This window comes from Barbatula barbatula, assembly GCF_947034865.1.
Source record: "Barbatula barbatula genome assembly, chromosome: 7".
In the NCBI taxonomy this organism is placed as follows: Eukaryota; Metazoa; Chordata; class Actinopteri; order Cypriniformes; family Nemacheilidae; genus Barbatula; species Barbatula barbatula.
In genome coordinates, this window is record NC_136770.1 from 8,408,985 (window position 1) to 8,553,163 (window position 144,179).

A 144,179-nucleotide genomic window follows, 5' to 3' on the forward strand; every position below is an offset into this window, starting at 1 on the left:
GCACTCTCCTCATTACCTGGACTTTAAGTTTTCACTGGTAAGACTTTCTTTGGCTTTTATTCTAGCAGTAAGCTGCATTTGTAAAAAAAATTCTCCATTTTCAGGGTGGAAACAAAGTCAATAAATAGAGTTCCCTCTGGATTTCCAAAATATTCAAAAACGTAACAGAGTGCTTTGGACCACCATTGTGTTCTCCTATTGGAGCAATTCATCTGTGTCTCCTGTCCTCACTGACCTTCTCTTACACCTTGAGTTGACACTGCAAAACCAGTTGTGTCTGCCAACACAAAGGTTAAGAACATTGGTAACACCAAACATGGACTTGTGCTCGTGTCTCTTGTGTGAGAAGTGTAGAAAATCATTTGAACTGACCTTGCATGTTTGCTGACCCATCTGTTGAGTTGCCAATACATTTCTTTAGGTCAATGCCAACTTTTTCCAGAACTGCCTTTAGTGAAAACAACATGATTTTCTCCAGAAGCACTTTCTCTGTGGATTTTTTTCACTTCATGCTCAGCAATTATTTGATTACATTTGCTGTAGAAGATTTTAGAAAGGGCCTTTGTTTAGGATGATATTGAAAAAAGAGGTCTTGCAAAAAAATGCACATTCACTTCCCTTTTAATTAATCTATTAAAAGCACTAAGGAAATTGAATGCCCATGTCATTTGATTACGTTGTTGGGCCAATGGGTGATTCTTACATTACAATGTTAGAAAAATACTTGTTTTGTAATACATATTATGGCAATAACAGTAAAAGTGTATTCAGTGTAATTATATTCAATAAAAAAGTTATAAAGTGAGGCCTGTCTTTATACAACGCATGCACGCGGCTTTATATTATCCAATGTGGGCTGTGCAAACGCGTCTTTTTGATACAACGTGGGCTGCGCATACACGCGCGTCGTTGCAGCTATAAAGTCTGGTGAGTCTGTATAAACTGCGCGTTCTCTTTATACAGCACGAGCTCCACAGTTATAAAGTCAAAACAGTCTGATCTGTACAGTGCAAGCTTATATGTCCCTTTAGCATTGTGCATGTAATTTTGATATCTTACATTTTGTTGAATATATCTTATACAAATACTATCATTACACTTAACCAAATAATTAACATTATAAGTATTTTTTGTAGTACACAATTTCTCATTAAATATGTGCATAATCAGTGGTCAAATCGGGGGATGGTATACACCAAAAATACACCAAAAAAATACACCAAAAATATTTTTGGGTGTTGGGGAGTGTATGCCCCGCTAACCTTACACAACAACAAATTATATTTAATTTAATAAATATTAAGAATTATTAGAACTAATATTATGCTAGTCTTTTTATATAATTTGAGAATTTATTGGTTGAGTGTAATGATAGTATATTCATATAAGCTTAAACTTTTACATGAGTTGGTGAGCATACTCATGCTGTCTAAAGTAGTTGTGACATGCAATAAAGACATCCCTTTGTCAAATACTTTTATAACTAGCTAAGTAAACAAGTGCCCTGTTGGTAAAAGTGAGCTAAAAACTTTTGAATTGACAAAACCAGACAAATCCTAACATTGTTAATTTGGATTAATGTTTCATGACATTGATCATCAACTCTCTCAACTTCAGAAGAAGTAATAATAATAATACATTGTATTTGTATTGCACTTTACACGTGAAGGACACATCTCAAAGTGCTTCAGGTGCATAGATAAAAACACTAAAAACATAAAAACAGTCAATAGCAGCATACAAACAAAATTTTATTAAGAAAATGCAATACAAAATAAGTTGATAAATTGGTTTTAAAGACCTCTTGAAACTGGCGCAGGTGGTAGGGGAGGGAATTCCACAATCGAGGCGCGGCCGCCTGGAAGGCCCTATCTCCCATAGTGCGGAGTTTGGACTTGGGGACCTGGAGTTTGTGGCTGTCAGAGGAGCGGAGATGTCGGGTTGGATTGTGCCTATTGATGAGTTCTTTAAGATTTAGTGGTACACTGCCGTAAACACACTGATGGGTAAGGAGACAGATCTTATAGTCAATCCTGAACCTAACAGGAAGCCAGTGAAGTTTTTCGAAGATGGGTGTGATTGTGCTCAGTTTTACGCACCCTCATCAGGACCCTGGCAGCACAATTCTGGATGTACTGCAGTCTCTGAAGGCTCCTGCCAGGGATCCCGATAAGGAGTGCGTTGCAATAGTCTAGTCTAAAGGAGACAAGGGCATGAACCAACTTCTCTGCATCCGAAAGAGAGAGAAAAGGACGAAGATTGGAGATGTTCCGGAAATGAAGGAATGCATTTTTACAGATAAATTGGATGTGGGTGTTAAATGATAGGTGGGGGTCAAATCGAACCCCCAAGTTTGTTATAGAGGATGTGAGAGAAATATCATGGCCAGAAAATGAGTAATGGGTCAGGGGGAGGCTCGAAGTTGGTGTGGGGTCCCAATGAGGATACCCTCAGTTTTGGAGCTGTTTAACAGAAGGAAGTTGTCAGTCATCAAAGCCCTCGTCTCCTCCAGGCAAGCAGTTAGAGTGCAAAATGATGATGCAGAGGATGTGGGGTCCAACCTGACATAGAGCTGAGTATCATCAGCATAGCATTGGAAGGCAACTCCATGCCTGCTGATGATGTGGCCCAGGGGGAGCTACTGAGCACATTCACATAAATGGCTAATGTTTGTAGCAAACAGCTAAAAGCGTTCAACATGGCACAAAAATATGTGTGTATATGTCCACTGAAGAGCAAGAAATGATTTTTGAAAATATAGGTTTTTAACCTTGTTACCCGAATGAACTGCTAAATGTTACACTGGTGTTGACAATCCTGATTAATGTTTAACACAGTACATGTTTATAGTCTCACAATGAGAATAAAGCATATGGAAACTAATACCTGAAACTTATTTTGTGCATTTCCTTTAATATGATGAGTTCAATATTAATAAAATATATATTTGTGAAACTTTTGTACATGAATAATGACAAGTCAAAGATAGCAAAACGTTTAAGATAAAGTATAATTGAAAAGGTGTAACAAATTCTTTATAATACTTATATAATAGTCTTGGTAGCAGATTCAAAAACATTGGTTGAAGTAATTGCAATGTGGTCTCAATTTTCTTTCTGTGCATATTTAAATGTATAATTATAAATAAAAAAATATGACACTGCGGGGTGGTTTCCCGGCAAGAGCTTAAGCCTAGTCTCAGACTTACTTAATGTGAGAGATGCCTTGTTCAAAAATAACTTGCACTGACATATCTTAAAATATATCACTGCAATTTTTCGTCTCAAGATGCACACAGTAGCCTAATGTTTTTGTAAAGTATGTTTTTTACAACTTAACTATCCTAATTTAACCTAGACCTAGCCCTGTCTTAAACTAATACTTGTCCGGGAAACCACCCCTTTATTGATGAAAATTTGTTAACAGATAACAAGCATATTTTTAATGAAATAAAATAGTCCTTAGAATTGAGTACATGTCCACCAGTTTAGTTGATTAAAAATACAATAACACTGAGTATACTTTATGTAAAAAATTAAAACAACAAAAACTTTCGATTGGAGTTTACAAGCTTGAGTTTACCACTTTAACTTTTTTAACTTTTAACATAACTACTTTATTATTATATAAAATATATATCATGAGAAATTAAGAGTCTTGTGTCAGTACTGGTATAAGCACAATCACTTTATTATACTCATCCCTCAGCCTAAGCAGAAGCACCACTCTTCTGAACTATAATAACCACAGTACTAAAAGAAATGAACATCAAACACTATGAAGTCTTTCTTTTTTCCTCGAAAAACATAAAATAGCACTCAATCTGAAGTATTACTTTCCAAATGCAGTCCCATGCAAAGCATGCTGGGTCCACCGCCCAATTAGTTATGCCGCCCGGAATTTAGCCTAGAAACGGCTCTGGATTCACTCAATAATTACTCAAATAAATGTATTGGTGGTCAACCAAACTTTTCAGGACAGAGTCTTTAAGAGAAGATAATGGATGAACTAAAGGCAGACAGGTGGTGTCTCACCTGAGCCCTGTTGCCAGTTTTCGCATAGCTTCTTCTCGCTCTTCAGCATTCTGCTGTGAGCGCCGCAATTTGTTGCGCAGCTCCTGCAGGTGATCAAGGGTACCAATAAGCTCGCCATGAACAGTCTTCATCTGGGTCTCCAAAAGTTGTGTGCGGTGGAGGGAGTTACGGCGCTCTTTTCTGCTGCGCTGGACCTTCTCTTCCAGATCAGTCACTTAGACGAGAGTAAACGTAAGAGTAAACATAAAAAATTGAATGAAAAAAAAGTTTAAAAAGTGATTCAAAGAACATATACAAAGTTATTTTTTTCAACCTTTTAGTTGCACAATTTCTACACATAGGCTAAAAAATAAAGTATTATGAAATGCAACATATATATATTAGGTTAGTTACCCATGACATCTCCACAGTCTTTGCTTTCTGAATCTGCATCTGCTGTCGTCTTCATTAGGCTTTTGGTTTGTTGTAGCATCTTTTCCATCTGAGCCATCTGAGTGGCTTTGGCTCCACTGGCCCCATGGATGAGCAGCAGATCTTGGTCCCTTTCACTGAGCTCTTTACCCGTACTCATTATTTTTCTGTAAGCAGTTTGTTCAGTGTACAGTGGAGCACAGACTCTGGAACAGTAGTTGGAGAGGCAAGGGCAACAAACGCCTTAACAAATCTGCTTCAAACGCTGTTTTTTTCGTTGCACTTTGTGAAGAGTTAAGTAAGATTTGAAGAAGATGGTCTTTTATACTTTGTATCCAGAACAAATTTAGCTTTCAGACAAACAAACAATGAATAGAGAGTTTCGGCAGTCATGGGATCAGCCTGATTCACAGCCTCCAGTAACAGAACCTTTCACACTGTAGCACGCACTAATGACAACACAGCTCTGTATTGTGGGTCACTCAATATTAAAGCAAAATGAGTCAATACAAAAACAGTCGTGTTTATTGTGAAAAATCACAAAATATGAGTAAACATTTTTCATTGTCAAACTTATTTAATATGTGTCAAGTTTTAGAATATATTCAAACAACGTCTTAAACAATACACAGATTTAACAATGTTGGTATAGAAATCTCAAATATCAATATAACTTGAAACAAATATTAAAATAGTGATATACTAACTACTAACCAACATTCATTTAGCTACTGTACATGTTCATACACTATATGTCAACATTTATCTAATTTCTGTATTAGTTTATTTTAAGGACTGTTATGAGACTCATAAATCACAGAGCTGACACCTAAACCAAATGTAACTGAGATCATTTAGAGAGCAACATCTAAAAAATAAGTTACTTCACAGCTCCAACTTAGGAGAAGCTAATGCTGACACATGAAAAGTTTTCTACTTGCAACTTCTTTTCTTCCCCTTCAGTGGTTTATTTATCATCATCTATTTTAGAGAAAGTCGGCCACCACCATCTGCGCTCCCGGCCTGTGGACCACGTTGAATTGAAAGGGTTGTATTGCCCAACGGGTGATCCGCATGCTCCCACACGGGAGATTAAATTAAATGATTGAAGATAGATTTCCCACAACAGTTGCTCTAAGGGAGCTGGGACCAGAAGAAGGGGATACAGAAACTTCACATTGTAAGGATTAAGCGTACAGTACTCTATGCTGTGCCTCAAGTCTCTGTCCCTTTTCCCCTCAAAATAAAGATGGAAGCAGCAGGGGAAATGGATGGTCGGATAAATCCTTGTTGTAGTGCCTCACTGATGTAATCCTCCATGCCCTTCTGTTCCGGGAGAGTATCAATCCTTTGGAGAGTGTATAGACCAGGCAGTAGTTCTACTGCACTGTCTCATGGCCGATGAGGAGAAAGTTCAGACTTCCTGTCCATCACTGGTTTGTGAATGAGCTTTCTGGGCAGACGAAGGTGGTTGGGAAAGCGACCGTAGATAAAGTTTCCTGCTGCACAGAGGTAATCAGGGCTTTGGCTGAAACAGATACAGAGTGGGACATTACTATAACATTCGTATGCGATAAACTTGAAACAGCTGCATGAGGCTGAATTGTACTCACTGTGGGAAAAGGCGGACAAAATGGACAGGTTGCAATGAAGTGCCCAGATCCTCCACAATTTATACACAGCTTCTGACTAATATGGCAATGTCTTTCATTCTTGGAGGGGCGATTGTAATCTATCCGCATCGGTTCGGGTGCTTGAGAGGCAGAGAAGGTGATAAAGGAAGCTGGCAGAGGAGTGGAGCGGAAGGAGCGAGCAAATTCTCTAGAATGCTCAAATTGTGCTTAAAACGTTCCAACCGTACTCTATTTTCATATATACAGTAGCTTTATGTATGTGAACTTCAGGTTTTAATCATTGACGGTAAGTGCCACCTCATTCCATCTGCTGGAAGCAGCCAGAGAAGCGGTGGCCCCTCTGGTAGGGAGACAGTAGCGGGTCCCCCGCCCCTGGTCCTCCCCCTTGGGCAGACGGATACAGGCTCTGGCCTCTGGCAGGCGGTGGCCCGCTCTCCGCTCTGCCGCCCCCCGCTCGTCCCTTCTTGGGCCGACGAGACAGGCTCAGGCCTCGGGCGAACGGTGGTGACCCGACCCGCCCCGCTCCCTCTGGGGAGGTAGCCATCCCGCCGCGACCCAGGTGCTTGGCGGCGAGGTCTCCTCTGCTCCAGAACCACCGCTTCGGGCAGCCGCTGAGGCCACTCGGCGGCAACGACTCTTCGACAGCATGTCTCTTCTTCCTGCCGGGTTTCGGCACCACTGTAATGAAGTTCAATAGAAGGGAAGGAAGGAGACGGAACCGGCGAACATAAACAAACTTTTAATTAATAAAATAAAGCAGGACGAGCGACCGGACCATCGGTGACAGAGGACCAGGCCTGAATTTTATGTTGTGGTTTGTGTGTGTTTATTTACGTTTGATTTTATTAATCAAAAGTTAGTTTATGTTCGCCGGTTCCCGTGTCCTTCCTTCCCTTCTATTGAACTTCAGTGAGTTTCCAAAAAATCTTTCCGAAACCTGTACGAACACTGGGGGAGTGTAATACTACGTCATATCTCCAACTAGTTTTTGACAAGTTGACCATGTCAAGCATGAGCAGACAGCAGGTTTAACATTTTAAATAAGTCAGAATACATGAAACACTGTTGCAGGGCCGCTTTAAAACATAATAAGACTGAACAGCTTAAAATTGCAACAAATCATGGTCAACACCATAACCATAACTATTACCAACATCAAAGTCTAATTTAAGCTCAAGTGCTAAAAAGTAAGCCAAACTCCTTCAAAAAGGTCTCTTCAATATAACGGGTAAATAAAATAATGTTAAGTAAAATGTAAAAGTCAAAGCCTTTTTTCACTGGACTTTCTTGTTTTGGCCTCATCGTCAGCTGCAGTAATGTCCTGATTTCATATATAAACCTCCAGCGATTGACAACAAGCTGATACTGTACTCGTATTCACATAAAGAAGCCATGTTTACAAGTTTTAGAAAGTAAGGGCAAAATCCACAAGATATAGTATCTTGAATGCCCTGTAAATGGCAATATTAATTCTTTTGTAGCAAAAAGAAACTGCTGTAAAAAAGGATTGGTACCATGCAAAATGTAATGTGTAGTAGCAGTAGTAATTACAAATGTAGTGTAGTAAAGAGTACATATACTTGTTCAAAAATGTAGCCAAGTAGAGAGTAAAAGTTGCTAATATCTTTAATACTCAGTACAACTACAAATTAGCACAAAATATACTTAAGTACAGTACCTAATTACATTTACTGCAATTCTTTACACCACAGGAGATCTGTCAGGGTTGTCAGGATGGAAGAGAACTCAAGCGCAGGCAGCAGGAGCGGAGATGCAAATTCTTTATTATAATATGAAAACTCACAATGGGGGAAAAAAAGGAATGTAACAAAATATAAAATGAAACAAAAACTTCCCACGATAGGGAAAAACAAAGAAGCAGGATTAAACAAATCATACAATAAATTACTAAAACAAGACTAAATGATACACATGGAAAAAGACAAGGGAATCCAACAGGGCAAGGTAATCCAAGAATCAGGGTAACAAGCAATCGACAGGGTAACTAACAAGCAATCGACAGGGTAACTAACAAGCATCGACAGGGTAACTAACAAGCAATCGACAAGGTAACAAGCAATCGACAGGGTAACTAACAAGTAATCGACAGGGTAACTAACAAGCAATCGACAGGGTAACTAACAAGTAATCGACAGGGTAACTAACAAGCAATCGATGGGGTAACTAACAAGTAATCGACAGGGAAACTAACAAGCAATCGACAGGGTAACTAACAAGTAATCGACAGGGTAACTAACAAGCAATCGACAAGGTAACAAGCAATCGACAGGGTAACTAACAAGCATCGACAGGGTAACAAGCAATCGACAGGGTAACTGTCATAAACTGTGTAGGAGAACCCAAGTGCAGGCAGCAAAACGGGGATGAAGGGGTTAACAAACAGACTTTAATAATAACGGAAAACAAAGACCCACGAGGGGGTAACAAAACAGTAGACAATAACAAACACGATAAACTGAAACTCAACAAGAACTGTACTAAACTTAAGTCTCTTACAGGACAATGCTTCGAAGGACAAAATACCAGGCTTCTATAACGGGGTAACAAGTACAATGAACGAGCACAAGACAATAGACATGAGGGCATCTTATAGGAAAACTAACAAAGGAGATAACAATGGGCAGGTGTGGGTACTGAAACACTCAGGGAAGGTTAACGAGACAAAAGGGCGGGAAACACTGACGAGACACGAGAAAGCACATGGCAAGTCAGAATCAAAACAAAGCCATGTCTTTCTCACACAAAACCTAAGGCCATGCCATGACTCCGCTGCAAGACCAAGAATAAACATGACATGATAGCGGAATCATGACAGTAACTAACAAGCAATCGACAGGGTAACTTACAAGTAATCGACAGGGTAATAAGCAATTGACAGGGTAGCTAACAAGCAATCGACAGGGTAACTAACAAGCAATCGACAAGGTTACAAGCAATCGACAGGGTAACTAACAAGCAATCGACAGGGTAACTAACAAGCAATCGACAAGGTTACAAGCAATCGACAGGGTAACTAACAAGCAATCGACAGGGTAACTAACAAGCAATCGACAGGGTAACTAACAAGCAATCGACAAGGTTACAAGCAATCGACAGGGTAACTAACAAGCAATCGACAGGGTAACTAACAAGCAATCGACAAGGTTACAAGCAATCGACAGGGTAACTAACAAGCAATCGACAGGGTAACTAACAAGCAATCGACAGGGTAACTAACAAGCAATCGACAAGGTAACAAGCAATCGACAGGGTAACTAACAAGCAATCGACAGGGTAACTAACAAGCAATCGACAAGGTAACAAGCATTCGACAGGGTAACTAACAAGCAATCGACAAGGTAACAAGCAATCGACAGGGTAACTAACAAGCAATCGACAGGGTAACTAACAAGCAATCGACAAGGTAACAAGCATTCGACAGGGTAACTAACAAGCAATCGACAGGGTAACTAACAAGCAATCGACAGGGTAACTAACAAGCAATCGACAAGGTAACAAGCAATCGACAGGGTAACTAACAAGCAATCGACAGGGTAACTAACGAGCAATCGACAAGGTAACAAGTAATCGACAGGGTAACTAACAAGCAATCGACAAGGTAACAAGCAATCGACAGGGTAACTAACAAGCAATCGACAAGGTAACTAACAAGCAATCGACAAGGTAACTAACAAGCAATCGACAAGGTAACAAACAATCGACAGGGTAACTAACAAGCAATCGACAAGGTAACAAGCAATCGACAGGGTAACTAACAAACAATCGACAAGGTAACAAGCAATCGACAGGGTAACTAACAAGCAATCGACAGGGTAACAAGCAATCGACGGGAAGCTAACTAGAGAACAAGGCGCCATAACTCATTCCCATAATGACCAACGTAATCTACCAAGAGCAGCGCAAATTATCACAGGGTTTAGGACATTTAAATAAAGCCGAAAATACAAGAACAATGACAAGCACAAATTTAAGTAAATCGAGTTGCGTAATTCATTAAAATTATCTCCTCCCATAAACTTTGTTTAAAGAGGAAACATCTACAAATGCATATGCAGGAAGGTTAGTTGCAAAAACATCTGTGTCCACGTCTTTTCTGTGCCAATTATTACTGCATGTCTTCAGTAAATAACAGTAGTTTTTTTACACCACAAGAACCATTTTTGCGCTGTTGCAAGCTGTTAGTAAATCTGGCCCTAAAACTAATCTAAACTGATAACTCATAATAACAGGAATAACTCATAATGAACAGGAATTATGTGTGACCAGAAATCCTAAAATCAATCAAATATAAATCAACTCCACACATTTTCCCATTACTTATGTCAGCTTTAATAATAAAATAAGTACAGACATTGTTAAATAATATCCACATACGTGAAGTTTCAGAATAAAGGTATGACGTGCATTCTTTGCACAAATGACTGTATTCTTGCTGCAAGAGTATTTCTTGAAACCCTGCTCGGTTAAACCTTTTGACCTTTGTAATGATCTGTCATGTCAAGTTTGAGACTGTTCTTGGACAGTAAAATGCACAGTAATCAAAAACATAGTAAACAAAAACACTTCAGCCCACCCACGTGTGTGATGAGGACTCAAGTGTGAGGATCTATGTGCAGCTTTAATGACAACATCAAAACGGCAAAAGCAATAACAAGGCAGGCGGTTTAGAATGGGAAAAGGTTAAACAGGCAAGGGTCAGGGCAGGCAGCAACACTCACAGATGATATAACAAGCAATGGTCAGGGCAGGCAGCAAGGACAAGTAAGTCCAAAACCAATCCAGGTCACAATGATAAATCCAACAAGGTAACCGGGCAAAATAAGACATCACTGAAGCTATGTAAATCTTCTCTTTAAAAATACCAAGTACTTGCATAAACATTTTATGATTTATATAAAGACCCCCTGTGGTTAAAGTTTTCAATGTTGTTTATTTGGTTATGTGTTGTTTTTATTGTGCCTAAAGACAAATCATGTGCAAATGTCAAATTTACAACCATTGCTCTGTATTTTCTCCATGAAACTGCAATTTTCCAAAGACAGTTTAAAAGACAATACTATACATTTATTAGACATCACAACTGCATACATTTTCAATAAAAGTATAGCATCATTGTCATTGGTAAATTGTTTACCTTGGTTTAGAAGAATTGTGAGAAGATACAAGTATGACCTTATTTTTTATAGAAATATCATTAATTTGAAGTACATTACAAACCACTTTCATACAAAGTACAATAAAGTATTCAAGTAAAATCTTATTGGTGAATAAAGAGACCCTGCTATCAGTATTTACACAAGACGAGATTGAAGCCAGTACGAAACAGGTGTCATGAACTTGTGCTAATCAACAGTTTTCTTCCTCTCATATTTCCTCTGACACTTATTTTCTAGTTCTATTAGTAGGACTGCTGAAGGGGTATCACGTTGTTAGTTATGCGTGGCATCAGCAGGTTATTCCTGTTCATAATTCCCTTACTCAGAGAAGTAAATAAGAGAAATATTTAGATGCTAATGTAATTAACTACAGAATGTAGAACACTGACATCTCTCATGACTCAAAAATCCATATAGTCATATAGAAAAGAAAATGTGACAGCCGTAAACATAGGAAAAATATGGTTTAAAAAATGTGAGCAGTTAGTTTATATTTCCAGCTTTCATCATAAAAATGCTGAATTCCTACTGCATATTGTCCATCTTAATTAACCTACTTATGAAAAATAGCTATACACCTTTACATTGACTGATGACATGATCAAGTTTGTAGTTATATTAATATTTAAGTATTTATATCTCTGAAAATCTCTCACAGACCTTTTGCGCCTGGCAGGGCTGAACTGGGTAAATGGTCATGACAGCAAATGGTTTTGCTAAAGTGCTGATCATTGCCAAAATGATGTTGCACTCCCTCATGTGAAGGAAGAGCTACACTTTGCTCTGACTCCTCCTTTAGTATTTTAAATATCTGTCTAAATCTACGAAGAGAAAGAGGATTTATTTGCTCTCTGTGAAATCAGGTGGACTGGCAGTGGCAAAGTAAGAAACTGTTTGCATGTGTGGGATGGTTGAATGGTTCTTGAGAGTGTAGATAATACTGGCTCATGTGGCAGCCACTTGTTGGTTTCTGGCTCGAGAGTTTGCAACTGTTCCAAGGGGATCTACTGGAAGGACTCCCAGTTGGTATAATGTATGCTGGTATACCTTAATAGCTTAAGTTGTCACTACTCATAAATTAAGGAATTTTTCATAAATAATCTTTAAAAATACCAGGATGAATACTAACAGTATTGTGAATTTTTGTTTGTAATATTCAGTCATAAATAATTTGGATGTTTATCTTAAACTCAAATGAGAGTAGCAGAAATTGATGATTTGTAAAATTTGATGTCATCTACATGTTTACCTCAAGTCTGTAAATTGGACTTTTCTGTTAAAATTTTCATCAGTTTTTTTCTATTAAATTGATGTTTTAGCTGTATATCTAACTGATAATTGAAATTAAACTTTTTTTATAGAAAAGGGGTCATCTACAATGGCTGAAATGAACGACCAGTGGAATTCTGCATTTTCAGACAATGTCTACATATCAAAAAGAAGCATTAGAAAGATTCTCATCAGCAAGAGGCGTTATGTACGGGCAGAGAGTAACATTACTGGCCGTACAACCAAGACAGAGAATTTTAATAAATCTAGTGGTGAGGAGACAACCAAGGAACCAAGTGTGCAAGAGATGATTGACTTAAATCCAAGAACTCAAGCTACATGCTCTTTCCTTGACCAATCTCCTCTGAAGGGTGGAAGAGTTGATGAGGCTGATACGGAAACGGCACCTGGATTCGACCCTACATCCCAAATCTTGACTCATGAAAGATGGCAGGAGGCCAGTTTTCCCAAAGTGAATGTGAAACAAGAGGTGGAGATCACTAAACCATGCTCGCAAGAAAAGTTTCCAAGTGAGCATAGGAGTGATGTGCTAGACAAATATGAGGTGGAGGAAGAAGAGGTGGAGAGACCAACAGCTCCACAAAAGCAGGTTTCGAAAAGTCCGTTTTTCATTGCTGCTATGAAAAAGCGAGGAATGGAGGGAGACACAGAAAACCGTCCATACAAGTGCACTTATTGTAACTGGGCTTTTAAAAAGTCCAGCAACCTGTTAAGCCATATTAAAACTCACCGTGGCCTCAGACCGCATGTTTGCGACATGTGTGGGAAGGCCTACTCACACCAGGGCACTCTTCAGCAACACAAACGGTTACACACTGGTGAAAGACCGTACCAATGTCCTTTCTGCAAAAAAACCTACATCTGGTCCTCAGACTTCCGCAAACATATTCGGACACACACAGGGGAGAAGCCTTACATCTGCGAGGAATGTGGCAAAGACTTTGTGCGCTCCTCCGACCTGCGGAAACACGAGCGGAACATGCACACCAACAACAAGCCCTTTCTCTGCAAGCAGTGTGGCAAAACCTTCAACAAGCCACTGTCTCTTCTCCGTCACGAGCGCACGCATTTAGGTGAGAGGCCCTTCATATGCCCGGAGTGTGGGAAGTCATTCGCTCTAGCCAGCCGCATGACAGAGCACAGGAAGATCCATAGTGGCGTGCGCCCCTATACCTGCCCAGTTTGCTCCAAAGCATTCACAAAGTCCTCCAACCTTACTGAACATCTTACAGTTCATACTGGAGAACGGCCTCACAAATGCTCCGAGTGTGGTGTGGCATTTGCCATGGCATCCCGACTGTTGCGTCACCAGCGTACCCATGCAACCATGCAGCCAAATCAATGGCAAAGTTGTAATGTGTCATTTAGCCACCTAGCGGCACCGGAGACGCATCTGGAGCAGCATAAGGAGAGCATGATCTTTGTTTGTGGGCAGTGCTCTAAATCCTTCCCCAAGGATGCTTTGCTTATAGAACACATGCAGAGCCATACAGACACTGGTACTTGCAATGCCCTTTTATCTCTGAAGTAGCCCGAAGTAAACTGTTAAGCAACACAGCATACAACAATTTAAAGCCTTAACAACAATATATAACCTGACAAAGCATTGTTCAAGAAATAAACATCAATAAGCACTGTTATACCCAATTTAACTGGTCTTAATGTGACAAATGAGAGGGAAATGCAGGGACCAAAATATTTTGATTTCAAGTACATCACTGTGTATATTTCTAGCATGGAAACACACAGGTGACACATTTACAATATGTTCATGGCATATGATAGCCTCTTGCCTATAAAGCTGTTTATGTGTGTTTGTGTGGGAGAGAAACAAAATACATGAAGAGCAATAGTGTAAATGCTGAACGTGGTGTCAAAATACAGATACTGTGCTATTTCACGTTGTTGAAGATTTATTTTCTAAAATGAAATGTTTTGTTTATTGTTTAAAATACAAAATATGTATTTTGGTTATATACTGTTGTTTTATACCAACTCTTTTAGAACAGTAATAAACAGTGGTTGCTTTCTCTGTATGTCTCTGAGGTATATTTCCTACAATGCCACACTGCTGATAATATTTGTCTAGCTCTACTCCTTCACCCACATTCTCAGAATGTAAAGAGATCTTGTCAAATTCAGGTAAGGTAAATTTGCTTTAATTGTATTTGTTTTTCAAATCATTTTTTACTCAAAAACATTTACATAATCATTTTAACAATTAAAAAACTTGTGATCGTATAGTTATTTTAACTAAATATCTGTTATTAAAATGTTATTGTAAGAATTGTTAGAACTAATATAATTTGTTAGATTTACATTGCAGTTAAAAAAAACTGAACTTCAAACTCGTATTTATTTGAAACATCTTGGCAAGACACACCATGTGTATTTGCAGACTCTTCAGCTGCAGTATGAGAGGGTGTACAAACAGAGAAAAACTGTTGTTATTGGCTGTGTTTGGTGAGTGATTGTCTTGTCACACTCCATTTTGGTGTTCATTGTGGACGGACAAATTGGAATCTTATCGTGTCACGTTAGGTCCGGATGGAGTGTCACACACAAAGTAAGCAGCCAAGACACATCACATACATTTGACTTGGTATGTCCCAAGGAAACCATCCTCACGATTCTATAGGACAAAGTTTTCAAGCATTATAAGGAAAACATTGAATTATGAAAGAATAAACAAGAATACATGATTTGGATATTCATTTGAAAATCAACTGTATATCTCCAAATTGATGAAGTTCAGCATGCTTCCTCTGACTGTCATGCAGTCAATGACTAAAGTTGAGTGATATTGACCACCCCAAATAAAAACAATATATATATAATCTCATATCTTCTACACAACTTTACAAGGCTATGGACTGGAAGTATAGGTGTCATGGTGTATTCTATCTTTACAGCATAAATGACAGAGATTAATAAATAACAACAGTGAATATCTGGGAAAATTATGAGTTGGGTTTCTCTTATGATTTTACAAATTTTACGTAAGGCTTATGACCTGATTAAAGTGTATTGCATATGTTTGAGAACTTGCAGCTACATTTTTATTTGCTTTTTCAAGTGTCACTGCTGGCATGGGGGTGTGGGGGTACATGTTACAGTAATACAGTAATACAATCTGACGTTACCAACTGTGGCGACATTTTAAGCGTATGTTTCCATCAGTCACAGCACCTTTGACCTTCACCCATTCCCATCGTTTCCCCACCCCAAGGGCCTTGGAATTTCCTTAGAGTCAGCTCCAGGACCTGTGTCTCAGCTGTTCAATGTCTTCATTCAAAGAAGGGGATCACCAAACCGTTAAAGGATCCTTTCAAGAACCTCATGTCCTCTAAGTATTTTTGGACTTCACATGTTATATGAAATCTCTAGGCCAAACAAATGTCAGTGGTGTCTTTGGCCTGAGGGGTCCCATTAGCAAACATGATTTGATTCAGTCATGAACACAAGACTTTAATCCTAAAGTCTCCAAATTTATCAAACATTTACCAATGCAAACCTTACTATGGACCCTTTAAAAGACTATGCGGGACAACTCCTGTAACAGCATGGACCTTTTGGTTGTTTGTTTCATGTTCATTTACCAGCCTTCCTTGTTAGTTTTTCCCTCGGTCTGTTTAGTCACTCGTTTGTTGTCATGGTTTTGCATTGTGTTCACCTGTGTTAATCATCATCCCCTGTCGTTCATTTTTTGCTGGTTATCGTTTCTATCACTGCTTCTGTTACCCTGTCTGGATACTCTAGGCTTGGATTTTGTTTATAAATACCTATTGTGGATTTACTCCATCGTGTTGTGCGTCTTGGTACTATGGTACCATAACAGCTCCTACCTTATTTGTATATACATAAACCTGCGGTTTCCCTGAAAGGTCTTAAAACTAGTCCCAGACTAAATGTGTCTTGATCAAAAACAACTTACACTTACATATCTTAAAAAAACTATTGCCATTGTTTTGTCTTGGGATACACACCAGTAATATTTTTTGTATGTTTTTTAAAACAATTGAAATATCCCAATTTAACTAAGGCCTATCCTGGTTTAAACTAATCCCTATACGGGAAACCGCCCCAAAATATGTTATTTATATGTATAGGAAAACCACAAAAAGATCTCCCTGTAAAATAAACCCTTGGTTCTGACCCACTGCCCCAGACAATTGTTGTCCTATCACAAATGGACAAGTTAGTAGAGTCCTTTATGTAGGCTTTATGTAGGCTTGTCACGTTGCAAATAACATTCGGTAGAGTAGATTAGAGTGATAACTGAAAACAGCCAAATAAACCCACCTCTGTATTCAGATTCTTTCAAACAGTCAAACCCTTAATCTGACCCACAACAAACGAAACAAAATACACGATTCACTAAACAGTCAGGGGTGGTTTCCCGGACAGGGTTTAGACTAGTCTCAAACTATTATACATTTTAGAGCTGTAAACTGCTTGCACTGACAGATCTCAAAAAAAAAATTGCCATTGTTTTCAAGATGCACACTATTAATGTTCGTTTTTAAGGAATGGAAAAGCTACCATAATGTCCTAATTTAACTACGGCCTAGTCCTGGTTTAAGATTATCCCAATCTGGGAAACCACATCTAAATGTTTAGGACTCACAACCACATTTACTAAAGGTGTGAGTCTGTTAATGTTCCCTTTCAGGGGAACTCCATGCTGCATCGATGACAACACTATGATATCACCATGTGACGGCGGATGCCAGATGCTACAAAAAAGAATCCGGAACACAATAGCATTTGCTTCTGTTCTTCAGCAAGCACTCTTTTTGAAGGTTATGTCTTATTGTGTTTTCTAGTCTGATAGGCTTAGTATTTGGTTAATGCCAAATGGCATTTAGAGCTTGTCTGCATCCCTGCTAGAACGCTCCGCTCAAATCTGGCCATATTCGGAGAGGATGGCCAGGCTTGCGTTTCTCAGTGCTTGGGACTTGGTCTTCAGTAACAGTGTTCACATTTGGACCTGGCTGATGAGTCTGAGGCGCTTGAGGCCTTTTCCAGCTCTCGACATCCAGTCAACAAGCTCTGTTATTCTAGCTCTGGAAAGATATTATCAGTGTGGAAGAGGAGGCTTTTGAGGACTCTCCACCTCTTTCCTCCTAGTATTAGGACCAGTTTGAGCTTGTCACCCGTGGTGGCCAAAGTAAATATACACTGAACAAAATTATAAACGCAACACTTTTCTCATCTTATTTTTCATGAGCTGAACTCAAAGATCGAAGACTTTTTATATGCACACAAAAGGCCTATTTCTCTCAAATATTATTCACAAATCTGTCTAAATCTGTGTTAGTGAACATTCCTCCTTTGCTGAGATAATCCATCCACCTCACAGGTGTGGTATATCAAGATGCTGATTAGACAGCATGACTATTGCACAGGTGTGCCTTAGGCTGGCCACAATAAAAGTCTTGATTGACATTTATTTGAAGAAAAGGAACCCTGCATGTTCCTCTAAATTTTTTCAGGCATCAAATACTGCAAAGAAAACCAGTTCATATTCACATTTAAACAATACAACAGTAATATTTAGGAATATGTATTTAGGAACAGTTCTAAAATTATATTTTTATGCGATGACCTGAATTTTTATTAGTTTTCATTGGTCTTAGAAATACATCAATACATCTATAAATGCTAATTTGAAATAAAAATGTGCAATGGTCTCTTAATTTTTTCCTTGCTGTATTTCACCTAATGTGGCATCACTGAAGCACCCGACGCCGCATGCCCACAATCAGGAAGCAGCTCATAGATATGTTCCTTCCCTCTCAAGAGATCTATGGATCTGTCTGTCTGTCTAAATATATTGAGTTCCTCCATTCAGCCAAGCTTTATCTCTTTGCACAATTACAAAATACATGGATACAGCTTTGGCTATTCAACTAGTTTGTCATCGGAGTTAAGTTCATGAAAAGCCTCCCAAATGAGGACCGGAGAGATATGGCTTGCAATATGAGGGATGAAACAAAAACAATAAGAAATGTTAAAACATTTTTGTTTTAATTTGTCTGAATTCTGTGTTTCTTTCTATTTAAGACATTTACATATTTGGCAGCCGGAAGCGACTTATATAGCATTATCCTATACATTTTAGATAGGTTTCTGCAATCCCCTTGGATCGGAAACCTTGCGTTGATAACGCAATGCTCTTACCACTGAGGGCCCTGTTTGTTGTATTTTTAGAATTTTGCCGCGTAAGACCCCCAAAGCACGTCACTTCATAACTGTAGGGTCCGTTCCAGACTAAATTTATTCTTTTTCACACTATGTGACTTGAAGGGCCGTTACATATTATATCAAGTGCTGCCAAATTAATAGGCCGGCATTAAGGCATCCATAGTAGTCTATTCAATTATAAATTGAATAGACTTCTAGTTGACCATAACTGGGTCAGCCTTCCGTTAGTAGCCTGGCTGGCATGAATATGTTTTTTTGGACTAAACCCATCTCCTGGCAGGCCTCCATGGGAGATTCTTCTCAGGAAGTTGGGGTTCAATATATTGGAATTATGGAAACTGTGGGTTTGGCCATCTACAATAAAATGTGAAAACTTAAAATGGTCTGCGTTCACTTTATGGTACAGAGAAAGGAATTTTAACCCAGTTCTGGAGTTCCTCCAAAGTTCTCAGGTGGCGTCTTCCCCTCATCACTTAAAGTCAACTTAAAGGTTGTAACTTAGATTTGAGTGAACTAACATTCCCCCAATCAGAAGGTGAATCATATATTGGGCGTGTCTTACATGGGCTTCAAATGTCCTGTTGCTCTCACAATTTATTTCATTCACTTATTTACTCTTTTGCCAGTTTGGGGATAAAATGGACCCCAGAACATTTTGAGGGCGATTACTTCTTTTTTTTCAAACACAACATGAATCACACTATCGAATTTCAAAGTAATGATTTGAACTAATGCTGCGTCTTCACTGATGCGAGCAATGCAATCAAAAGACACAACAAAAGAAAATAGAACCTGTTAAGAATGAGGCATGTGACGTGTCACGTCGCGCCAGATCAATCAGTGTTTTATATTCTCCTACTAGTCGCTTTGGATACTAGCCTCTGGTAAATGAATAAATGTAAATGTGGACAACTGCGTAACTAAATATTTCTTTGTTGTGTCACGCCGCTTATGTCAAGAGTAAAATGATCCTTTCCCAATAAAGCATTGAATGTTTTAACGAAATGTTATCTTATGAAAGTATCATTTCAAATACAATAGATCAGCACTTATATACAGTACCACTGTTGTGTGCCGCAATGTTCAGAATCTGCTAAATTGAACTATTTTTCCATTTCTCTCTGCTTTAAGTCTCCCCAACCGGAAATTGCCCAAGGGTTCTTCCTGTGAAGCGCGGAAGTCACGCATGCATTGAGTACATTGCTGGTACACGGATTACGATTCTGCACATTTACCGCACACAATTACAACACAGAATTGATTTAAAGCATATCACTTTAATCATTTCATATTTTACAGAGCCATCAAGAATTTAAACCAGAGAAAACTGTGGAAATGACTCGGGCCACACAAACAAGGGGAACTAATTTAAGCATTAATTTAAGGAATATCACTCTAATCACTCTAATAGTTATAGTCCACCTAAAAATGATAGAGTTCTCATAAAGGGATAGCTCACGCGGAAATTTACTCTTACCTTACTTACCGTCTGCTTGTTCCAAACCTTTATAAAATAATTTGATCTGCTGATCACAACAGAAGATATTTGGAGGAATGTCAGTAACCAAACAAATCTCATCACCCATTGACTCTTTCCTTAAAATGGGATAAGATCTGATTGGTTTCTGACATTCTCACAAATATCTTCCTTTGTGTTCACCATATCTACTCAGGAAATAAAAAGCCAGTGGCACAGGCCCTGTTTGCCCCCATTCATGCTGATTAAATGGTAGTGAACAAGTTAAACCTTGTGTGAGGTCGAGTTCAAATCCCTTCCGATATATCCGTCCACAGGCCTCTGTTATCATCATGTGACCCACCCAAAAGCAGCAGCACTATGTTCTCTTTGTAAAGATGAAAAACACGAAATAAGTTACTTTAAATGAATTCATTATCAACAAACGACAGGACAGCTTTTGTCCTGTCAAAAAAGTAGTACGATTTATTGCTTCAAAACAGTATCCACAGTGATATTATTTAAATCATATATTATTCAACTTGTTTGTGTGGCCTGGTTCATTTCCATTAGTTTCTATGGTTAAAATTTTTGATGAAAGTGCTGCTCCAAGATGGCAGTGTGAGGTGTGACACAAGATGGAAGTGTGAGGTTTGTCACCCGTAACACCATTCCAGCATCTCAGGATATATTCATGCCATGAACCAGTCGATCCATACACAAGTTGGGGGGACGTTTTGGATTTCTGAATGGACCTAACCTCCATGTCTTTGGGCTGTGGGAGGAAGACATGTTGAGAACTCATACTGGAAGGCTTTCCGTCCCTGCTGGGGCTCGAACCGGGGGACTGTCTTGCTGTGGGGCAACAGTGCTAACAACTGAGCCATCGTGTGAGGTCAAACACTCCATGGAAAATAAAACATTCCTCAAAATAGGAAGTGCCCAGGTTAAAAAGTTAAATAAGGTCGTCACTATACAAATCATTTGGTCTCTCATAAACATGCGGGCGCGTCAGGCTCTCTGCTGGGGAACGGGCCCCCACGGCACTGCGGTATCGCTGTGGAAATGTCTAAAAGACGCTAGAAGACACCTGCCTGCAAAGTTAAAGTAATGTAAAAAGGCACTTGTATAAAAATTCTGTGGGGATACCCATGCTGACATAATAGCACACAGAAAAAAGATAAAAAATTTAGCTTGACAAATATTTCAGAATGATTTTAAAGAGCGCTTTATATGTCATTATTTTTCCAAAATAATAAGCAATACACCATTACAATAACATTCTGGTAATAGTTATATAAAAAATGTTTCCCTACAAATACACTTATGTGCTGTATACCACTGATACTCAGATTAAAAAGTCAGAGATTCTCTGAGGCGTCTATGTATCTGAGTAGGAACCCTTTGATCTCCGAGATATGCATAGTCTCTCTGATAGTGGTATCTCTGTTACGAACCAGCAGTAGTCCATTCTTTAGTGTGGTCTCACTGACCAGCACTGTGAAGAGGACACCCATTTCATCATACCTGCAGAAAACAGAAGACATTCTCTTAGTATTGATTTCAGTAGTAAAAACTTGCACTGAGGCTTACAAACAGTATTATTTTGTAAAAAAAGATGCTCTAACTTTGTGTGTAAATTTTCCAAAGACAAAGGCAATGTGTCCAAGTATCCTGGCCATGTGGGAATTCCCTCTTCAAGAAACTCTTGGAGCAACCCCTCACAAACCTTGAGACATATTTGAATACATCAAATCCACGAATGCTTAAAAGTATCAATTTGATACATTCTCGTTGGCAGACTGTATGTCATTATACCAATCTTCTTAATATATAAAATATAATTTGGCACCTGTCTAAGTTCTGAGTTAGAGCCTCGTCCCATATCCAATGCCACTTTTACAGGAGTTAAAGTGGGATGCAGCTTCAGAACCTAAACAAAGCAAAGAAAACATTGGTATCCCTCTCCATCTTTTTTCTGTCCAAAAATATATTTCAGTCAAATGGGTGTGTCACACACTTTTTTTCTGTTGCAAATATGGATTAGATAGATGACTGTTGACCGCTTGCTCGCACTTTGGTTCTTTTTCAGCATATCCTACAGTGCAGTATGTATTTTAGGCAGTTACTACATTCTGCATTGCACCTTGCTCCTTTAGGAGTTTAGTGTTTTTGTTTGAAATGAGAGTGGATCGTGATCCCCTCTTCAAGTTTTTAAAAGGACACAAAAGCCAAGTTAGATCATTTATACTTCCATCTTTCCATTTCAAAATTCTACACCTTTCAAGACTCAGATTTCCAGTTCTCCAAGTAGGGGTAAGTGCTGAGTGGGGCACAACCTAACATGGGTTCATTGTTGTAACACAGAAACCAGAAGCCACTCTCTTGTAAATTTGAGCTCAACTTCTCTCACTATCGCAAGAGTAACAAGCTGCAGATGCAGTCACACAGCGCAGCCAATCTTGATGGTAGGCGGGTCTACCAATCGTTCATCGGTTGGGCAATTTCTTTCGCCTTGCCATGGGCAAGCTTTTCCAGGAAAATTGCCCAATAAGGGACTAAGAAAAGTTGTTACAACCTTGGAGGGGTGTATCGAGCACAGAAACGTCCAACTCGTTTTTTGACAAGCATGAAAAGCCAGCATGTTGCAGCAACATTGTAAAGAAGTCAGAATTCAAGAAACAGTGTTTAATCACCCCTTTAAGAAACGCGTACCTGCCCATTTGAAGCACTGAGACCTTTTTACATGTTTACCACAGGGATTAGTTCTCTCAGCCTGACATAACGTGCCTAAATGGTAAAAAAGAAACCAAAACACTTAATAATCTCTATATTAATGTCTGACACAGGAGTTTGAGAGTTTGATTTAAACATGAAAGGGACCACACGTTCTCTTCCGTGTTACTGGTTTAAGTAATAACCGGACTTTCACTCTTTCACTCAACGCTTATCATCAAAAACAAATAGGAGCAATAATCTACTTCATTATTAATTAAGTACACTTGCTTCGGTTCTCATGTATAAACAGTAACAATGGCATCAGTTTTGCCTCATCAGTTCAACATTGGGATCGAGTAGGAGCTTTTTTTATCAAGCGTTCAGAGGTCTGCTAGTGTGTGGAAGTGTGCTTTTGTAAAAAGTATTGAATTGGCAGACATTCTGTGTGAATGACACCCTACATTCTTTTTTTCACTCAAGACTGAAAATACAAGGATGGCTTTCTTACTGTCCGCTGTTTCTGTTTGCTGTCAGTTTTCTTCAGCTGTTTAAGTGAATTAAACAGGTAAGCCAGCATGCCTTTGTCCATATCTCCACTGATAGAGATGACATGAGGAACTACAACCTTCCTTCCATCTCTGCACTGAAAGATAAACAACGTGCATTTCTTTAACATGCAAGTGTTTTAAATTACAGTACATAAAAACGCTAAATATTTTTAAGGCATAGTTTAAGCAAGCAGCATGAACACTACATTTCTACAAAAAGTGACAAGTTTGCATCCCTGTTATCATAAAAAAAATATTTAGTTGAATTTAATAATAATTCTTTTATAATTTTGTTTAAGTGAACTACATCATCAAATCAATTCAAAAACACATTGCAGTTACATGCACAAACAAAACATGGACAGTACACACTGACCTGTAGTTTGGTTTGTGTTCCCTCGTATGTCTTTTGCAGTTCAGTGTTCCCCAGGCTCCACAGTGTTTCCAGAGTCTCTAACCCCCAGGGAAACTTACAGAGAACTTTGATGCCACGTAATATCCCCTCTTTTAGGTCTTTATCCGCCACATCACACAGGCTGAAGTCAGATGGGCCTAAAGCAAACTGCAGCAGGAATTTTTGTGAATCTAGGCCTATACTACGCCAATACCCATAATCAGCAGCTGAACACAACATAAAAACCTGTGTAAAAATGGGTAAAACCTACTGTATAACCTTTCTGCAAAAGGTGATTACACTGAAGATACGAAATCAGTCTTGTGAAACCAGGGCTGTCGCCTCAGTCAAATTTAATGCCACCCCAGACTCTCGCCAAACTTATGTCAGGTGTCTTCACACACTGCAAAAAATGACATTCTTACTAAGTGTTTTTGTCTTGTTTGGAGTACAAATATCTAAACATTCTTAAATCAAGATGCACTTTCTTAACAAGAAAAAATATATTTTGTCTCTTATTAAGGAATGAAATATAATAGAATTAACTAAGTTTATGGTAAAAACAAGCAAAACAATCTGCCGATGGGGTGAGAAAAATAAACTTGAATTAGGTACTTGAGAAAGAGGTCAAGCTAAATTCTAAAACTATTTTAATTTCTCACCCCATTGGCAGATTTTTTTGCTTGTTTTTAACTAACTTAATTCTTATATTATTTTTCATAAAGCGAGACTAAATATCTTAGTTTACCTTTCTTGTCAAGTAATTGTATATCGATTCAAGGAATTTTAGATATAGACAAAAATGCTTAGTAAAGAAAGTCCTTTTTGCAGTGCAAAAAACACTGCGTCATTGTCGTTTGAAACTGCAGTTGCGGCATTACGTAAAGGATGCGTTTTATTCAATAGTACTCTGTCATTTGAGAATGATGATGATAGAGCAAGATAAAGAAGGACGCTGCTACTTGGCATGTCATCACTACAAAATTTCAGCTGCTATTAGATTATTAATGGTAATCTTAAATAAATAACAATTATTTTGCCCTGTTGTTCAAGCACTGTCGAGCTTGTGCAGAGGCTGCAGCTTTTGCCAGAGGAGAACTGGATTTGGCCTGGTTTCCCTCTGAGGTTTTATTTTTCTCCAATGGAGTTTTGGGTTCCTCGCCAGTTTTATTTAAATAACACAGCATATAGGAATTTATATTCTGTTTAATATTTAACCTGTGTTTCTCTCTCCTTATGCTGGGTGTGTGGTTCTCGGTGATGGCTGCTGTGCGTGTGTGTGCGTGTCTGTGTGGGTGTGTTTGAACCTGTGTGTCTGTCCTCTGTGTTTTCACCGTTTTCTGTTTTTACTTGTACAACCTTAAATGTTTTGCTTATAGTCCATATGTTTCTTGTACATCTGCTTTGTAACAATGAAGATTGTCTTGAAATGCCAATGGGCATATTCTAGCGCTGTTCTTCAAACCTTTTCATGATAATAAAATCTTTTTTTAATGAACATGTTTTGATGAGTGTTGCTTTTTCAAATGCACGTTATAAAAGACTCAATGAATGATTAAATGAGGCATTTATATAGCGCTTGATTCTACACCCAAAGTGCTTAACTATCATATTAGGGGGGTCGAAATAGAATCGAAGCGTTTGTGATTTCAGAATCGCCCTAGACAGGTATAATTAGTTTGAATCGCGATCCATATCCTCCCATCACTATGTGGCTCTGCATTGAGCTTTTGCTCTTTTGGTGATTGCAGCTATATTTTACATTTGAACAATTTCTACATTAAAATCAGTTGGTTAAATTGTATTTTAAATTCCTTGATTATGACTGATCTGGAAAAATAAAAAAAGTTATTAATGCAATTTAACACAATCTCTGTCTGTGTCATGCTCTACCTTTCTCCACCACTGCAGTCTCTGACGAGCCCAATAATCCATCCACTGTGAAGAGGTCCGGGGTGAACAAAACCAAACCAAAGATGATTCTGTTAGCTCAGATAAACTGGAAGAGATTGACCGACATGTTTAAAGTTAAAAAAAATAGCTGATAAATCTTTAGTCTGAGGTGAGGTAAAGAAATGAAATGAATAAACAACTGAATTTGGTTAATCTTATTACAACGGCAGCATATTTAAAATAACAGAGATGATAAGAGACTTACCAACCATGTGAATTTCCAAAAGACTGATCATTGGACTGATGGCACAGGCCTATCTCTGCTAATCCAAAGGGCAATTTCCTACTCACAAGTTCCAAGGCATGAACATACTGCTGCAAAGCACCTTGAGGGACAAACAAAAATAACATTGGATTATCAGTTGAAGTTAGCTGAAAAGGTTAAAAGGCTTAGGCTATATTTGATTTTAGGCAACTTTTCTGTTTGCTTGAACAAATTTAATAAACAATTAATATTACAATGATCACATTTTTAGAACGTTTATCTGTTGTTTGTAAAGTGTAACATAAATGTACGGTGGGGCCACACGTGAGTGTGTGTACAAAATCAGGATAGCATCACCTTCATTTTTTGGAACAGGGAAGGTATGTGATTTAAAAATTTGAGTTACTATTATGTGGCTCTTAAAAATACAATTTGTTACCCGTTTGTCCCTATAAAGGGGATGTGCAACGATGTTTCATGCATTCTGACTTCTATACCATGTTAAACGTGCTGGCTTCTCATGCTTGACATGGTCAACTTCTCAAAAGATTAGTTGGACGTATAACGTAATATTTCTGTGCTCGATACACACCCACGCATGGAGACTGGGAGAAGGAGCATGAGCTAATCTATAGGCACTCAAGATTAATATGAGGTTGGCATAAACTGTGTGTGTTATGTACGCTTTAACAGATTTTTGTTTGGACTGGAGCCCTGTTGTGCAGCTCAAAAATCCTGCCACATTCAAGGAGAGAAAGCCTTTTTGCCTTTGCCATTAGGGCTGTCAAGATTTTTAAATCATCGTCTCATTGTGATTGTTTGACCTCATTGCGATGGTTTCAGATCATCGCAATTATTGCACAAGGTGGAGCTGTAATGCCTGCATATTGCATATTTTAGTGTATGCATTGTAACAAGTATGATAATACTGGTCAAATTTAACAACAATTACTTTAAAAAAACTTGTACTCATCAATTTTGGCCTCCATCAATTACAAAAACGAAATAATCAGGGTAAACGATTATTGTGCCGCATTCCCTTTTGCAAGGATCCTCTATTTTCTTGTATAAATCCACAGCGCACGCTTTCCTATACAGTGGTTCAGGCGTGCTATTTCTTAACATTTATTATTCAGTTAAATTCAGAGTTTTAAAAGCCAAGTTTTTTATATTTTCTATGTTGTTTTAAAGGTTAATGAGTAATCGTGTTAAATAAAATCGGGATCTTCATCTTAATATTGGCCATAATATTTGCAATATGATTTTTGTCATAATCGAGCAGCCCTAGAATAAACCATGAAGAACTGGCTGATTTAGGCTAATCTCAATGTGAAAACCACCCTACCAAAATGTAACTAACATAGAAAAGCTTCTAGTCAGTTTTTTTCTCACTTGCAAGACTACAATAACATTTTTCTTCTATGACTGATAACATTTTGATGGTGGCTTCAATTCACTCCTGATCAAACTCGTTTGACACGTATTTGGCAGTTGTGTATGTATGAGAATTAAATGTCAAAGATCAATGATTTATTAGACAATTAACCGTCAGACAAATTTCATAATCATGACCACACTATTTGCCATCAAGAGATCATGACAGTGTGACTGCCTGAAGTAGAATTAAATGAAAGACAGATTTTAACTTTTTAAGGCTATGGTCATAAACTTTGTTTGAGTTTAAATGCAGTTTTCAAGAAATTGCCTTCTCTCTTTTTTGTCTCTTGCTCCCTTTCCTTTTTCCATCGGTTTTAAGATTCTTTTCACGAGTGTATATAACATACCTTTTTGGATATTGTAAAGCAAAACGTCTACATATGTTTGTTATCTCATGTGTGTGTTTGAAAATATAAGTATTTTGTAATAAAAGTGACATTTTTCTGCTAAAACATTAGGGGGCGATTTCCCAGACAGGGATTAGATTAAATCAGGACTAGACTTTAAGAGGCAGTTTCCAGGACAGGCTTCAAGGCTAGTCCCAGACTAACTGAAATGTTAGAGGTGTCTTAAACGAAAATAATTTACACTGGCATATCTTAAAATATATATTTTTTTGTCTCAAGATGCACACCAGTGATGTTTTTGTAAACATAACAAATATCCCAATTTAACTAAGGCCTGGTCCTGGTTTAAACTAATCCTTGTTCGGGAAACCGGTCCTATGAAAGATGGGCTTTCTGCACTCACCCTGAAGAAGATTCGAACGAACAGACATACTGTTTTGAAAAACCATTTTCAATGCTTCTTCTGTAGTGACACTGTCCTGGTGGTAGTTCTCTTGAACAGTCCTATAGTTGGCAATCATTAAAGATTCCTTACATGGTCGTGTGTGCACTGAAGTACTAATCCCAAACACCCGTGCTCTTGATCGTATTGCTGCAGTCCACCACTGTTCAAGAATGTTTTTCTTTAGTTCAGTACCTAAAGGTCCGTATACACACGTTTTAGTGTGGAAAGCACCCGGAGAAATGAAATGACGTTCTTCACAAAGTCGCAATAAGAGACTGACTTGATCGCAGCCATCGCCAGTTGTAGCATTGTGATTAGAGCTATGCCGCAGGTATCGAGAAAGATTTTCGCCTATAAGTAAAAGACGCTTTCTACAGTAGAGTGGCAACATTTTCTTGGGAGATCAACGCTTAACCTGACAAGTACGAAAGAAAAGATAGGACCATGATCTATCTATCCTGTGATATTACGCTAAATATCAAAGTTTCTCGACGTGTCTAAACCAACAACGCACATCAACAAAGGTGGCCAATAAGACTATAAAAGAATCACGGGTCTTAAAAAACATTTTCAACTTGTATTGTATCAATGTAAGTGCGTTTATCTATGACAATATCAATTTCAAAAAACTCATGCCGCTCACATCCAACCGGAAGCGTGCTTCTTCCTTTAGTGTAGTGACCTACATATGTAGGTGCATTTCCGTCACCTACTGGTATGGAGTATAAAGTGTTCACGTCGGACCAACATTTTTATTTTCTTGACACAAACTTGTTCTTTTTAGATAAATAAATAGTTTTAAAAGCACCTTTATAGGCCATTAAGTGAACATACTGTGATGTACTATCAACTAGTTCATCTTTTAATTTGTGTTTTTATCTTCACCTCATCAGCACGTTTCAATTTCAAAGGTATTTTACGGGCACGATCTTGCATACTATAATACTTAATAATAATATACTTACTATAATACTTATATAAAACTATACTGACTGTAATACAAAATATTCACACAACACTATACTAAAGAATAATTCAAAAGGGTGCTAAGCAATGATTGAAAAGTTAAATATGTAATGTGAAAGGGAAAAAAACTGCAACAGAATAAGGCAGTAGTTTGTTTCACAGGGTGTGTGGCTTATATACGAATTAAGCAGCAGTTGATGAAGAGCTCTGAAACTCTGAGGTTTGATATTTGTGAAAGTGTGACTCTCTCTTTAAATTGATCAAAGTGAAGGAGAAAGCGTGTCTCTGTATGGCAAGCCGAATCAGCTTTTTAGCATTCTCAGGATATGAATTTTTTATATCAAAAATTACATTTTTACCAGTGAAAACAATTATTCTTGATATCAAGAAATCACTGGTCACTAGTAAAAATGTAATTGTTGATATCAAAAAATCATATCGTTAGAATGATCAAAGCTAATTCGGCTTGCCATAGTCTCTGTCGCGACCTCACCAGTGTCACAGTGGACACAGAGCTATTTTTAAAGCCATGTTTGCCTGTCTGCATTTTTCTGTTGCCAGACTGCGAGTCACTGAGTGCCCCAGTAGGTGGTGGTAATGTAATTCCCTTTTTAACCATGCGATCCGCAGCTCGTTTGTACTACGCCACATTAGATGGCGGTAATGCGCCACTTGGTTTTACCAGCACAGCAGCGGAAAAAGAGAGTTCTTCATCCGCTGACCTGGGTAGTTGTTAGACGTGTGCTTACTGAGAAATGGCTTCAGAGCTACAAATCGAGGTGAAAACACAGGCGATGGACGAAAATAAAGAGAACAATATTGACGGGAGTCTGGGTTTGGAGAGTATCCTTATTGTTAAAGCGACAGAGTCCGTTATTCGTTCATATAACAGCAGTCTGGACAACAGGACATCGGACGGGTTTGCTTTATATTGAGATGTAATGGCATACGTGTCACTTTATCATTAAGTGATTTAATTGTGAGGGGTAATATTCATGGAAACCAACATCATGTATTTATCTAAGGCAAATGCATATTCTGTACATTGTGAGGTCGTCTCGAATTGAAGTCTGAAATATTTGTAGTGTAATGTTACACATTAAGCATACATTATTCTACAGGCCAACGTATAGTGTAAAGTGACATTTCTAGGCTTTACGATTCCTTAGCTCTGGATTCAGTCTTGCAGATCATCAAGGATTCTCAGCAGCAGCATGGACTCAGGCATGGGGATTATCAGCGCTACAGGTACGTTACGACAAATTGGCACTTCTAATGGAAGTTAATAATTGGTTTATCACACGCTATTTAATAAAGTTTAACTCGAATGTTAAAACTATAGTAGATAAAAACTGATTTCGACTTCTTAACAGCTTTTTTCTGCTCTCTAATAATATATTTTTTCCTATGCATTGATACTAATGGGTCATGCCTACAATTCGGTGCCTTTGCGCAGTAACTTACTATAAAGCAATGCCAAACTTTCCATTATTCAATTCATTTGAAGTCTATTATAGATAAAAATGTACTGGTCCAACTTAGTTTTTTGTCATGTGACACAGGCCAAATGCCCCCGTTACATGACATTCTATTCTATTTTTAAGTATTTGGAATTAATGTAGTTTGTGTAATATTTACATTTTCAAAGCAACATACAAACTTTACTGCACATGCGCGTGTTTGTGGACTGCCCTTAACTTCCTGTATGCATTCGCAAACAATAGAGTGCCGGTAGATTATTTCGGATAAAAAGCTAAAAAAGCCAAACAGAACCATTATTTTGTTAAACTTGCCTCTCCAATATTTGGACATTATAGTAGGCCTTTAATTATAATTTAGACCCGCGATACAAAGTCAACCGTTAGATGTCAATGTCCCATGCGGTTTCCCCCAATGCGACAACTAGACGACCCATTTATAAAAATTATTATTCAATAAAATAAAACACAGACTGGAAGTTAACTGCAGTCCTGGGGTTTCAAATGGCACAGAATAGTGGGAATGATCCTAATACTGTAATCTACAGAGCAAGACCACAGGCTGGTTACACCAGTTGGATGAGAAAAAGTTGAGTGAACCACCTGCAGTGTTGTGATAATTATTCACCACTGTTGCACCATCTGAAATTACGACTAGATGCAGCTACACAGCTAACACAGTAACGTTGTGACGATGTACCTGCACCAGATCATTTTTATTGCCACAACGCATCAAATAACGGTCCAGCGACATAACTTTGTGATTCCCATATTTGTTGTGACGACGTGACATTGCTTGGACGCGGTGATTACCTACTGAAGACGTAAATGTAACGGACCATATTCGTTACAGCAGTGTACCAAATAATGTTACTGGGACATGACAAGTACATTCCAACGACCAAACAAGATCGTTTTTATGATTTTATTTATATGCATCATCCCTCACATGCAGGATTCAATTAATTTGTGGTTTAATATGTGCATTATAGATTCAATTAGCATTTATATGCATAATGTTTATATATTTTTTAAGTTAAATATGTATTCTACAAAAACCAGTGCTTAGTGATTGGTCGAATACTGCATTGGTCGAACAGCATGTTCCAAAGCAATTGTACTGTAAGGTACGCCCACCATACGTGCGTATACATTTTGGGCTCATAGTCAAATCACACCACGAACTGACGTAGATTTTTGTGGGTGTGGTTACACAAGGCGTTTCAGGCAGGTCTTTGTGAGCATTCGCTTTTAAATTCACCATATCACACAGAGCTTGCGCATATCTAATTTTAATCTTGAGTACTTACAGAATAGTATTGCACCTTTCAGATATCTGTAGAGTCAGATACAGTTGTACGATTATTTCCGAACAAAGTGTAGGGGGTGGGGACTAAAGCATGTGCGCACACATTGCCAACAAAACACAGACCGTTTCACTTACCGCATCCGGTTCATGTCCGGCATCGTTTAGGGCTGGGTACGCTGCTCCATATATCCGTTTCAAAAGATCTCCAAATCCAGCGTTATATCCACCGTTTATAAAACATCATCCAAATGCAGTGAACAGACAAGCACACCGAAACTTTGTGAACCTAGTTCTCTCTCTCTCCTGCACACAAGTGAAAGTTACTTGTGTGCATGCTCCTTCTCCCGCTCTCCTTGATTGATGCGAGGGTGTACCGCATGCTTTTTCCATTCAATTGTCCAATATGAGACTACATCTTAAAATAAACATAACGTTATTGTCGTTTTTTAGTGTTCCCAGTCACTAAAATGAATGTAGATGACCTGCTTCTGCTTTCGTTTTTCTCCAAAAGCTGAAGGTGCGCTCATGTCCTGCACGTAAAGCATATATTTTACCAGCTTGCTCACTCAAAAGCGTTACATGGGTATAATATCACGTTTTAAAAAGACCGTCTTCCGACCACTACAGTCTTTAATTCTGACATAAAAGCCGCGTTGCGATCGATATAGTCAAACATTATCTGCCAGAAACTGTCTTACAATGTTTTATCGTTCAGCAGCTGGATACCCCAACGATATTGTTCTCTGTATCTTTATAGTATAGTTATGGTGTGAACCCTGCTATTCTCCTGAATTAAGAACGATATTTTAAAACGTAATTTTTTTAAGTTCTCGTTATAATGTGAACAGCCCTTAATACATGCATGGGCAGTTTATAACACACCAAAGACACAGATAAATACGTGTTCATGCCATATGACCCCTTTAAGCTTAACATTATTTTCTTGCCTAACCACAGATTTCTGAGAATGCGAGAGTCGGACAAGTCCGTACATTTAAAAGATAGAAACACAGTTTAAATTATTGTATCTTATTAAACTTCGCTTTAATAGCTGTGGAAAGTCTGATTAATAGCATTTGAGGACGTGGCTATAACGTTTCTGTAATTTTAGCAGACATTCTAAGCAATGAAACATTGCCAAGATGTCCTCAGAACATGGTCACAAAGTAATGTCACGGTGACCAAAATGAAGACGAACTGTCGACCTGTTTGCTGGGAAGTTAGTTGTGTCCCCTCTCATATCTATCGCAGCGGCAGTTGTAATTTGGTCTACTATGGTTTTAAACGTGTTTTAAATGTTGACTACGCCAAGTTCTAAAAACAGATAAAAAATGCTGAGCAGAAAACAAATTAAAAACCACAAAGAGAAATATAGCACTGTTAAGTGCATTAATATTTTAGTATTCAAACAAAGTTATGCAATAATTACAGTACAGTCAGTGAAGTGCTGCTCTATTCCTTTCTGTTATAACTGTTAATGTCATGTGTACCATCATATTTTGCATAGTTTAGCATTTTCTTGCGGACAGCAATGGATTACAGATACAAACTTTTTTCCAATAATACTCACTGAAAAGCACCCTATCTTCAGGTGTTTAAAAACAGGTGTCCGGGAACCGCACTTTGAGGTTAATATGAGGCTGAAGATGCTTGACCGTAACCATAACATTTGATGCATTGGGGTGGGGTAAGGGGTGCGCCGTGTTCGAAGTCAGTTAAAATGACCCACCCTTTAACCCAACTAACTGGGTTAGAAAAAAAAATCAAACACTGAGAAAATAACCCAATAAAAGACCCAGTTGTTTGGGTAGATGAAATGTAAAGGTACATTTTACAGTAAAAGCATCTGTGTTTTCATATTGGTTAATATCACACATGTGACAGAACCTGTTGTGAGCACTGACTTCAACTTGAATCTTGTTCATTCTTTCTTTCACCAAAGGGGCTACTGCTCTAGACGTCTGCGTCGATTAAGGAAGACACTGGGCTTTAAAATGGGCAATCGGCACAAGTTTTCTGGGAAGAAGGTGACAGTGGAGATGCTTACAGACAGCAGGTAAGTCTTTCTGGTACAATTTAAATAATAATGTTAATTTGTGAACAATTTGCATGTCAAAGCAACATAGGTGGTAGATTTGAGTGAAATCTTTTAAATTGTATTAGGGCCGTGTAATGTAATCTTGAAAATAAATGTTAATGATTCACATTTCAAATTACTCCGAGACTTACTTGTATCTTGCTCTCTCTTGTTTTCTTTTGCTCTAGATATCTGTTAATAGTATTGATAGAAGCAGAAAGAGCTTGGAGTTATGCCATGCAGCTGAAACAGGAAGCTAACACTGAGCCCAGGAAAAAATTCCACCTTCTGGCTCGTTTGCGGAAAGCTGCGAAACACGGAGAGCATCTGGCAAAGCTGTGTGAAAGTCCGTGTGTGGAGGCCAAAACCAAACTGGAAGCTCAGGTGCAGCTGACGTTTGTCAAGCATTCTTGTGTGTCCCAGTAGCTCATTTGCTCGTTTTACTGATGCTTCAGATGAAAGATTTGTGCAACAGTGAACTGAATTTTCACTGTCGGAGTTGAAGTGATTTTATTTAGTGGGTCAGAATCAATCATGTGCCCATTTTCACTTTCAGGGCTTGATCGGCACTTAAGTTTCAGCGCAGGAATGCACATAATGTAAATGATTCCCTACGCCTATTTGAAATAATCTGAGCCGTTCCTTTACTAAAGGGTAGAATAATATTTGCTGGTCCTTTGCAGTGTGGCGATCAGTAGGCATGGTGGACTGCGTGTCGAATAGGCTATACTTTTTAGACTTCTTTTTGGTAGAGAAGTGTTGTTTACATTATGATTGCCAGCAAAACACAGTCATTTGACTCCGGTTCACTTACCACGTGCGGTTCATGTCTGTCATCTTTTAGCGCTGGGGCAGCTCAATCTATCAGGTTCAAACTCTCTGCAAATCCAGCGCTATATCCACCATTGATTCGTCACCGAATAATCTTATTGAGATTAACTGTATGCCACATATGTTATTTATATTATGCTTACAGCCATTATTGGCTTAATCTGATAATTTAAATCAAATGATTGCATGTACATGAGGTAAAGTGTAATGGCAGCATCCCCAATATCCATCATAATTGCATTTAATAATTGAATCCTCCACTCTTTAATTACAGAAAAAAGCTTCCATACGACTCTGTTTGTACAATATAATGAACAGGAAAACACAACATCAGATTCACCAACGTGATATACAGCCTATTCATTGATTAACGTTCAAAAGCCACATTTTACGAAAAATATTATAGAACAAAATAGAAAAACACTGAACAATCTTACAGAGTAGTTTTCCAACCTGAGCTTTTGCATTCATAATGTACATGTTCTGCATTTATACCAGGTGTAAAATGTCCTTGTGTAAACCTTAATGCTGTCTTGACTGAGCTCCTCTCCATTGTTTGCTTGCTGATGTCTGCAGGCTTACAATGCATATCTTTTTGGAATGGTTCAGTTTGAAATGCAGGAGTGGACATCTGCCATGGAGGCCTTCAACAAGTGCAAGTGAGTATTCGTTTGTTTTTCCAGTGGAGATTCAGTATATTTTAATCATCTGGTCCACTGTCAAGAAACTGAACACTGTGTCATGGTTAAACAAGGTTATCATGATTACGTCAACTAGACTGTAACATTTTTCATCTACCAGACTCCCATAAAAATCTCATTGACCTAAATTTATTGAATGTCCACCTGTGCCAAAAGCTTGAAGTTGAATTTTATTTAAAATTCCAACTGTATCAATTTCGTTCTCTCACAACCGCATGCAAAAGTGAATCTCCTAAACGTTTGTTCCACATGTGTAAAGAATCGGAGTCAGTCACACAACTGTGTAGTTTGACAGTGCATTGTTGTGCCATCTCACACTTGTTTGCAAAAAGAATGGAGGTCACCGTTGGAAAAGCGATGTCGTGATTTAACTTTTGTACTTAAAATGTTTTTTATCGCTCCACAATCGACCTCTGTCACACTGAGGTGAAAACTAGCCATCTGACTATACATGGCCATTGTTGTGCTTCCTGTGGTGTTTATATACATTTTTATAAAGTCTGCTTTTATGTTCTTCCAAGATGGTGCCATGAATACCTAGTTTGATCAAGTTTCAATACTTTGTTTTCTTTTCTTTTTCATGTTTTTGTAAAATGCATCAGTATTGGGTATTCATAACCTGATGTTTCACACTGGGTATCCCTAAACCCTGGGATAACATTCTTTTTTGCATATTTGCATCATAATTGGAGAAATACTGCATTAAATTAAACTGACTGAATAAAAATAGTGCGTGGTCCCTCTAAATAACTGGATACCTCGTTGTGCCGCATCTGGGAAAAAAATTATGCCTCGCTAATCCTTTTTGGCTGTTTTAAGCCAAAGCTGACGTTATCTACTCAAAAAAATAGAAGAATTGTTAACACAGCGCACAGAGTTTCTGTGACACTGCACAGCTTGTGAAATGAAGTAAGCCAAGTCAGTTTTTCATTGGGTGTCCGTTGCCAAGCGTTAGGTCGTTTCATTCTACCCCCGCTTCGTTTCACACTGCAATGTGGCGTTAACCCTGCAAAAGCGGTGCTAACTAACCCTGCTTCAAAACGCTTCAAAATTACAACTTACCCGGGGTATAAAGCAGGGTTTAGAATGAAGATAAACCGGGGTTAAGCGCAGTTTGAAAAGCCTTTTAGTTTACTTGTATATTTGGCTATGCTGATTCAATCTTTTTGGCTATTTTTCTCAGGACCATATATGAGAAACTTGCAAGTGCTTTTACTGAAGAGCAAGCAGTACTTTATCATCAAAGAGTGGAGGAGATCTCACCAAACATCCGATACTGTGCATATAACATTGGTGAGAAATGGAATACACCGATTTTTTTCCTTTGTATTACCGTTCGTGCAAGCATACCGAAACATACAAACACAAGTTGGTTTTTGTTTAACCTTATTTTTTCTTGCTTGAATCCTGTTTCTGTGTTTGGTTTGTAGGTGATCAGAATGCTATAAGTGACCTCATGCAGATGAGACTGAGTGCAGGAGGAGGGGGTGGCATGATGGCTGAAAAATTGGAGGTCAGGGGTCATCCCTTCATAGCTGTTTAAGTGCTGGTCCTTGTATGCTTTTAACTTCAGCCTAAATTGATTTGTTAACTTGGTCTCTCTCTCTCTCTCTCTCTCTCTCTCTCTCTCTCTCTTTGTTCTTTTGTGTGCCAGGCGTTGATCACTCGGACAAGAGCAAAGCAGGCTTCTATGATGAGTGAGATTGAATGGAGGGGTCGTACAGTTCCTGTTAAAATCGACAAAGCCAGAATCTTCCTGTTGGGTTTGGCGGACAATGAAACTGCTATTGCACAGGTATATAAACAAGCTCCTCTAACCCCTTACTGTCTGCATTCTAGCTCTCTTGATGTGGATACAAAACTCCTTGTCTATATCTTTCATGTTGTGCATTTTTCCCTTGCCTCAGCTTTTATCCTAATTATAAACATTTTGAAAAAAAGGTTAAATGCTTTCTCATTTTTAAGTTGCGTTAGATTAAAGTGTTTGCTGAGTGAATGAATGCAAATGATTTTGTGGCAACGTAAAGACCTGGAATTGGCAGCAGACTTATAGTTGGGGGAGTTAAAGCGTGAAAAATCTAGTGATGAAGTTGCAACCAACGGCTCACTCCATCCCCCCCTTACGAAGCACTACTGTGGCACTCACAGAACAAAGATGTTGTCACATTTTCGCTTCTTTCCTGAAGTAGATAACTTATTTACTCGCCTTTGAGTTGTTCCAAATCTGTATAAACACAGAGAAAGATATTTTGAAGAATGCCTAAGACCAAGCAGATCCCGATCAGAAAGAGCTTTATTGGCAAGTATGCCTGCGCATACAAGGAATTTGTTTTTGTGACATAAGCTTCCAGTACACAGAGACAACAACACACAGACAAAAAAAGGCAAATAGATAGATATTGATAGATTGATAGATATTGCCCCCATTGACTCCCATAGTAGGTAAAGTAGTATAAAAATTATTATTTATGTTATTTTGTTCTGTTGCACAGCAAACAGTTCTGGGGCACTTTTGACTACCAGTGTATTTTTTCCTTCTGTGGTAGTCAATGGTGGGTAAAATCTGTCTGGTTTCAAGCATTCCTTCGAATATCTTTCTCTGTGTTCATCAGAACAAAGAAATGTATACAGGTTTTGAACAACCCGAAGGCGAGTTAATGATGACAGAATATTTGTATTTGGGAGAAGTGTCCCTTCAACAGATATTCTGCCCAAGCCGTTATAAGTAAGTGTTAATGTACAGGCAGCCGGTTGTTATCGCAGAAATAAGCCCCGACAGGAGGGTCTTTAGCCCGCTTTTGTGTAATATTAAACTGCTCCTCTCAAAATGATTTGCAGCATCCGGGTTACAGGGTGTAAGTTTCGAGCAGTTGTTATTTGAAAAAAATTGGTAGGCTTATTTACAGATTTGAAAATAAAAACTCTTGGAATGTCACGACTGGCCAATCAGAATCGAGCATTCAAATGAGCCGTGTAATAAGAGGTGGATAGCCACTAGAGGGCGGAAGTGCATTGTCAGATTTTTATTAAAGCTCATGAGGGCCTGGAAATTCTAAAAAAGAATGACCCACACGATTTTAATAAACACCACAATATTCCATTTAATGGGGGCTTTAAATGCTCCGATACACACACGGCCTAAGACTTTAACATACTTTGTTTCTGCTTTTCTGTGTCTCTTTCTGAAATGTGGTTCACCCAGTTATAATTATGCAAGGTGTTGTCTAGGTGTGACTGCAGCATCTATATCTGTGTTCATGTTTGCTGTTCCTGTTTTGTTAAGTCCGTTATTCCTTTTGTGTTCAAGTAGCTTGTTTCTTACAAGGGAACAATCTGTAAAACAAATTGGTAAATGCCAGTTTTCTGGGATTATGATTTATGGTTTGTTTCTCCTGTTTGGTAGGCTTATTACACTCTACTGCTTTTTAGTGTTTTGAACATCTTCATGCATGTTTTTGCTACTTAGTTTGGCAAAAGCTAGGATAAAAGAATACATCAGATAGGGAGTATCTGCCACAGCAAGAATGCCACAGAAACCTGCTCTGTTACATAGCTAACAAACGATCACATTTTTTCTCTCTCTGCTTTCTCGCTGTTCTTTCATCCCTACCAAATGTTTGCCCTCCTTATGATTGTTCACTATATTATATAATGATCCATGTTTGCTCAATTACTCCTGGCAACCAAATGAATGAAAATTGTATGTCACTGCATCGTGAAGTTTAGTGTGTCAACACTGTTAATGTTATAAAAGGCTTGAAGGAATGTTTAGATATTCTTATTTTACCTTGCTGTTTACAGGCAGATAATGAGGAGACAAAGGAGCATTTGTATGAGAGTCTTTTGGTGGAGTGTAGAGACACCATCCAGGCCGTCAGAGAAGAACTCAGGGCTGATATGGTAAGAGACTATTGAGATCTTTTTACACCTTAACTACCTGTATGAGTTTTTGGATATAAAATCATAACTAGGAGTCTGCATATGTAGATAACTGTACAGTATCATTAAATGTATGACGGCAGTGTACCAAATTTAGATATATGAAGCTATTTGAAGAGTTCATTTGTGCATCCATTTCTTAATTCATTTTGGAAAATCATGTTTTAAACAAAAAAAATTATTCTTCATTTATCATTAAGAAAAGTGTACAAACTTGTTTTTGCTACAAAAAGTATTTGCTTGAAAGTCAAAAAAATTATATTAACATGATATATTATCATGAAATGAACATCATCTTCCAACATGTTAACTCATGCTTTAGCTTGTTGTTAACAAGTTATAACAATATTTGCATGTTTTTGCACATTCATGCAAGTTGTAAGCGTGTTGCTAACATTTTCTAATATTGTCCAACATTGATGCTAAAATGACACCCAAATGTAACATCTTGCACATTTTACTCCATGTGAAACATCTAACTGATGTATCAAAGACCGTCTGTCTTAAAATGTGTGTTTTGCCTCAACAGAAGCAAAGGGAGAGGTCTACAGAGAACGCTGAAAGTGGCAAGGTGTCCAATATTCAATACCTGCATAGGTAACCAACAAGTTCAATTCACAAAACACTTGTTCTCTTTCATTGCAAAGCAAGGTCATATGTTTGATTCCCACAGGCTGCGTGCATGTAGGGATTTAATGATACACTCGGCCCACGATTCGGTAACTATCTCGATGCAGAGTTCACGATACGATACACATCTCGATGTTTTGAACAAAATGAACAATTTCAGTAACTTTTTTTGTTGCACATACAACTTAATGCAGGTTTGTTACCGAGTGTAAATTTTGACAGCAAATTCTGATTTAGTTTTAGTCATAGTCTTTTGACTACTGTCATATTTTAGTCAACCCCATCATTTTAGTTTTAGTCGTTGAAATCTACAATATATTTAGTCTATATTTTAAAATCTATCTGGTTTAACGAATTGAATCTGTGTAATTAAATGTTCCATACAAAGATTTAACTGTTTTGACATTGTTTACTTTACCTTAGAATTAAATTAATCCAGGTCATTACCTTTATCCTTTATTTTTCAGAAAAGTTCAGTAACTACTGGATATGCATTGTTGCAACACAGAGAATATTACACCATGAACGACATGTACCAGTTCATTCAGTCTGATTTTGACTCAGTTCAGTGAAGGGCGTATTCATTCAACCAATGAAATGTGACACAGCTCACACTCAAACGCTATTGGCTCATGTCTCTTTGGAGCTGCACTGTCTTTGCTTGAGGTGTAATAACCAAGAAATATCTTTAAAAAAACATATTACATAAACTGTACTACATTTCTTCAATCATGCAAATCACATACTTTGTTCGATCTTTAGCATGTCATTCAATTTGAATGTACAGTACGACTCGCTTCATCACTTCTCTGATCGGAACAGCGGTGGTTTGGTTTGGCTTACTTTAAATTGCATTTCACGTTATGCAGCAGCTCACGTTAGCGGATAAATGAACATTGGCATATAAAAACGTTTGTGCTTGCCTTTGTAATGAGTTTCGGGGTGACTCGCCAGCAGTCACGCTTCAAGTTTACTGTGCTTTAACGGTGACTGTGAAGGATAATAATACGGAGATACAGATTGTGGCTTGAGCTTCCACTTCTCCCAGAGACTTCTCTCTCCATCGCATATGTGAGATGAGCACATGTGACTTGCTGGTGCAGAGTTGGTAGCGTCTTCACCGCTCAACGAATAGAATTAAACATCTGATCGTAAATTACCCCATCTCTCAATGGTTCTGTTTAAGGCTCGAGTAGTTTTGCCTTAAAAGATTACCAGGGCTTTTTTGTGTGGTAGTCGTGACATTCTGCTCCTGGAGATAGGTGTTGACCTCTTGTCGCAACTCATTCGAGAGCTATATTTTATATGTCAGTTTTGGTCCACACCTGTGCCCATGGCGATTATGTGGTGAGCTACAATAGATGCTATATTAGTTATGGTTGTTTTTTTGTACATTTTCCGAGTCGTGTCTGGTGTGGACATGACACTGTGTAATCACGGTTCTGGTGTATTTTATTGGGTTGAATCTACTGACTCCCAGGAGCAAGATTGGACACCTCTGGTCTACACACCTTATAAATGTATTATGAATGCTATTTGTGCAAATCTTTAAATTGTTGATATTCTGTAGATAACAAAAAGTGTACAACATTGCTTTTTTGTTGATCTGCTGTGTAGTATTTGACACTCAAGCATGCACATGTTGTTTTTTATGCAGCTACCTGACATATATCAAACTGTGGACTGTTGTGAAGAGAAATGAGAGCATGGCTCACGTACTGCAGGCAAAACTGAAAGAAACACAGACGGATGAGAATAAAAGAGGACCGCGGCCACAAGACCTCATACGACTCTATGACATCATTTTGCAGGTTCTAAATGCACACGTGCTTGAACATTGACCTCAGATAAAATAAGATCATAGAATAAAGATAAGTCAAGACTGTAGCTCAAATGCAGAATGGAGTTTAGTTTATTATGACATTCTTTAAGTGGAATTAATTAGACTGACGACGCTCTGAAAAGTGAACATACGTATGTCCTGACTTATAGACCGTTAAAGCCCCAATATCATTGGTCTTAAAAAGTACAATGGTTCCGAAGCCCATGCATACGACACATTTTACAAAAGTAAAACAAAACGCTTATTTCACACCGCTTTAGAATACTTGATTCTGATTGGCCAGTCGTGGCATTACAAGGTATGTTGTTCCCAGATTAGAACCACTCAAAATTAAAAACACTGTTTTACACGTATTGCGAGTCATCATGACCTGTGCACTTAAATAAAATATAAATACGTCTAGCTAATAAGTTATTTTTAATGAGTAAACCAGATTGCATCTTTGTCTTGCCTTAACACCTTACATTATAAATGCTCTTCAATTTCATCCACACTTATTGCAGGTTTTATGCACTTCAAAAGCAACTAATGCATTAACATCTTTTACTACTAAGGAGAGGTTCATTAATTGTGAATAATCATAATTACATGTAGAATACACTTTTTACAAACAAGATTAATATTATATTACACTTATAACAAGTTGTTGTATGTATACATTTAACAGTCGAAGGATTAGGCAGGGATTTCACAGACCAGTAAACCTAGAGTATGAAACAAAGTTTAACTGTGTTTGTCTTTTATTTATTCTTTATCCAGAGTCTGGCTGAGCTGTCATCCTTGCAGGGTCTAGAAGGGGATCAAACCTTTCAGAAAGAGGTGGCACTTAAGACTGTGGTGTACAAGGCTTACAGGTGAGCTTTCCGTTCCCTTTTTTATCCTTTTTTGATCGGTCTGTTTAATCTGTTTGTTTGTTGTTTTATTCTGGTCAGGTGTTTCTATATAGCGCAGTCTTATGTTCTTGTGAAGAAATGGAGTGAAGGTCTTGTGCTGTATGAAAGGGTTCTGAAATATGCCAAAGAGGTCCAACTCAAAGCCAAGAGCCTCAATGGCAGCCTTGAGGTAGCATACACCACTCATCAACACGTCTTTCCTTACAAATGAATAATGTGACTACCAAGGTATATAAAATCACCATTGTATTGCTATAATAACCAATTCAAAGGAATGGCAACATAACGATATTCAGGTAATAACTTTCATCGATGCTGCTCTGAAACAGTGGTTACTATGAAAAGTGTTATACAAATGTAAAAATAGCCACAAGCAGGCTGATTCTGATTTGGAGCATTTTACGGAACAGATAGTGTGAATAAATGTTTTCTTCTATACGGAGAAGTAAGAGAGACAATCCAGGGTTATGCATGCATCAATGTGATGATTCGCCCAAAGTAGGGCTGTCAAAAATAACAGCTTTTACATTGTGTCGCGATGCAGTAAATCTTCACATCTGCATCGCTGCATTAAAACAAATAATCAATTATTAAAACATGCAATTAAACTTCATATGTGCCAGTGGTTCCTGTTTTATTGAAATGGAAAGTGTTGTTGTTATGTCTTCATGAAAACCATGCTTTCAACAAAAAGCATATAAATGCATATTTCAAACTGCAGTTTCAACGCGAGCAACGCTCACACATCTTTCTCTCTCTCTCGCTCTTGTTGAGATGAGTGTGTGCGCGCGGGAAGTTGCGTGGACTGTAAATAAAGCGCATTTTCATATATTTTGGACAGCTTTTTAAAGTTGTTTTAGATGTAAAGCGCCATGTTAAAACCCCACACTGTTAAAAATTCTGCACTGTTAAGTCCAATATGTAAAACGAAACACTGCTTCACAGGGCTCTTATTCTGGCCTTTCTTTCAGGATCTTCCAAATGTCCAGGAGCTGATCACTGAGGTCAATGCTGAAAAGTACTCTGTTCAGGCCGCAGCAATCTTAGGTGGGTCATCAAGGATACCATATAGCAGGGGTCTCCAACCTTTTTGTAAGCGAGGGCTACCAAAATATTTAAAATCCTCTAGAGGGCTACTTGTTGATAACATACTTTCAAACTTTAAACATGTGATGCCTTATTTTTAGGCTCACAGAACCAAATTCAGTTTTCTTTCAGATATTTTTGAACTTGAAAGTTTATTATTAGCAAGTGTTAAGCTTTAATATATATTCATGACGACGTAGCACTTGGCTGATCGGTATAGTCACAGATTTGTCAACTGTCTTGAGCATTATTGGTGAGCCCTGTGTTTAGCGGGCACCTTACAGAGTTCATGCGGGCTACCAGGTGCCCACGGGCACCACGTTGGAGACAACTGCCATATAGTGTCTGTTACGAAGAGTTCAGTCTACTCTTACATGAAAGTGACCAATTATGATTGTCAAATTGTATGTGTTTCAGACAAGGAAGATGTTGCAGATGAGTTGCCCGCACAACAGCAGTTAAAAGACAACAGGGTAAGAGAGTGAATAGTAAGGAAATATTTGGTAAAGGTCTTTCTATTTCAGTCTTCGAATCAGGAATTTGTTTACCTGGCAAATGTAGCAACCCCAAAGGTTCCAGATGCTGACTCTGAAATAAAAATTGTGTTGCCAGGGACATCATCTTCAGAACAACAGATCATGATCAAATTGGGCTCAACACACATGTATAACTTAAATCATGCATTTCTAACCCTTAAACAATTCATTGTGTTACTTTATAAAATGTAGAGATAGCATTTAGAACTTGATGAATGTGTTTTGCATACTTGGCCAACTCTGAAAAATAAGGTTATTGAAATGAATAACTGGAGAGTAAATGTTATTAAATGCCTATACTGACAACGAGAGAATTAAAACATTGACATGTTTGTCATTTAAATGCTGGCCATTGTAGTGTTTTGTTATACATCAATAATTTTTTGTGTCGGTCAGAGTACCAAAAGTAATTTAATTAACAGATGTAATACATCAACATGGCCTACCTGACATCGCTTACCCTCCCTTTCATTAGTAATTAGAACAGTTATGAATATAAAATGCACAATTTGGCAAAGGGTTATGTTCTTTTTGTTCACATTTTCATGCACATGGTACTGCGTGTCCTCGCTGATTCATACTAGTGACGTTATGTTTTGTTCTTTTTATGTCATGTAGTTTACTTCCTTTATCTGCAGTCATTATGTGAATTGCTTATTATTAATAATAGTATTGTGCCACGTCAGCCCTCACTCATTTGCTGAAAGACAATGTTGTTGCCGTCATGTCCATTTATTCATTTCTGCTTTAGCTCTGGGCTTCCCCTTGGTCTTAAACTCGTGCTCGTTTTCTTTACATGCAAATCAAAATAGTTGCTGAAAACTGCGTATTTTTGTTTTTTTGACACCCTGCTAAAATGATACACTTCTGCCCTGCGTAAATGATCAGATGTGGTTTGTTTACGGTTTGCACTCACGTCCAAATAATATATTTTAGAGTAGAATGAACTTGCAAGCTAAAAGGTATATAGTTAAACTTTGTAAAATCTCTTTTTCTTTGATCCACAGCCTCTGTGTGAGCATTTGGAAACTTTCCGTCATGACCCCATCCTCCTGAGCAAGCAGCCGAATCTAGTGCAGTTCCCTCCAGAATTTCATCCAGTCCCGTTCAAGCCTCTCTTCTTCGACCTAGCACTTAACCATGTTGCTTTTCCACCTCTTGATGACAAGGTTGAGCAGAAGGGCAAAGGGGGCATCACTGGCTACTTCAAGGGTTTCTTTGGCTTTGGAAACTAATTCCAGTTTAATTTGGGCCTGTTTGGCTACATCTGTAGTCCATGCAGCATTCTTAGTTTGAAGGGTAACTTCAACCAAATGTGTAAATGTAGTCATTATTTATTCACTCTTGTGTTGTTCAAAGCCAGTGTTTTTTAACTTGAATCTTTGTCTTTTTAATGGGACCAGCTCTTCTCAAGCTTCAGGACACAAAAATGACATCACAACAACGATTAATGTTGTATTCAAAGTATTTTGGCATACAGATGTGGGCATCCTCTTGAAAATCAAGGTCTTTAACCATTTCTGTTGCATTCTCGTTTCTGTGCAGATGCAAAGTGGATATCGCTAATGTGTTTTCTTTTAACAGTAAATCGAGATTGGAAGCTTGCACAGAAAAGGCACCGGTCAAGATTTAAACAATGAGTTAATATGTATTTTTTTTACAACAAATGCATCTGTGTGTTTCAGAACACTAACACCATTAGTTGCATGGAGTAGTTTTATGAAGCTTGATAAGACTAATGTAAGAATAAAAGAGTTTTACTCATTCTTAGTTTGGGTTGTGAAGAACAAACAAATCTATATGGGTTTGAACGACACAAGGGTAAGAATTAATCACAACATTTTCTTTTTTGGGTGAATTAACCCCCAATTTATTGGATTTTATTATGTTCCATACCATTTCTGAAAGCTTTCTAATATTAATAATATTACAGATTTGAGAAAAATGAGTACAGTGTGGAAAAATTGAATTAGCTGAAATGAAATATAAAGTTTATCCAGTATTTTATTTCTACACGTGGGTGTAATATAAACCTTTAGTGTCTATGATCTTGCTAGGGGCTCAACAGTCCATTCACCCTATCGTTGCAGAGGAAATGTGATTTGTTTACTCATGTAATTGTTTATTACCAAATTACAGGCTGTAAATTAAATGCCAGGATCATCTCATATCACCACATTATATAAAAGTGGTTACGTTATTATATTGAACGGGTAAAACATTGTTAGTAAAGACGATTTATTATATTCCTGGATCAGAATTGTATTTCTTTGAAGGTTTTAACTTCAGTGGTCAGATTTTCTTTTTGATGAATTGATGCAAGTCCTGCCATTGTGATACTGCCATTGATGTAGTTGTATTCATTTGAATGATCAAATGTTTAACAGACCATGAGCATCGGCCTTTTTGCTGTTTGTGTTGTTTTAGTTGTGTAGATGTAAGTAACAGTTACTACCATAAACCCAGAACTCTACAAATATAATGTTTGTCTGCTTGCATGGAACCTACAAATAAACAGTTTTGCTTATAAGTTGACTTAACTCTTTATAAATTAGCAGTTTGTTTATTGCATTTTTGACTTTTTTATACCTTCCTGAAAAAATTGTTTGACTTTGATCTCCATCCTGGCATTCCGCAGACGTCAATTTTCTTAGTGAAACCCAAAATGCAAAATTAGTGTACATCTAAAATTAGTGTACATCTTTTATTTTTTCATTTGTCTTGTCAAATATTTGCCGAAGAGATGGGTTTTAAGTAGTTTTTGAAGGTTGTGAGAGATGTGGTTGACTGGACCACGTTGGGAAGAATGTTCCACCAGGGATTTAGTGCCCTTATTTGCTGAACGCAGGGTTCTTGATGGGGTGTAGGAGTGTTGTAGGGTGTGAAAGTATGCCGGCGCAGATCCAGTGATAGTCCTGAATGCAAACATCTGATCCGGGCTTCTACTGGTAGCCAGTGGAGAGAGATGAAAAGGGGTGTTACATGAGCCCCTTTGGGCTGTTGGAAGATGAGGCGTGCTGCTGCGTTTTGAACCAGCTGAAGTGGTTTGATAGCCTTTGCAGGAAGACCAGCAAGGAGAGCATTGCAGTAGTCCAACCTTGAGAATGTTAAATAAGGCATATCGGCATGATCGCGTTGGCTTTGCAATGTGATCATTGAAGGACAGCTGTTCATCACATATGACTCCAAAGTTCCTGGCTGTCTGGAGGGAGTGAAAGTGGAGTTGCCAAGCTGGATGGTGAGATCGTGTTGGACCATGGGGTGTGCTGGAAACATGAGTAGTTTCTTTTTAACGTATTGCATGCTTACATAAGAACGTGAGTCGCGATCGAGGTGCTTGTTACACAAATTGTCTAAAGTTTGAGAAATTGACAAATTTACTGTCACTCTCTTTTCTTACAATTCTTCTTTAAGACGTTTATAAGAATATATTTCAGAAATGCATTTAAGAACATTCTTAAGAACTTCCTATACTTCCATAGTGGGTGCCACAACCGTGGCTTACCCCAAAACCCATTGGAATTACCTTAGGAATTATTTAAATAAGTTAAATAACTATACCACTTGTTTACCATCTTCTACACCCTCACTCTACTCCTGCTTTAGCTGCTCACATCAGGCGTAGCACACATTGATCTTTACTAGCTTCTAGTTTATTTTACTTCCAGTTGATTGGTGATATTTGAGAAGACTGGAAAGTAGATCAATATCATTAGTATAGCATCTTTATTGCATTTTCTGTTGTTTATTAATTTTTTTCCCAACATTATTAAAATGTGTACATGCCAAATGTATTGAGCTGCTAGGGAGTCATATAGATATACAGTGAGATCCATTTATTGGGACAGAGGCACATTGTTTGTTACTTTAGCTGTTTGCCAAAATATATTCAAATTACAGTTGTATAATAAACATTACCTTGAAATGCACACTCGCAGTTTTGTGTAGAGTGTATTCAAATCCAAATTGACGGAAGGGTTCAGGTATTCAACCTCTTTAATATATAGCTTCCCCCCTTATTCAAGGGAACAAAAGTAATTGGACAATCAAATCAAAAGCTGTTTTATTCACCGGTATGTGCTTTGCCTTAAATCATTTCAACATAAGGTTAACATGTTAAAGGTCTGGAATCTATTCTAGGTGTGGTGTTTACATTTGGGAGTTGTTGCTGTTAACCCATCTAGAAAACATCTGCTGTGTAAAAACATTTTAAAAAAATCCATTTTATATACATTTTAAATCATGAGCGTCTTGCAGACATCTTCTAAATATTTACGACATCTGTCAGGCAGGGACGGATTATGACTTTGATGTGCACTTGGCACGGATGTTTCAAAGGCCCCCTAACATCCAATATTTTACGAGAACAGTTTTGAACGCACCTTTGAGTCTAAAAACGCATGACACAGGGCTCAGAAATGCTTTAAAAAAGGCAGCGCAAACCACGAGGGTGTCGTGGCACTATATTGATAACAGAAATTGCCATATGCCAACTTGCTATTGTTAACAAAAGCTTACGACACTTGCCCCACCTTAAGGGTCTTCTGATTGGTAGATTGCTGTGGAACTGCCTTTGATGAGCTGCGCTGCGTGTAAAAATGTACTATTATTAAATTATTTCAACTTGACACAGCGTATTAAAACCGAAGCATTTAATGTTATCTTAATGAAAAATTTAGGTTTTCTTAGCCGAGTGGCCTCTTTTGTGATTTCAGAGAAAACTCTTTCACAACATGATGCAAATCCCCCTTTCTCACAAGACTGCTTTTAATGGCCATCAAAGATAATGAACTGAGATGTCTTTGACACATTTCTGTGGTTTTAAAAAAAATTGTCACTGTCTTCTAAACGTGACTTCTGCAAGTTTATATTACACACAGTGTTTTTTTCCTCACCTCTATAACTCTGGATGGTAAAACAAAAATGCCAGAAGTCATCTCAACTTGGATGAAAGACCATCACCTCCAGCTGAACCCTGCCAAGACAGATCCACTCATATTTCCGGCACACCCCACAGTGCGATACGATCTCAACATCAAACTTTGCAATACCACATACCACGCGTGTAAGGCGAACGTGATAACCACTACACTACAGAAACACCACAGCGGTCATGCCGATATGCCTTATTCAACAATTAGAAAGGTTAGACCCTATCTCACTGAGCATGCGGCACAACTCCTTGTCCAGGCCCTGGTAATCTCACAGTTGGACGACTGCAATGCTCTCCTTGCTGGGCTTCCTGCAAAGGCTATCAAACCATTGGTTCTGAATGCAGCAGCACACCTCGTCTTCCAACAGTCCAAAAGGGCTCATGTGACACCCCTTTCCATCTCTCTCCAATGGCTACCGGTAGAAGCCTGTATCAGATTCAAGAAGAGATGGAAACTCGAGTCGCACTTAAATTGCAAAAAAAGAGACTTGCGACTTGACATGGACTCGTGGACTGTTGACTCGAGACTTGACTTAGACTTGTGACTCATGAGACCCGTGAAAAATTCATTCATTCACATTCTTCCTTTACTACATGACAATATCATACACCACATTTTTCTATTCATTTCCAATCCATTATTTTCTGCCTAAAATGTAACGCCAATTCATCTTTAAATAGTTATATATAGGGAATAAAAAGTAGCCAATCGTACTGTAGTAGCTCCTGTCTAGACCATTTAAGTTGAGCAGATATGATAATGGTTGATTTACTTTAAATAGTTTACAGTTCAGTGTTCATTTTGTTGATGAAAACTATGATGAAATTATTCGTTGACGACATGTTTTCACTGACAAAAACGAGACAATAACTAAATAAAAACGAAGGCATGATAACAAAAATTATTAATATCAATTAAAAATGTACTGACATTTTCGTCAACTTATAAAAACAAGACGAAAATATTCTTGTCCGACCTATGACATCATTTTGCACCCATGTGATACTTTTGTCATTATACGGTGTAACAACCTCAGCTCCTCCGCCGACCATGCCCGCCCACTGCATCAGCGCTCCCTCATCGCTTCACCTGTTCGCTTTCATCACAAACTCCATTTCCCAGAATCCCTTGCACTTCCCACTGTCTTTGTTTGGACTATTTAAGTTTCCCCTCTTCCTTTTCCTTTGTTGAGTATTGTTCTTTACCTCTTGTCGGTACCAGTCATCTGAGGAACACTTACCTGTTTTGGGAATTACCTGTTTTTGATGCCTGTTTGCCTTGCCCCTTGTTTTCACTTCTGTTGTATTGAACACTGCGCTTGTCTATCTGAACCCTTCCAACGTGAGAATGGCGTAATGTAACTGAGTGCAGCTATAACTTGAAGGTGCCGTTCCCTGTGATACCTATTTTCAAACTTTAGTTAGAGGGTCATTTTGCAGTTAGAGCATAAATAATATCTGCAATATGATTTGAGCAAAATGATAAAGCTCAAAGTTTAATGCCAAGCGAGATATTGTCTTTAACATTATTAGCTTTTCAAGGACTACAGAGAACGGCTGGAATCGGACTAAAGCCCTTAACTTTAATTTATAGTTTTATTTAATTAACACTGCATATAGGAATTTATAGTGTGTCTGATATTTGACCTGTGTTTTGACTTGCATAACCTTATATGTTTTGCTTATATTCAATGTTTTCTTGTACATCTGCTTTGTAACAATGAAAATTTTAAAAAGTGTTTTACAAATAAAGTTGATTTGTCTTGACTTTAACTAAGGAAGTAGAGTGGACACCATTGTTAAAGTTTATTGCTAAAAGCTAAAGTTTATACACTTGTTATTACATGTGCACTGAGCGACCAATCACAGCAGCCTGATAAGTGAAAGCCTGCTGATATGGTACGGGTGGTACAACTTCAGACACACGCTCTAAGTGGGGAACCAATCATGATAGACTGGGTCAGGGACTTTAAAGAAACCAGAAATAATACAATAATTTTGTGAGAAGAGGGACAGCAGTGAACAATAGACTTGAAATATGTCAAATATAAAGCCTGTTTTAAACTAGAAACACGAACCGTTAACATGATCCCTTGTTAAACATCCCAAAAATACAATAAAAGCGTTGGAAACAGCCGAAGAACGGCACCTTTAAATCTGCTGTAATGTCAGGTAATTTAGAATTAAATACTAAGCATTGTAAATTTAGCATTAATGTAACAAGTCTTTTCTCTTGGTTGGGAATGGAATTGCCGCAGATCAGTCCGCAAGCTCTTGCAGGAGGATGGAATGGGATGTTCAGATGAAGCTGGCGCAATCTCTAGTTAGGGATGGGCATATGACGTTCATCTGGGCCTGGCGTAATCTCTCAAGCGGGGGAGGAAGGCAGAAAGAGATTTATTAGCGTAGCTGCTGTTCCTACATTTTTTTATTTAATACTCAACATGGGACCTCCAAGACATGCCAACTTCATATGAAATCATCTTAATGTGGTATTTTGGAAAGATATGGAAATTTCAACTGTACCTACAAAAAGGTTAACCAGTTCTTCAGAAATTTGTGCATTTTGCTGTGGTTTCATGAATAAAGTGTGGAAACACGAGAATAAAACAGTGAAAAAGCTCCCGAAAAACATTATTATGATGATTTGTATTATTCATTTATTAACCACTCCCCCAAAATGTAATTTCAGCCACAAAGCCAAAGCTGACAATCCTGATTGCCATTCACAACCTCCACCGTCACTCTCTCTTTAACACAACCTTGCATTGTCAATTAATAATGACTATTAATGCTCCTATATACACACTCTCGGAAAAAAAGGTACAATTTTGTACCAAAGAAGGTACAAACCGTTGTCACAGGGGCAGTACCTTTAACTGGTACAAATTTGTACCTTATAACAGGGAAACAAATTTGTACCATTCCAGTATGTACCTTAAAGGACATGATTTGTACCGTGTGTAACCAAAATGTACCTTTTGTTTTTTAAACCTTGCTGGTACAATATTGTACCTGCAACAAGGGTACAAATCTTGGCCTTGAAGGTACCACCCCAGTGACAAGCATGTTTGTACCTTAACTATGGCAAATGTGTTCCTTTAAGCACTATTACAGGTAATTTATCATTTGAATAAAACACGTTAAGCAACAAATTGAGAAAGCATAATTTTAATAGAATTTAATGTAAATTGATGCCATCAAATACATAGGTGTTTAAACCAACAACGTTCAGGCATAGAGTACAAAAATTATAAACATCAACTTTCCTCTTTACAATCAAATGTAGAAAAAAGGAGCATTGCTTCTTTTAAAAACATGTCTCTTTGGTGCAAACCATTTGACTAAAATGTAATATGTTAAGATACAATTTTTAACCAACAATATAATAATGGTCAAAAACTGTATGCAATACAATTGAACATATTCATATTTTTATCACTTTTCATGCAATAGCAGTCATTAAAGGTATGGTTCAGGTAAAAATGAAAATTCTGTCATCATGCACTCACCCTCAAGTTGATCCAAACCTGTATAAATGTATTTGTTCTGTTGTACTCAAAGGAAGATATTTTGAAGAATGTTGGTAACCAAACGGGTCTCGACCACCATTGACTGCATCAGTAAATGCTGGGCGACATCTGTTTGGTTACTGACATTCTTCCAAATATCTTTCTAGAAGTACAGCAGAAAAAAATACTGTAAATGTATACAGGTTTGGAACTACTTGAGGGTGATTGAATTACAGAATTTTCATTTTTGCCTGAACAATACCATTAACATTACAATTATAAAGAATAAATTATTCCCAACACAAAAAAATGCAATAATGCAAAAACACTGGAACAATTCTACAAAAACCAGTACAGTGACTACACATATCTGGCTCCTACATAAAAAACATCAACCATATAGAGGTCAAGTGCCTAGTAGTCCAGTTCATCTCCTGGCATCAAACAACACCAGTCCTTGTCATATGAAACATGAAATGCATGAAAATTAGAATCAAACAAATGTGGAAGCAACAGTTCAACAAGGTTGAAGACAAAATACGCACAAAAATCTGAAAGAACTCCATCCTCGACTCCAACTGCTTGGCAAATTTCAGATCCCTCCATTTTCACAGTGCTGAAGATTCTCTTCTCACTGAAGACCTGTTTCCAGTCAGATGTTCCCAAAATCTGTACAGTGAGATATGGAGTAGCTGGTTCATCCTGAACAAAAAGAAGAAAATCAGTTTTAGAAAAGTCCGGAGAAAAATTATTTCCCAAACGACTATAAAAGAGTCAAAATAATAATTAAGTTGAATTAAAGGGCTGGTTTCCCTGACAGGGATTAAGACTAGTCCTAGACTAAAAAAAGTCTTAGAGCTGTTCAAACTGATAACAACTTGCACAGACATATCATAAAATACACCAGTACCATTGTGTTGTCTCAAAAGGCACTCAAGTAATGTTTTTAGTGTGACGTGTTTGTTAAAATCACTTAAATTTCATAATTAAACTTCTGATTTAAACAAATCCGTGTCTGGGAAACCGCCACTGAGTTAGCTGGTATTTTAGTAAGGATGTGTGAATGGCATCTAACCAGTAAAGAGATGGAACCCCGTCGCATGTGTGAACAGCACATTATCGTAATTACCAGTTAAGTAATTCTTGCAATCTTTCATAAATTTACAGATTTTACAGTGTGAGAGGGGATAGAGTACATTTTTTGTGAATGCATAGGAAACACGCAATACCTGTACAACTCCAATGGTGACATAATTGTCCACTTTCTCCCTGAATATCACTGGAAGTAAAACCAGAGCAGCACGGAAATCCATATCTAAAAATAAATTTAATAGGTCTAATGTTGAACAGTACGAAAATAGAAATTTTAAAACAAGCAAAGCCTACACCGAAATCATGCATACCACAAATATTCTCTGCTACAGCCTCTCCTCTGGCATCCATGTACTGTGCTTCTCTAGAAGATTTCCCCTTAGCTAACCTCAACACACTGTGCACAATTTTGCTGAAGGAGACCTGGAAGCGCCGGGTTAAATCAGATACGTCATGCATTCGGCCCAATTCCTGAAATAGCTAAAATGCAGATAACAAATATTTAATTCTGTTTGTGTGTTTGTCTTTGCTGTTGTTGAGAGCAAACGCATAGCTTTGCATTATGAGAGCTAATGTACAAATAAATTCATCATAAGCCCAAATTTGACAATCTATCTTGATTAATAGTGTATAGGAACATACTGAAAAAAAGATCAACTCTGACCAATAAGAGGACAGTTTTACTCACATGTGATATACATAAACACATTTTGGTATTCTTTGCACCGTTGCCTTGTGAAAGTTAGTTGAACCCAGAAGAATGACAACACTGAAATAAGTGTCCCCTTTTCGAAACGATGTAAATTAACTACAGGTCTGAAAACAACCATAACTCATACAGATGTGAAACAGTTTAGGCAAGTTATACTTACAACTGAAGGAGTCCTGAGGAAGGGATATTTTTGAAAAATATCAGCAACAGGAGTGCCATTCACTATTTCCCTCCTCCTCCAAGCAAATGTTTGTTTCATTTTTTCATCCACTATTGCAGCATCTGGTTGGGTCTTCTTGTACTGGTCCTGTAAGGTCTAATGGTCGAATACATGTTAGTCTACAAGAAGATGCTAGTTAGCCAACATTTTTATTGTCATTTAATCGCAGAAAAAATATCCAGTACAGGAAGAGGAAAAGTATGACTGACAGATCGCATTGCTGCTACATGTAAATACAATATAGCCGGGCTGGAAAACGTTCATGTAAAACTACTCAATCAACAGTGTGTGTTGCCGTACTTAAAACGTGCAGCTACCTAACGTTAACATAAACTATCAAGCTCACCTTTGAATTTGCTCTTCTCTTCTTCTGACAATTCAAGCCTAGCCTCTGTTAATTTTGACAGAAGTTCCTCTGATGACAAAGACGCCAAAGCCATGCCGGAGATGCTTGAGGTTGGCGGAATATTCCGTAATGGCGGCAGACTTCGGCCAATCTCGTATCACTTGCAATCCCAAAAATTAGCGAAAGTAATGGTTAAATTCAATACTCTACGGTGTATGCACCCGCGATAACCTAATTTTAAAGTTATTAAATGTCCAGGAATTATTAAAAGGTGTAAAGAATATATAGCAGCATTGGGTATAAGTAGGCCTAACGTTTCGTGAATGCCCGAATTTAACCGGGTGACTGACATTTAGACTTGAGAACTAAATATAACCCTAAAACTAAAAACACATCTTCAAAATTTCTCGAATTATAGTTTGATAATACTAATCCAAATCCAAACTCTGTTATTTTGAACTAATAAAAGCCTCACCAAGAAACACTGGCACGCAACCTGCTTCCCGCTCTCCGCTCTGACTGAAAATTCTAGAACACTGTGTGGCAGTTAACTTCGGCCAATCGGCTCGTTGTTGCTATGCCTAATAATTAACATAGCAACCAATAATGCGTGAGATACTAATTGTGGATAAATGCGAATTTATATTCTCATATATTATAAAAACATTTATTTAAAACAGTCAGAGATATTTTTTATGTATCAAAATAAATCCTAAATACTCAATAAATAATCGTGTCAATATTCTGTATTCAAACTGATATTATGAAGAATTTTAAAGTCAATTGAGTAAAACCAAATGTATTATCATATTTTTATGAGGGGATTACTCATGATTTAATTTAGACAAAATTTCTATTTCATATGCTATTTGCATGTGTAATAAAAATGAGTTATATATCAATAAAGGTTACTGTACCCTTGATGTGAGAACAAATATGTACCTTAATATCAATTGTACCTTGAAAGGTACCAAACAGTATCATCACAGGTCTTACTTGTACCATTAAGGGTACATTTATTGAAGAGGTACAAAACTGTTCTTCAAGGAACATTTTTTGTACCCTTGTGTACCTTTTTTTCCGAGAGTGTACAGTACATGCTGGGGGTTTGTAAAACATTATGTAATGTAAATTGTTTCCCAGCTTTTTAAGAATTGATATTTGCTAAAACATTTATAGAATATTTCACATTCTACATACAGGCTTTGTGTTAGTGTTTCGTGGAAAATATGAAGTAATCAAAGTACAGAGATGGCACAATGATAAAGGAACTGGAAATGGGTGGTAAAGGGAGTGACTGCAGAGTGAGGCTCTAGGCCTTAAGCTTTGTCACACCCTACCATGTGACAGTATATGTTAGAAATGTGGGCTAACTACCACAACCCTGCTGAGAGAAAGTGGCCCAGCTACATTCCACAACATCTCAAATTCACGGACTCTTTTAACACAGCAGAAACCACGAAACAACACAGGAAATACTAAAAAGAGTAACTGGTTATTATTATAAGTATTATTTGGCAACCCCACGGGGTGGTTTCAGGTACAGGGCTTAAGACTTTTTCTAGACTTAGATAAATGTTCGAGCTGTCTAAACTAAAAACTGCTTGCACAGACACAACTAAAATACACCAGTGCCATTGTTTTGTCTAAAGGTGCACAACTGTAATGCATGTTTGTAATACATGTTTGTAAAAACGAATTAAATTCCCCAGTTTAGCTTAGTCCTGTGAGGGGAAAAATGTTCCCAAATGGTCTTCATAACTAGACTAACTTCCACGCCGTGTAAACAAATACTAAATCACCCAAACCTAAGAATGATGAGTGCGTTTTTAATCCAATACGTGTTGAGGTGTTTGTGGTTTTCCATTTTCGTAAGGTTATTTGGGTCTCGACTTAATTCAAATAGCAGTCGGCTAAGTGACATTGTGGTCACATATTGTTAAAATGTTTATATATAAACACCTTCATATAACTAGCAACCAAACAAAAAAGAAAACACATGAATGACAGAGATGTAAGTGTAACTGTGTGTGTGTGTGTTTAGAAAGAATGGGAAGGTGAAACTGGTCAACCCGGTCCTGCAGAAAGAGGTGGTCAGGGTGTTGCCCAACACCTGTCTCTCAGGGTGGAGTGGAAACAGAAGAATAGCTCTGCTTCAGCTCTGCGTGACAGTTGTAGAGAGGCAGAGGGAGTGTGTGTGTGCAGAACAGAGTTTGTGGGGGTTAACGCAAAAGCAAGCCAGACACACTGACACACTGTCAGCAGAGAAGTTAACTTTTCAGGATGTTTGGGAAGAAAACAAGCACAATCAAAGATGATACCAAGAAAAAGTAAGTATTATTGGTGATTTTATACTACAGGCTGTTTTGGTTCTGTTCAGTTTTCTTGTGTTCAGGCAGGATCAGTTTTGAGTAAAATAAGAGAATTGACACCTAAAATGACGATGCGGAGCAGCAAAAGTTTATGAAAATTTGTCTCACAAATATCTTTTGAGATTCATAACATGTAAAAGTGTAATGTATTCTAAATCTACTGTATAATGTAAATCTTGAAGATTAAGGTTTCATTTATCGAATTCTAGATCATTAAACATATCAGATATATTTTCAAATACATTTAATCAGAATAACTATTTAAACATTAAATGACATAGAAAATAGAAAGCGTCTGTATATGGTTAGGTTTGCAACAACTTATTTATTTATTTTGTAACCTGTACTCCAAATGTTATCAAGAAATGTTAAATATGTTGAGTAAAGATTAAACTAAACTGAAAAACAGAAGTATAGCTGTGCTCTGTGTTAGATCGTCCTTTAAAAAGTAATTGTAATTAACAATTACACCATTGTGCTCACCTATATTTCACAATAGGAATATTTGTCAGTGCATTAGATGTATCATGAACAGCTGAATACGTATGTTTTTATCCAAGTACTGTACACATACGCAGTGATCAGGACCACCAGATTCGTTGGTGAAACAGTGACAGGAGTGTCCTTGTCACAGATACTGATAGCTCAGTTCCTGTAAGGGCTGACATGCTTGTTCCACCACTAGACTGGTGGGTGTTGGTTCAATCTTTTGACATGGTCATGCATAACTACAAACAGTAAAAGAAATTTACATAGCAGACAGATGACAAATACTTTCAGTATGTTTTGAAATTGTGAAAAATCTTGAGAGCTAGAATAACTTTATAGAACAATTCTATAGTGTGTTTGACACATTTCTGTTATGAAAACACATTAACTGGATAATCTTTACCTAGAGAATAGCTGAAATACATTCTTTTTGGTTTATTTTCCTTATGCTTTGGCTTTTAGAAGTTTTATACAAAGGGAGGCTGTCCACACCTTCAAGATGTTCTTTAGGTATGAGGTCATGCTAGGCTGGTTTAATAATGTCTGTCATTAGAATCAATAGAATCAATATAAATACTTTGGTGAACACTCCTTTAGTGCCAATTTGGTTTCGTTTGAACACTTTTTTGCCTTCTTCAGTCCCAAAAATATTTTCTTTTTTTCAACATTTTTCTTTTCAGAACATGAACTTTCATTAAAATGTATCTCTTCGTGTTTTTCTATGAGATTATTATTGTTAAATGATTTTAGGTCATGTATCAGCACGGGCATCTGATTGACAACTTCTGGTTTGTTTTCATTCTAGGGTGTGTCAGATTTTATCAAGGGTTCATTCTAGTGTGTATACATTTTTAAAGATTTAGGCTCCGATCCCCTCTTGATCCTGCCAAGGATAAGTGGGTTTAGAGAATCGACTAATTTGATGGTCTTGACATATTCTGTTTTATGTCTACCTAATGCTTTCTTAAACTACTTTCTTCTGCATTTGAGTGTATTTTATCTTATTCACCAGCCAATTGCATACCTAACTGTAACCTTTTTGACTTTTAACCCAAAGGTCGCAGATGGGTAGCCTGACCTTGCTGATTGCTCGCATGCAAAACAATGCAGACACCGTAGAGAAAGATATACTGCGTGCAGAAGAACTGTTGCTCGTTGTAAGAATACATTCTTTAAGTCAGTGCATTTGTGTTCAAATAAACACATATATTGAGTACATTGACATGTTTCTCTTTGCTCAGGATGCTGAAAATGAAAAGAAAAACAAGACATTAATACATCAGAAGGAGAATGCCGACCTCCTAGGCCAGGCAGAGGGGCTCCTGAAAGACCTGTTTCTGGATGTGGACAAAGCCAAGAAAATGAAACACCCTCAAACAACAGAAATAGAAAATGAGTGAGTTACACTAGAGGCATCTTCCACACCCAAATGGCCATGACTCACTTTGTTATTGTTCTGTCACATTAAAACTGGGCTGAATTGTTTGAATGCTGTACTCTTATGTAATTATATGAAAACCAATACTATTCACATTGCTTATCACAAGCTCCATAATTTTAATTTCTACTTTTCTCACGAATCCAGTGTATGTCGGCTTCATGAGCGCTGGCTGAAAGATTGCTCCCTTTACCGAGAGCTGTATGAGCCTATGGGCAGTGTGAAACAACAGCCACGTATTAACTGGGCTCAGGTGCTCAACCAGAAACAGGTCAGAAAACACACACAAGCAAAACACACTATGATTGCTTCGACTGTTTTACTTCAATTTTGCATTTATAATCAGAAGTAGTTATATGCAAGCAGTACTTCAAGTAAAATGTATTGCAATACTAAATACAGAAAAAAGTGAGCTGTGTTTGATAATCAACCATTTTGTTGAAAACATCACAGAAAGATGTAAGCAAAATGGAGTACGGGCCCACTTTGCCTGACGTGAAGAAGCAGATTGCAGCTCATAACATCCTCCATAAGGAGATTGAGTCTTACAACAACCAGCTGATCCCTGGATCTACCAGTTCTCAGGTTGGGCTTTAAAAACAGCATCTTCCATCAGCTGGAAAAATATGTTATCATTTTAGATTGAGTGATTCACTTTTCACTTAACCAACAACCCCTTATGTCATTCCAGGAGGAATATGCTGATATTAAGAAGCAATATGCTAACTTATTGGTAAGAAATCAGTCACAATATTCTACTTTTACCGTAATTGTTGGTCCCCTGAACATATTGTGAATGAGACTATTCTGAATCATAATTAATAAATGAGCATTTAATCATTTTTTCAATGCGTTTCAGGATAATTCAAAATGGAGAAGTCACTACCTGAATAGCCTGTACGACTACATGCAGGACTGTGAAAAGGAAGTAACATACATGAAGGAAGAGCAGAACAAGATCATTAAACGGGACTGGAGTGATCATATGGCCGACCATGCCGATGTCCGTAGACAGTATGAGGTTAGCTGGGCATGTTATATACACAAAGGAATGAATTGAAGAACATATCTCTGTAAAAAAAAAAAAAATGGCTACTGTTTTCTGTTCTCTACTATTACTTATCATTAATGTCTGAATTGAGAATGACAGCAGTCAATCTAAAAGAAATTACTTTGGTCTCTTTGCAGAATTTTAAAAATAACAGTCTCCTGTCTCATGAAAGTGAGGTCAATAAACTACAGGATGATGGGGATCGACTAATCGAGCTGAAACATCCTGCCCCCAGCATTGTACAGGTCAGAAAACACAAACAACCTTATTTGACATTATCAGTTTTGTTGTTGAATTGCTACAGAGAATGGCAAAACTAATGACACTAAAATGACATATTGTGTAATTGCATTAAATTGGATTTTGAAACGTTGTATTTAGCATATGCTGTGCTGTTTTTGTGTCCAGACCCAGAGAGACACTGTAAGAAATGAATGGCAGAAGTTTCTGAATCTATGCATCTGTCAGGAAACACATCTAGACAATATAGACGAATATAAAAGGGTAAGTAGGACTGACAAATGAATCCGTTCAAAATAGTTTTGAAAGTCCATAAAATGTTTTTCAATAAAATGTTTGCCTCTGTTCTTCTTAACAGTATCAACTGGATACAGATACCTTGTCTGAATCTTTGTCCAAGCTCGGGTCCACTGTTGGTACCAAACCAATAAATGGTAAAACCAACACCGAAATTCAGATGCAACTTGAGGTAAAATCAAATTTGATTTAAAACTATATACAAATATATAAACTTACGTATAAAAGTACATATTTATTCAGACTAAGTAGAACACAGGGCAAGTTATTTATATCTTGTACAAAAGTTTAAGGAATATCACTGGATAAATGCAGCTCAGCAAATGCCCTTGGTAAATATCCCAGTATGGTAAAAGCTTCTTGTTTTCTATGTTTGACCAGGCAGAAGAAAGGACTCTACAACATAATGAGCAGCTATTGGCCGACCTGAGGAAGCGAAGCACCGCCATTTCACCACTTAAACTTCGCCACACTGCTCCCAGTAAAACTACCACTGTTGAATCTTTGTGTGACTGGAAAACTCCCAAGGTTAGATTCTCTTCAAGATCTCTTTAAAACATAGAAGTTATGGTTACCAATTTTCTATTGAGCCAATGAGATTTTGCTAAATATTTTATATACTTGTTCTTTTCAAGGCTTCCTTGAACAGAGGAGAGTTGTTCAATCTGAAGTCCAACACTGACTGTGACAACTGGGAGGTGCAGTCCAGTGATGGGACAAGCACAAAATTTCCAGGAGTTTGCTTTGTGGTTCCCCCCCCTGACCCTGATGCCATTAATAGAGTTGACCTGTAAGAAAAAAACACATTATACAAAACAAAACTTTCAAGTATGCTTCTTGAAAATAATGCCTAAATACCAAGAATATCTAATAATCTACCCTTCTATGAGCAGGCTGGGAAAGGAACTGGAAGATTTAAAGAAAAGACGGGCTGCTCTAAGAGCTTCGCTCAACAATCAGCCACAAAAGGCCCCCCTTTTACAGAATTCAGGTAAATAGAGAAGTCCTTTGATATACTCACTCTTTCAGATAAATAGGGGTGGGCCAGGATTGAGCTTGAGTCTCAGTTTTTGGCAAGTAACAGGTTATGATGATGAAAAACCTCAAGTGCAAGTGTTTGTGAGAAAGATTCATTGGAATCTTTTTCCCCAAATCACACTGTCACATTTGTTATTTTAGCTCCTCCTGCTCTAAGAGCTGATGAAAACCCAAAAGCTGTGGAGCTGTCTGGCCGTCTAAACCAACTGGATAAAGATCTAGCTCAAACTGAGAAAAACACCCTAAGCAGCCTTAGAGCACCACTAGACCGCAGCGACCCTGTCACAGATCTCACAAATCGTCTGAAAGAGCAAGAGGTGAGACAGACTTGACATGCCTACTCCCCTTGGTTACAGACGGTTAGATACTTATCATTACTTTTCTCTTTTCTAAACAGAAAACAGCAGCAGCCCTCCAGCAGTTAGAAAAGCAAAGGGCCACAGCCCAGAAGGACCTAGAACCTCTTCTCTCACAGAACATTAAAGGACCAACCTTTTCTACTCTACCCCAAAAACTAAGTGATGCCAAAAATAAACAAGACAGTCTGGAGGCTCTAAATGATCTCTACAGAAAGAAGTATGTAAAATGTACAATTACACAAATATATAACAGTGGGGGCCTGAAGTTTGGAATGAAGTACAGATTTAGCTAATTTACCAAAGTTAAATACAGCTGATCATAATGTATATACAGTATATGAAGAGTTTAATCCTCAATAATCCTCTTTTTTATTGTGCATTCCAATTAATATCAATCAAACTGCAGTTGGTTGGATTTGATTTAAGCCATAGCAATACACAATAAACACAATAAAAACATAACACAATAAAAAGTAGAGTTAGAGTTATCTAATTTTGGAATCAAACTCTTCATATATACAGACATTTGTTATTACAAATTAAAACCTGTTCAGAAACATTTACGCTAAATTATTTTAAAAATCACCCTGAAATATTTTGTATGGAATATTACAGTTTTATTATAAGCAACTCAGCCGTGCAGGTTTTTAAAATTCATTGCCTTCATCATTTTGATTTAAAATCTTAAAACGCACTTCCGCTCTCCAGTGGCGATCCACTTCTGATTACGTCAGTTGGGCGGCTTGGGCAGAGCATCCATTAATTTCTCCCCCCAACTCTCAGTCAGCTGTGAGTTCTATTTTAAATTGAAATGCCTGCTATTCAATATTCAATCAATTTGCAGGTGAAACACAAGCCACACCCTCTATTTTCCCTGTAAATATGACTTCATGTCTGCTAAACACAATCACAGATATATTTGATAAATGTAATAAATTATAAGCGTCCAATATGTCACAGTAGAATGAAAAAGATTATAAGATACACCTTGACCAGATACATTTAGGACACCATGTCAATGACATCAAATCCCATTGGTTTTTGTGCGTCTTGTGACTACACACTTAAAAATAGGTGCTTCACGATGCCATTTTTGCCTTTACCATATGAAGAAACTTTTTGTTTAACAGAAAGTTCTTTGTAGAGGAAAAGGGTGTAATAAATTATAAAAAGAATAAAGGTAACACTTTACATTAAGGTTGCCTTTATAAAGCATTTTCAAATGTGTTCATTAATGATTAATAAGTCATGAACAAATGCATTATAAAGCAGTTATTACTGCGTAAATAAAAAGGGAATGAAATACCTGCCAAATAGTGAGCCATTTTTAGCTCAAATGTTATAAATGATTAATAAATGTATTTATTCATAATTTATTTGCTAAATAGGCTGTCAGACCGGAGACTGTATGGTTTTTCTTATTATTGTATATTTCATATCTTATATCACTTTTCAAACCATGTTGTTTAACTTATCCGATTCTGACTGTCTTAGGTATGTATTTTGTTAGACTCCCCCTTTTTATTAATGCTGTTATAACTGCTTTATAATGCATTTGTAAATGACTTATTCATGATTAATTAACACAATGCTATATAAAGGTAACCTTAATCTTAAGTGTTACCGAAATAAATAATTCTTATGAGAACCTTTGAGTAAATGGTTCTTTGAGGAATCATAAAGGGCTTCTCTTTGGCATCGCTGTAAAGAACAATTTGTAGCACCCTTTTTAAGAGTGCATGTGTGTTTTGTCAGGGTATGTACTGTGAAAGTCCCCGTATGTAGTGCAATACATGTGAATTTGTTTATTAAGCTGATGGAACTGGTGAATGCTGAAATGTTGTTTGGAAACCATTTCGCACTCTTCCGCAGGCAAGGGATGGGATGTGTGTACCGACTCCCAACACAGAATTTACAAAGTGTGGTTTAATTTGTCCAGTTAAACCGTTTTATTCTACCATTGAAATAATTTTAGAGACATTATATTAAGGTCGAAAAAACTCCAAAGTGTTGCTTTAAAGCAAAATATTAGCGATTTAGCATGATTACTCAAGGAGTGATGGTTGCTGGAAATGGAGCTTTGATGTCTCCTTCAGAAATAGCAAAATCTGTACATTATTTCATAAATTCAAAGGGAAATTAAAATAGAAAGACCAAATATTAAATGACCTCTTTTCAAACTTTCTAGAACGAATGCCTCCATGGCTTTACAGAGACAGCTGAAAAATATGGACAGCACTGTCACAGGCTTTGAAAAAAAGCTCAGTGAAGATTCTGCCATCCCAGACACACCCAGTTCCATCCAGAACCGTGCCCAAGAGACTCAGGTAACAACTTATGTATTTAATAGGATAAAACAATGTTTATTCATAAATGGTTACGTTTTGGGTTAACCACAAACAAAAACTGCATAAAGTTACAACACAAAAATGCGTACAATCAAATGTCATTTATATATAGTTCCTTGAAAAGCATTATCAGTGCTGTAATGTTATACAGTACATCATCCAAATATGCCCTCTTTTAATTCAGAGTTTAAAGAAAGATGTTGCTGCCACTCAAAGTCAGATGCAGAATCTTAGCGAGGACCTAGAGACACTCAAGAAGCAGTGCAGTTCACTTAAGCAGGGTTACCAGGAGTACTGTCCTGATATACAAAAACAGGAATCAGAGGTGAAGAACCTTCAAAGTCGATATGCCAATGTGTCCAACCAGCTAAACGAAAGGTCAGTGCTATATACTCAAATGTAGATAGTCTATCTATTTTGTATTGCTGGTGTTTTTTGGTTTACATTTACACTTCTCAGCAGTTAAAACATTAACATTATTTCCTTAGAGAGAGGCTATTGCAAGATGCTAGCAAAAAACACCAGGACTTTCAGAATGTGAGCCAATCACTGGAATCCTTCTTAGATAATCTACCAAACAACAAAATCAACTCCAGGGATGATTTGGCTCAAATCAATGCTAAGCAAAACTCTCAGAAGGTAAAATGTTTGCACTATATGAAATTACAACTGATCTTATGGTAAACAATAGCATAGTTTAAATCAGTGTGTGTGACTTCGTGTTTTTTGTTCATTCAAAGAGGGTGGTTGAAGATATTCGGAGGAAGGGTAATGACATGGACAGGGTGGTTGATCTCTCTAATGACCTACAGAGTGCTCTCAATGTAAGTAAGATGTTTTTGTTTGTTTAACAGTTGGATAGATGTTAGATCGCGTCCGGTGTCTCTGTTTGTTATATTCAGCTGTTCTCTTGATGTTTAAGAATACATATATTCTGTGTTAAATGTTCTTTCCTCATTGTTTGTCTTTAATATAAGTTTGTAGTCGTTCTGCAAGTCCCCACAAAGTTAATAAATTCCTGTGTACAGTGCACTACAGAAAAGTGATTTGTGTCCACTATTACGGCTGACTTACTTGAAAAACATGAAAACATTTGGAAACAATGTTTTATTAGTTTGAAAACAACTGGTAAAGAACGAAAGTGTTTGTATTATCAATAATTCATTTGAATTAGAGGACGAGGTATAAAGAAAAATATTATTTTAAGTGTATATTCGTCATTAGGTGGTACTTGGAATAACTAATTTTACTAAATGTGGTACTTGATCTAAAAGTTTGAGGACCACTGGTATACAGTATTTAACAAAAATGCCTTGAAATAAACATTACATGTTTAGCTTTATTGTGTCATATAATTCTATATTGCATTGATTTTGGCCAGGAATATGATATGAATTGTGACACATACAAAGCAACTCTTAATGATGCACCCCTGACAAATGCTAAAAGGCCTTACACCTCCACACTGGCTAGCTCTGTTGCAAAACAGGTAAGATATGAAAACATACATGCAGTTTTAAAATAATATGAATGAAATACTTAATATTACTAAATAAAACATTCTTTGCTGTGCTACAGGAAAAGGATCTTATGAACCGTTATGCTGACACAACAGCTGAGAGTGACCAGTTATTGAAACAAATGGATTTAGCAAAGTGCATCAAGGCTGAGGTGCAGTTTAATAGGAGAGCCAATTTAAGTTTAGCACAGTTATCGTAAAGTTATATTATATAAAGTTATATATTACTAATTAGAGTAAATAATAAACAGTTTACTGTATAATAAAAATGTATGTCTCAGAAACCAACTAGTATTTTCTCTTCACAGAATCAAGAAAAAGTACACATGGTACAACAACAGCAGGTACAACAAAAAGCTTTTGAGGACACTGAAGGTCTTCAGAAAGAGTTAATGGAGGAAATGGCTAGACGTTCCAATCTGGAGAAGAATCTTGGCACAATAAATAGCAGATATTTGTCTTTGAAAAGCCGAAGAGGAGTAGAACGATTTGAAGAGAAGGAAATTTTGCAGTACTACCGTGACCCAAAACTTGAGGCCAGTGTGCAGGACTTTTATAAGACGATTCACGAAGAAGCACTGAAACGTACCAAAACCCAAACTGAGATTGAAGTGATAACAAGAAAGATGACTAGTCTAGAAAGTGAAATAAAGAACACAAAGCCAAAGCTTGTGACAAGAGAGGTAACAGAAGTTGAGAAAGACCCTGGGTTGGATGTAGAAGCCTCAAACCTTCGCGAAATGATTAGCAAGTTAAGGAACGAAATTCGAATTCAAGATCAAGAAAAGTCTCACCTGAAAACAGAAATAACAATTTGGGAGCAAAAGAAGCAGAATATAAAAGAAAGAGTGGTGCAAAGGGAAGTGGTAAGAGTGGAGAAAGACCCAGGGATGTTGAAAGCTGTTCGCACATTTGAATTAGAGATCTCAGATGAAGGTCAGAGGTGCAAATCTTTGATGAGTGAAATCTCCCAAACAAGGAGCCAGATAAATTCCCTGGAGAGGCTCATTCCCACCATAGAGCCTAAAGTTATCACTAAGGAAATTAAAACAGTTGAGCAGGCCCCTGAACTAGTAAGTCAGTCTAAAGACCTTCTGTCCAGAATACAAGAGATGAAATTTGAGAACACAGATCTCACGACTGTGCTCGGTAACTTTCAGTCACGCCATATTCAAATACAACACATCAAACCTAAAGTTGAAGTCAAAGAAATTATAAATGAGATCTTCAGAGTGGCCCCTGAAACAGAGGCAGAGATACAGCGTTTGAGGAGGGACCTTCAAGACAACAGCAGGCAGAGCTCAGACTACGAAAGACAAATCACCATGATTAAAACTGACATTGGAGCTGTGCGTGCAGAGAGACCTACGATTGAGTATAAAGAAGTACTTAAGGAGGTTCTAAAAGAGGAAAGAAGTCCAGAGAATGTAAGAGAAATTCAGAAGCTCTCAGACCAAGTCTATTCCCTGCAAAGAACATACAGTACTTTGCAGGCTGACCTTATGCGTCTACGAAAAGACAGGGACGAATGGAAGGCTGAAAAGTCAAAGGTTGAGACCAAGGTTGTAACTAAAGATGTAACCAATTATGTTGATGACCCACTTCTGGAAAAAGAGGCAGAACGTCTCAGAAGAGAGTTTCGGGAAGAAACTCAGAGGCGAAGAACAACCGAGGAAATGGTGTTTGAGCTTCAGAATAAGTACATTCAGCTTGACAGACAAAAACCAGAGGAAAAAATAATCATTCAGGAGGTGGTTCGTCTACAAAAGGACCCCACACAAAGCCTTCATTATGAGAGGCTTGGTAGGAGTTTAGATGAAGAAGTCAATAATCGAAGAAAACTTGAGCTTGAAGTGCAGCAGTTGAGAACATTTATAGAGGACAGGGAGAGAATTCTGAGGAGCAGCGAGGAAAGGCAAAAAAAGATCCAGGTGGAAACAGAGTTGCGACAAATCAAATCTAGAATCTACGAGTTAGAAACTGCACCACCCCCCATTGAAGAGAACATAGTTATAGAGGAAGTTTTGAAAGTTGAGAGAGATCCAAAACTAGACAAAATAGCCAACAGCCTTCGAGCAGATATGGATAAAGAGAGCAGTGACAGTATGCGGTTTGAGAGAGACATCAGAAAAATGAAACTCGAGATAGAAATCCTGCAGCGAGAGAAATCAGTTGAGAAGACTGTCTATAAGGAAGTTGTTCGTGTAGAAAAAGACCAGGCAGTGGAGGCAGAGCGGTCCAACCTTCACGAACAGGTCCTTCAGCAGAGATATGCCAGAGAAGACCTTGAGGACAAAATTCGCTATCTAAAGGAGAAACAGCACAAACAACAAAGCAAACAATCTAGCACTTCCGTGGAGGAGACCAACCTATTTAATAATCGGGACAAACTGCAAAAAGAAAATGATAACATTCAGAGAGAGCTGAGATCTTTGAAATCTGAAAGGCAAAACATCAGCATTTCATTCGAACAGCAGTCTAGGCTGATGAGTGAAAGAAACCAAATGAACAGGCACAGAAGCATCAAAATGGAGACAGATGTTCAGAAGCTTGAAAGGCACATTCTGGATGAAAAGGACACAATCTACAAGCGAGAAAATATAATCAGGGAGCTAAAGAACAGTTTGAGGAAAGAGGAATCCTCAGAGACTCACACAAAAGAGGTCAATGTCTCCACGAAAATTAGCATCTTAGACCCTAACACTGGTAAAGACATGTCCCCTTATGATGCCTACATGCAAGGCTTTATTGATCGCAGCCAGTACATACAAATACAGGAACTAGAATGTGACTGGGAGGAAATCACTAGAATGGGACCCGAAGGTGATATATCAGTTTTGCAAGATCGCAAGAGTGGCAAGCAATACCCCATCAACATTGCCTTAAAAGAAGGCAGGGTGACTAAATCCCAACTACAACAATACAAGGATGGCACAATGCCTATCTCAGAGTTTGCTCTTCTTGTGGCTGGTGAAAATAAACCTATGTCATACATCCCAGTTAACAGCCAACCACTTAAACAGTCCCCAGTTTCTGACTGGAGGGTACGTCAACCTAAACATTGAAGGTAGAGTCAACATTGTGGATGCTGTCAAATCTAAAATGATCAACAGTACAATGATGAGAGAGCTTCAGGAAGAGATCAACTATGCCAAAGAGTTAAATGATCCTATCACCAAGGAGAAGATCAACTACAAGCAGGCTTTGGCTTTTTGTAATACTGACCCACCCCTAGGTCTATTGATGCTTCCGGCCACCTCCAACAATTCTTTCTCTTCATACTTTAGTCATACATAGCCGCTCAATTATAGATACCTACACTCTGTTTATTTGATTATCTGTAATTCAGTTTCCACACTGTTCACCTTCTTCTTGGTCAAGAAAAGTAGTAACATCTAATCTCATCTATACTGTACTAAGATTATTTTAAATATCAGGTGCTTTTACATCTGCCAACTTGATCACATTACGTGGGCCATAAATCTGGACTACACTATTCATGTAAACATCCCAGCATCTGATGTACTTGTGGTTACTATATTTATTATGTTATGGGGCAAATATTGTATTTTAACATATACAGCATAAGGAATAATCATCAATAATGAAATACAGAGAAACTATCCTTTTTATTTCCATGGTAAGATGGGCTAGAAGTGCAAATTCTGATCAGTCATGTTACATTTAATTATTTATGTATTTCCATTATCAAACTCTTAGCTTCTGAAACTATAATATGTGTTGAGGATGAATAAAAATGAAATAAATAACCCTTTTGGGGATTTGTTTTTTGTTGTCTTCCATTTAACTGAACAAGGCACATTCATTAATGGAATCAAATATTTTATTTGCAGGCAAGCATACACAACATTATATAATAAATGTTCTATTTAAATTGTAATAGTTTTCTACACAGATATTCTGCACATTTTAATATCAAATACGTTTAATAGCTACACTTGCTCAGTTGATGAGCCGGAATAGTCAATGTAAGAGAGGACACATATTAACTACCTCAAGACTGAAGTTATGCTCATTGGTTCACCCCAACAAATACGTAAAGCAAAAGCATCGTAAGGGCTAAGTAGATTCTATGAATTATCTTAGACTAATGCACCATTTTTAAAAACCGTTGTAACTTGTCAAGTGCTTCAATTCCCTGAGTAAATCATAGGAAGATTGAGGTCAACTGCAGGGCCACCAGAGAATTGCACCTATACTTAAACACTACTGTATGTGACATCATGTTTTTATTTATTAAGCAGTTATTGTTTGTTTGTTAACATTTCTTAAATAACTAAACTAAATTAATAAAATAAAATAAACACAGCGCAATACAAATATCATGACTTCCTGTTGGACCATCCAGTCCATTTAAGTTAATGAAGGTATATATTAGGAAATGTATTTTAGCCGGGTGAAATCCTGGTTTCAAAAGGTCAAACATGATTTTCATAAAACACTCATCAATAAAAACCATCAATAAATTTACTTAAAAACAAGACATGTTCACAGGCATTCATTTCAAAACCTTTACAGACAGTTAAACACAATTTTAAACTTTTTTAAAACCAAGAGAGGAACATGTGTTGGGCATGAAATCAATAACAAGCAATAACGAGGAGACCGGAGAGTATATGTAAGGCCATAAGGGCCATAATAATTGCCTCTCACCACATAAAACATGAGGTTCTGTCATGGTCAATAAAAACAAGAAAAGGTGGGACAGAACCATGACAAAAACGTACTTTATATAGTTGCTATCTTAGCAGCGTGTCACTCCCGGAAAATCGAGAATGGGCAAAGAGGCGGGACATGGTTGGGGCCTGTTTGCTGAAACCCTTACTCATAAGGCCACGCCCTTATATATGCAGAATGTTAAGGATTAATATAAGTAAAACAGATGAGTTAAAGTTTTTTCTGCTGTAAAGTTGGCCATTTTAACATGGGGCTTGTAAGATGGTGAAAAATGTGAGAGAAGAAGAATGTGATGCATGATGGGATACTCTTGAATACTGTTCGGGAGTGGTATTCAAGCAAGATGGTATGGGTTAAGTGTGCGTTAAGGGCACTGCATTTTGGCATTTTTAAGACATTGGACAGACAGTGCTCTTACTTCCCGACGCGTGCACGTGCACTCAAGTAACCAAGACTGCAAGTAGGGGTATTTGGATGCAGCCTAAGTCTAGCTTGTTTGAGTTGACCCATTCTAGCCTGCCACCGTCAGGTTGGACACTTCGTGCTTCCCGTAGAGAGCTGAACCTACAGCAGACCATGGGATATTCATTTCTGTATCACTGATTAAGTGAATATGAGAGGAATACCTATATTTTTGCATTACGATCAGCACAATTAACAAATCAGTAATCGTAACCAAGTGTGTCAGAATAAACACGCAACACATCAGGCCAATGAGAATAAAGTGTGTCGTCATCAAGGCTTTCGCAGGCGACTTTGAGCAACTGCAGTGCCTGACCTACCCCTCGTTCACATTACAAGCGACAAGGCGGCATGATCCCTTACTACTTGTAAGTCGCTTTGGATAAAAGCGTCTGCCAAATGAGTAAATATAATGTAAATGACCGGAAGAGGCGTGTCTAGCGATGCAACAAGGTTGAGAAACCTTCTATTTCATGCAAATGAAGAGCGACTTTCAGGAGCGACAGCCAATAGGAAGATGGTAGAACTAACGTGATCAGTGGATGTTGTCACTCAGGCAACCACTCGTGGGAATGTTCACTAGCGACCTAACCGCCAACCCCTGCTGGGATAAAGTCGCTTATAATCTAAACACTGCATTAGGCGGCCAGTCTCGTTTTGCTCTCAAGGTACTTTAATGGCACATGTGATCGTAAAGCGAAGGACGAACAAGCCTTAAGACTCAATTTAAATGAAGAAATCATGTTACGGCTTCCCTTTTTTAAAACATCTTTTAACTTACTGAAACCAAACTTGTTCAAAAAACGAACATTTGAACATACATCAATGTGATAGAAACTGACTAAAATAACAGAAAACATATTTGGAAAAAAATATTTGAAGTGTAATTGGATTTTATAGTTTGGCTCCTGTCCCATTTGTCTATATGGCAAGTGGAGGGGTACATTTACATTTAGTCATTTAGCAGACGCTTTTATCCAAAGCGACTTACAGAGAGTTTTGTCAATTATACATTTTTCCTAATATGTTTTCAGTTTCAGTAGTCATGTTAAGCGGTAACAAAATCAGCATACTACCATCTCAAAAACATTGCAAGAATTTGATATTTTGTTTCCAGTCAAGACTTGGAGAATTTGTTAATGCCTTCATTACCAGCAGGGTGGATTAATGGTATTCTCACCGGCCTTCCCAAGAAAATCATTAGACAGCTGCAGCTCATACAGAATGCTGCTGCCAGGATTCTCACTAGAACCATGAAAGTCTGAGCATATTACACCAGTCCTTAGATGCCTACACTGGCGTCCAGTTACTTTTAGGAATGATTTGAAAGTACTGTTACTCGTTCATAAATCACTAAATGTTATAGGACCGAAATACATTGCAGATATGCTCACACTTAGATCATTAGGATCAAATCAGTTAGATATACCAAGGGTTCACTCTAAGCTCATTCCGTCCTTCGGATGAATTCGCCTATATAAATAATGGCCTTATCATCCCCATATGTAACAATTGTCTAAGTAACTCTGTTTCCCCTCCACCAACAAGCTGGTGTGTGGTGCAAAATGGCTGCAGTCGCATCATCCAGGTTGATGCTACACCTTGGTGATGGTTCAGGAGATTTCCCCCTTCAATGTAAAGCGCTTTCAGTGCCCACAAAAGCGCTATATAAAAGTAATGATTATTATTATTTTAAACAAGGGGAATCCGCTTTTAACTTTTATGCTTAAATGCAGACTCAAAACTCATCTTTTTAGATGTGCATTTACTGAATGCACACTGTGCCTTGTCCGAACTGACTACATTATATTTAATGTATAATCAGTTTATTTCTAAACTGTTTTAATTCACTTTAAATACATTTTTCTTTTAATAATTGTTAAGGTATTTACATTTCTTATTATTTGTTGTGATTATTTTAATCATTTTTATTTAAAGCACTTTGAATTACCATTGTATTTGTTAACAGTAATAGGCAGTATGTAGAAGAAATCGAACCAGTACGCTATCAGTGCTTATTAATGCATTTAGTTTTACTTTTTAGTTATTTCATTTATTAATATTAATTTCAATTTGTTTATTGAAACGAAACTGCACACATTTCCAAGTTTGAGATTATAAATGTCACAAGAAGAGCATGGTGCTGTGTGCGGTGATGGCCTGTAGGCTACACTATAACCGTTCTGTTGTTTAAACTTGGCGAAGTGATATGGAACTGTAATGCGGTCAGCAGACCTGGAACACCTGGATAAATTTGTTTCTAAAGATCAAACTAATGACCTTGACATTGCTAGTGCCATGCTCTAACCACTGAGCTACAGGAAAGCATAGGTGTTACCAATTGGTTAAAATTTTAATCCAAACATGATTGAAAACATTAGGGGTTATGCGAGTTGTTTTAGGGTATTTTCATGGAAAAATCTTACATATAATTATGCTAATTAAAATGTGCAAATAAATTATGCCTAAATTATACAACAGCAACCACATTAGACTTTAAACAGTTGAAATTGAGAAGTCTAGCAAAACTCAGCAGACAAATCTATGCTTTTGATAGGCGGGATAATTAAAGTTTATTTTTTGACATTATTTTCAACATTTCATAGATATTATACATTTGATGGGGATAAGGGTTCTAGCATATTCACTTCAGGCTTTCTCTCCTTAAAGAAGCGCCTCTGCTCCAGAATGGCCTGCTGCATTAGTACGAGGTCCACTCCATCAACACAATTCAAAGCACGGGCACTCAGTACAACTCCACTAACACCTGCAAGTAGAGGCAACAGAATATGTTTGTTACATCAAAAACAAATACAACCTGAAAAAAATTTAAACAGACATAGACTGATTTCACTTTGAGCTGCCATTACAGGTGTCCTTCCGGTTTTCTTCCCACCTCTGCCTCGCTATCAATTTCAACATGGCGACGGTGTGAAATCGGTCTATGCTGCATTCCTAAAACATTATACTTTTTTCAGACTCACCCTCAGCTTTTTCGATCTCTCCAAGAGCAAGATACTGAGCTCCAAGTATGGGCTGGAAAGGTTCAACAAATGTCGTTTGCACAGTTACATGGTACCATACAGATGAATGCTGAGCGCTAAGAATGGCTTTGGACTCCTGTGGCTTGTAGCTTGTAAGTCTAGATAGAAAAATGGACACAAGCTGACTAATCAGGCCATTAACAATTTATTTGTGTAAGAAGCAAATAGCAAAGTTTTACTGTAGTGTAACGGAGCTTTGGAATAGCAGCACAAAGGTAATTTCAAGTGGGAATACATACATTTACATCTCAAATGCTTTCAAAAATGTTTATACAGTTATACGCAGTGGCTTAGGCATATGTACTTCTATAATTGACAGTGAACATGCTTCTGAAAGAGTGTGTGATGCTAGTTATTCACTGAGTTATCTATAGCAGCACGTACTCTCCCTTCTCAATATAATAATTTGGTATGACATTTATGGCTCAGAACACCTTTCAGAATGCGCTTTATTCCAGTTTTGTGTTTAAATTATTTCTGTGCAATTCCCCCCAAGTTGCCTCTTTTGTCTATATTCAGTATAGCTATATTCACTGCTACTGTAAGCATGTGTAGAATGTTCAAAGTCCTGTTTGCTAAGATGAGTCAAAATAGCCAACCCCCATGTCTCTACAATGTTCTAATATATCTATATATATAAACTGATATAGATCTTGTCAAATGGTTGCCAGGGTATTCTGGTCTTTACCCTTTGCTTATATTAAGGATGGGCAATATCTTATCATTTGCAGTGTGCCAGTAAAAATTCTCCCCACTATAAGAATTAGTCTTCCTGCGATAATAGCGATAAATTGGAGGGTGTGTGCCAAGTCAGACTTGACTTTGAGGATGCGAATATTGTTCAGATAGTGGTACGAAAATGGGTGGGCCCGATTCCAAAAATGTTCACATCTCTGTACCGAGAGGTCACGCTGTGACGTTTTGATCTTCTATTGGTCTCACGCACTCACGTGGAGTGAATTCGCAAGTCAGAGTTCACCAAACTTGAACTTTGCTACACAGCAAGATATCGTTGGACGGGCTTGCGTTTCCGGTCCGTCGCATTCGCATGCGTATGAATGGAAGTCAACGGAGGGAAAAGTCAAGTGTGACCACGGCATTAGTCTGATATGTGGCGTGCCTTGATGCCTGCCCTGGAATGCTGCCTCAAAAAGAAGCGTTTTATAGCTTTCAAACGCAGCCAGTAACAATTGCATTAGTTTCACCTCATCAGTTCAACAAGCGGAGAAACCTAGAAGTGTAATGTTGGCCTGCTAGTGCGTGAAAGTGTGCATGTGCAAGCATCACTCTCTGTTAGAGATCACCACTCACTTTTTCCTCCTATGGCGATTTGAAATAACCAGTCTTATCAATTTGTAACATAAAAAAATCAGATTAACATTTGCAAGCAGAATTTAAAGGACAGAAGTGTTTTTAAAGGTATGTGCACACACACAATATCAGTGCATTGCACAGAATAGTTTTCACAGCAGATTAAAAAGTCATGGAAGGGGATATTTGGTCACATTGGTGATCTTAGAATGTGTGTAGCAGAATTCTTATTACCAGCAGTAAACAGAGACCAAAGTGATGAAAGTGAAGGCAAGACCTCTATGATGTTTGGCATGGTAACTATACTGCTGTAGCGGCTGTTGTTCCTCTCTAAAGCAGCTCAACATGGTCTCGCCCCCTTTGTTGCCCGTTTCCGGGGATGGCGTTCATATCAATTTTGGGCTTTGTGATGTCACTACTCAGAGAAGTAGCTTGTTGTAGTCCCTCCAACAAAATGTTCGTTGTAGTGATATTCGTTCAACAGAATCTCCCCCTTTGCAGTGAACTTTCAATGTCACAATTTTGCTTTAGTTTGTTGTTTATGATTGAACAGCCACATTACACACTGACTAAAGTAGAAAACAATTGAAATAAAACCAAACCTCCCCTTTAACAACATACACCCTTACATTTCTGGTAATGCACTTTAATCACATATATTCGGGTTTGATAATGCTCAAGTGAGGTACTACACCTCATAATAAATGTACCCAAATTCCTTGCTAAAATAGCAAATTTGATCTGATTAAAGAGCTCTGACATCAGAAATATGTTGTGATTGCCACAAATCTTTCAATAGAACCCATCTAACCTTTATACCAGTCCTTGTATTAGGTTCGGCTGAAGGACAGTCACTGCTGGGTTACAAACTACTCGAACATTTCTGACAACTTTAACTAGAGGACCAACCTGCCACTCGTTCGCACGGATGCACCATCTTTTATTAGCTCGATCTCCCATGGGAAGTGAAACACGGCTGGATGAGGCAGCATATATCACATATATAAGCACTGGTCAAGCGAAAGCAAAACAGTAAACAGCATACAAGCTCTTGCAAAGAGGTTCGTCTGTTTTATGGCGCTTCGCATACTGTGTGCACGCCGCCACTTTGGGGGTTAACGTTACTCGGATAGTCTTCGCTCTGACGTGCTGTGACGTTCCCGGCGTATACTCCCGGACGCGGTGGATTGTGGGTCTACTCCAAGATGGCGGCGCCCTTGCCGAAGTGCTAAGAAACAGTTTTGTTTGAGACTATGTTTCTGATAAAAATAGGCACGATTCCACCGATTCGTAATTTCGGACATCTGAAAGTACACAAAAAGAGACAGTAGGGTTGGGCGAACGAGCGCCCGCCGTGGATCACGCAGAGTGTGTGACTAAGGATGATGATGGGCCACAGCGCCTGAACGAGAAGCAGATCCAGCGCAGACCCCCCTGCAAACACATTCCGATCCAGTGCCTGCAAATCTTACACAGGCTTTGGGCGCTGCCGTATAAGCTGCTGACAGGACTGATCTGTGTGGTCGTCTGCAGACGTAGCGCATCTCGAGCTCGGGAGAACTCAACCGATCCAAGGTGCGAGCACAACTCACAAAACAACATCATTCCCCTGAACAATCCACCATAGTGCCAGGCAGACCATTTATTAATACTAGCACCCGGTGTTGTGTCACGAAAAATCCAAGAGGTTATGAAGAAGATATAACAGGGTCCGTTACTACATAACTACGTTATGATATATTCGCTGAAACGCTCACATTTATATGCTTTGATGTGCATCAGTGTTGTATTAGTAACACAAAGCAGCAGATTATACGAAACGAAGTGGTAAATTATCTACAAACTTTCGTGCAGCTGACGAACTTACATTAAGTTTCTATATAGTGTTAATTGTGGTGTCTAAACACGCCAAAATAGACTACAAGGTCCTTTGACACTTCAAAATATCAAAATTCTCTCAGAATTTACTTCAGTTGTGAACTTTGAAACCTATAGGCCTTCTCCTCCCTCAATCAAAGCAGCCCCCCCGACCCCTTCAGTGGTCCTGCCTGTGGTACTATAAATAATACTTTATAATGTAAAATTTCCCTTAAGAAAAAATGTAAGAGGCAAGACTAGTCCTACAAATGTAAGCAGCAAACAACAAAGAAACATTTAACTGCATTATGACGGAATCGGCTCATGCACTGAATGCATGGAATATGATGACAGCAGGTCAGGTTGCAAATGTCACGCAGACGCTGCTTCTGTACGTCACAAACCCTACACATCATGACAGACCTCACAGCAAAGCAATCTAGCGACAGATTTCAAAAGCCATTTATTTAGACTTGTTACATGAAAAATTGTCTCTTGTTGATGTATTATTTCTTGGTCCTTCTGTAATCTCCATAGCACGACCTCACCTTGCATAGAGCTGAAAGAATTGAAAAGCAGACTGCTCTGTTTTTATAATATGATACACACAGATCCGGAAGTAGTAGGAGTAAGAGTGTTTCGCAATTGGTTTGCTAACCTAACATTGAAACGTTGATTTCAGTTCGGTGAAACACAATTCACATTTAACATAAATAATTCATTGTATTTCATTAATTAATTAATTTATTAAACATCACATTCAGTAACATGGCTTTATTGTTTATGAACATTAAGAGCCTCAGACACTATTCACTACAACTGCTTCTTATCTATGAAATTAATAAAACTAATCGAACTGGACTATATGATTCTCCTTTTTGTTCCACAAAAAAGATTTAAATAGGGGACTTTGACTTGAACTGGCGCAGGTTCCTCAAAGACCTTTCAGGGTTTGAGATTAACTCCATAAATTTACTGCCAGAAGCAAAGTGACCAATAAATGGCTTAATAATTTTGTAGTGCAACCAAGATGTTTGTGTTTTTCTTATTTCTATGTTTTAGACTTCATGCATGCATGATAAGGGCTACATTTTTTAAAATGAAAGCAAGAGTTAAGAGAGCAATTGTTCATAAATCATGTCATGGCTCTGCGCGAATTGCCAAAGGAGGGCAGGAAGTGATTTTCTCCATTGGAATTAACAATAATAAACTCAAAATTTCGATGTTTTGACAGTTCAAATCGATCAAACCAGGATATATTTTGATTGTGTAGCAATTGTTGATGTTCATGAAGGGGGGAAATGCAAGTATTGAGTAGCCGAGCTGGATTACTTTCTAAAACGCTTAATGCACCTAAACATCGAACAACCACAAATAATATTTACCTTTATTTTTTATATTTAACAAAATATGTGACTATGACATTAATTGCCTCAATTCTGTTGTTTCCTCTTCATAATTTTAACACTTTTTCTTTTTTCAAGATTCATACTAAAAATGGATGCTGAGTTGCTTCACTCCCCTGTGGTGGGGTTAACGGAAGATGAGGAGGTGGATGTGAGTTACTGGAACCTTCCACTGGCTTTTATGAAGAAACGTCATACAGAGAAAATCGAGGGATCCAAAGCCCTGGCTCAGAGCTGGAGAATGAAAGACAGGGTAAGGTTGAGAGGGTGTGCATTGAAGTAACATTCCCATTGGAACACGACGCCTGAGTCAAACGAAGTGCCAACGCATTTGGAATAGCTGCTTTTAGTAGGAGAAATGGTGAAAGCAGAACTAAAGCACAGAGTTGTCGATCAGAGGTGGAGGTGATGCTGAGTAAACTTTTGAATAAATAAAAAGTCGGGGGGACTTAGGGCAATGGTTCTCAACCTTTTTTCAGTACTGGACCCCATCGTATCTCAAACCATCCTCATCCCCAACCCCCACACTCACGCCCCATCCCATTTTCTGATTTATTTGTTAAGTCAATATATGTAGGCCAAGCCATATGTAACACACTTTACTGCAGTTTATTCTTTTGACATTCATTTGTCCAACCATTACTGATCAGTTACCGTATAATGTTTAATGTGTGTAGAAAATGGTTAAAAACAAGAAATCAATAGCCGAATTACCAATGTAAAATAGAGGCTATCAATCAGGAGTGCGATACCTGTGAGTTTCCCAACTTGCCCTGATGTGCACCTGACCTGTCCTGACGCATTCCTTTGGTGGCGTAAATTTGGTGCGGATGAAAACAAGTAATTTTGGTTGTGACGTGGCATGAGATCTCGCGAGAAATAAACAATAACACAGAAGCAAAATGCCACAACTTAACACGTGTCCGGGCCCGGTCCTCTCTCGTGAACCGTCCTGCCACTCGTCCTCTTAAGCTCCCGATCCCCTCTGTGAGATATGCGGGACCGGTGCGCACACAGCTGATTACAACTATCACTCATGCCACCGGCCCAACCTCACGGCTCTCGTCCCGCCTTCCTCGCCACATATCCCCATCGCCCCTTACAGGGCAGGGGCACCACCGAGTGTACCTAATCCATATAAAACATATTTGTAATGTGTGAAACATGCTGACTTTTCAAACCACTTCTCATTATTGTTTCCTCAGAATAGTATATTATATACAATTTAAGCATAGACCAGTTGTACTCCACTCCAGTCTTCAGGATCCACTGCTACATTTTATGTACCTTAAACTATACGGTCTCCACAATGATCAAAAGAAAATAAGCCAAATTAAAGCTTGACAAAGGTTTGATGAGCAAACTGCTAAAATTGGATAAGAATGCTGTTGGGGTTTTTAGTAAAGAAAATCTGCACTTTCAAACAAGTTGTATAAGTTCTCTCACTATTTTACTCTGTTTTTCTCCAGATGAAAACCGTGAGTGTGGCTCTGGTTTTGTGTCTCAATGTTGGTGTGGACCCTCCTGATGTCGTGAAGACTTCACCCTGTGCAAGATTAGAGTGCTGGATAGGTGAGCTCTTCATTAGTCTATTTGCCCAAAGCAAGTGAGGAAAATTCAGAAAAAACAACAACAACATTTGCAGTATACAGCAGCAAAAAACTGTATCCAAAGTGAAATTCAAGATGCCACAGTTCATGCTGGCATGGCAATAATGTAATATTTTATGTTTAGATTTCACTGTTTGGCATCCACAATCAAGCATCCACCGTTGTTTATTCCATATTTCATAGAAATCAGACTTTGCTATTGATTTTGTATTCAACATAATATTGTAAATAATAAAACAAATGAAAATGTCATGGACAAAAATGATGGGACCCCTAACCTAATATTTTGTTGCACAACTTCCAGAAGGATTCAGATCAGCCACTTCAGAATAGGCCAATGTTTTGTTCTTATCCATTAGGTGATTTTAGCTGTGTGTTTTGGTTCATACCATTGGAGGACCCATGACCTGTGACTTAGACAGAGCTTTCTAACTCTGGGCAGTACGTTTTGCTCCAGAATGCCTTGATAGTCTTGAGATTTCATTTTGCCCTGCGCAGATTCAAGGCACTCTGTGCAGCAAAGCAGCCCCAAAACATAACCGAACCTCCTTCATGTTTCACTGTAGGTATGGTGTTCACTTCTTTAAAAGCTGGATTTTTAAGCTTTTGATTTGACTTGCCAAAAAGCTCCAGTTTTGACTCATCTGTCCAAAGGACATTCACCCAGAAAGATCGTTGCTTGTCAATATGAATTTTCTTTTCGCGTCAACCAATAAACCTGAGATGAGAGCACGCCCACGCCAAAGAGTATAGATAACTGACATGGTTTCTAGTGAGCCAAGGCTTTTGTCACCATGTATTATCATCATTCAGGTTGAATTTCAGCTTTAAAATTTTTTTTAACAAAGCGGCTGATATTGCCATTACAACAGCAAAAAGACAAGTCGCTTTAACCCCAAAATGGTGGGAACGCAGGGTGCTGGTGTTGCAATGGAACGTTCTTTTGAGTTTCTATACTCTTTCCCCACGCGTCAACCAGGAAGAGCGGGAAAAGGAGCATGCGCACACGTCAACCAGCTGAAACAAGAGAAAGAGCACTGTGTTCGCGAAGTTCAGCTGTGTTTGTTTGTTCACTGCATTTCAGTAAGGAATGTTATATAAACGGTGGATATAACACTGGAATTGCAGATAATTTGAAACTGATAGATGGAGCTGTCCCAGTGCTAAAAAATGCTGGTCATGAACCGCACACAGTAAGGGAAACAACTATGCGGGGACTTTCTTCAGACTTTCTGAAGATACAAAGTATACTATAGTACTCTATAGGTACTCAAGATTAATATGAGAATGTTTGTTTCATCTGCTTTAAGTAAAATTAACAATCAATGAATTATAATTCTACATCATATTAATATTAGTTTGTTAATATCAGCAGTTACTTATGCATGTTTAAAATCAAAGGTTGTAACTGTTAACATTTAATGCACCATGAACTGCACCCATGCAACATGAGCATAACTGTATTTACATTAAAGGTATATTTCACTCAAGAAACACAATTTCCCTCTATTATACTCACCCTGAAGTCATCCTATGTGAATACGACTGTCTTCTTTTAGAAAACCGTGTATCTTTTTACTTTCAAGTGGTAGAATAGAAGTAAATAAGTGCGCGTTTTTGAAGCTCCAAAAAATACATCCATTGATCAAAAGAACTGCTCGACACGGCTCTGTGGTCTCAACAGAGGTATTCTATACAACAACCCTCTCGTTCACGCACAGCCAAGGGATAACAGAAATTAGACATTATCGTTAATAGTGTTGTCAATATGGATATTTATCTTAAACAAACAACTTTTTTTAAGACCACAGAGCCCTGTCGAGCAGTTCATTTGATCAATGGATGCATTTTTTGGAGGTTAAAAAACTCGCCCCTATTAACTACCATTCTACCACTTGGGAGAATAAGGATATGTGGTCCATGTCACCAAAGCAAACACTGATCACCTGAACAGTAACTCTAAAGTTAACTATTATCGAATACAAAAACGTCAATAAAATGAGCTTATGACACCCTTTACCTATTATCAGCTGTTTGCAGAAACACCTAGTTGCTCGGAGACACATGACAGATGTAAAGCTGATGTGCCAGAGAAGACCACAGTAGTAGTTACAACAGCTGTGTGTGTTCAGTTGCAAAATGTGGCAAGCATGATTGGATGTTTATTAATTGATGTTTTTTATTGTATGGCATTTTATAAGCTTATTTTGTCCCTGTTCTTTTTCAGACCCTCTTTCTATGAGTCCACAGAAAGCCCTGGAGACGATAGGGGCCAACTTACAGAAACAGTATGAGAATTGGCAGCCAAGGGTAAGGCTACTGTGTTTCTACTGTGGTACCCCTTATCTATTAAGATGCATCTGGTATGGTAAAGAGAACAAAGTACAACATAATTGCCATGGAGACCGCAAACACAGTAAATATCTCCCTTTTTAGTGTAGCTGTGTAATTTGCCAGAAATTATTACAGCAATAGAGTGAGCTGGCGATCTTTGTACAGCGCAGATTGTTTTCTGCTTTTATACAGCAAATAATTCCTTAAAATTAACATATATGGCTGAACACAAAACGCTTATGTTCAGAATTGTTCCAGATGCGCGTCCTTGATATGGGTGTAACGGTTCAAATTACTCACGGTTCCAGCGTTTCCCATGGAATGCTTTTACTTGGCTGATCCGCCCAGGTATATTTTAGGGGTCATGTGACACGGCTAAAACGAATATTATCGTTTGCTTTAGACGTCACATAATGCAATGTGTATACATGATTTAAGGCAAAAAACGCTATTTTTTCCCCACACCGTGCATGTTTGTATCTCCAAATGACTTAAGGGTGAGTAAATCATGACAGAATTCACATTTTTGGGCAGATTTCCCCTTTAGTTCATGTTCTTTAACACACACAGCAGGAATATTAGGCTGCTGTCGCTTTAAGAACAAGGCAACAGATCCAGTACATCGATACTGTACGCATGCGTTGTTTCTCACCTGTTTACGGTATCTTAAGACATAACCAAGTATGTTTGCTAAGATACTCACCAAGATGGGCATGCTGACAGTACGATTACGTTTTTTACCAAGAACCGTCACACCCCTAATCCTTGACAAACCAACCCTGTCTCCATTTTCAGGGTCTCTTCAACCCTAATAGAGTGTTTAAAATTAGAATATCTCTGAGTGACACTGACACACCTGCACAAGCCTACCATTAATGCACAGAACTCCAAAAAGACTTAGCTCAAACTGCTCTGTATTACATTTCATACTGCATTTGCATGGATTGTTATATTTAAATGTAATGTTTTCTGTCTTCCAGGCACGGTATAAGCAGAGTTTGGACCCTACAGTTGATGAGGTAAAGAAATTGTGTACTTCACTACGCAGAAATGCCAAAGAGGAACGTGTTCTCTTTCATTATAATGGCCATGGAGTTCCACGACCAACTGTCAATGGAGAGATCTGGGTCTTCAACAAGGTAAGATTAAATCCAGTGGATCAAATTCGGTGTGTCTCAATCAGCTCCCTAGATCGTGAATCAGTATATCGTCTACACTCTGACTTATTTTCCCATGACGTGATCACTGGAAACATCACCAATGATGTGCTGACCCTGGATGCTCTTGTGATCGCGCGTTGGGAACTAACACGGGAGTCAGGAAATTGTTGAATATAGTCGCTATTTTTGTTTGTTTGCGCCATAAATTTACCCTCGTCACTTTATATAATTAAAGCTGAACCACTGGAGTGACATGGACTATTTCAACAATGTCTTTACTCAGTTTCTGCGCTTAGATGTTTGGTTACTTTGCCTATGGGGTGAGTCACAAAGCTCCCAGACCTCTTCAAAACTATCTTAAGTTGTGTTCTGAAGCTAAATTGAGGTCCTAGGGTCGATGAATGACTTGAGGGTAATTCATGACAGAATTTTCATTTTTTAGGGAAAGGGTCCCTTTAAAGGGCTGAGCATACTACACTCGAAATTGAAAAAAGACCCTATGTGACCTGATTTCGAACAGAACTCTCCGGGAAAGCTCGAGTTGGCCGGTAAACACCCTCGAGCCACCATTGGTCCATGGCCATTACGCAATAGGTGGGTTGTTAGCAGCGCCACCCGGTCTGTGGGAAATAAAGCGCCATTTTATTTAGCTGAGGTGAGGTCAGATAAAGTCTACATTAAAAAATAAAACGATAACATTTGAGCAGCATGAATGCTCTTTCCTTTAGAAAAAAACAAACACACAGCTATACGCTTGCGATACCGCTCGTTCGTCACAGACATTTATGTTGTTTGTGTGCCCACATGCGCAGAGGCTATTTGCATAAGTCATGTAAACCCCGCCTCCAGAAACAAAGGGGTGTTGGATTTGTTCGAAAACACTATACCGTTTCTCAACATTTTTGATTCTTCGTTTTAACCCAAAATGCAGAACGAAAGCGCAATTCGCCTGGACTATGCTGAGCCCTTAAGTGCTGGTTTTGTCTCTCTATCGCCATCACAACTATATTGAGTGTATCTGAATCCTTGCTGGTGAAGGTAATCCAGGGACCAAGAACCACAATAATTGGTTGGGGATATTTTTAAAGAAATCCCAAAAGAATCTAGTTTGAATTAGTGATGGTTAGAGATTTATTTTTACTGCGGCTTCGGATGACGAGAGAATTGATCCACACATTTGTAATTTCAAGGCATGTGTCTGAAATAAGGCTTTGTCACTCTCAGCATCCACACACATAATACATTAGCCCAGATGTGTGCAAACTTTGGGCTGCAGAATTATTTTTGTTTGACAAAAATTCAAATTGCTTAATTATGCTCCAAGTTGTTGTAAATGAAAATTTGTTTTTATTTGATTACATTTATTTGAAGAATTCAGTTGATTTAACATGCTGTTTAGAAAATAAAATATAGTTAACCAGTAAAGAAGTGGAAACAAACATTCCAGAAAAAAACTGTAATGTAGTTTGTGAAAAAATAAATGATGTGTTATAGGGCCCTTTCAACCTACACGTTTTTTAAGCATGATAACTATTTAGATGGCATCAGTGCTGCCTGGTTTTTGTGTTGCATCATGGGAGTTTTTAGAAACAAATGTTTCCGTACAGTCAAAAGATTTTGTAGATGCGACGGCCTTTAAAATGGCTGAATACCTGATCAGTGCCCTGACTACTTACAAGGAAATCTGTTTGAGACACACTCTTATATACTTTCATACTAGTGAGCTCTGCATCCACAGTAGTTTGTTTACAATAGTTTTTTCTTGATCTCTTGAACTGTTGAGTTACAATAATATTTTTCTCCCCTTCCTCTTACAGAACTACACCCAGTACATCCCTCTCTCCATATATGACCTACAGACGTGGATGGGAAGTCCCTCCATTTTTGTGTATGATTGCTCTAATGCAGGGATCATTGTCAAGTCATTCAAACAGTTTGCACTGCAGCGGGAGCAGGAGCTAGAGGTGTGTAATATGTTCTGTTTTCCTGTTGTATGACTTGATTGTACGGTTTTTATACTGTACCAACTGTATATTGTGTCCCCTACCCTCAACTTAACCATCACATAAAGTGTTCTGCCTTTTTTCTGCATTCAATTTAAGCCCAAGGGCAAATTTTGTTTTGAATGACAGCGGGTGCCGGGGCAAGACCATACGGCATAACCTGCTATTGTTAATATGGTGATTCCCATTCACCCTCCTCTCTTAAAGGGAACCCTGTGTATAGAGAGATGTATGGCTTAATACATTGTAATGGCCTACTTGCATTTGTCGTTATAGACACACAATCAGCCATATCACCCTGTAGCCCAAGACTGGTTGCCCACTGAAGCTAAGCAGGACTGAGCCTGGTCAGTACCTGGATGGGACACCTCTTGGGAAAGCCAGGTTGCGGCCGGAAGAGGTTTTAGGGGGTGCTCACTCTGTGGTCGGTATGGGCCTAATGCCCCAGTATAATAATACTGAAAAAAGCACTGTCATTCGGACGAGATGTTAAATCGAGGTCTCGACTCCTTGTGGTCCTTAAATATCCCATGGCAATTCCAGTAAAGAGTAGGGTTGTAACCCCGGTGTCCTGGCCAGAATCCCCCCACTGGTCTTTGTAAATCATGGCCTCCTAATAACCCCCACCCTCTGAATTGGCTCTATCTCTCTCCTCTGCACTTATAGCTGTTGTGCAGTGAGCATAGCATGTGAGCAGAGCGTGGCGTTTATATTGCTTGCGGAGAGTGCATTTCTGAAAATTCCTCTCCGCTCGCTCAATACGCTCAGAGTTGTAGCTAAGCCCTCTTGGTCATTTAATTTTTTGCTGTGTGATTATTGTCCCATGTACACCGCATGATCCTGAGAACCTGAATAATAGCGCAGAACTACAAACGCCTTGTCCATTTGCGGAGGTGTGCGGGCCACAAGAGGTTTGATACAGGCTCATTTCAGTAAAAAAAACATTATTACATTCTCTGAAGAAGACATTGTGTCACTTACCCAATGTAGCAGTTGCTTTACTGAATTAAAACCTAAATAAACCTTGATGTCATATGAGGCTGACAAATGTGATCTCTGGAGGACGCATGCAGCCTTCGAAGACCCAGCTACTTTGTCCAACTTTCTAAAAGTACATTCCAAAATGTTGTAACGATTGAGGTTTGACGTTTTAAGACCACATTTCCCCTTGTTTTGGTCTATTTTTCGAAAAATTGCGTCGCTCGCATGCCCTGGTGGTGAGGGCACTGGCACCGTTGTACTTTGGCTGCCGTTGCATCATCCAAGTGGATGCTGCACACTGGTGGTGGTTGAGGAGAGACCCCCCTCATATAATTGTAAAGCGCTTTGGGTCTACAGCAATACACAATCAAGCATTCATTCATTCGCATAAAATATTTATTTATTCATTTTTAAATTGTTGGTCAGAAACAATTCAATACATTTACATTTACATTTACATTTAGTCATTTAGCAGACGCTTTTATCCAAAGCGACTTACAGATGAGGAAACATTGGAAGCAATTATAACAACATAGGCAACAAAATACATAAGTGCATCAAACTAGTCCATTAAAGCCTAGCACAGTATAAAAAGCTAAGAATAGTGAGGTTAGTAAGTGTTTTTTTTTTTAAAGAAGGAAAGGGAAGAAAATCAATCAGCGACGTGTTGACGGAAGAGATGCGTTTTTAGGCGTTTTTTAAAGATGCTTGCAGCAGCTGGTAGATCGTTCCACCAATGTGGAACAGATCCAGAGAAGGTACGGGAGAGTGACTTTTTTCCTTTTTGGGATGGTACCACTAGTCGTTGTTCCTTTGCAGACCGCAGTGATCTGGCAGGAACATAGATCTGCATTAGCGAGTGGAGATACGATGGTGCAGATCCGGTGTTGGTCTTGTAGGCCAGGAGCAAAGCTTTGAACTCTATGCGGGCGGCAACAGGGAGCCAGTGTAACCTGATGAAGAGTTACATGCGCTCTCTTCGGTTCATTGTAGACAACTCTTGCCGCCGCATTCTGGATCATCTGGAGAGGTTTGATTGTGCAAGCAGGAAGTCCAGCCAGAAGTGCATTGCAATAATCCAGTTTGGACAGGACAAGAGCCTGGACTAGGACTTGCGTAGAGTGCTCCGATAGGAAAGGTCTAATTTTCCTAATGTTGTAGAGGATGAATCTACAGGACCGGGTGGTGCTGGCAACATGACTTGTGAGGTTAAGCCGATCATCGATTACCACTCCCAGGTTTCTGGCTGTGCTGGACGGTGTAATCGTTGATGACGTTACGTCTAAATAATGTTACGTCTAAAACAATACATAGGCGAATCCCAATGTTACACAGTCGGGATGTACGTTGCAAATACCTGCCCATGTTTAGGCCTGCCTGCCGGACTTGCACAGCCAAATCATTGAAAGTTCTGCAGGTGTTGTGGATAGGGTTGTGTGATGTCTACCAAATTGGCACAAACAGTGAAACCTCGCGATGGACGATGACATTGTTGTTTTTTAACAAGCTACGACAATATGAAGTAAGGCGCGTCTAGAGGCAAGCTGCGCAGAGACACAACTTCTTTATACAGCGCAAGCTGGGCAGTTATCAAGTCAGGCGTGTATGGAAGGCCGTTTTGCCAAATATTTCTTTAGACGTAACGTGAAAAGACGTCAAATGCGTGGATTTGTAATTGCGTGTAGATGCGTAAAACCCAGGAATTCCATTGTCAAAAAAAGTCACAACAAGCAATGTAGCCCTTATCATTTTTTATTTTAGGAAGGCTTTCCTTGTTTACTCTGCATGATTCATTATATTAAGGATTTGCACTTACAGCACTTAATGCCCTTTTTAATTTTACCAAGTTGCTTTATAACATGAAAATAATTTTTTATATGTTTTGATATTCCGAATCAGAAAATAGATGCTTTATTTTCAACAGATTTTGAATGTCACATTCTTATTATTAATTTGGAAATTTACCATCAGGTAGACATAACTGGGCACATACAGTAAAGAAATGTAAATAATTTTAAAGAAAACATTGTAAATTTGTTTAAATAATGTAATTCTCTTAGTAGGACTTTGTGAATGCTGGTATGTTATGTTTTTATGCACTGAAATTAGCTTTATGTATCAGATTCCTTTAAAGAAAAGACCCAAGAGATAGAGACGGGCAAACAACCCAAAAAGAAGCTAGATTCAGCCCGAGGCTGTTCTCATTTTCCTGCCCTGCCCCGCCTTGCCCAAGGCAGTTCTCATTTCCCCGCCCTGCCCTGCCTTGTTTAAATAGAAAATGCATTTGTGGCCAATTGTAAGCCCATGGGTGTGTTTGTATAATAAGAGGTGTTTTCAGGCGCATTGTTGGTGCGTTGCTCTTTTGAAGAACTGAAAATAGACTACTAGTCAATGGCGCAAAATACACCTCTGGGCTGGTCCACAATGCGCTTTCACTTTACTTCTTACACAGAGGGAAGCGCAGCAGCACACAAACATGCCAAATATAAAAAATAAATTTTTAAATCATACAATCCCCACCTCCCTGTAAACTGTCATCTCCTTCAAAACAAATGAACGTGCACAGAGCAGAAGCCAGTGGATCGGCCTCATACATCATGGCTCATTTACAGTTGAGATTACAGTACATTACAGTACAAAAATAAATAACATTGCTGCAATAACAAACATGAAAAACTATTTTAAAACGGAATTAGATTCCATTCTCACACTGTCTGCTCAGTGTCTGTGAACGCCCTGATGGCCTATGATGTCTGTGTGAAGAGAATGCGTTGTGGTATGTAAAACAAGTTGGCTAAAATTGTACATGCGACTCGGACCGCATGCAATGATTGGACAAACGTTTTTACATTTATTACTTAAACGAAAGAACTGAATGAAAGAGTTTTTAGTTTAGGAGCTATTGATGATCTTCTCATTTGATCTTGTGAACTAATCTCATTCTTTTTCTATTAAATGATTTGTTCTGATTATCTCTTAACAGGTGGCAGCAATAAATCCAAACCACCCGTTGGCTCAAATGCCACTACCTCCCTCCATGAAAAACTGCATTCAGTTGGCTGCCTGTGAAGCTAGTGAACTCCTGCCAATGAACCCTGACCTTCCTGCTGACCTCTTTACATCTTGCCTTACTACACCAATCAAAATTGCCCTTCGCTGGTGAGATATGAGAATCATATTTGCATTTATTCATTTAGAAAAGGCTCCCAGTTGTTACAGGCACAAGTATGATGAAGTCATTGGCACACAATGGCTCTCCGAAAGCAGTGAGCATGTGCATTTGAATTCAATTAAATTTTATTTATATAGCGCTTTTCACAATTTGCATTGTTCCAAAGCAGCTTTACAGGGGAAATTAAAAACACAAAAAAGGTAGAACACAGTACATGATAGTTTAACTTGTTATAAAAACACATAGTGAATAATATCTAGTGTCAGCAGTCTCCCGGTGGTTTATTTAGCATTAATTGAATGCTTGGCTGAAAACATGTGTCTTTAATCTAGATTTAATTTGGGCGAGTGTGTCTGATCCTCGAATAGCGTCGGGAAGGCAATTTCAGAGTTTAGGTGCTACGTATGAGAAAGCTTGACCCCCTTTGGTTGATTTAGTTATTCTAGGTGTTATCAAAAGTCCTGAGTTTTGAGATGTTAGAGAGCTTGATGGCTTGTAGTATGATAGAAGCTCTGTTATGTAGGTAGGGGTTAAACCCTTTAAGGCTTTATAAGTGATTAAAAGAACTTTAAAGTCAATACGATACTTAATGGGTAGCCAGTGAAGGGTTGATAACATTGGGGTTATGTGATCATATTTTCTGGACCTGGTTAGAACTCTGGCAGCTGCGTTCTGAACTAACTGTAGTTTTTTTATTGATGATGCAGGACAACCACTAAGTAGCACATTACAGTAGTCAAGTCTTGAGGTCATAAATGCATGAATAAGCTTCTCTGCATCAGCAACACAGAATATTTCGTAACTTGGCAACATTTCTTAGGTGGAAAAAGGCTGTTTTTGTGACATTTGAGATGTGATTTTGAAATGACAGGTTGCTGTTTAATATAACGCCTAGATCTTTTACTGAATTTGTTGGAATAACAGTACATCCTTCAACTTGCAGTTTATAATCAGAAATATTCGGTTTGCGTGTCTTTGGTCCGATAAGTAATATTTCTGTTTTATTAGAATTTAAAAAAAGGAAATTACAGGTCATCCAATGTTGTATATCTTCAATGCACTCTGCCAATTTGGATAGCTGGGAGGAATCATCCGGTCTTGATGATATATATAGCTGAGTATCATCTGCATAGAAATAACTATTAAGTTATTTCAGTGGATAAATATCAGTGGACTGTTTCATAATATTATTGACACATTTCTTTTGTTGTCAGCTGGTGGCAGGAATAGTCACATCCATGTGATCAGACACCATGAAGTAACTCCAGTTTTATCTAAATCACTAAATGCACACAAAAATTAAATTTCCGAAAGAGACACCTAATGTTTCCATTTTTATTGCTATTAAGTTATTGCTTCTTCCTGGCAACGTTGTTTGGAATCTGTTGTAGGGCTGGGCGATATGGCTTAAAATAAAAATCTCAGATTTTTTCACACCAAACCCGTTTTTCGATTTTAATCGATTTCTTTTTTCTATTTAAAAAAAACCTACAACTGACAAAGAAATTGCTCAAAACAAATGTACTCTTTATTTCTATGATTTTCCTTTATGCAGTTTAATCTAAATTTCCCATTGGGGCATAAGTGTAACAGGAAACAAGACTTAAAACATGCTTGTAAACGAGATGGCAGGCCCTGCCATTGTAAACAGTGGAAATGTAGCTTATCAGTTTTCTAATAACCTCAAACTTACAGTGACACAATGCACCTTCAAAATATCTTCAAATATAAATAAAAAAAGGAATTGTGTGTTCGTTTTTGGTCAAATAAATGTAGCAAAGATGACAAAATTAGATTGTACAAAAATACATACAGCAGTGGTACTCATAAAGTGCAAACAAAACTTTAAACAGTTTTCCTGAATCCTGACATTTCCACCACTGAAGTGGATCAGTGTCTGGGTGTGCCGCTACCCTCTCAACAAAATCCATTTCGCAATTAGACGAGAGCCGCTTGCCAGAAGCCCCTCCCATGACACGTATTTCATTCACGAATGGCGCGAATTTCACGCGTGAATGAAGCGAGTAAACTCAAAATGTTCAAGCGTCCAACTACTCGCGAATAGCGCGTTTTATTCACCCACATCGCGTTTGGTGTGAACACTCGGGAGCGTCGGTCGTAGAAGTTAAAGAGAAAACCGATTTTCATTAAAAACAAATCACCCTAAACGTCAAATTCGAGTTAATCGATAAAATCGATTTATCGCCCAGCCCTAATCTGTTGTGAAATCTGCAGTTTCTTAATATTATAAAATTGACCAGGTTTGGTGATAATTATATAAATCCCCTAGGACAGTGGTTCTCAACCTTTTTTGAGTACTGGACCCCATTATAGCTAAAACCATCCTCATGGACCCCCAACCCCCGTGCTCACACCCCATCCCATTTTCTTTCCCCGGCACAACAACTAAATTAGGAAAATTTAAAGATTAGTAAAGTCAGAAATTTTATAATTTTAGATTTCCAGGCCCCCTAAATTTACGTGATACTCCTAGGGCAATGGTCCTCACATAAACTATAAAGTCACAAGGATCCCTGTGCGCATGCCAAGTTTTTGCTCTTACCAAGACCTTGAATGACTGTGTGTTTTTTGTATTTTCTCTTCTAACAGGTTCTGTATGCAGAGGAGTGCTAAGCTTGTTCCAGGAGTGACCTTGGACCTGATTGAGAAGTAGGTGTTGATTTTCTTAAAGCTGTAGTGTGTACCTTTTTGGAAACGAATAAAAAAGCTAACCGTCCAAGTAAAAGTCTGGTGAAAAGAACTAGTTTGGTGAGTCATTAAAACAGAAATATATGTTTCTTCTCCATAAAACGGTTGCTCTTTCATCTATAAACGTTTGTGTTTCCAAGATGATGACTGCTGCATTTATATTACATTCCAGAGAGCTCTGTTATCAGGCTTACAGGCTTTCTTTCTTTTAAGTTATATTTAAATTATATTCACATTGTATTGTATATTGTTTGTATTAAATAAAAAAAATGTTGAATGGGTCGTGAAACTTTGTTAGATTTAAAGGCGGGCTGTCAGATTGATAACGTTAATAAGGATGTCGCCTAGCTCAAACACACAGTACAGGGGGCCGCTTGAGATTACAGTACATTATAGTACAAAGTAAATAACATTGCTGCAATAACAAACATGAACAACAAACGAACGGACAAAATGGATAAAAAGTTTCCCGTTTTAGTTTGAAAAAGTGTTAAAGGTTTAGGAGAGGTAACAGTTCTTCTCATGGCGGACTGAGACTAAAAAGTGGTTCCTCGACTTTTTGCGCCACAAGCAGACCACCAAACACTCCAGATGGCCAGTCCGCCCCTGGTTCTTCTACGGGTAACTCATAATAATACTGGCTAGATATTATTTTAACTTCCTAGTTCATGTAGTTTACTTGTCATTTCCTTTGCAGAAATAATCTGCAGGGATTCTATTATTTTCAAAGGTCTACCAGAAGTTACTTGTGGGCCATAAAAGCGTGCATTTGCAGTAACATTGAGGTTCTTGCTGGTGAAACGGTCCTTAACATTTTATATAGAGATAATGTACAGCCAGGGGGTTGTACATACCATACATTTTGTCTCTTAAATCAATGTGATTGTGTTTCACTTATTTTTATATATACTGTATGCACATGTATGTGTTTGTATATTAATTCAGGATCCCAGGCAGGCTGAATGACAGAAGGACGCCGTTAGGGGAGCTCAACTGGATTTTCACAGCTATCACTGACACAATCGCATGGAATGTCCTTCCTAGAGGTTTGTCCTGATAAAATACTATTAAACATCCTTTAAAACAGTATTTCATGATGTTCCATGAGATTAATACACTTTTTGATCTTTTAACATGTCACTGATCTTGAGATAAGAGACAACATGTTTTAGAAATAGTTTTGTTTTGTAGAAACATTATATACGTACAGTAGGTTGTCATCCAAAATGCCTGTTTTGCACCAGTACACTTAAATGAAATAAATGTAAAGAAATACCATTCACATGCAATAATTACAACTTATTCATATTTTCATTGGTGAAGGGGTAGTTTAATATTTGGAAGAATGCTTATAACCAAACAGTTATTTGACCCCATTGACTACCATAGTAGACTACCCTTTGTGAGAACTTGCCTATTACATTTCTTTGTTCTGTTGAACACAAAAGAAGAAATTTGGAAGAATGTAGGACAGCAAACCGTTCTGGGGTACTTTTGACTACCATTGTAATTTGTCCTACTATGGTAGTCAATGGGGTACAAGAACTGTTTGGTTACAAGCATTCTTCCAAATATCTTTCTCTTTGTTCAACCAAACAGAGACATTTATACAGGTTTGTAGGTGTGCGACGAGACACTTATCTCACGAGACGAGAAACGAGACCGGGTTCACGAAAACGAGACAAGATTTTTAAAGCGGTCATAACTCCGTCAGTTTCTGTATATCTCATGTTAATCTTGAGTACTTACAGAATAGTATCATACTCTTCACATTCAAAAATGTGTCATTATAAAATCAACTTTACTCTATGAAACAAATTAAACTTATATTGTAATGAATTATATTATACAGTAATAAACAATATGTAAACAGTGCAAATGACAGGCAGTAATTGCAAAAAACGTAGGCTCTGTTTTCTTAACAGTCGTAGCATTTAGTAAAGAGCTGTGGTTGTTTTCTCTATATGCTTTTGAATAGTGCTAGTGCTAGTGTTAGCAGAGGTGGCGATCATATCACACTGTCAATCCTCCACTGACTGAACCTTCATAGCTTTCAAAGAAACAGTTAAAACTACATAAACACATCATATTTCATCCTTACATTGCACATATGTAAGAGACAGATGATCTGTTTTTGAAGAGGTTTGCCTGTGAATGTATTTAAAATGACGTAATGTGAACTTGCACAGGTCTGGAACAACTAGAGAGTGATTCATGACAGAAGTTATTTTTCATGCACAGAAATAAAATGTTCAATATTTAGAGAATAATGCAGTAAACATTTTATTGAATTAATGCTTCAATGGAAAAACATTACTAAGTTCTTAGTGAAATTCTAATGTTTTGGTGACTAGAATTAAATGATTAACTTCGTCTGTACAATGTGAAATTTGTTTGTTTTAGACAGCATTTCTCATCTTATTATTAATGAGTACTAAGCCATTGGCAAAGTGAGGCACAGTTGATACACTTTTACTCAATATCGTGACATTTGATGCACCAGCTCTCACTTAGTAAAAGGTTATGAATACAATAACATTTAGCATTTAGTAAAGAGTAGCAAACACACAGTACCGCACCCGCTGGGATCGAACTATTATTAAAGGGATACTCCACCCAAAAATGAAAATTCTGTCATGAAGTTTTTCCGAACCTTTATACATTTCTGTGTTTTGTTGAACACAGAAATGATATTTTTAGAAAGATATTTTTACACAATGTCAGCAACTGACATTTCTGAGACATCATTGACTACAATTGTAGGAAAATTGTTCATTTTTATGTTCTGTTGAACACAAAATAAGATATTTTGAATAATTTAGAAAAACAAACAGCTCTGGGGCACCTTTGTACATGACCTACACAAAAGGTCCTTAGGGTACAAAAATGTATCCAGGAAGGGTTTAATGTGTTGTATACACGTAAAGGTACAAATAGAACCTTTAAGGAAAACACAGCAGCAACAGAAAATGTATACTGTTAAACCTTTTTTTCTGACAGTGTATTTTAGTTTTGTTTCCATTTTATTTGTTGATATTTCATCTAGGCATAATTGGGTACTTGTTCTGCCAGGCAATTGCTTTCTTTCTCTGTAGATCTCTTTCAGAAACTGTTTCGTCAGGATCTGTTGGTGGCAAGTCTTTTTCGTAATTTTCTGTTGGCTGAGAGAATTATGAGGTCATATAACTGTACACCAGTCAGCAGCCCCAGGTTACCACCCACATACATGCACTCTATGTGGTAAGTGTATGGATATAAATACTTTGTTTTTTATTTATTATTACATTTCCAAATAGCACCACTATTGTTAAAAAACACTGGGGAAAATACTGTTTGATCTTTGATTTCGATTTCTTTTAAGCAATTAATGTTTCTGGGAAAACCTGTCAGATATCGTGCAGGGACATTTTCAGTAATATAAAATGTTGAAAGTCAGAATTTCAAAATTGGGTTTTCATACAATTATTATTCTATAATATCATGTGTATCACCTCTGAAAATGTCTTGGTCAAATTTACTTGTTTAATACTGAAGATAGAGATTGTTTGTAAAACAATGGAAAACTTACTTCACTGTTAACTAGTTGTTGTCCTCTCTCCAGGGTAAGGTTTGCTAGTCTCCTTGTGTAGTGATGCAGTGCTCTTAGTGCTCCTGACAGAGCTCTCGTTCTTTAATAGCGCTTTTCCACTGCCTTACACCATGGCAGTGTAGAGCGGCCCTACAATGAAGCTGGAGCACTGGAATCTAGAACTGTTAGAGCTTTGAAGCTATCAGAAATACATGTGGGTATGACAGTGACCCACGTGGCATCTTTTTGTGTTTGCAGGCAAGCATGGGACCTTGCAGTGGACATCTGCCTCTCCCAGCTCCCCACCATCATTGAGGAGGGTACAGCCTTTAGAGTAAGCATTAATGTACCTGGGTTTAAGTGAATATTAGACAGGGAAAAGCTGTTTCCAGATCATAAAATCTTTAAATAGCCTACGGGAAGTTAATGATCAGAATTTACTAGGTGTGATTGAGTTAAAGAAAATGTTTAACACGGATGTAACTTTAATGCCTGCTAAGTCTGCTTTACGTACAGTACCATCTCTTAGCCAAGATCGCCCTCTATCGCTTTCTCACACACAAGATGTTCAGTTGCATTGCTCATGCATTTCATTAAAAAAGTCTCAGGCTCAAGGATCAGACACAAGACTGAAGCTTGTTTTGCGCAAAGTGTAGTCTCCAAATAAACATCACAGTCTGTCCTTATAAAATAGTTAAACTGTGTCTGATTTAAGTACTTTTCTAGTTTAGCCCAGCACAGTAAGAAAAACAGCTTAAGGTTCCCTCTAGTTTTGCATTTGTTTTATAGTCCTGTAAAAACCATATAATCATATTTTGTATATCCACAGCACAGTCCATTCTTTGCTGAGCAGCTGACAGCATTTCAAGTCTGGCTTACAATGGGTGTTGAGAATCGAAATCCACCAGAGCAGCTCCCCATTGTCCTGCAGGTAACCATAATACCAATAAAAGCTATAGCTATGTTCCAAAAAGTATTATGCTGCCAACCTAAAAAGAAACATTGTTTTGTTTTAAAACACCAATGTGTCACATATAAACCAACAGCTGATTTTATGTTTAAATTTGATTTTTTTCAGGTACTCTTAAGTCAGGTACACAGACTGAGGGCACTGGATTTGCTTGGGCGCTTTTTGGACCTGGGTCCTTGGGCTGTCAGTCTGGTAAAAGAGCATGTTCAGATATTCAAATTAAATGGAGTATTGTGGGTGCCATATTTGTCGATATTCCAAACAAACTACCATGTATCACCCCATATTAACAACTTGTGGTAAAAATGAAAGACACATTTTTTTTCTCCCCCCTTCTCTGTTTCTCTCTTTCTTACTCTCTTTAGGCTCTATCGGTGGGGATTTTTCCGTATGTTTTAAAACTGTTACAGAGTTCAGCAAGAGAGCTGAGACCTCTTCTGGTCTTCATCTGGGCAAAGATCCTTGCTGTGGATAGTGTATGTAGCCCTCGTAGTTGTTATTTTAGCTCAGGTTTTTGGCTAAAATTGCACATTGTTCTAAAAACAGGTCAGATATGTACATAACCAGTCAGATTTATAGACCATATGCAGTACTCTTTTATCAGTTTGACTTAGACATGATGACTATAAACTCTGCATTCTTTGTCTTGTTAAATATTTAAGGCTAAGAATAGGAAATTCTGTTCTAAGAAAACAAATATCATATGACATTTTAAAGTGCTAGAGAGAAAAAACATAGCGTGGAGACAAAGACACTGCCGCTTACACTGCTGTAATTAATGTCAGAGGGGCCTCACTCACCCTTTCTTCTCTGTATGGATTTGCATATGATAACATACAGCTTTAAAGGAGCAATGTGGAGATTTTTGTGGCATATTTACATTTAGTCATTTAGCAGACGCTTTTATCCAAAGCGACTTACAGATGAGGAAACATTGGAAGCAATTATAACAACATGGGCAACAAAATACATAAGTGCATCAAACTAGTCCATTAAAGCCTAGCACAGTATACAAAGCTAAGAATAGTGAGGTTAGTATTTTTTATTTATTTTATTAAGAAGAAAGAAAGGGAAAAGAATGAGGTTAAATCAATCAGCAACGTTTTGACGGAAGAGATGCGTTTTCAGGCGTTTTTTAAAGATGGCAACAGAGTCTGCTGATCTTGTAGCAGTAGGTAGATCATTCCACCAATGTGGAACAGATCCAGAGAAGGTACGGATATGACTTTTTTCCTTTTTGGGATGGTACCACTAGTCGTTGTTCCTTTGCAGACCGCAGGGATCTGGCAGGAACATAGGTCTGCATTAGCGATTGAAGATACGATGGTGCAGACCCGCTGGTGGTCTTGTAGGCCAGGAGCATAGCTTTGAACTTTATGCGGGCGGCAACAGGGAGCCAGTGTAACCTGATGAAGAGCGGAGTTACATGCGCTCTCTTTGGTTCATTGAAGACCACTCTTGCCGCCGCATTCTGTATCATCTGTAGAGGTTTGACTGTGCAAGCAGGAAGTCCAGCCAGAAGAACATTGCAATAATCCAGTTTGGACAAGACAAGAGCCTGGACTAGCATTTGCGTAGAGTGCTCTGAAAGGAAAGGTCTAATTTTCCTAATGTTGTAGAGGATGAATCTACAGGACCGGGTGGTGCTGGCAACATAACTTGTAAGGTTAAGCCGATCATCGATTACCACCCCCAGGTTTCTGGCTGTGCTGGACGGTGTAATAGTTGATGAGCCTAGTTGAATGGCAAGGTTGTGGTGAATCTTTGGGTTGGCTGGGATCACATGCAGTTCCGTTTTTGCAAGGTTCAGCTGCAGGTGATGATCCTTAATCCAAAGCGAGATGTCACTCAGGCATGCCGCGATGCGAGCAGAGACCGTCAGATCGTCAGGTTGAAATAACAAGTTGAGTTGTGTGTCATCCGCATAGCAGTTATAGAAGAAGCCATGCTTCTGATTGACCAAGCCGAGGGATGTCATGTAAATGGAGAAGAGTAGCGATCCAAGCACTGGGCCCTGTGGCACCCCCATGTTGAGCTGTTGGGACGCGGAGACCTCATCTCTCCAGGATACTCTGAATGACCTACCCAGGTAGGACTCGAACCATTGCAACGCCATTCCAGAGACACCCACAGCACTGAGAGAACACAGGAGGATGTGATGATTCACAGTGTCAAAAGCAGCAGAAAGATCCAGTAGTATGAGCACAGATGACATGGATGATGCTTTTGCCAGTCTCAGGGCTTCGAGGACTGAGAGCAGTGCAGTCTCTGTGGAATGACCGCTCTTGAAACCAGACTGATGCTGTCCAGGAGGTTTTTTCACATGAGAAAGGAGGAGAGCTGGTTGAACACAACTCGCTCCAGAGCTTTGGCAATGAAGGGAAGAAGGGAAACCGGCCTGTAGTTTTCTAGCAGTGTAGGGTCGGGGGTGGATTTCTTCAGTAGCGGTGTGATGCAGGCCTCTTTGAACGCTGTGGGAAATGTCCCAGTGGTGAGCGAAGAGTTGATAATGTGGGTCAGAGCAGGCACAACCGTTGGAGAGATGGCATGGAGGAGATGGCAGGGGATGGGATCTAGTGGGCAGGTGGTAGGGTGGTTGGAACCAATGACCTTGGAATCATCAGCTTCAGACAGAGGAGAAAAGGCGAGGAGCACACACGTGTCAGGGATGTTGGCGGGTTCGACAGGTGGTGACATAGAAAACTGGCTGCTGATGGCGGTAGTTTTCTTTACGAAGAACAATGCAAAATCAGCAGCTGTTAACTCCGATGAAGGTGCGGGAGCAGGCGAACAGAGGAGAGCAGAGATGGTTTTGAAGAGCGTGCGAGAGTCCGGAGAGTTGCAGATCTTCGAGTGGTAGTAATCAGTTTTTGCAGAGGTGACGTCAACAGAGAAAGTAGACAGGAGAGACTGTTAGAGAGAGAGGTCAGCAGGGTCTTTTGACTTGGGCCATTTTCTCTCAGCTGACCGGAGGCTGACGAGATGCTCACGCAGTACATCCGATAACCAGGGAGCCAACAGGGATGCATAGGCTGGTCCAGATGTAAGAGGGCATAGATTGTCCAAAAAAGATGTAAGCGTGGAACAGAGAGTGTCTGTGGCACTGTCAAAAGAGAGAGCTCCTCAGAGGGGGGGGGGTTGCAGAGAAGACAGCAGCGGAAAAACAGGAGGGAGGGCAGGTTGCGCCGAAAAGTGACCATCGGTAAGACATCTGTGATGTCCAGGGCGGTGAGGTCGAGGTTGACGAAGAAGTGATCAGATGTGTGCAGCGGGGTGACCTGAGAGTGATGAGTGGAGCAGTACCTTGTGAAGATCAGATCAAGATGATTACCAGACTTGTGGGTTGCTGATGTGGAAACCTGCTCAAGGAGAAATGATGCGGTCAGGTTGATGAAGTCAGCAGCCTGTGGCTTTCCAATGTGGATGTTGAAATCTCCTAGTACCACCAGGGAAGTACCATCCTCAGGGAAGGATGAAAGAAGCACATCCAGCTCCTCCAAGAAATGTCCAAGCTGACCTGGGGGACGATATATAACTACAAAATGACTTTTAACAGGGTGCAGCATGAAACTCAAAGGAGCTGTTGTCACACAAGGGTGTTAGCTGATTGAATTTCCAGTCCTTGGGGATAAGTAGACCGGTGCCTCCACCCCTTCCTGTGTTGTTTGCTAAATGGTGCAGAACAATTTTCCTAAAGGATAAATACATTTATAGCAATATCAATGCAAGGGCTGTGGGACAAAGTTTGGTTATGGGAGAGGGCAGCGGGAGTGGCAGAGTCCTCTGGTTTGATCCATGTTTCTGTAAGTGCTACAATGGAAAGACCAGAATGTTTAACAAAAGCTGTAATGAAATCTGCTTTTTTCACAGCAGATTGGCAGTTCCACAAGCCTATTGGGAAAGTAAAAGGGGCAGTTGATAGAATTGATACATTGTGCATATAGCATATAGCAGTGAGGTTTGCAAATTGAGAACCAACGGGTCACCATTCCCTTTCAAAGAAATCTGGTGGCTCTCAAAGGATAAAGATGTCATCTCGTTTTCGCTTTTTTGCCGATGGAGATAATGTATTTACTAAATGTGCTTTGTAGGGCAGTATGTCCATTTAGAAAGCTCATGGCAAATTCCATGTAAGGGGATCCGTGGTGTATGTAGACACTCGTTCTAAGGTAATTAAAAGACACAAGCTCACAGAAAGGCATGGAAACGGCGTTGTCATTGGTCGATTAAGTTACTAAATATTGTAACTTGCCCAATAAACGGTTAAAACTTTGAGTGTGTTGTTTAACCAATGCATGTGTACTTAAATCACTTTTGAAAATTCTCTTGGCATTTGTACAAACATTATACATCAGTATTCTACAAACAGTCATAAAAAATTGTAAAGTATTCAATGAACGTTGTTGTTTTGTGTCCACTTTGCATAGAGATTTGTCTTTAGTTTTTGCCGATGTTGCTGCATGGCCACTGAATTACATGCCTTATCTGGAGGTCCTGAGGAGTTTTATGGCCACCATGGCATGAACCTTAAATTTTGCGGCATCTAGGGGTAAGGTTGCGAATTGCAACCAACGGCTCACTCCACCCTCCCTTTCAAAGCACTAAAGTGGCTGACACAGGACTAAAATGTCGTCACTGTTTTGATTTGCCGAAGGAGATAATGTAATTATGTAATGCTTTCTGTAGAGCAGTTTGTCCGTTTAGGGATACTGTAGAAACTGGGTGTACCTCACACGTCTTAAAAAGTGAAGTTGCAGGCTCTTTGATTGCCCCCTGGTGGCTGGCTGCAGTATAGATCATAAACAACGCCCCTCCATGTAAACAAATATGTTTTCCAAATGATGTAATAATTTTCCCAAAGATATTTTCTGTTAATTTAGTCCGATTTAGTGTATCACGTGATGATCACATTGATGTATGTCCAAGTGATCGGCTGGATAGGGGATTCATAATGTTTTTTTGATGCCCATATTATCACTCTTAGTTGTAAATGTCCATCACTGGTATCTCAATCATGTGTTGAATAGTGGTGCAGTTTCACAGTGGTGTGTGTGACTGTATTAACACAAAATTCTGTTCCAAAAACATCCGTATTAATATCAAATTGCTGAATTGTTAGATATAAGTGTTTTTTGGTCAACTCTTTCAATGATTTACCTTTTTTCTTTTTTTCCAGTCTTGTCAAGCTGATCTTGTAAAAGACAATGGTCACAAGTATTTCCTATCAGTGCTGGCTGACCCATACATGCCTGTGAGTATCTTACGATAATTTTTCACTTTTTTTAATTGCAGTATTCATATGATATACTGACAGTGAAACATCAATGATAATACAATTAAATTACACATATTTAATTCATTTTGTTGAAAATGGTAAATCAGAGCTTTGAACAGGGGTATTGCTATAGAACAGGGGTATTCAATTAAAGTTTAAAGAGGTCTAGTCTTTATATTTTCTTCCAAACGGAGGTCCGGACAATATGTTTTTATTAAATAAATAAATATTTAATCAATTTAGCCCATGCTGTATAAAATATATGATCCTTTGTATAGGTTCTGTGGCTTTAGGGGAATGCCTTCTTAATAGAAGTCTTATAATTAATATTTGTAAATAAAAAACTACTGACAACATGCAAACAGCAAATGTAATGTAACAATTAAAATCATAAACAGAAAACTGAATTAGCTTTTCCATGCAATTTTCACCCTTTCACTCTCATACAAGAACTTCTATCTTTAAATAATTTCCCAATTAATATATTGTCAATTAAAAAATGTGAACCTGCTTGTGAAAACCCAGCAAAAGTCTTTCATAAACTCATCCTACAGAATATTCTGTGAAATAAAACAATATCTTCAGTATTGACTGAATAAAACCAAAATCTTAGTGAAATCAATTCGATTATGAGATGTTAGTCTCACAGTTTTCACAGGGTCACAAATGTTTACATGCTGACAAATAATGCTAAATGCAGATAAAACCGTTATGGTTAGTAAAATATCACAAATATGGTTGAAAGGATGGAGACATATAGCAAACAGACTGACGGATAAAAATGCTTTAATATTCGCTGCAGTTTGTTTACTGTTGTGTGTCCATTTACCGGCTCTGCGTGTTTGCACCAGTGTTGTTAAAATAAGTACGTGTTTGCTGCTCTTCATGCGGCGCGTCTTTGGCGGGAGAGAAGCAGCGCGCACGGAGCGGAAAAGGGTTCAAATGAAGTGCGTTTAGCACTAAATAAAGATATTCGAGGATATAGGGGCAAAAGATCAATGACATAATGTTCCTGAGAATGTATTTCGGCAAAGGTCCGGATCTGGACCGCGGTCCGCTTATTGAGGATGACTGCTATAGAACAAAGGCAAGAAGTAATTATTATTAGTGTCAGTGCTACATTCATGCATTTGGCAGACGCTTTTATCCAAAGCGACTTACATTGCATTATGTAAGTTGCATTACAGTTGCTTCTAAGTGTGTTTAATCCCCTGGGATCGAACCCAAGACCTTGGCATTGCTAGTGCCATGCTCTAACCACTGAGCTACAGGAAAGCTACTGGGTACTACAATTTACTACAAGGGTACTACAATTTCCTTTAGCAAGTACTACAGTGTGAGTGTTCAAGTTAGTGCGTTTGAGTGTGTGCTTGACGATAGCTGCAGTCAAACAGTAAAATGCTCGCGAAATAAACTCTCAGAGCAACTCTGGAGATGAAGTTCATGTGTTTATATCCTCATACAGTGCAGACACAGACAAATCCATGAGCATCACTCGTGTAGTATGTTAAACTGTTCACCTCATTCACTCAGACACGCAGAACAGCCTAAGGACATATTTAAGTAACAGGATACCGCATCCATTGATTTCTGTCACACACAAACAAAAACGACAAACGCAATTTACACAAACACGCAGCTCTGTTGCGCCTATTCTTATTATTCTTAGACCTGTTTTTTTTTGTTAGCTTTGTAAGTTAAGGAAAACTCACTCTAAATTGCCCATACAAAACATTCACTTGTCCCAGACAAGAGTTAATGTCGAGTCCTGTACATATACTATGAATTTGTTCTTGATTCTTTTTCTCTAGGCCGAGCATCGAACCATGGCTGTCTTCATTCTTGCTGTGATTGTCAACAATTATAACACAGGACAGGTGTGAAAGAGAATGATACACAGAAAAGTGTGCCGAATCAACACGCACAAACAATCATATCAAATGACACCTATTTTAATCATTACTGTAATTGTGGGCTGTGGGGGTCAACCCTTTATGCACAAAAACGATAGGTGAGTAGCCTCTTCCGAAGGACATGTCAGGAATTTTGTTGGGATCTAGTAAGGATATTGCACAGTCAAAACAGACTTCCAGCTCAATGATCATGTGAAGCGCGCACATAAATTGTGTGATTTGGCTTTACATTGCATTGGATTTACAGTGAGAAGAGTCAGTATTTAATAAAAACATTGCTGTAATAGAGATAGATAAAATTCCTAGATATCTGTATAATGCAGTTTTTTACTACAGTTTAACAATTTACTACATTTAGACAGAGCACCCATCTGAAATGTTGTTGTTGTTTCTTGAACATTTTCTAGTACTTCTTTCTAAGGTCGTAATCTGTATGTATCACTGTATGTTTTTGTAAATGCTATTTTGGTACAAGTGGGTCTCTGTCTGTTTCTCATTCAGGAGGCATGTCTGCAAGGTAACCTGGTTGCGATTTGTCTGGAGCAGCTCAATGACCCTCATCCTCTCCTCAGGCAGTGGGTGGCGATATGTTTGGGCCGAATCTGGCAAAGCTTTGATTCTGCACGCTGGTGTGGAGTTCGAGATAGTGCCCATGAGAAGCTTTACAGTCTCCTGTCTGATCCCATACCCGAGGTTCTGGAAGTTTGCTAGTCTTTTCTGTGCTTCTATTTCTGACCTAAGCATTTCCTATATGGTTAGAATTTAAAGACGACTCTGACAAGGCAGTTTGTGCCCTCATTTCTCATTGTCAGGTGCGTTGTGCAGCTGTGTTTGCATTGGGTACATTCGTGGGTAATACTGCCGAAAGAACAGACCACTCCACCACCATCGATCATAATGTGGCAATGATGCTAGCACAACTCATTAATGATGGCAGTCCAATTGTGAGGAAGGTAAGTCGTCATTTCAGGCGTGATTTTATCATTGTTATCAGCTTCGTCCTTAAAATCTTAAAGGGATACTCCACGCAAAAATGGAAAATGTGCCATGAATTACTCACCCCCTAGTTGTTCCAAACCTGTTTACATTTCTTTGTTCTGCCGAACACAAAGATAATTTGAAGAATGTAACAAATGACATTTCTGGGTCATCATAGGTGCCCTTGAACTGTTTGCTTTCCTAAATCCTGGAAAATATCTCTTGGTTTTCAACAGAACAAACTTTGATGTGCCAGAAATGTCAGTTGCTTAACATTTTTCCAAATATCTCTCTCTCTATATATATTTCTTTTTGTTTATCTTAAGTTTGGAACAACTTAAGGGTGAAGAAATTATGATGGAATTTTCACATTTTGGTAGGGTATCCCTTTAAAAGCGGTACCCATTTACTTTTGTTGGATGGAGACAAAATCATTCAATACTGCGGCCGTTATTTGGTTACCAACATTCTTCAAAATACCTTCCTTATTCGTGTTCTACAGAAGAAAGTAATATTGGTTTTAAATTACAAGAGGGTGAATAAATGATGCCAGCATTTTCATTTTTGTGTGAACTGTCCCTTAAAAGGTCTCTTTAAATGTAAACTGCAAATCAAATCATGTTGTCCTTAATTGTTTCTGTTTTGCTTGATACACAATTTTTTACCTGTATTGTTTGTTTCTTGTGTCTTGTGTTTACATGTTTTGACTTTGATTTTTGTTTATCTGTCTATCTCCATGTTTAGGAGCTGGTTGTTGCTCTCAGTCATCTGGTGGTGCAGTATGAGAGTAATTTCTGTACTGTAGCTCTGCAGTTCATAGAGGAAGAGAAGAACTATGCTGTGCCCTCACCGGCCAATTCCACAGGTATCCTGTCTTTCACAACCGTTTACTTCCTTTGTCTTTCCCATTTTTAATCTTCCCGTCACTTTATCCTTTGTAGATAGACTTTTAGTATTAACTCGCAAATGAAGGGAAGAAATAGGACATGCATATCGTTCACCCACCCATCTAGCATTGCCCCTTATCTTACTGTGTTTAGAGACAGGAAACGTCACACCAGTAAAGGAGAGCCCTGCCATACCTCGTTTACGATCGGTAAACTCCTACACAAACCTCAGAGCTGCGACTACTGCTCGAACCCTTAACAAGAGTCTTCAGAATCTTAACCTCAACGAAGAGGGTGAGTCCATTTTTGGACTTTACATCACTTATTTTCATTTTTTAGATGAAGTTGAGACATGTGTGTTATATGTGCTTATAGGTGGTCCGGCAGCATTTTCACCAGGCAACCTGAGCACCAGTAGCAGTGCCAGCAGTACACTGGGTAGCCCTGACAATGATGAATACCTCCTGTCCTTTGAAACCATCGACAAGATGAGGAGAGTCAGCTCATACTCTTCCTTAAACTCTCTCATTGGTAAGATGCCCTTTTTAACAACATTTACAGTTACAAGTTAGTCTGGTGTCACTAAGGGCGGTTTCACATTGGCACTATTGGTGCGCACCCGGGTTCGAGTAATGTCAGATTTTGGTTCGTTTGGGTGATGTGAACGCTGTCTTCCGAACCAGGGTGTGCACCCGCGAAGTGTACCTGAGTCCGCTTAAAAAGGGGGATCTGGGGTGCGGCTCATAGCGAACCGCTATTTATGACCTATTATATGGTAAAGATATGTGCGTGTGTGTGTTTCACTCACTTTTCTGTCGAGCGTGACTGACATGCTCCAAGCAGAGAGCTCTTTATCTCATTTCTGCGTTCTTAAGAGCATTTGCAGTACATTCATAAGACAGACGAAAGTGCTGTTATGTACTGAAGCTTAGGAAACAAAAACTGTGTCTGGGCGTTGCAGCAAGTTTGCCAAAGATCACCCTGAAACGCCACAACGCTACTGGGAAAATGTCTAGTGAGCAGATGAAAAAATACCAGCATCGCTATATGTGACGTGAAGCATCATCCCAAATGTGAATTATGGTTCAGGGAGCATCATGATTTGGGCTGCTTTGCTTTGCTGTCTCTGGACTTGGGCTGCTTGCCTTTGTGGAAGAGTAAATTAATTCCCAAGTTTACAAGAAAATCCTACAAAACAATCTCAAGGTTGTTGCCTGCAAACTGAAGCTCAGAAGAAGATGGGTGATGCAGCAGGATAATGACACTAAACATTGAAGCAAAATCTACTGCAGAAGGTTGCCAGAGAAATAAAATCCACATTTTAAAGTGGCACACTTTTAGTCCACAAAAAGAATAATAAAAATAATAAAATCCTTTCAAATACAATAATGTTCAAGTACTTGACCTCTGGGACTTCTTTGGTTATTTTCGTGTATATGACAGTCAACACCCTGGACAATATCTGGTGGAGATACAACAGTGTAAAACGCTGGAATCAAAGGGTGCAAAAAATCTAAATATTGAGAAAATTGCCTTTGAAGTTGTTAATCAGAGGCGCTGTAACAGGAAATCCACTCACAAAAATAAAGATTTTATATATTTTGGGTTGAAAATTTTCAAAATATCTTAATGGAGCATGATCTTTACTTAATATCCTAATGTTTTTGGGAGCAAAAGAAAAATCTATAATTTTGACCCACACAATATATTTTTGGCTTTTACTAAAAATGTTCCTGTGCTACTTCACACTGGTTTTGTTACATATGTCACATATGTTAAATTGTCACAAAAAAATTGTCATACTTGAAAATGCCCGACATAGGAAATAAATTTTGGAAATATGAAAACTCAAATAATCTTTTGGTGGTTCAAACTAAAAATCAGACACTGTGCAAAAACAAAGTGCACAATAATCAAGGGGTGACAATGGAAACAGGGGTCTTCAACTACTTCTCTTTGTGGGCCAGATTTTTACCATATCATAATTGGTTAATTTTACCAAATCATTATTTTGTATTTCTGTTGTGTTATTTATTGCATATTTTTTCTTTTTTATGTTTTTTGTTGCTGTATACGTCATATATTAAAACACGCACACAAATATTGCATCCAGTATTTGTGCGTTTTTATTATATTTAATAAAAAGGGATATCGTCTTCTTAATTGTATTTTATATTCCTTAAATTCATTAGTTTACCCAAAAATGTAATTGATGTTCATTTACTCAAACTCCATTATAAGGAAACAGCCTGACTTACCAAAACAACAACCACAGAAACCAAATTAAACATTAATTATTTTGTCAATCACTGATATCAAACCTAAACATGATAACAGATGCAGATTCAGGGTTTCAGACCATTTTTTATGAGTCAATTCTCGCAATTCCCCCTCCATAAACATAAACATGGTGTTTTTATTGTTTAGTAAATTTAAACAATCAAAAACGATGCAAAACATGTATTTTTGAGTTTGTGATGGTGAAGTCCCTATGGAGAAAATCACTTGCTGCCCTCCATCCGAAACTTTGCTGACTTCATGCAGAAGATCCCTTATTTCATGGACTTTTTATCACCATAGTGCCTAAACTTGCGTAAATCCAGGAAATGGGTGTCAAATCGAAAACATTTCTCCCCATTTTGTGTCCCCCCCACTTTTCAAACCAGAGTTACACTCTTGGTTATCATAATGCAAAACTTGGTACTTATCTAACCAAAAATATCTATAAGTTGACAAGAAGTTTATAAAAAATCTTTGATAATATCAAAATGTACATTCAAATCCTAAGTCATATACTGTATGAACAACTAGAAAATATAGCCCTCTATAGAAACTATTCTGTAGAGGGCTATACTGAAACCAATTGATTATTCCATTACACATGCCACAAACCGGATGGCACTAATAAAAAAATATTTTGCCTTGTATCTGTTTCAACCTAAATAATGCTTTAATTAAAACATTCTTTAAAAATACATTTAAAATAAAATGTAGTTTTCGGTGGGTAAAAATGGGTAATAATAATTATTGCATAAATATGAATTTGTACCATCAAAAACATGTATGACATTAATTTTCCTGTAAAAAGAAACTTTTTACCGTGAAGGAGCCAAGTGTGACCCCTAAACGAAGAGTCCCAGAGGGTTAATAATAACGATGAACACTAACATATATAGTAGGGGTCTTAAAATGATATATTGGTAAATTTTATTTAACGTGTATACAAAAATGAGGACATTTGGGTTTGACCTATTGCTAAATATAGGCTGGTTTTAGAAATAATATAATTTTAGAATGTGTTTAGTCTTTTCTCACGTTTCATTCATGGCTTGTTAAATAACTGGTGTTAAGTCCATAATCTACTTCTCTTATTAATTTATGAATCACACATTTCTGTATTTTACTGTAAAAAAGAAAGACTTGTTTGTTTTTAGTGTATACATATATTCTCTTTTAAATTCAGAATAGATTATTGAATGACTTTTAAGTGCTGTGTATTATTTTGTTTTTGCTCCTTTAGCATTGTATTGCCATTTTACCTTTTGGAAATGGATGCCTAGAGATCACTTTACTCAGATTATCTTTTAATTCATTTTAGAATTTAACTCCATACTCTTTGTACATCAAGTGAGAGACTTAAGCTATGGAATTTACACTACTTGTGTGTTATCTTTCCAGGTGTGTCTTTTAACAGTGTTTATACTCAGATTTGGAGGGTACTACTGCATCTTGCAGCAGATCCGTTTCCAGATGTCTCTGATCTGGCCATGAGGGTCCTCAACAACATTGCATACAAGGTACAGACCACCTTTACATATCCATTTAAGCCTATTGTATTTTACCTGTTCACTCCAGCCCTTGATGTTGTCTTGGTCTCCTGGATAGATACAGTATTTTCACTTGATTTTTACACAGGGCTTGACATTAAGCATTGTCATGTGGTTGCCATTTGGATATTGGTAAAGAAATTGTTAATATGATCAAGTTTACTTATAAGTTTTTTACCCAGTGTCCGCTGCGGCCACCTAAATGTGTTAATACTCTCCATGATTGCTATAGAACAAAAGTAAGCAGTGATTATTATTAGTGTCAGGACTGTACGTCAACATTCTTTGCACAGAACACTGGTGCCACAGAAGCCAAACATTTGTAACACAAGTATAAAACATCTGTGTCGTCATTAGAAAAATATGCTAGTGCAGTTCATTACAGGAGTAGGTAGGTAACTGACAAATTATATTAATGATACAAACAGATGGATTATATTAGGGACATTTCATTTTTTTGCTATACAATAGAGAATAGAGAATCTGTCCACGTAAATTACTGTAATATACTATAGTGATATCTGCCATAATAAACTGCAGTAAAATTCCTAGATGCTACAGTGTTTTTGAACCTTACTATGGTATACAACATTATCAATTTACTATAAGGGTACTACAGTTTCCTTTAGCAAAAACTGCGGTATTTTTCCATCTGAGTGTTCAAGCTTACAGGACTTTTATTTTGACGGATCGTCGGGAAGATGCTTGAGTTTGAGTGTGTGCTTGACGATAGCTGCAGTCAAACAGTAAAATGCTCGTGAAATAAACTCTCAGAGCAACTCCGGAGATGAAGTTCACGTGTTTAAATCCTCATACAGTGCAGACACAGACAAATCCATGAGCATCACTCGTGTAGTATGTTAAAGTGTGCACTTCATTCGCTCAGACACGCAGAACAGCCAGATGACATACTGGATTTAAATAACAGGATTCCGCAATGCGTTGAGTATTGTCATACACAAACAAGCACAATCCTGCCAAATCACAGACAGATCCAAAAAAATACTTAAAAATGTAATTCATGAACAAATTATGAAATATCATGAATTTCATCTGACAGTGATGATTTCCATGCAAAAATGTTTTAATTATACACAAATATTTTTTGTGGGCTGGTAAGGGAGGTGGTGGTTTTTGACTTTTTTTTCAACAAAGAGCAGTGTTATCCTCATATAAAAATCAACCCACGGTTATAATACTTAGAATTTCTGTTCATGTGTTTTCAGGCCACCATGAATGCTCGGACACAAAGAATTTTAGACTCTGGATCTCTAACCCAATCAGCTCCTGCCAGCCCTACCAGCAAAGGAACACTTATACATCAGGCTGGGTAAGCTGCATACATGCTTAGATATGCATTTCATTGTTTTTTAAATTAGCAGTGAGACCAGATAATGGCCTACAAAATAGCTGGGAAAATATCGAAAATGATTATTAACCTGCAGATTAAGAATGTGTATGTTGTGAGCTTGGCTACTGCTTTTGGTTTTGTTTTAACACATGCTGCGTTGCATTGCATGCAATGTTCTTTCACAGCACATTAATCATTGTTTTGGTGCTGCTTGTTGGTGGTGTAGTACTTCCCACAGATCCAAACGTTCTTCATCTCCTTCCAGCGGATCCCCACCTGTGCCTGGAGCCTCTAGTTCCAGCCTCACCAATGAGGTGCCCAAAGCCCCTGTCCGGGATGGGCCACCTGCTCGTCCAACATACACTCCAACGCTGGGTGGCCAGGCACCCCACTCGCAGCAGTTCCCACGTACTAGAAAGATGTTTGACAAGGGCCCAGATCAGGTACACCTATATTATGTCATTATATTATATTATATTCCATTGGTTTGTATTACATTAGTAATAATACTAATACATTAGTTCTTAAAAAAAGAATTCACACTTTTAATTCTGTTTTATTCTAATTCACACTTTACAAATGTCTCCATTTTACACAATATTTCATGTTTTAACAATCTCCATCCCCTGCAGTCACCTACATAATATGTCAGTCATGCCGCAGTTACACTTAGACAGTATAAATTAATCTAGTAGTAGAGTTATTGCGATCATAATTGATAGGGTACACATACCAATATAATCATATATAGTGTAGATAAATAGACATAAACCAATATATAACACATATAGCCCCTGAAATGGAGAGGGGGCACTTAGGTGACAACTTTAAACAATGCATGGAGCCAAAGTAACAAGCCCACTCAAAATCCGGGAGTGTCAACTCACAGTCGGAACAGAGAGATACTCATGCGTATTAAAGACAAGCGACATGTCACTTTGCATACGTTTGGGTTGTTCCAATTGAAGATACTTTCACGTATCGACGATAGTCAGACATTTTCCTCGCGCCAGAGTCTGTTTATAATGTGCGAGGTTAGAGTTTTCCATGCATGAGAGAGCCTGTAATGCACACAGCTCCGGGTTTTCCTTGCCGGAATTCCTATTCCTCAGGTTATAAAACCAGCACACGAGTTGTTCCCTTTTGCTTGCACAATCAAGCAATTACAGTGCATGCGGGCATCAGTGACGCATTCGGATTAATGCGGATTACAGCAATAGTTTACTTTCTCTCGTGGAAAAGCCTGCCGCGGGAAGTAGCAATGATGCCAGCTTCCCTAAACTCACACGCTAATTCGCAGGGCATTGTCTAACCACCTTTGCTTTAGTTTTTTTGTCAACAAATCCAACTTGTCATAGATAAATGCATAACCTGCCCATCCCTCAATACTATTGTGTGTCGGCTATCCACAGGATGGTGATAGAACGATCTGACTATTCTGAGAATATCGCCCAACACTAATTTAATGCCACAGCGAGGACTGCTTTTATAAGAAGTACTTTATAAGACTTTCATTATATTATGTTGCCACCTTCCTCAGCTTGGAAAGACAGCAAGTCACTGTCCAGGCATTTTCACAAGTGAAATCTTGTAAATCTTTTTTTAATACTAATATTATCATACCCCTGCTATGACTTTGCGTCTACACACGTTCACTGCCTGTGTAGACACATTGTTACTTGTTCCCATGTCCGTTGTAGACACAATGTTACAAAAAAATACAGTTCCTACCCAACTACCTGCTAAATTCTTTGCAGTGGTCATTTTTCTGTTGCTGTATATATGTAAAGTAATGTTTATGTAATGTGTATTTCCATTACAAACATGGTTTTAAATTTCATATACATGGCATTAAAATTGTCTCAAGTATTCTGTAGACAATGAGCAATGAGATCAAACTGTGAAAAGGTAATTTTTCCCTGGAAGTGTGTACAGTCAAACTACTCTCTGTGATTTGTAAAACGTTGCTATTAAAACTGCATATATATATTCCTGTTTTCTTTTTCAGTTAACATTTTATCCGAAGTCACTAGTCTTATTGTCTTTTGTGTGTGTCCTAGACTGCTGAGGATGGAGATGAGACGGGCACTCACAGGGGTTTTATCAGTGTTAGTCTCCAGACGGGTGTGTGTGACTGGAGTGCAAAATACTTCGCTCAGCCTGTCATGAAGGTATTTACTGCACAGTTACTGCACTCAGAATTGACTAAAGACACGCACTAAAAAAGGCACAATTGTTTTTGCGGTTGACCGTATCGCATATGTATTTGTAGGAGTTTCCGTTGCAAAATGTATGGGTGCAGGGAATATAATGGTATTAGCGCCATTATTTTACGCCCCCAAAAGAGTATGGCCCAATGCTAATTTGCCCTGTTTTTGTGTTTGTCATTATCAAAATGACAATATTGCGCTGTTTTCTTTTTTATGTGTAATTGAGTAAATTAGTGACAGAAATTTCCACTCCCATCTGCGTTTTTTAATTGCCCCTTACGCTAATTTGCCCTGTTTTGTGACTTTGGCCTCTAATTGTGGCCTCATTGTGTTCCAAGTTTTTCATCATACTGATGTCGCAAATGTCAATATTTGGTGGTTTAAATGCCCATTTGGGGATTATAGTCAATAGTGTCAAGTGATTGTCACATCAATAAAAGAATTGTCAGATTTTTATCATCTCTTTTTGGAAATGAAACGGTTTGACCGAAAAGTCACATTGCTCCACCGCATAATTGGTGCTCTTTGTTAAGATCACTACTGTTGTAGTTCTATCAACAAAGGTGAATCCATTTTATTTAACTAAAAGCAGACAAAATTGCATCTGAGGGCCTAGACTAAAGGTTATTCAGAAACTTTACTTTGAAATCTAAATTGTAGCATCCTCAGCGACTACGGAGGATTAAATAGGCTAGGCATGGTCAATGTTTTCGCAAAAAAAAACAAATTGGTTTAGTATGCCATCATTAATAACAGCCAGAACATCTTTGGACACAGTTCCTCTTCATAATGAGTACAAACTTTTGTTTTTTATTTCAGAGATCTGGTCATCTCACAGTAGTCAATATTATACATGTAGGCTATATTATACAATATAATACGCATTATACATGTTAGCTTTCTGCTTGATTTACGTACATAGAAAACAAACAATAGTGTCTCACTAGGCTATGTATACGAAGCTGTAGAGCTGTGATTCTCCTTCCCCTTTTTATTACCTTTTATTAATCATCTACATGAAGAGACAGTGTTTCAGGGGAGGAATGTCAGCCACAGATTAAGAGATTTAAAAACAGATTAAGATTTGTAAAAGCATAGTGAGATCACAGATTCAAAACCATTTGATATTTTACGTGAGAGATCACTAGATTGTCTATGTTCAAAATCAAATGCATGTGTGTTTGATGTGTGTTTTGGTTTCAGGTTATTCCTTCTCTCTTTCAGATTCCAGAAGAGCATGATTCGGAAAGTCAGGTCCGTAAAGAGAGGGAATGGCGATTTTTACGTAACACTCGAGTACGGAGGCAAAGCCAGTGTGTCACTAAAAGAGGTGCAGCTGATGTTTTTTTTCAAATGTTGAATCCTTAAAGCAATTATTCATCAACAGTAACTCTATTAACATTCATTTTCTAACTTCCTTAAGAATGTTTTTTTACGTTTGTCCGATATGCTGAATACTGAACTGCATGACATCCATGTTGTGTATTATTCATTCTTTAAACGTTTGTTTGCTCTTTTACCCTGTTTACCAAATACCTCACAAAGTGACAAAGACGTGAAATTTCATGCATGCAAACACATGTATAAAAGACAGAAACAGCTGTAGGATTATTTCCGAAAACAGTCAAGCTCCTGAAGGAGTGCAGTGGGTGGCACTAAAGAAAGCACACCTTACATCATTACATTATTCTTGCATATCTGTTAATTAATTTGTGTCAATTACCTTGTCCGTGGTTCATGACTGCACCTTCTAGCGCAGGGATTGCAACATCTATCAGTTTCAAATGATCTGCAAATCTGGTATTATATCCACCGTTTATATTTATATCACCAAACTGCAGTGAACAAACAAATACAGGTGAAATTCTATATACCGAACTAAACGAAACGCATTGATGGGTGTGCTCTTTCTCCTAAAGCGGAAGAAGCAACAGAAGTTGCTTGGCCAACCGTCATAAAACTTAAAAAGAAAAATCATTCAAAACAGCATGTGGATGAACTTTATCATGTCCTGATGATTGGACAAGAATTTTGACGAGAGGCCGAAGTGTACCTTGATGTCATGGAATTTCAAGATGTGTTTGAGCGCACGTTATTTAAGGGAATAAAACTAAGTATAATCAAATTAGATTTACATGTCATTTCAACTTACTATTTAACATTTTGTCAAGTGGTTGAGTTCATGTTACTTAAAATTTAAGCTTAATTAACTTCTAAATTCTTAATTTGATGCGAAGACATTTAAAATGTGAAGTAGTAAGGTAAACAGTGTAAAATCATATGACTTACTCTTGAGATCATAATTCTTCACATAATGGTTAAAACAGATGTTTACACAGTCTGCAAGCTAAAATAATGGCTGAAACTAAGATGTTCAGTTAACGACTGAACGTCATGTATTTCTCTAATGATATTTTAACATTTTAATAATTTTCCCTACAAATAACTGTCATGAAGGAGCTGGCAGTGTGATGTTTTTGTGAACACTTGCATTGTTTGCATCTGTGAAGGCTGGCATTGTGTAATGCAAAAGCAACGAAAACGGTCTCATTTGCGACCAAAACTATGAATTTGCGTGTAAAACTATGATTTTGCAAGTGATATAAAGTGTTCCAACGGAAGTGCCGCACAGTGTACCGAATGCCAATGAGAGAGAGAGAGAGAGAGAGAGAGAGAGAGAGAGAGAGCATTGCAGGTTATCCTCACTTCCCTACAAATAAAGCTGAGTTCCTTACTGATATCAGTAAACCTATAGTTTCCATGTCTTAACAGTTTACTAGATTTGGCTCGTCTCGATTTTATTTTTTATTTCTTAGAATTGTAAAAGCATCCATGTCTATTCGATAGGAATGATTGGATGAATGGGATGCACAGTTTACGATCACCCTCCAAAATAAAATTCCCGTTAACTATAAACCTCAGACGACAAAATACTGTAGTATTATAGTATTTGTTATACATCTCTACATTTAGATCACAATGAATATGAATCACAGTGAATACAATTAATATGTTGTAATCCAAATCTTCACAACATAACTGTGTTCACTCGGTCTAGCTTCTCAAGCCACAGACTGCTCTCTTTTTAGCTTTCATTGGCATTAGGTCCTGCACAAGCTGTTTGAGGGACAGCGTTTCCTTACTGACCACTGAACACCCAGAACTGATACACTTTACACAGCACAACCCCACTCCATCCTTTGCCCTGCACTTAAACTCAATCGCACCAAATTTTAACCAAACTGGACACTAATATAACATCAACTGCATATGTTTAACTGCATTGTGTATACTTTGTACAGTTTTCACCTAGTGTACATTTGTTGTTGTTTTTTTGTTTAAAAACGTGTAAATCTGAGACTGCAGTGGTACATTTTAAAGTTGCCAACACAACTTCTGTTTGGTCTCTTAATTTGTTGGTTTGTCCTTTAATATGACCTACATTTCAAAATGATTTACCTACACTATAGTGGACTTAGAAGTGTACAACCCCATTGTAATGGTTGCTATATCCAAATATGAATCTAAAGTTTATTACTAAAGTAACTAAGTTCAGTCTTATCAGCTGATCAATATTTATGTCCATCTCACTCGTGAGTTTTAGGAGTGACAAGGTTAGATGATCAGATCTTCATCAACAGAAACCCAGGAGTGCCATCAGTGGTTAAGTTTCATCCATTTAACACCTGCATTGCTGTAGCTGACAAAGACTCAATCTGGTAAGTAAACTTTTAATATAAATGTAATTCTAAGATGCTCTACAATTTTTCATTAGTGCAAAGCAGTTACTGTAAAATAATATTACAGTTATTGTAAATAAATATTAGTACGAACAGTAGAAACAGGAAACATATAGAGTACATGGAATTATTGCGTTATTTCATAATATGAACATTTTGAACGTGTCTGCATGAATATTCGAGGCCAACTTGTTTTAAACCAAGTTTAAATCAATTTGACTACAATGTTTGTTTGGTTGAGATGATGGTTCCCTAATTTTGATGGTTGAAATGATGATTTCTCTTATAGTTTTTGGGACTGGGAGAAAGGAGAGAGACTTGATTATTTCTACAATGGGAACCCACGGTACACACGCATCACAGCTATGGAGTACCTGAATGGGCATGACTCCTCTCTCCTCCTCACTGCTACTGGTCTGTTGCAAGCCATGATTTGCTCTTATCTTTGTCAGTTTCTCTGCTGTTCCTGAACTTCCTGAACTTTTTGCAGATGACGGGGCATTGAGAATTTGGAAAAACTTTGCTGACCAGAAGAATCCTGAGATGGTGACAGCTTGGCAGGGTCTATCTGATATGATGCCCACCACACGAGGTTTGCTTTCACAGGCACATATTCAACTTTTTGTCTCTTTAGAATATTTTGTCCATTCATCCTCTGCCAGTCCAATGTCCTGCATGCCATAATGCTTCGAGTTGGAGTAGGTCTAGGTTCATTTAGGGTCTTCAAATGAGCAGTTGTGTTTATATCCATGGTTGTGATGTATTTAGAAAATGTCTACTCTATAAGCAAACTTATAACTTAAGTTTGATTAAAATCACTCAGTGTTTGTAAGATTGAGACATTTTCGGTTTCACTTTATCGTGGCATTTAAATAAATGTGTGGCCATTTACACATGCGGCAGATGATTTTATATAAAGCAACTAACATTGCATTTTACAGTACTATAGATTTGTAACAGAGTATGTGCAATCCCTGGGTTCGAACCCATGATATTTGTGTTGGTAGCGCCATGCTCTAACCACTGAGCTACAGGAAAGCATGTTTATATGGCCATAATGTTGACCAAGTGGCAGTGGCATGGGTCCCCTAGGAAGAGTATATAGACATTTACCACACCAAAATGTAAAGAAAAATTCTCTAAGAATAAATATTTAGTGATTTTTAAGGTCCTACTTTGGTTAGTGCACTCGATAATGTCCACTTTGAATTCGAACACCCCTAAACATGGATGTCTCCTCAAATAGTGCACAATATATTAGGGTATTGGGGGAAATTTCAAACACAGCCTAGGTGAATACTCACCAGCTGAGTCCTAAAGCTGTGTCTTTGTAGCTTAATAAGCGCACCTGCTCGCTCTCCCATTTGCGTCTTTTGGTGTGTCTGAATAGAACTGCCACCACTCTTAAGTAAAATGTCAATAAAACTGGTATCATATTCTACCAGACATGGCTTTTCAGCTTACATGGAAATGAAGGGCCTGTAAGAGAACAGGAGTGTAACATACAAACAGAATTTGCAATACCATTAAAGGGATTTGAGAGGCAAAACATATTCAAACTATGTTCTACTCCCCCTCAAGGCATCCTAGGTGTATATGACTATCTTCTTTCAGATGAAAACCATGCTTTCTTCAAAGCTTTAGAATGGGAGTGAATTGAGGATGAGATTTGAAGCTGCATCCATCGATCGAAGAACTGCTCGACATGGCTCCATGGGATCAAGGCCTTCTGAAGTGAATCGATGCGAGCAGCAAACAAACAAAAAAAGAGTTTTCATTGGCAAAATATTAATATTTCGTTTAGTTTCTTTATTAAGTTGATTTAGATAAATGTATTGAGTATTTTTGTTTGTTTGCTGTTCAGGCAAAGAGCGCAGTTTGATTGCCAATCGCACCAGAGTTTGGATTTGAATGCTTGACGGCATGATTCCTCCTTAAGTTTCTGTCACCGTAAAAATAAAATGTTTTGCCTAGGGATACGTGGGAGACAATTACATGCTGCCCATGTCACTGCGTCCCAAACTGGTCAAAATGTTTTGTCGTTTTTCAGACACCAAGCAGCGGTGGGCAAACTGATCGGCATATACCGCAGGAGAAAGCATCTTTCGTTAATCGCTCCGTTACTTTGATATTAAAAGCTTATGGGTCTGCTGCTACTCTGTTGGGCTGAGAGAGCGTGTGCTTTTCATACTGTTCCAACTCATAACAGTTGCATCATTATGCATGATGCAGCATTTGCAGGTATTTCCCCAGAGCTCATATTTTTCACGCCACTGGTGAAAACGTAATGATTACGAAAACACAATTTTTGTTTTTATAATTATTGTTTTATTTCAGTTTTGTTTTAGTTTGCTTTATTTTATTTTTCCATCTTTATTTCAGTTCATGAAAATGTTTTTGATCAATCATTTTCGTCTTTGTTTTAAATAAATACCCATATTTACAACAAAAACTAACACATCAATTCTCATCAGAAGGCCTTTATTAACCCCATGGAGCTGTGTCGAGCAGTTCTTTGATCGACTTTGTGAAGCTTCAAAATCTCATCCTCAATTCGCTCCGATTCTAAAGCTTGGAAGAACACGGATAAATGGTATTGACTCTGGCTGTATTTGTCTGAAATAAGAAAGTCATATACACCTAGGATGCCTTGAGGGTATAAGTGAAAAAGTTGTACATTTGTTTTGCCTCTGAAATATCTCTTAAACAGGAGTGTAACATGCATAACAAAAAGTGAAGTAATAAATTGATAATTAGCTGATAAGCTAATGTAAGTAGTCTCACAATAAGTAAGCCAACAGGGTGCATGTGGCAAGGAACCAAACTACAGTGGTGTATAAATAGAGAAATAACTTTGTGCAAAACCAGGCTTGACTGGCAGGGCCAATTCCTCTCTGACTCATCATGGCTGCAATCTGTAACTTTGGTTAAAGGTGCTGTCTGTAATTTTCTATTGGCATCTAGCGGGGAATTTGCGAATTGCTACCAACCGTTCACTTCAACCCTCTCCCTCCCTTACGAAACACTACGGAGGCCGAGAGTTAACGGTGACTTAAAAGGAGTAGTTCACCTTCAAAATGGAATTCATCTACTCACCCTCTTGTAATTTCAAACCTGTATGACTTTCTTTCTTCCACAGAATACAAAAGAAGATATTTTGAAGAATGTTGTTAACAGCCCCCCATTCATTTGCATTGGTTACAATAGAAGTGAATTGGGGGGGGGGGGCTGTGCTGTTTTGTTACCAACATTTTTCAAAATATATTTTTTTGTGTTCTGCAGAAGAAAGAAAGTCTTAGAGGTTTAAAATGACAAGAGGGTGAGTAAATGATGAAAGAATTTTAATTTTGAAGGTGAACTACTACTTTAAAGTCACCATGAAACGGAAGTTGCGATTGACTTATCGTGACATATATCCGCATGAAACTGCTTCTGAAATTAGAAAAAAAATGTAGGGCACGGCTTTATTTTGCCCTTCCCTCTTTGATTGGTTTGTCGGTCCTTGAGAGGAGGGCTAAAAATGCCTTTGGAGCTCTTTTTTGTTGCTAACGTCATGTGGTGAAGAGTTGTTGTTTAGAGGGGGAGATTTAAGATTACAAGTGCAAAATCAAATCCCATGCAGGGGGATGTAGATAGAAATAGCTCATTCTAAGGTAAGACAAACATAACACTTTATTTTGTAAGGCCTTTATAGACCTCTGAACACAGTTACATTATATGGCATTTCTGTCAATAGATCCTCCATAAAATGACACACTGGTCCTTAGAAAAAAAGAGAGCTTATAATAATAAGTTATAATTTTATATTTGTTTAAGACTGTTTAACACAGAGAGCATATTTTGCTATTTTTATGATGAAAAATTTGGTTGATATTGTAAGCTTGACTTTCAAATGAGGAATTGTTATCAAATATGACACACATATTCTTATGACAAAGGTTATTATAGAACATATACGTACTTCACACGGGGAACCTGTTGTGGAATTTGCCACACACAAGACATTATAGGTGTTGGGTGACGTTGACCATATGTATGTGTGTTATTAGATGACCCTCCCTCACTCTACCTCAGGGATTCAGGCAAGTAATTTCGGCTTAAAACATAAGTAATTCTAATGGATCATATAAAAGAAACAAATATGTAAACTGAAGGAAAGGGGTCATCTGTGGCCCTGTGGTTAGAGCGTTGGGCTTGTGATCAGAAGGTCTGTGACATGCATAAATGGCCTTGAAGTTGGGTCTTATCAAAGTCTGGAAGTGAAGGTTTCCTCTCATGAGCTTAACCTTGTTGCTGACATCTGTTTTTGCCTTTCTGGACTGGAGTAGGTGTCTTTTAAAAGCGTACTTTTCAGATGAGGAGGAGGCTGCAATTTGGCACTTTTCTGTTGATGTGTGAGGGAGCCCATTGAATGTGGTCCACCCTTCCTTTGTATCAAAAGTCAAAATTTCTTTCCTTTGTATCAAAAGTAAAAACCCAAAATGATGGCAGTATTCGCAAGGGTGTTATGAGGTGTTGAAGTTATGCCTTTTACTACTGTGCTTTGGAAGTGAATCCGTGCCAGTGGGAAAAACATGTATGTTTGCCAAATATTTTAAAGCCACTAAAATGAGGTCAGAAAATACCTAAAACAACATAGTGATTTAACTTTGGATAGAGACTTTTTGTTGTGGAAAGGCTATAAGCCTTCTCCCTACACAAAAAAGCTTGTGATCCCTCTAACACTTTAGTAAACAGAGGGTTCAAAGACTCGCCAGTTTTTTGCAGTTAGGGGTTTTTCGCTAGAGGTTCCACAGGTCTTTTGGAAGACCTCTAAAAAGTTACCTTTCGTTGGTTGAGAGTGCTTACTATCATGTTGAACATTCCCATACTGCTGAGCCAGTTTAGCAGCTTCAAGCTCAGCTGTCGCCTCACAATCCTTGATACCCGGATCTGGTTGGGAAGAACACAGAGAAACTGTTCCAGGACTACCATTTCTCATATCTCCTCCTCTGGCCACCCCCAGGTTCTAACCAGACACTGAAGGTGATGCAAGAAGAATGTCCTCGAGTTCTGGAAACCTGGCAACTTAGGCTTTTACGTATCATGGTGTTGGCTGTCTGTTGGACCCCATGCTGGTTGGTGAGTCTTGGTTTCTCTGGTAGGCTGTGCCTCTGCATGGGGCTGGCATTGGAAGCCCCATCCATGGACTCCTGGCATCATTTGTCTCGCTTGCTGGATGGACAGCTTGCAGAATAGACTCTCATAGACACATTTCTCTCTGCTCTTGTGCATTCAGGAAGTCATACATCACAGCAACCATCCCACCTCCAGAAGTTGCAGCAGAACAAAAGGGTCTATCTAAAACCATGGTTTGCCAGCAGTAATCAATACACCATAAAATCATGGTTACTACACTTTAACAAGGGGTCTCTGAGTTGAGCACCACTGTTGTGAAGCATTAACAAAAAATCATCCAAAGAAGGTGATGTTGTCTAGTGAAATTGTTACTTTTAAATAACAACAAAAATAATTCAAATAATGTCACAACTTATAAAATGTGACGCATTGCCATTGTTTTGTTTCTTGATTTCTCCTGCACTCGATGGTTGACACGTGGGTGTGCTTTTCCGGGAGAATTGTCAAAAAAGGGACTGAGAACAGTTTTAAACCCAAAACCTATACGAACCTTGGGGGAGTGTATTAAGTACAGAAATACTTATACTGATAGGACGTTTAAAATTGTAAAGAAGTCAGAATGCATGAAACACAGTTGCACAAGCCCTTTAACGTGTTCATGGATAAATGAACAACTAGCCATTAAATCAAATAATACACAATAATTTGTATTAGCTACAGATAGCTGTTCAGTGTAGTGACCTCTGTGTGAAATGATTATATTAACTAGTTACCAGTGGCAGTTTTAGAACTAAAGGGGCTTTTTTAACATATTACAAAAATGTTATCATTGATAAACAAAAATGTTATTTACGTTTCTATTACCTAAAGGAAGGATTCTGAAGCAATGAGATGTTGATGCTGATCGCTTAGTGTGGTGCTTCTGTGTGTTTGTTTTCACAAAACTTTGTTTTAGACCATCTAAATGGCCATTTTTATAATTATAATAATAATACTTAATTTTATTCAGATTTAATTGTATTACATGCAATACTGCATGCTGGAAGCCATAAGTTTTGTTTGACTCCATGTTACATGTTACAGCCTTATTCCAAAATGGTTTCAATTCATTATTTTCCTAAAAATTCTATAAACAATAACCCCATGATGATAATGTGAAAAAAGTTTGTTTGAAATCTTTGCAAATGTATTAAAAATTAAAAACGAAAAAAAGCACATACGTATTCACAGCCTTTGCTCAATACTTTGTTGAAGCACCATTGACACCAATTACAGCCTCAAGTCTTTTCGAGTATGATGCTAAAAGCTTGTTACACCTATTTTTGGGCCGTTTCTACCATTCGTCTTTGCAAGATCTCTCAAGCTCCATCAGGTTGGATGGGGAGCGTCGGTGCACAGCCATTTTCAGATCTCTCCAGAGATGTTCAATCGGGTTCAAGTCTGGGCTCTTGCCGGGCCACTCAAGGACATTCACAGAGTTGTCCTGTAGCCAATCCTTTGTTATGTTTGCTGTGTGCTTAGGGTCATTGTCCTGTTGGAAAATGAACCTTTGCCCCAGTCTGAGGTCCAGAGCGTGCTAGAGCAGGTTTTCATCGGGAAAGTCTCTGTACATTGCTGAATTCATCTTTCCCTCGATCCTGACAAGTCTCCCAGTTCCTGCTGCTGAAAAACCATCCCCCCAGCATGATGCTGTCACCACCATGCTTCACTGTAGGTATGGTATTGGCCAGGTGATGAGCGGTGCCTGGTTTCCTCCAGACATGATGCTTGCCATTCAGGCCAAAGAGTTCAATCTTTGTTTCATCAGACCAGAGAATTTAGTTTCTTATGGTCTGAGAGTCCTTCAGGTGGGCTGTCATGTGCCTTTTACTGAGGAGTGGCTTCCGTCTGGCAACTTTGTCATATAGGCCTGTTTGGTGGAGTGCTGCATAGATGGTTGTTCTTCTGGAAGGTTCTCCTCTCTCCACAGAGACATGCTGGAGCTCTGACTAAGGCCCTTCTTCCCAGACTGCAGACATTTTTATCTACCCTTCCCCAGATCTGCGCCTTGATACAATCCTGTCTCGGAGGTCTACAGACAATTTCTTAGACTTCATGGCTTAGTTTGTGCTATGACATGCACTGTTAACTGTGGGACCTTATAAAGACAGGTGTGTGCCTTTCTATATCATGTCCAATTTTCCACAGGTGGACTCCAATCAAGTTGTAGAAACATCTCAAGGAAGATCAGTGGAAACAGGATTCACCTGAGCTCAATTTTGAGTGTCATGGCTAAGGCTGTGAATATTCATGTGCATGTGCATGTGCTTTTTTTCGGGGTTTTTTTATGAAATTTGCAAAGATTTCAAACAAACTTCGAATTTTGAGGAAAATCATGAATTGAATCCATTTTGGAATAAGGCTGTAACATGACAAAATTTGGAAAAAGTGAAGCGCTGTGAATACTTTCCGGATGCACTGTAAGTCCAGTTTTGTTTCAAATGCGGATACATCATTGAACATCATCATAATTTTTTGCCTCCCTTGAAGTTTGAGATAAAGTGATTTAAATTGCATTTTATATCTGTCAAAATGCAGGTTGTAGTGTGATAGAAGCTCTGTAATGTAGGTAGGGGCTAAACCGTTTAAGGCTTTATAAGTGATTAAAAGAACTTTAAAGTCAATACGATACTTAATGGGTAGCCAGTGAAGGGTTGATAACATTGGGGTTAATTGATCGTATTTTCTGGACCTGGTTAGAACTCTGATAGCTGCGTTCTGAACTAACTGTAGTTTGTTTATTGTTGATGCAGGACAACCACTAAGTAGCGCATTACAGTAGTCAAGTCTTGAGGTCATAAATGTAGGCCTGTCTCGATTACTACTTTTTGTTGTGCGATATATTGCACCAAAATGAATTGCGATATGCAATATTATTGCCATTTTAAGACTGTTTAATGCTACTGATTATATAATGACAGTATTACAATATAATAGCATACAAATGAAAGTACTCTTTCAAAGAACAAAGAACGTTTTATTCTTAAAAATGTTTAGACATTGTCATTGACATAGAAGTATGTTATGGTCTACAGTATCGAACGCAGCACTAATGTCAAGCAGGACTAGGAAGTGAGATGTTACCTTTATCTGATGCTATAAGCAGGTAATGTAATTTTGTAATTTTAACGAGCGCAGTTTCAGTGCTATGATGCAGTCTAAAGCCTGACTGAAATTTTTCGTGTATGTCATTATTTTCTATGAAAGCACATAAGTGAGTGGACACCACTTTTTCTAGTATTTTCGACAGGAATGGGAGATTTAAAATCGGTCTATAGTTTCCTAGTTCGTTGGGGTCCAAGTTTGTTTTCTTGATAAGAGGCTTAATGACGGCCATCTTAAAGGGTCCTGGGACATGGCCTAGATGAATTGACGAGTTGATAATGTTATAAATGGGCTCAATTGCAAAGGGTTGTAACTCTTTAAATAATTTTGTTGGTATGGGGTCTAATAAGCAAGTTGTAGGTTTAGATGTTGCAATAAGTTGAATTAAATCCTCCTGTTTTATAGGTAAAAAACACTAGAGCCTTTACTTTGGAGTGGTGGTTGGTACTAATTCATAGGATAGACATGGAGGTTGAGTTTTTACTATTGTTTCTCGTATGTTTTCAATTTTCTCTGTAAAGAATTTCATGAATTCATTGCTACCGAGGTGCGGCGGAATAGCCAGGTCAGGTGATGTCTGTTTATTTGTTAATTTAGCGACTGTGCTAAATAGACACCTTGGGTTGTTTTTGTTAGTTTCTATGAGGTTACGGAGGTGCTCAGCCTTTGCTGCTTTTAGTGCCTTTTTATAACAGTTTGCACTCTCTTTCCACGCAATGTTAAAGACCTCTGATTGGGTTTATTTCCATTTGCGCTCCAGTTTACGTGTTTCTCTTTTAAGGGCGCGAGTGGTGCTATTGTACCATGGTGCAATATTTTTCTCAATAATCTTTTTGACTTCATAGGTGCAACAGCTTCTAATGTATTAGCAAACTCTTTCAGAAAATCAGTGTAGGGACCAGGGGGCCTATACACAGTAGCCAATGTAAAAGAAAGCAATGTTTTTTTTTGTTGGGAAACAATTATGTTCAACGCAAGCACTTCAAATGATTTAAATTGATGCTCTGTTCTCTGAGTTACAGTAAGAAAGTCTCTAAAGATTGTTGCGACACCGCCACCCCGACCAATTGGACTGGCTCATGCATATAACTGTAGCTTGGTGGGGTACACTCATTTAGACCAAAATAATCATTTGGTTTAAGCCAGGTTTTGGTAAGACAAAGTATATCAAAGCTGTTATCCGTGATAATTTCATTTACAATAACTGCCTTTGAATTTAGTGATCTAATATGAAGTAGGCCGGACTTTATGAATTGGTTTTGGTTGTTTATTACATTGTCTAAGGTTTTATCACGATCAGATTTTTTCTCTGACTTTGGCCAAAATTATAATTTTGTAGTATTATTCGGGGGACAGATACGGTCTCTATATATTTGGAAACATTAATAACAGTTGAGTGGGAGGAACATAGACTATGGTTAAAGTTTTGACTTACCGGTGGGAGACATAGTCAAACGGTACGTAGTGCCTTCGAGATTTTGTCAGACAGGAGATCCGCTCCAATGCTGCTGGGGTGCAGGCCGTCTGTGCGGAAGAGCCTAGGTTGCTCCCAGAACAGATATAAATTATTATTACAAGATTACTGTCAGGGGGATACGCGTCCTTGAAGTCGGGGTGAAGCTGTCCGTGGTGCCGTTGCACGTTAGCCCGCTTTAACAAAGCAATCGTTTTGGCAGATGAGACACATTGGTTTGCCTTGTACCTCAATAAAAGCAAGTTCAGATTCCCACACAGGTTGGAAAGTCCTGTTTTCATCATCCGCTTTTCTTCGTTTGGTCACCATCACATAAATTAGAGTTAAAAAGGTTCCTTGAGTATAGCTAATAAGTTAGCCTGATTTAGCGGTTTCACTTTCACATAACAGCATAATTTTAAAAATAAATAAAAAAGTGTTTATGCCTCATTTGGTATCCTTCACTTAAAGCTGCGCTGCACAGATAGATCAGCATATGAAGTCAAAGTAAGTGAGAGCAATTCGAAAGCAGGTGCGATCTGCTCTCGCAATACTAGGATGTTATACGCAGCCGGTCAGCGCTGCTGCGGGCTGCATTTTAAAGGGCAACGGGCCCCCAGGGCCGCCTGTTGAGAACCTTTGTTCTAACCCCTATCGATCAGGCGTTATAAACTAGAATGCAAAAATGCGTATCAAAGCGGCACTTTTTGAAGTGAATATGATGTAAACATTACAAAAGTTACAACTTTGTTGTTGGTTTTAGTACAATCTTAAATAAATCTCTTAACAAAAGTTTTTGGGAAGCCTTCTTGTAAAGAGATTATAATATTTCCTTGACTATGAACTTTAACTTTGAAAATATGTTATACCGTCTGTCTTTGCATGCTAATATGGTGGTGTTCTCTGGCTGATAAACTGACAGGCCTTCCTGATTTCCCCCCTATGGTCTTCCCCTCTCTTTATATTTCTTTACAGGTTTGGCCAGACGTGTCTCAATCTATATTGATAGAAGCAAGCAGGGAGGTGAGTGCTTCTCTTTCTGTATCTATTTTCACCTCCACTTCCTTTTCTGTGTGTGTGGGGGGTCCTGGTAAACCCTACAGTAGGGGATCAAACATAAAAATGCAGAGAGGTTTGTGAGGGTTGGACAAACTTTATTGGCCTGAGAAAGTCTGAATTGAAAAGTCCGAAGATATTAACAACATGTTTTAATATAATGCTAACACCAGTGGTGTGGTGGAGGGGGCAAATATTTTTGGGGGGTGGCAGGCACAACTTAAAAATGACATCAGTTAAGCTGGACTAAATGTAATTGTTGAATAGCCATTTGACAGGTGATTTATCATTAACGCTAAAATGATACATTTAAGCGTCAAAGCATATAACAGGGATGGGCATTTTAGCTTCAACACCAATTATACACACCTGAAGCAGGTTATCAAGACTTTCAGGACAACTGGAAAACTACAGGGCAGGTGTGTTGGAGCTGGTTGGAGTCCCAAAAGTCATTGTGGTGCGTCCTTTCAAGTTCGTTCTTCCGAGGCTGCCTCGCAAGACCAGTCTCTGCAAGAACTCAAGCTGTTTTTTGCATTCTTGGAATTGAGAAATGGCCAGTGACTCTACCGGCCCAGATGTGCCCATCCCTGGCATTTAATGGTTTTAAAACCATACCACAGTAAATATTGAAGTATATACTAAAGTATAGTACTCTAACACTCAGTTACAGCACAGTATTTTTCATATGGGTGCACTTTAACATAATAAACATAGAAAACAACAAAACACATTACTAACACACCACACAGCATAAATGTAATCATCTTTATTATAATAATCATTATCATGATTATAATGGAGTCCATCTGCTTTTGTGACGCCTACATTCCAAACTACATTGTGCCCTTGTCACCTTTTTTGCTGCTGTGAATTTGTAATTTATCCCGATCTGGTCTTAGCTCAGAGTGAAAGATTATATTTCATAGTCACCAAATACCTGAAACCTGGCGGGTCTATCTTAACTTCATAATCTCTCGCAGTACTCTAGTCCACTTACAAGACCAGTCACTGCACAAGTTAAGGTTATGTATGATGACGAAAGCATTTTAGGGCTTGACCTCTGTGAAGCCATAGAGATTGAATAGCAGTGCTTTAAGTTTGAAAAAAAACCTGAGAGAAGACTCAGTAGATTCTTGGCGATCCAAGGCGCAGAACTCTACAGAATGTGACTTGACACTTTTTGGAGGCAGAACAAACAGTTTAGAATGGTGTCAGCTAGTGTAGTACTGTGGTTGAATGTGACTTCATTCTACCTGCCTCTGGCTAACACATTTGTGACCCCGGACAAAAACATTGTATGGGTCCAAATGACCGGTTTTTATTTTATGCCAAAAATCTTCAGGATTACCAAAAAGCAACAGACTGGTGAGGTTTTCTCCAGGGTTGGAGCTAAAATCTACAAGACAGCGGCACTCCAGGACCGACATTGCCTATCCCTGATATAAACCAACCCCAAAGCCTCTATGATATTCGGATTTGAAGATAAACCCTTTACTGAGTTTGGTTTGCTAGGGTGTGGCTTGTTAGCTTCATGAAGATCATGAGAGACTGATTGGTTGCTCGAGTAAAATTAGCCCACCCTTGAATATATACATTAGTGTGATAAGAACATGACAGAAACAATCTTTGGCAAAAATGTATTTAAAGTGTAATTGGATTTGTTAGTTTGCCATATAGTCTTTAGTCTTGTTTGTTTTTATATGGAGCGCGCGGGGTTTATGACTTATTCTGCAGTAAGCCACAAGTGGGCGATCAAATCGCAGATGTGTGTGTCATGCCTGTTGGAAACCAGCACATCTCCACACAAGATCCTCGCTATGAGTTATGACCCAATAAAGTTATGTATATGAGATTTTTCCCCCCAATCATTTAGAAAAGATATAGCCCACTTTATAGCCCACTTCTTCAGACCTGTCTGAAGGTCTGCGAAAAGTTTGGTAGGGTTTTCTTGAAAGCTCTAGCATGAGTAGAAATTTTTGTCTCAGAAGAAATGTAATAGTAGATCAGTATGTCAAGCCAACATAATAAACCTTGATTTAATCTAGATTTCAGCCTAATCCTTGTTGGTGCAACCCACCCTAAAATAATGAAAGTAATGATCAAAATATTGTCAAGTGACCCTAAAGGCTTGACTGGGTGTGTACGTCGATTTGTTTAGAAGTTTAAATTAACAGATGCGTTGTTTACAGCTTCCGAAAGCATCAATAGAGTTAGAGTTGAGAGATATTATTACCTGTAATAATACCTGTTTTTACAACATTAAAACATTAAAATACAAACATTTTAGTCAAATTATTTAAATATGTAAGGGCAGCTCGGAAAGTAGTAGTTGTGTAAACACTGTGTGTGTGTCTTTTTAAGGTGCAGGTATGGTGGTGGACTGGGAGCAAGAGACGGGTCTATTGATGACATCAGGTGACGTGCGAGTTATTCGGATCTGGGACACAGAACGTGAGATGAAAGTGCAGGTAATGTTGTATAACAACAACTGTGAGAAGCTTTTAGTAATTTCTGAACCTATTCATGTGCTGTGTGGCCAGGACACGGCATCTTGGCAATATTCGTTGTGTAACATTGGTGTCTTAGAACCAAACGAGAACATATCATAACCAATCATTGGTTTAGTCAGTTGCAGTTTTATTATGTTCCCTGTGGTGTAATTATATTATTTTGCTTCGGAGCAGGACTGTCATTGTATATCAATGTGATAGTCTTTTAGCACTTTATGAGTGCAGGCTCTCCACAGTTTGAGTTTTTAACAACAGGTGATTCCCCAAATTGTAATCAGAATAAGGACAAAATAAAATGTTATTTAGATTTTTACCTGAAATTTGCAAGCTATTCGCTTTTACATTTACGCATTTGGCAGACGCTTTTATCCAAAGCGGCTTACATAGCATTATCCTATACATATGTTTCTAAGTATATGCAAGCCCCTGGGATCCAACCCACGACATTGGAGTTGTTAACACCACGCTCTTACCACTGAGCTACAGGAAAGCTGTTTAAATCATGCTAAATTAAACGCTGCCGATTTAAAGTAACTTTAAATAAACTGAATTAATCCGCAGGTCACATGGATTCCAAACTGTAGAGTGTGGTCCGTATGGATCACTGATCAACTATGATTTTATTTATCCCTTTATTTATCCATTTAGTACACACATAAAATAAAACAAATACAACAGTGGTAAAACACATATTATTTCTGTAGCACAAATCCTATAATATTTTTAGAGCCAATCCTGTATTATTGTGTTCCTGCCTAGAGATTGCAGTCAGTCAAAAAAACACATGTATTGAAACCATAGTATTACTTTTTTAAATGAGTAAGCTTATATATATATAATCATCATTTATTAATCATCAAACTTTAAATTGTTAGGTGGCTGTCCAAAACCCTAACCCCTAAATTTTACACTTATGAAAATTATATTTCAATAACTTGAGCATTTTCTTCCCATTTGTTTTTTAATGAAAAAAACCCCATATCTTTTACATGAAGTTTAATCATTTAAAAATAAAATAAAGTGTCACTACCGAAACAGTGTATGTTTAAGTCCATTGGCTGAGACTGATTTTAGCCACACCCCTACATTTTTGAAAAGGAATCAATCCTGTGTCCCTCTCTCTCAAAGATGAAGCCAGTTATATGTGCTAATGTGCTGATCAGCCGACTCAAAAGTAAACAAAAATTATCACTACCAAAAAAGTCACAACCGAAACGCAAGACATGGTATCATTGTTTCAGTAGTGACAAAAAGGAACACTTAATCCTTTAATTGGGAAAATAACCAATATTCAATACAGTTATGCAAATCATTAGTATTTTATTATGAGTATGTTTTAGTAGAGATACAGCATGCGAGCTGTCTGTGTTTTTATTAGATATTTACTCTCAAATGTGCTTCTGCTATATGTGCTGCCTGCATATATGTTCAACATAGTTAGTTATTTGTATTAACACAAAATGTTGAAACTCTGATCCAGCGGTGCAAATTAAACATTGTGGTCACTTCTAAAACATTGGCAAAACTGCTGAAAATGTGTCTGTCACGACCAAAACATGGGATGTTTTGTCAAAAAAGATTCGAATCAATTATCAACTGACATATCATGATAGTTTAGTTCAATGTATATACAAACTAATGAATCCTGAACTTGTAAACAATATGATAAACTTTTGCCTTTTACAACGAAAGATGGGATTCAAAATACTGATAAAAATCTCATAAACTACACTTGAAATATGTTTTAAAGTTTTAACTGTTTTTGATTTACCTGTGAAACGTTAAATATATATATATATATATTTACAATGTGCATTACAGGACATCCCAACAGGAGCGGACTGCTGTGTAACCAGTTTGTCATGTGATTCTCAACGTTCACTGGTTGCAGCAGGTTTTGGAGATGGATCAGTACGGGTTTATGACCGCAGAATGGGACCCAATGAATGGTATTATTAGCAGTTCGCTTAAAACTCAATTAAATTAAAATAATCCACATATATTTCCCCATTTAAATGCATGTTTACACCATGGACTGCGGTCTATGAGCCAGCATGTAGAAGTGGTACAGGGGTCCTTTGGCCTGTCATCGCTGCTTACAACTGCATTTGTACAAAAGTTTTCTGTTTTAAAAAAGGGGAATAAACATGCATTATGGATGTGACAAAAAAGAACATGGTTTTGGGGAGACGACAAACTTTCTTGGATTTCTGTGAATAAGATGCACAAACCTGAAGAAATAATACCCAACAAATTGAGAAGGGATGCCTCTTCATAGAACATTAATGAAAAACAATGCAAACAAACAAACTATGGGTATTTGAAGCACCAAATGTTGATATCTGTGCTATTAGTATAGTAAAAACCTTTGGAAAAACCTTATTTATTTTCATAGAATTGCCCCTATGGATTATTTGATTTCTTGCGATCCTCTAGGTAGACATCTGGGTTGGCATATGAGGGATGACAAATTATGAAAGAGCTTTCATTTAGACCTCAAACTTAAAGTTTGCCTTTCGAAAATAGGCAGCCACATTTGCAATGTACACATGTATCATATGCAAGCTGATTAAGTTAAAAGATTAAAACTGAGAAATTATTGTGGGAAAGAAAATGTTTTCTCTGAGGCAATTTGTAAATATACAGCATTTTAATTCTGAAATATCAACCGAACCTTTCTTTTTTACAGCCGTGTTATGACGTATAGAGAACATGGTGCATGGGTGGTAAAGACACATCTGCAGAAGGAGCCAGAAGGACATATTATCAGTGTCAGGTAATGTATTTTCTATCCTTCAAGAATGCAACAATTGTCACAAACACACAGGCACAGATCAAAAACCTTGATCAGCAGATCAATGGCCTGAAATAAGACCCTGTCTACACTAGTGAGTTTTCGTTTTCAAAACGCTCTTCGTCCACACTAGCATTTTTAAGCGTTTCCCAAACACTGCCGCTCCCCACTGAAATGTCTGAAAACGCTTACATCCATGTACTGCACATGAGTAAAACCTAAGACACGTCAGCATGTGTAATTTCTGTCAGGCTTTAATTTACTTAATGCATTATTATGTCTCGGCAATGTGGAGCAAAGGCATTTTAAATAGATGGATGCCGTTATTGTTTGGTGCGGCCAAACAATAACTGCTAGTTATTAAATATTCCATCTCATAAAATGCAATCTAAGCCACCTGTTTCTTTATTCTAAGGAACATTTGTGAAAAGGATTAATAATGCTCTTTGCATCAATAAATAAGACTAAGTATGATACTTGCACGTCTGTTGAAGGCTTCTTCTTGTCCATTCTTACAGGACAGGTAATGAGTTACAAGACACGGTTATGCGTAATGTAGCGTTGCATGTCAGTCCAGGTGATGTGGGGAGTGCCCTCTGGTGGAGCACAAGGGCAACAATAGTGATTTAACTTTTGTGAGACACTTTTTGTTGTGGAAGTGTCAATGGATATGAATATTGACCCGGGCAGATAAAGACCCGACCCCTAAAGGGTCTATCAAGGTGGAATGTTGTGGGGCAGCTATAAGAAAGAATGTGAGGAAACTTTTGTTGTTATTAGGCGTCTACACAAATTAAAGTAGACCATTCACTGTTGCGAATGATGTATTAGTCTTTTTTGTATGGCAAAAATTTGTATTTTGAGTCTCTTTCCACAGTGACCGTCGACCCATGAGGGTTAAATTTAAATCTGATCTTACACAACTCTTCCTTTATCCATGTACGTTTGTTCTCCTCTTGTAGTGTGAATGGAGATGTTCGGTTCTTTGACCCACGGATGCCAGAAGCTATCAACATCTTGCAGACAGTGAAAGGACTGACAGCGCTAGACATTCATCCACAGGCTACCTTGTTTGCTTGGTGAGAGATACTCGTGCACCTCATGATTGTTTTGTGTTGTGCAAAATATTGTTGTTTGAATGCTAAATGAACAAAGAAACACCACACTATTTAATACACTATTTTTTTTCTAACACTGAATAAATACTCTCCCTCTCTGTTTCTGTTTATCAGTGGTTCTATGAATCAATTTATAGCCGTGTATAACTCCAATGGGGATGTTATCAGCAACATTAAATACTACGATGGTTTCATGGGACAGAGAATTGGAGCCATCAGCTGTCTGGCCTTCCATCCTTATTGGGTAAGATAAATCACTGGCCCAAGACATGTCAAACACATGAGATTTTAAACAGTTATTGGGTCGGAGCAAGTGGATGATACAAACATCAACAACATCACATTTGTACAGATATAAAATGGCATATTTTCAAACAACTCTGATGTTTTTTTAGGTATATTTACCTGTTGAAATGTTCTCTTACTGTATCTTGTTCTCTACCTTCTCAGCCTCATCTGGCAGTGGGCAGTAATGACTACTATATGTCCATCTACTCAGCAGAAAAGAGACTCAGATAACATCATGACATCTTCCTGAAACCCCAGTACACACACACACACCACCTGGCATATTCTTCCTGACTTGGCATATTCAGCAACCACCATGAAGAAGTAAAGAAGGCTGCTGGAACCATATATGATGAATATAGTATTATTATTGTTATCATCATAATTCAGATTTTAGTTGTTGATTGTACATTTTTTAATTGCCTATGAGGATCTGAAATCAAAACATCATGCTTAAGTCAAAGCTGGACTATGGGTTTATGTGGGATTGTAAAGTTTCAAACGCCTGCAGAAGAGAGTAACCTGAAGGAAGGATGATAAATTTGCAGAAGCTCCCCGGGTTTTGAGGGTTTCACAACATGTCATAGGTGTCAAAGGACCCTACACCTATCTCACCGACACCTATCTCTGCTGAGCAATACATTAGAATGTTTAGTTAAGAAACCATAGCCTTTAAGTTGGAAGAAGACTGCTTTGTGTATGTCTGTGAAGGACGCTGTGGCTAGCTAACAGATGCACTGTTCTTTCTGGCAAATCACAACCTCCTTTCACACATAATTTCCTGTGTACATGGTGCCATACCCCTCTCTGTAAACTTAGCAATGCAACTAAGCTGTGAGGAAAAAAAAGAGGATGAAAGAGAATAGATCTCTAGCCACCTATCTGAAAACAAACGCTAGAGACTTTTTTAAAGGTGAAAATAAGAATGTTCCACAATTTGCTTTCGCAGTGCCACCCTTATTATCAGTTATTGTGCCAAGTCCTTACCATCATGATCATGCTCATTTCCTCCCTCCCCTTCAACTGAGCAAACTACTACTTCTAAAGCTTCATCTTAACCGTCTTATCTTCTCAAGGCAGTATGTTATATTTTTCAAATAATTCCTCAAGTGACTTAAGTTAAAAATGTGCCCAGATGGTATATCAGTTATTTCATGTAATAAATGCTGGCATGTAATGAACAAATGTAAGTCTCCTGGTTACCCAAAGAATGAAGCAGTACACGATTAACTTAATGCTGCATTGTTAAAGTATTGTTTTACATATATGTACACACGGAGTCAGCTTCAGTGTGTACATATTGTGTACATAGACTGTGTCAGTGCTGCTGGTTTTGCCATAAATTAACTTTACAATATACTTTGAGCATATTGAGTTTTATTGTGGTTCACGGTGATTTGATCTGCATCCTACAACAGTGCACAACTGCAATAGATTGTCACATTATTCATGTTCAAACTAGCAGCAACAATATTCATCAAGGAAAATGTTTGGATTCTTTTTTTCTACCTTTCAAAATCTGGTTCCAGAAATATACAATTATAGATATATATAAATAAATGTGTATTTACATGATTATATTTGTAACCAGTTTAATAGGGTGATGAAATTCTGTGTTTTATTTATAACTGGCTTCATTTTTACTTTTGAATCTTTTATCTGGTCCATTTTTTTATTTGGATTAATCCTGAAAGGAAAGAGTACATACATCTGTTTGCAACAAAAGGAGAATTTTGTTTAGAAATTAAACAATCGGGTGTTGTATGTGGCTGTAGAACCCTTTTACCATGGTTTAAAATACCAGAGACGAAAGCAATTAAATAAACTAAATGAATGAATTAAAAGTTTGCTCGTCTTTGTTTTTGTTTCCCTCATTAGGAATTTTACTTATTATTCTATAATACTTTATTATAATTTTTTACACTTGAAATGCTGGGGTGTTTTGTTTTTATGCATTTGCACACTAGTGCTTGATGACATTTTTATATTAGCAGAATGTTTAGATGGTGAAACGTATGATCAATGCATGACTACGCCTGAAGATGTTGTCATAACACTGCCCATCTACTACAACTATTAAAGGGAGTCATCCCCCATTTACTGCTATAGTAAGGAAAATAAATACTATGGGAGTCAACTGGGGATGAGATCTCTTTGGTTACCAACATTCTTCCAAATATCTTCCTTCGAGTTTAGCAATCCAAATTCATTTATTCAGGTTTGAAACAATCTGAGCGTGAGTAAATATTACATGATTTTCATTTTTGGGCGAACTATCCTTTTAAAGACCCCATGCATTGGACTGCGCTCTACATTCACACATCACTACATTCAGTCATGGTTCAAGAACCATTGCATCTTTGTTCCATCAATGGATCGTCAGACACGGCAAGATGCGCGCAACTTGTTAGATACCGAGACGTGGGCTTGCAGAAATAAACATTTTTATGAACCGAAGGTAGAAAACTTGTTGATGGTCGTGTGGTACACGCTTTACTGTATGTTTACAAGTAAGAGCTTTTCACAACACACACATGTGACACAACATGTGAAAACATTCATTTAGTCTAAGATCAGTTTGTATTTCATACAAGAGAACACTGCAGATGTTTTAGATCATCTTAGGAAATCCTCTGAGTTTAGTTAAATGCATTGTAAACGCAAAACTCTGCAGGTTCACTTTAGTTTGACATGGTCTATTATTCTAACGTATTAGTGTAGGCTGCGTTGATATTACGACTCGACAGGTGTACTCTAAGAACCATTTAGTGGAATGTCTGAATAACATCAGAGACAAACTAGTGGATGAGATGTTGTGGACCATTGCAAAAATTGTGCCTCAGGACTGACGTTGGGCATATAACCATTTCGATTTGAGCCAGAGAATTATTTTTGTCTCAGCCATTTTAAGAATTATGGACTGAGATCCTCAGGTATGCAGATCTTCAGCACCTCATCCACATATGGGGTCAGGTCTATTAAATCATTATCAAAAAGGTCCAGCAGGTTGTCCACTTTCTGTAAAAAATAATTGCAACAAATCTCAACTACTTGTTCACGTCCCTTGGATTGCATTTTGCATTCGAACTGAATTCAGGTCACTCAAAGTTGTGACCGAATCTGTAGTATCTAGTGGTTGTTACTGCTCCAATCGAGGTCTCGGAGGCCTCTTTATTGGTGTTGATGACAGCAGTGGTTGAGAGTTGGATTGTCCATCATAAACATATTTCACGGTTCTATACCAGCTGATGTATCACTATACAAAGTATTATGTTGTGAAAACTCATAAACCAAAATGTCCTGTCTGAATACACAGATCTAGATGAAAACTGTCCCGTTGCTGAGTACTTTTTCATGATAATGTAATATGAAAACCTCAAGACAATATACATATGGCACGAAGCAACCCAGAGTAAAAATACTGGGTATTTTTTACCATGATAAATTGTAATATATTACTACACATATACATTTTTCACAACAGCATTTTGGAGTAATGGGATAAATTGTAGTAAATAAATACTCTTATATACTTCATATAAATATTCAATAGTGTCTTTTTTTTAGTATACTAAGCATCATTGGGAGCTTCATCACTGAAGGGGGTCGCCCCACTCCACAATTTCATCCTCCTGCGAGAGCCACAGGCCCCATTTGAAGAAGCAACAAAGAGCAAGCCAAGCACTTTCAAAGAACTTTGCATACAATGTTTAATTTGTCCTTAGACTACTGCACTAAAGTCTTGCAGAAACTAGAAGAGCTCTATGCCAGTGGTAGAGGCAGGCAGCAGCAGAGGACCTTCTGGAAAATGGGCCCTGTCAAACATGACAAGTGAAAGACAAGATGGTAATAAAACAACAATATACATTTACACTGTCACTGTTGATTTACAATAAAATGCTCATCCAGCTATTGCATCATAATTATAAACTCTTGTATTGTTACAATCCAACAATAATATGACTATGTTGATTATGAACTGTTTAGACGGTTATCTCAGAATAATCTCGACAGGATGATCACTCTGAAGGGGTTTATTTTGAGACCTCAACCAGCTGGTTGTACATTTCATGATAACTTACCAAAGGAAGAAAATTATGGGAAATGAAACAAAAGAAAGTTTGGATTCATCATTTGTAAATATAATCTTATGTTATAAATTATAATATGTTTGATTTGTCAGTACCAACATGATTCAAAGAACCAGTATGAACAATGTTTTCACTTTAAGCGGCTGATATAGGACATTATATATATACACATTCTTCCAAATGAATCGCTTTTATTCATTTAAAGTTATTTTATGTTCACCTTCCTTCCTTTTATGGATCTTGTTACAACGTTATATTAAATACACTCACAAGCAAACATCTTCAAAAAGCGTTCTCCTTACACCTCTCAATATAAGCATATAACATGATGCGTTTCTCTGTATGCTATGATGAGACACGAAGGGTCAGTAAAGGAAAGAGGATTGATCAATCGCTTTCCTCTCACGTATCTAATATAAGCCTTTGTTTTATGATTCAAAAATATGATTTAAGGAAATCATAAAGCCATTGTGATTTAAAACACAGCACATGCATGTTTAAATGGTGAAAGTTTTACTATTTTGTATACAGAATGACAGAATAAAAGGGCATTTTAAGTCAATCAACTGCAGCATTTCCTCTCTCAATTAGTAGTAAATGTGGTTTAAAAATACTGCCATTTACCGTAAATCTGTATAAATCTAAAAAAATACTGTTATATACATGCATGGTCATACCGCCCAGCACCAAGTAGGCTGTTAAGGTATCAAGTAGGGAGATAAAATGATGCCTTGACCCATGTACTTCTCAGTAAGATGGTGTTGTATTTACATGTGCACCGAAAAATCCAGTAAACCAGCAGTGAAGAGTAAAACCAACGTACCCAGCTTAACGTTCCATCACACTACTTAAAAACAGGCTGTATAGCTTTAATTATTGGTAAAAATATTCTTAATAACAGGACACCTAAACAAGTATTAAATATATTTTTTTATTAAAACACATATTCCACATAGTACCTATAAATTAAAATAAAAAACGTTTGAAATGTCACTTTTTAAAACTTTCTTTAAGGTTGGGAATGTAGAATCTTGAATGTTGATTATGGGAGTTATGTACATGAAAACCCAGCTGTATTATTTTTATTTTCTTTTTCTTTATGTTTAATATCATATTGATGCTTGTTAATAATGGGGGAAAAAATCTGCTCTCATGTTTAGAATTAGTAATACTATATACAAGCTAGAACCATCTAAAGCAAGTCTTCAATCGGCTAATATTACATAACTGGTGAATTGAAGAATCAAGATCTTTACATTTTTTCTATCTTTCTCTCAGCTGGAACCGGCCCAAGTTGCACTGGCTACCTGGGTTGGATTCCACAACTGATAACATAAAACATATAAGACAATACACCATAGATTCCTCTTTGATTTCTCTTTCGTTGGCATTCTGTCTGAATTTGTCCATCTCAAACAAGCCCATTTTTGTCCTTCTGGCCTTCCATATGAGGTGGGTTTGATCTGTAAAGGCTCCCGTCTTACGTCATATCCGAGTAGGAAGTGTTAAGCGTTGTTTATTTTGATCTAATTTAACTACCGGTGCTGTTCATCGGCGCCAGCAATATGTCGCAGGATTTGTGGTAAGCAGTTTATATTGTCTACTAATACTTCTGACATTTTGGGTGTAACGTCACAGATTTTCTGTCTACTTAACGTGATCTGAATCTCACTTTAATGTTCACATATATTGTTAAGTTATTAGCGTGTTCTGTTCAGAAATGAAAACAGAAATATGCACTCAAACAAATGCTACCAGATATATTTTGAGTTCACACAGGTTCAATTTAGGGAGCCTTTGCGATTAAAGCAATTTCGAGCCCTACACCCCATCTAGTCAACTGCGTGAGGATATTGTGTTCTCGCGAGACCAGTCGGTTCTTATCTTATCTCGTCACACCCCATTATTTAATATACTTTTAACAAACAAATATACATTTACAAAGAACAACCGCTCCGAACACGTTATGGTAATAAATGAATTATTGGTAATCATTTAATATTACGTTGGTATGTAAGTAATGTCAACGTGAACCATGGTTTTCAAACACCATATAAACCAATTGCTGCAGTAAACCATGGGTTGTTAACGGTAATAAAAAACATGGTTTTATATAAAATAGTATTGGATCAGCGTTTCTGAATTAGGCTATAGCAGTTCTCATTTAAATTCTTTTTAAAAACCATACCAAGTTTGTTTTCTATTTATTTATTTTATTTGGAGGAGCAATGAGCACTGCTACCTGGATGGCAGCCAGACAGTACCCATCTCAAGAGAAATGGTCCGTGTATTCCGATTCTTATCGCGTTTAATCCAATTGGTTTAAATATGGTTTTCGAAAACCTTGGTTTTACTACAGCAACCATATTTTTGTTGTTGTTTAAACTGTAAGAAAAACTAGTTTATTGTTTATTTAACTATAGGCATATATTTTCCTAAGGGATTGTCAACGTAGCTGACCAGCATTCTTATCTAAACTAAACCAATGTACTCCATTACACAAGTGATTAAAGGAAAATAAAGGTGCAGGTGTGTAAATGTGTTTTACTGCAGCATTTGTAGCAAGAAATGGGAGAACACGAGTATCTCAGTTTGTGATTTGTAGAATTGGATTCGTGCACTTGCACTGAAGGATTCTAGATGGTGTTTCTGTTTTGTTGCAGGAGAGAGAAAAAAATCTTCAACTTTGCAACTTCAAATTTTGACTTCAAATTAATGATACACATGTGTGGCCGACTTCTACAACTACGAATTTCACTCTCACTCAGTAGTTTTGCACCCAAAATACCTTCATACTTGGTGCGTTATAATTCAAAGGTGCTGTTCTCCGGAGGTCACATTTGTCTCCGCTTACGTCACCAACAAAAGCAGCCATCAAATTGAGACGTGGCTATGGACTTATTTATAAAGGCTGTAGACATTTGTCTTGGGAGATCTTGTCAGACGGAATAAAAAAACTGAAAAATAAAGAAAATGTGTTTGTCTATTAGTATTTATTGTTAAATAATGAATTTGCTACATTTATTAGCACTTTTCATAGGCTTACCACAGCCTATAAATAGACTTTCAAAGCCACAAACTTTAATATGTACACATTTCTGAATCTTATCCTTAATAAAAGCACCTCCGTAACTATCTCTTGTATTGTCACACTGAAGATTGAGAATTACATTACATGAATCATGTAAATGTCATATTTTCCATTAAAAAAATGTTTTTGTAGTTTGCATCAGTGAATACCATCGCTTAAAATTTCTATTGTTAAAACAAAATAGTGAATGTTAAGCCAGTAACTTTGTGCATTGCACTCGAACCTTAACTATCTTCTTTGATTATATTGGTCACCACAACGGCTCTGTAAACAGTATAACTCCCACCAATGGACACCTCATTTTGACATTGAGGTCCACTGCTAGACCACTGAGGAAAAAAGTTTGCAGCACCAAAATACATATCGGTCATTTAGCGCATTGTGTCAAGCCATATATCACTAGAAAGCTTATTATTCAGCTTTCAGATGATGTACAAATCTTATTTTGAAAAATGAACCATTGGATTTGTTGTCCAGGGTCACATATATAAGATCTTTTGGTTTTCTCAAGTTCAAGTATGAAGCTTTTAGATTATTTTAGTTTAATGGGGCTTTTTTTAACAAGATCTGGAAATACGTTATGAAATGAACTCTAACCCACTGCTTCTTGGGAGTCATTGCTTGATTAAATGCAGATGTCTCTTCTGAAACTTTTGTGTGTACGTGCCCTCAGTTACTTTTAATTCCTATCATTTAGGTTACAGAATTATGATGCGACTTGTCGACTGACTCAAGAAATTGCAGAAAATACTCATGAGAGGAACAGGCAGCAGAGAACTGGGGGAAACCCAGCCAAGGTAAAGACATGATTTTGTTATTCTTCAGACATTTCCTGGCTTTATCATGTTTATTTTGCTGTAACTTGTCCTGTGTATCTTTTCTGCAGCTTAACATGACCCTAAGAGCATCATTACAAAAACTTAAACAGAATATAGCACAGCTCAGGGAGAATTTGATGCGAGATGCTGCTCAACGGCACATGTATCCTTTAAAGAAAACAAGAAGCAGAAATAACTTACTACTAACTTAATGCCCTATCAAATTTAAAAGAAAGAAAACATCTTTAATAGATAGTGAGAACGTAATGTAGCAGTAATTGAAATGTAGCTTGTCATGTTGTGGCAGGTGTGTTTCAGAGGCCTATTAAAATGTGATTTCTTATTTGCACCTGTTGGTGCAGTATATTGTAACAAACACCCAAGTTTTACTAAAAAAAGCAAATTACTCTGGGTACCAACAACTATATAATCTTATTTCAGTGTTCCCTTTCACATTAAAAACCTGCAATAACAATAATAATTTAAAGACCATATTGCAGGTTAGAGTCCACATTTAGTCAATGATTCGAAAAATAATGTAGTTACTACATTTTTACCTCTGTATCTAAAAAACACCAAAACCGTAAGTGACGTAACATGAAGGTGATCCATACAATTATGAGCCTGCTATGCACACTGGTGAGAGAGTTAGCTTATCAGGGCATTAATACACAGCAAGTCTGCAACAATAAACAGAAAAAAAATGTAATGGAATGAATTA

At 38.0% G+C, this 144,179-nt stretch overlaps 8 protein-coding genes across 17 annotated transcripts in view; 5 read left to right on the plus strand and 3 right to left on the minus strand.

The window, feature by feature from the left end:
- Positions 1-1,734: 1,734 nt before the first annotated feature.
- LOC306895974 (uncharacterized protein) lies at positions 1,735-4,740 on the minus strand. Its single transcript, XM_079459589.1, has 2 exons — positions 4,428-4,740; positions 1,735-4,248 (listed from the first exon to the last, which is right to left on the minus strand). Exons 1-2 carry the CDS (start codon positions 4,603-4,605, stop codon positions 4,031-4,033), a joined length of 396 nt encoding a protein of 131 aa, XP_079315715.1. The 5' UTR covers positions 4,606-4,740; the 3' UTR covers positions 1,735-4,030.
- A 7,352-nt stretch (positions 4,741-12,092) lies between these two features.
- Positions 12,093-14,578, plus strand: znf648 (zinc finger protein 648). 2 transcript variants are annotated; one of them, XM_079459579.1, is made up of 2 exons: positions 12,093-12,289; positions 12,618-14,578. In XM_079459579.1, exon 2 carries the CDS (start codon positions 12,635-12,637, stop codon positions 14,075-14,077), a length of 1,443 nt encoding a protein of 480 aa, XP_079315705.1. In that variant the 5' UTR covers positions 12,093-12,289; positions 12,618-12,634; the 3' UTR covers positions 14,078-14,578. The 2 variants fall into 2 exon arrangements, with proteins under 2 accessions (XP_079315705.1, XP_079315706.1); XM_079459580.1 differs by having other exon boundaries at positions 12,093-12,138.
- A 6,837-nt stretch (positions 14,579-21,415) lies between these two features.
- Positions 21,416-28,954, minus strand: polg2 (polymerase (DNA directed), gamma 2, accessory subunit). 3 transcript variants are annotated; one of them, XM_079460651.1, is made up of 9 exons: positions 28,900-28,954; positions 28,215-28,315; positions 26,028-26,148; positions 25,763-25,868; positions 23,852-24,037; positions 23,436-23,570; positions 22,062-22,142; positions 21,838-21,938; positions 21,416-21,736 (listed from the first exon to the last, which is right to left on the minus strand). In XM_079460651.1, coding segments are annotated over exons 1-9 (999 nt in total). In that variant the 5' UTR covers positions 28,902-28,954; the 3' UTR covers positions 21,416-21,570. The 3 variants fall into 3 exon arrangements, with proteins under 3 accessions (XP_079316777.1, XP_079316778.1, XP_079316776.1); XM_079460652.1 differs by having other exon boundaries at positions 28,449-28,913; XM_079460650.1 differs by lacking the exon at positions 28,900-28,954 and having other exon boundaries at positions 28,215-28,753.
- A 905-nt stretch (positions 28,955-29,859) lies between these two features.
- srp68 (signal recognition particle 68) lies at positions 29,860-47,135 on the plus strand. 2 transcript variants are annotated; one of them, XR_013786944.1, is made up of 18 exons: positions 29,860-30,065; positions 30,404-30,470; positions 33,952-34,065; positions 34,275-34,470; positions 35,494-35,576; positions 36,802-36,911; positions 37,049-37,131; positions 37,273-37,413; positions 39,420-39,518; positions 40,087-40,154; positions 41,845-41,998; positions 42,790-42,884; positions 42,963-43,092; positions 43,895-43,970; positions 44,427-44,482; positions 45,553-45,844; positions 45,949-46,051; positions 46,130-47,079. XR_013786944.1 is itself a non-coding variant. In XM_079460741.1 (16 exons), exons 1-16 carry the CDS (start codon positions 29,978-29,980, stop codon positions 45,778-45,780), a joined length of 1,788 nt encoding a protein of 595 aa, XP_079316867.1. In that variant the 5' UTR covers positions 29,860-29,977; the 3' UTR covers positions 45,781-47,135. The 2 variants fall into 2 exon arrangements, 1 of the variants encoding a protein (XP_079316867.1); XM_079460741.1 differs by having other exon boundaries at positions 45,553-47,135.
- A 10,382-nt stretch (positions 47,136-57,517) lies between these two features.
- Positions 57,518-70,296, plus strand: evpla (envoplakin a). Its single transcript, XM_079460102.1, has 22 exons — positions 57,518-57,690; positions 59,279-59,378; positions 59,463-59,617; positions 59,807-59,930; positions 60,113-60,244; positions 60,351-60,392; positions 60,519-60,680; positions 60,848-60,955; positions 61,119-61,214; positions 61,309-61,419; positions 61,629-61,775; positions 61,883-62,037; positions 62,141-62,238; positions 62,427-62,602; positions 62,683-62,861; positions 64,833-64,971; positions 65,177-65,370; positions 65,481-65,631; positions 65,733-65,816; positions 66,374-66,481; positions 66,571-66,663; positions 66,820-70,296. The coding sequence occupies exons 1-22, from the start codon at positions 57,644-57,646 to the stop codon at positions 69,574-69,576; spliced, it is 5,358 nt and encodes a 1,785-aa protein (XP_079316228.1). The 5' UTR covers positions 57,518-57,643; the 3' UTR covers positions 69,577-70,296.
- A 3,417-nt stretch (positions 70,297-73,713) lies between these two features.
- ten1 (TEN1 subunit of CST complex) lies at positions 73,714-77,169 on the minus strand. Its single transcript, XM_079460345.1, has 3 exons — positions 76,936-77,169; positions 74,656-74,813; positions 73,714-74,438 (listed from the first exon to the last, which is right to left on the minus strand). Exons 1-3 carry the CDS (start codon positions 77,016-77,018, stop codon positions 74,281-74,283), a joined length of 399 nt encoding a protein of 132 aa, XP_079316471.1. The 5' UTR covers positions 77,019-77,169; the 3' UTR covers positions 73,714-74,280.
- A 32-nt stretch (positions 77,170-77,201) lies between these two features.
- rptor (regulatory associated protein of MTOR, complex 1) lies at positions 77,202-137,298 on the plus strand. 6 transcript variants are annotated; one of them, XM_079460346.1, is made up of 36 exons: positions 77,202-77,601; positions 79,368-79,542; positions 80,759-80,861; positions 83,127-83,209; positions 84,214-84,372; positions 86,211-86,357; positions 90,361-90,536; positions 93,160-93,219; positions 94,204-94,304; positions 96,354-96,498; positions 97,085-97,160; positions 97,656-97,757; positions 97,905-97,988; positions 98,162-98,272; positions 102,973-103,047; positions 104,883-104,948; positions 105,486-105,677; positions 105,797-105,937; positions 106,707-106,827; positions 107,003-107,143; positions 107,225-107,380; positions 110,528-110,646; positions 111,903-112,006; positions 112,254-112,470; positions 114,088-114,198; positions 115,462-115,567; positions 117,842-117,956; positions 118,267-118,391; positions 118,468-118,569; positions 128,668-128,715; positions 131,110-131,216; positions 133,080-133,207; positions 133,948-134,034; positions 135,015-135,131; positions 135,285-135,414; positions 135,621-137,298. In XM_079460346.1, exons 2-36 carry the CDS (start codon positions 79,381-79,383, stop codon positions 135,687-135,689), a joined length of 4,086 nt encoding a protein of 1,361 aa, XP_079316472.1. In that variant the 5' UTR covers positions 77,202-77,601; positions 79,368-79,380; the 3' UTR covers positions 135,690-137,298. The 6 variants fall into 6 exon arrangements, with proteins under 6 accessions (XP_079316472.1, XP_079316473.1, XP_079316474.1 ...); XM_079460347.1 differs by having other exon boundaries at positions 77,206-77,601; positions 112,293-112,470; XM_079460348.1 differs by lacking the exon at positions 128,668-128,715 and having other exon boundaries at positions 77,206-77,601.
- Positions 137,299-141,031: 3,733 nt separating this feature from the next.
- Positions 141,032-144,179, plus strand: part of stx8 (syntaxin 8) — a 16,053-nt gene continuing 12,905 nt past the window's right edge. Inside the window, exons 1-3 of the mRNA XM_079461073.1 lie at positions 141,032-141,131; positions 143,338-143,437; positions 143,527-143,621. Of these exons, the coding sequence (XP_079317199.1) occupies positions 141,115-141,131; positions 143,338-143,437; positions 143,527-143,621 (212 nt within the window). The 5' untranslated portion in view covers positions 141,032-141,114. The remainder of the gene's footprint in view (positions 141,132-143,337; positions 143,438-143,526; positions 143,622-144,179) is intronic.

Bases quoted from the DNA above. Each gene is read 5' to 3' on its own strand.
- evpla (XM_079460102.1), top strand. From the start codon at position 57,644: ATGTTTGGGAAGAAAACAAGCACAATCAAAGATGATACCAAGAAAAA. The intron at 59,618-59,806 runs GTGAGTTACACT...TCACGAATCCAG, and splicing joins ACAACAGAAATAGAAAATGA to TGTATGTCGGCTTCATGAGC. The intron at 65,371-65,480 runs GTCAGTGCTATA...TTATTTCCTTAG, and splicing joins TCCAACCAGCTAAACGAAAG to AGAGAGGCTATTGCAAGATG.
- srp68 (XM_079460741.1), top strand. From the start codon at position 29,978: ATGGCTTCAGAGCTACAAATCGAGGTGAAAACACAGGCGATGGACGAA. The intron at 30,066-30,403 runs GTATCCTTATTG...CTCTGGATTCAG, and splicing joins CGGGAGTCTGGGTTTGGAGA to TCTTGCAGATCATCAAGGAT. The intron at 34,471-35,493 runs GTGCAGCTGACG...TGATGTCTGCAG, and splicing joins AAACCAAACTGGAAGCTCAG to GCTTACAATGCATATCTTTT.
- ten1 (XM_079460345.1), bottom strand. From the start codon at position 77,018: ATGCTGCCTCATCCAGCCGTGTTTCACTTCCCATGGGAGATCGAGCTA. The intron at 74,814-76,935 runs GTTGGTCCTCTA...TTTTCTATCTAG, and splicing joins TCCGTGCGAACGAGTGGCAG to ACTTACAAGCTACAAGCCAC. The intron at 74,439-74,655 runs GTGAGTCTGAAA...CTCTACTTGCAG, and splicing joins AGAGATCGAAAAAGCTGAGG to GTGTTAGTGGAGTTGTACTG.
- polg2 (XM_079460650.1), bottom strand. From the start codon at position 28,647: ATGTTGCCACTCTACTGTAGAAAGCGTCTTTTACTTATAGGCGAAAAT. The intron at 25,869-26,027 runs GTAAGTCTCTTA...AATCTCTTCCAG, and splicing joins TTTGGAAATTCACATGGTTG to TTTATCTGAGCTAACAGAAT. The intron at 21,737-21,837 runs GTTAGAGCATCT...TGTTTTCTGCAG, and splicing joins TTGGAAAATTTACACACAAA to GTATGATGAAATGGGTGTCC.
- znf648 (XM_079459579.1), top strand. From the start codon at position 12,635: ATGGCTGAAATGAACGACCAGTGGAATTCTGCATTTTCAGACAATGTC.
- rptor (XM_079460346.1), top strand. From the start codon at position 79,381: ATGGATGCTGAGTTGCTTCACTCCCCTGTGGTGGGGTTAACGGAAGAT. The intron at 97,758-97,904 runs GTAACCATAATA...GATTTTTTTCAG, and splicing joins AGCTCCCCATTGTCCTGCAG to GTACTCTTAAGTCAGGTACA. The intron at 105,938-106,706 runs GTAAGTCGTCAT...CTCCATGTTTAG, and splicing joins GCAGTCCAATTGTGAGGAAG to GAGCTGGTTGTTGCTCTCAG.
- LOC306895974 (XM_079459589.1), bottom strand. From the start codon at position 4,605: ATGAGTACGGGTAAAGAGCTCAGTGAAAGGGACCAAGATCTGCTGCTC. The intron at 4,249-4,427 runs GTAACTAACCTA...CTCTCGTCTAAG, and splicing joins AGACTGTGGAGATGTCATGG to TGACTGATCTGGAAGAGAAG.